Source organism: Phaenicophaeus curvirostris, chromosome 3 (assembly GCF_032191515.1).
Source record: "Phaenicophaeus curvirostris isolate KB17595 chromosome 3, BPBGC_Pcur_1.0, whole genome shotgun sequence".
Classification (NCBI taxonomy): domain Eukaryota; kingdom Metazoa; phylum Chordata; class Aves; order Cuculiformes; family Cuculidae; genus Phaenicophaeus; species Phaenicophaeus curvirostris.
This window is the reverse complement of record NC_091394.1, coordinates 19,271,264-19,393,159: the sequence shown is the minus strand read 5'-3', so window position 1 is coordinate 19,393,159 and position 121,896 is coordinate 19,271,264. Positions and strand designations below refer to the sequence as shown.

Sequence of the window (121,896 nt, the reverse complement as noted above, 5' to 3'; positions counted from 1 at the left end):
AGCAGGACTCGGGAGAGCTGCTATGTCTCTCCTGGCCACCCTCTACACTCGGAACATGCATACCTCCTGCAACCAGCACTTCTGCCATCCTTGCCTGTCCCTGGAGCCTACGCAGAGTGAAAGGAGAGCACTGAGCTGCTGGGGGGTCAGGGGAGGTCTCCAGGGCAAGAAAAGCCTCAATAAAATGGGAAAAAGCAGAAGTGCTGCAGGTTTACACCGGGATGAGTTTGAGGGCTACCCTTGCCAATGCAAAGGCACTGCACCCCTCCCAAAGCTTAAGGAAAGGGCTTGTGCAACTGCTGCGTTACTGAAACATTGCTGCATCCCTGCTGGCTATGCCTTGCCCAGGCAGCAAGAACCCCCTCTCCCGGCCACCTGCAGCAGGCAGGGATGTGACAGAGAAGTGCCAGGGAGGGAAAGACAAAGACGTGGGCATTGGGTTTGCAGAGAGGGAGCCCCCGCGGCAGCTTGGCAGATGCCGTAGGCACCTGGCATTTCTAAGAAAGGATCGCTTACCGGGGTAAACTGGTGGTGGCCACCTCGTTTATCAGTGTGATCAGACTGTGAGCATTGACAAACTGTGAGTGCGACCCAAAGCGTGCTCCTGCACCACAGGAGTGTGCCATAAAAAGACACACTGACACGGTTAATTGAGCTCAGTTTGTATAAGTGAGAAGTACCACGGCTAACTAAGGCCTTTTTTTAGTAATTGTGTGTTTACAACCTGCTGCACTGCTGCCACTACGGATCACAGATGAGGAGAGAGAGGAGGCAGCTGAGGAGCTCTTCCCTGTCTCCCACCCTGCACCTGCTGCCTGGGTGTTTGCACCTGAGCAATCCCACGAGGAATGAGGGGGAAGCCCAGGTATCAGGGAGTGGGATCCTGAATCTTCAGTGCAATACAGTTGCTTTTTTCCAGTACTGAGTGAGGAATTTAAGAGCAGAGACAACACTACTATACTCTGCATGGGTATCTGGTTTAAATCAGTGTTTCTACCTGACTCCTTTTCTGGATTCCTATGTAGGCACCTACAACCTAAGAAAGGCAAGGCTGAGTTTAGGTATCCTGACCTCCCTGGCTGAATCTCGATTGCTGTAAGACATGCAAATATCCTTCCTCTTACTTCAGCAGTAACAGGTTTGGGATGGGATGTGCAGCTTGCAGAAGAGCTCCAAATCCCCTAGAGGCAGCCACAGAGATTTTCAGAGAGCGCCCTTCCAGCTGTGAGCTCTTGCTTATCCTGCTCTTAATCACAGCTGTACCCATTAAGACTCTGCCACGGGAGCCAGGAATAGACCAGAGTAATCCTGCTGCCCGGCAGCCTTTCCGATAGTTTCGTAATTCACAGCCATGTGTGTGACATCTTCATTCACCTCATTCTGCTGGGAAATTGCCACATACAACACTTACAGGTTCTATCCGTCACCCACCCGCCAAGGCACCGCTGTTCTCCATGCATGCCACAAACATAAGAGGCTGCAGCACCACATGTGGACGCTCAGCTAGAAATCCGACCTTTCCTACATTTGAATTTGCAGCTTACATTATGTAGTTTTAAAGCAGCTCTTCCTACATTTGAATTTGCAGCTTATACTATGTAGTTTTAAAGCGGCTCTTTTAACACAGCTTATGACTGTTCGCATCTATTTGGTGGAACCTGAATTGACTCTTGACATGTTTTTGCTTTGCTAACAGCTTTTAGTGATGTGAATAGAGCTGTTGTCTTAAGAAATGTCCTATTAGTGTTTCTATATTGCTTCTGCTGTTGTGGACGAGAGATGTATCTGAGGTGAGACACTTCACTGCACAGTACATTTGACAGGCACGAAGAATAGCACATGTGAGGTTCTGCCCCAGGGTCTGGAAAGCAGAATAAACACTGTTAAAAGAAAATAACCTTATTCTTCATCCACACTTGCATGGAAGCGCGTGCCAGGGTGCTGTGTGTGCATGCTGGGTTGGAAGATGCTTCTTGTGAAGTAGGTGCTTGCTTTGCAAGGCTGTGCCTTGTGAGAGACACGGCGCCTGTGAGGGAACAGACAACAGGACAGTTTCAAGGCTGCAGAAATATTGATGGACTAAGCAAAATGGGGCATTTTGCTTATCTGGGGAACAGTTCTTGTTTGGAAGTGATATAATGGAACAGTTCCTGCTTTTAAGTGAAGGTTTTGAGTATCAGTGAATGTTAGAGAATTCGAAAGACCTAGAAGCATACAGCTGCTGACATGATGGGCAGGGATACTGAAGAGGCGGGGATGACCAAAAAACACAGGCCTAGTGGGGGAGGAAATGTGGAGAAAGCCTGCGAAGTAGCAGAGGATGGAAAGAAGCCTGCAGTGAGGAACAGAGGGATGTGGAGACCACGGTGTGTGTGTTGGGAGCACAGCACTTCAACTGCGAACTCATAATGAATTGTGTGTGTGTAGAGTCAAGAGAAACTGGCCAGGACATGGAGTTTGATACTATAATTCAGGCACACATAAGTGCCCGAGAGCCATTTCTGACTACAAGCAAGCAGCACTTCTGTTTCAAGTCTCAGCCGACAAGCTGAGCTTCCAAATGTGATGCTGCTGGGGTGCAGGTTTTGCGCTGAGTCTGATGAAATCCCATCACTGATGAGCTCAGCAAATATGGTGATCTTGAATTACGAGTCCCTGTGAGCCCTAAAACCACACTGTGTTCTCCCCACTGGCAGTTATTGTGCAGGACCTCCATTTCTCTCCTGCACTTGCTTTCTCCTTCTCCCTGCCTCCACAAACTTGGGAAGCCTGAGATGTTGTGCCCATCTGAGCATATGCCAATCTCCTCAAAGGGCATCTATAATCCCCTGTGCTAATCCTCCTGCAAAAGGAAGGATGCTTGTAGGCAGCACTTGCAAATCCACACCCAGGATATTAAGCTTGTTATAAAACCTGGCCTGTCTGGGGTCTGCTGACACTTGTTTCCAAATAAATTGTTGTGGATGACTACCTTTCTCCTTCTTGCTGTAAAATGTTGCTTCAGCTTAAAGTAATACTAATTGTTTCATACACCCTTCTGAGAGGAAATGGCAACACCTAAGGACAGGTATCATTATTCACTGCACTAATAGTGCTGAACATGATATGCCACTTTTTCAAAGCGACCTCTAAAGCTGTGCAAGTCTGCAGATGCAGCAAAAGCAAGCAGCTCAATCCATATGTGTCCAGACATCGCACTATGCAGGCAAGGATCCCCTAGGGCTTGGGGTATGCACAGGGCCCTCAAGGGAGGAGCTGAAGTTCCCTGTACCAGAACAGATAGGAGCACACTTAGGACATGCCCACATGGCAAATGCAAGTGTGATTTAGGCACCAGCTGAAACATGTTGTTAACACCTTGACTTCTGTTTTGCTCTAAAGCTTTTGAAGTGGTATAAGTGGTGAAAGCACTGTAAGGTCTATGCTCTTTTAGGTCCCCGTTGCCTTGCCCCATGTGGCAGTTCATCTGCTGGAGTGTGGAAGGGCTCCAGCTGGCTGCAGTGCAGTGATGTAGGGCTGGGACTCAGCTGGCTCGCCTGGCAGTGAGAGTGAGGTGCTTCAGAGGCTGCAGGTGGCACAAAGGGAGGGATGGTGTCCCTCCCTAGAAGGCACCTCCGTGTGTCCTGTTGACAAAGGGCTGGGTGGGCAGCAAGGGGTCTGTCTGCTCCAGCTCATCTTTGGCAGGCAAGCAGCTGGGCAGGTTCCCAGTGCTCGGGAAATACAATCCCACTCATGTACACTAGGCAGGGGCAACAGCGACCCAAGGACAAAGGCCTGGCAGAAAGCTGTTACAGCAACACACACAGCAGCACTCATCTGCTGCTGTAGACTTAGAAGCTTTCACAGGGTGAGGGAAATGTAATCTGGGTAACACCTTTGAGCCACATAACAAATTAAGAAATACTGAATTAATTAACTCTTGCTTTGGGGTAGGGACCTATTACTGCGGAAAATGAAGCAAAGAAGCAGTAAAGCACACATTTTCAGAGGAGGCCAGGTTTATCAATGCCTCTGCTGTCCTCTTCCTGATGGATGCTCAGACTCTGCTCTCAGACCTTCCCAGACAGGCAGCACTGCTAAGCAACCCCTCCAATGAATAGATCTAGCACCTTTGTCTAAAGTCCTGGTTTATGATTTTGACGCAGGAGTCCCTGCTCCAGCCTTCCTCACACTTCTCCCAAATCTGTTACAGCTGTCCTCATTCCCTTGGGGTGTAGCCTTAGGCTATGTGCAATCCAGAGTACCTGTGGGTACAGCCGGAAGGGGTTAACGCTTATAGTTGATTATACCTGATTTCAGATGTGGTAGGTTGACCCTGGTTGCACATCAAGTGCCTACTCTCTCACTTCCCACCCTCAGATGGACAGGGTAGAGAAAATATAACAAAAGGCTCATGGGTTGGGATAATAAGGACAGGGAGTGATCATTCCCCAATTACTGTCATGGAAAAAAACAGACCTGACTCAAGGAAAATCAGTTTAATTTCTTAACAATCAAATTACAGTAGGGTAATGAGAAATAATGCCAAATCTTGAAGCATCTTTCCCCCACCTGTATCTTCTCCCTGGGCTCTACTACTCATTTTCTCTACCTTCTCCCCGCAGCAGCACACGGGCATGAGTTACAGTCAGTTCATCACACGTTGTCTCTGCCACTCCTCCCTCCTCACGGGGAGGACCCCTCACTCTCTTCCCTTGCTCCAGCATGAGGTGGCTCCCATGGGAGACAGTTCTCCATGAACTTTTCCAACACTAGTCCTTCCTGTGAGCCACAGTTCCTCATGAACTACTCCAGCATAGGTCCTTTTCATAGAGTGCAGTCCTTCAGGAACAGACTGCTGCAGCGTGCATCCCCCAGGGGGTCACAAGTTCTGCCAACAAACCTGCTCCATCATGGGCTCCTCACCACATGGGTCCACAGGTCCTGCCAGGAGCCTGCTCCAGTGTGAGCTTCCCACGGTGTCACCGCCTCTTTGAGGCACATCCACATGTTCCAGGGTCTTCTGTGGCTGCAGGTGGATATCTGCTGCACCTTGGACCTCCATAGGCTGCAGGGACACAACCTGCCTCACTGTGGTCTTCACCATGGGCTGCAGAGGAATGTCTGCTCTGGTGCCTGGAGCACCACCTCCTCCTCTTCCTTCTTCAGTTTCAGTGGTCTTGGTGTCTACAGAGTTGTTCCTCTCACATCTTCTCACTCTTCTCTCTGCTGCTGTTGTGCAGCAGTTGTGCCCCTCTTTCTGAATTATGCTATTACAGAAGTGCTACCACTGTTGCTGATGGTCTTGGCCTTGGCCAGCAGCAGTCTGTCTCGGAGCTGGCTGGCATGGGCTCTGTCAGACAGAGGAGAAGCTTCAAGCAGCTTCTCACAGAAGCCACCCCCGTAAGCCCTTCCCGTTACCAAAACCTTGCCATACAAACCAAACACATCAGGCTGCCTCTTTGTTGGCATCAGCTAGCTAAGCTTGGTGGTGGCTTTGTAGCCCAATCAGCAGAGTGCAACAGCTTGCAGTGCTAGGCAGGGCTCTGTGCAGCATGCGCTCTCTTGCTCAGCCCACAGTCCCTAGTGAGGAGCTATCTCTAGGCAAAATAATGCTATTCAGTAGCTAAGGCAGCACCCAAGCTCCAGACTGGGACACATTATAAAGCCTCACATCAAGCATGGAGCTGCAAAGCATCCCTAAGAAGTCTGACACAGAAACAGCAAGCAGATGAGTAAATTGTTATGTCTTAATTTCAAGCAGACATCAATTGGACATCAATAGCATGCTTTTAAAAGAAAACCACAGGCTCCTCTGTGCTTCCTGGCAAAGAGCACAAGCAGCCCCATGCTGGAAGGGTGTCCACACTGGCAACACACAGCTAAGCACAAGCAGGGGCCGAGTCACTGTTTCCGCAGTTACAGAGTCTTGGTGACATTTTGATTCAGTATTTGTAACAAAAAGCGTGGAAGAGGCTCTCCTTCTTCACAGGGATGTTGCCTAATGACAACGAGTGTTAAATAAATGAATATGCTGAAGGCAGGTGCCAGACTGCTGCTAGGCCATGAACAATGCAGGTGAAAAAGGCAAGTGAGGAACCTCAGTCCTGAGCAGGCGGTGGGTATCACGTGGTCTGAAAGCTTGGGGCAAAGAAAAGGTAGAGGGAGCAAGCAAAGGATCAAGGATTGAAATGCAGCAACTGTGAAGGTGCTAAGGCTTAAATGTAAAACTCTGTACAAATTCAAAAGTACACATATTAAAAATCAGCATGGATTTACTTCTGACTGTTTAAAGGTGAATTTCCAGCTCTGTCAAGTAAGACTGTTTTCCAGCACTACTCCTGCAGCGATGTATCTTGTCACTATGTTTAAGCATGAAAGGTTATATAGCTTCCATATGAATCTGGCATGTGCGGGCAACACCAAGCTTTCAATTTCTTTATCCTTAACGATAAGGATGATATCAACCTGATAAACTGATCTAGATCTGATGAATCCACAAGAGATCACACAGAGATACAGAACAAGGAATCAATAAGGTTTTAACAGATGCTAGAGTTGCCTCCTATAAATCAATTTTGAAGTGTCCAGTGTAGTGCAGTTTGTAAAATACACCTCAGGCTGCAATTGTGAACTGGACTAAGCTTGAAAGGAATAAGCATTTAGATCCAGAAGCCAAGGACCTGCAACAGGCTCTGAGTGGTACACAGCTGAAGAAATGAATCAGCTGTATTCCCCTAGCAGAGGAACCAATTAGGTCTGAGAGCAATCATTGACTTTGCTGGTTGCCACCAGCACCTACACACTTTGGAACCAGCAGGAAGGGCAACAAAACTAGAACTCAGAGAGCATATGATGAAAATTAAACGCTGGTCAGGGATCTGCAAAGGGAATTTTGAAAATTCTGCCTATGCCATGAAAAACATTTCTATAACTTAATTCATGTGAAATTCACCCCATGTTCCTGTAGATAATGAAGCTGATTCAGCTGAATCTGTGCTACAGATTTTGAGTGTGAAGTCCTAGCTGATGTCTAAGAAAGCACGGAATAATAACAACAATGATAAAAAATAAATTGAAATTCAAGTGTCTGTGTACTTCTTTTTTACAAAATCTCTCTTGAGTTCAGTAGCTTCTGCCAAATGACGCCCATGCTATCAGCCTGGATATCAGATCTCCCTCCCTGGAGAAAATGAGTTTGACACATGGGTTCCAGGGGCAAGGGAGAAGAGGTAGCACCATTACAAAAGCGAACTGAGTTGTTCTGAGATGAGTACGGTCAATCTTACCCCTGGGGTGCTGGGCTCCCCTGCCTCCCTATTTGACATTCCCTGTTTCTGGAGTCCAGTGGGTGAGTGTTAATGAAGCAAATGCAGTTTAAGACTCCCTAGGGATGAGGCAGTTTCTGCATGGTGTATGCCCTGGGGGTATCTAATGCCCTGCTGCAGAACAGAGAGTGGTATGCCACGTGCTGCCTTCTTACTCCATGTCCTTTGCCATGCTAAATGCTGAGAACTTGGCTGCAATTTTGCCAAATACAATGGGGTGGAGCCCAGCAAAAACCTGTTACAGTACCAGGTCCAAAGCTGCCTGCCAGCCTGCCTGGGCTCTCTGGGGCCATAAGCCACGCTGCTTCCATTTTGGCTTTTGCGTAGTCCCTAGAAGTTCCTTCAGTTCGCTTTTCTCTGTTCCCTGGCCGTTTCCCTACACAGAAATGTGCATGCTGACCACAGTAAGGCCTGAGAAAGCTGTTATATAGGCTTTTTATCTAAGGAACAGAGGAAGTGTTAAACATGAAAACTCTTCTCCGGCATGTTAGAGAAAAAATTATTTTATTCAAGGAGTCAATATACCTCTAAATAGATATTTAAGTAGCTGCAGAAAGCCTACAAGGATTTGTTATCAGTGAGAGAAAAAAAGAAAATACTGTGGGTGAGTGATCCTCCTCTCCATGTGATCTGAGTGGGGAAGGGTTTTGTCACTCAGGATGAGACTCCCACTCCCAGGGGATAGCCATCAAAAACGCCTGGCCCATAAGAGTAGTGCAGTTTCAGCATGATGCTCTGGGGGGGCTTTGTTGGGTTGGGATCACTAACCCTATGTTAAAGTTCCTGCCTCAGCATATGGTCCCAAGGTAGGTGATCCTCTAACGTGCCAACAGCTGGATTATCTAGCAGTATAAATTTGATCCTGAGGAGGATACAAGGTGGAGTTCTCCAGGAGTGCCGTATGGTCTTTATGTTATCATTACATATGCAGTGTTGTGCCTTTTGCTTATCCTGCAGTTTAGGACTGTTCTGATGAGGATATTTGGGGCTGGTTCCCATGGAGATTTTCTCTGGAGATCAGTATTGCCCTGAAAAGCCTCTAGGAAATCATCACACTACCAGCATACTCAGCATTGCAGTTCTGCTAAGCGGTTGGGCCATACACTTGTACCACCATTCTGGGAAGCTGCAACCAGGCGGCAGTCCTGCCTGGGGAAACGAAGCTGTGGAGTTTCCTCTCTCCTTCTCAGAAAGGGTCATGGAGACAAAGATGTGTTGACTTTGGTGGTATGTTGTTAACCATGTTGTTTGATGAAGAAGTCTCGACATTGCTGACCTTCAGCCAGCATGCTGCTAGGGTGAGGAAGAAGGTATGCCACAGGCTGGAGAGAATCAGCTTGGAAAGATGATGTAGCTGAAAGTCTGTGGCAATCCCACCCCTTGTTTGATGGGAAATCAATGTGAAGTGTGCCAGTGCCTGGAAGGAAAAGCAGCACTGTGAATTTTTGTAAGCTGACAGCCTTTGTCTACCACCAGTCAGTTTGTTCCTGGAAAATTCGCAGCCAGAATATACAGTGGCAAAGTGGCTAATAGAAGCATCTTACCCCTGCTTCATTGTATCTTGCTGTAATAAAAGGCCGTGGTTCATCTATCAACCCTGATTTTCTTGAAACCCATTTCAGAGGCTTAATCTTACCCCTGTGTTGTTCCAGACCTCTCTGTGATCTGCACTAAGGCATCCGTGAGACAGTTTTGAAGACCCTGAAGATGGCTCTTGCTCCTTTCCAGAGTCTGAGTACAGTGGGTACATCCCTCTGTGTCCCAGACAGTGACCTAGACACTACCTGCCCAGCACTTGCTCTCCATGTGGCAGCCTCTTTTTGATTAGTCAAGACACACCTCTGCTGCTCAGCATGGGTGAGCTGCAGTGCTACCTGGATGTTGGGATGACCTGACTTCCTAGCACAAGCTGCCTCCTAACTGAAGTGCTGTGTCACAGGACAGAGGCTTCTCCCAGAGCTCTAGAAAGGAAATCATTCATCCCAGTGGCTTGTTCGTTAGGTTTTTCCCCAAATTCATAAAGGCCAGGGGTGAAAAAAAAAATCAAAAACAAAACCAAAAGACAGTATTTTTTGATTGTTTCATGATCCCAGGAATTGGCATTTTTAGGGGAAAATAAACCCTGAGATGGTTTTGAATCATTCAACGTGTTGTTTAATAGAGTAAAACATCTATTCTGATCATGATTAATAACTCTCAATTTAACTTATAGGTTAAAAAAATCAAAATGTTGTTTAAACTTTACTCTCTTAAAAAATCTGCTTGGTTGCTTTGTCAAACTTGACTGTCATAACTCTGATGAAACGTTATTTTCCACTGGAGATAGTTAGCACCATTTTGCCCAGCTGTTCTTATTACGTTTTTTCATAAAATGTGCTAATGTTAGCAAGCATACTCTGTTACAGCATGGAAGAAATTGCGAGGGCAGCTGCGACGTCTTTAACTCTTCAGTATTCTGTATCGCGTGAAGTCAAAGATCCTCAGGCAAACATATCTAGAGACAGCAAATCTCTCAAAGGGCTAAAATCCCAGCTGAATCTCAAATTCACTATGCAGGAGAGAAAGGGCTGTAATCTGCTAATGAAAGCAGATGTACAAGAGTCATTCTGGCAGCTACATCTGTCATGCTGCCTCCTTCCTACCTCCCCCATCCCGCCTTGTTAAACCCACTCTTCCTTCCAGTCGTATCTCCATTTCTCAGAGATGATAAAAATAGGCAAGCACTAATGTCAATCACGTGAAATTTATTCCTTAGGATGGGCATTCTTTCCCCATCCTATGTTACAATCTTATTGAGTCCTGCTGCTCCCTCAGTATCTAGGGGAAGGCTCTCACGATTTTTGGCAGGCAGCAGGCAGGTTGTGTCTAGGTCACTGTCTGGGACACAGAGGGATGTACCCACTGTACTCAAACTCCGGAAAGGAGCAGAAGCAGGCAGCCACGCATCTGCCTCTCACACCAGACCCTGTGCATCACATGCATGGGAGTGGTGATGGGGAGAAACACCCTGCACCACGTTGCCTGCTCCTTATGGATCCCCTTGCAAGGCAAGTGGCAGGAGGCCTCTGCCTCACAGCACATTCGTCATGTTCCAAGAGGAAAACAGGCATCAGAGGCTCAATAGCATTGAGGTGACCAATCATCCATCTTCCATCCGGCCTCTAACAAGCATATGCTTTGGGGGGCTGGCTCCTCCTCTGAAGCATCCACATAGGCACAGGCTGTGCTCAGGAAAGAAATCAGCCCTTGCTAAAGCTGGTGAGCAGTTCAGGCGTGGGGCTAGTGAAGAAAAAGCAGGCTGCCCTCAGAGTTTTCTTTGCTCCTTTATGGCAAAAAGCCCCAAAAGGAGCAGGAAGGTACCAGTATCCTCATGGGAAAAAGCGCTGCTGCCAGACTTCTCTTTCCCAGAGACTGCACAGTGTGGGGCACAGCCCACGCCACCACTGCTGAGTCCCATGAGTGCATTTCCAGCCGTGGCTGCTTTCCTCAGGCTGCTGGTCCAAGCCTGGTCTGCCTCCACTCCAGGCCATGGAGCCCATTCTGCCCACACTGGGCAATCCGCTGCTGCTGGGGTCTGCTGAGTATTCCCCGAGGGAATAAACTTCCCCGAGGGCTCTCCATGCTTCCCCCAGGGCTCTGGGGGCTGCCCCTTCCACAGTGACTACTCCCTGGCTCCCTGAAGAGACTAAGAAGCTGGACATGAGCCAGCAATGCGCACTCACAGCCCAGAAGAACAACCGTATCCTGGGCTGTTCAAAAGAAGCGGGGCCAGCAGGGCGAGAGAGGGGATTCTGCGCCCCTGCTCCTCTTATAAGGCTTCATCTGGAGTGCTGTGTCCAATTCTGGAATCCTCAATGTATGAAGGATATGGAGCTCTTGTTATGGGTCCAGAGGAGGGCTACAAGGATGATCAGAGGGCTGGAGCACCTCCCATACGAGGACAGGCTGAGAGAGTTGGGCTTCTTCAGCCTGGAGAAGGCTCCTAAGAGACCTTATAGTGACCTTCCAGTACCTGAAAGGGGCTACAAGAAAGCTGGAGATGGGATTTTTACGAGGGCATGTAGTGACAAGACTAGGGGGAATGGGTATAAATTGGAGAAGGGCAGATTTAGACCAGACATAAGGAGAAATTTCTTCACGCTGAGGGTGGTGAGGCACTGGCACAGGTTGCTCAGGGAAGCTGTGGCTGCCCTATCCCTGGAGGTGTTCTAGGCCACGTTGGATGGGGCCTCGGGCAGCCTGGTCTAGCGGGGGTGGAACTGGATGTTCTATTACGATCCGTTCCACCTCAAACCACCCTATGAGCCCCACGCTCCAAAGAAGCGGAGCCGCTGTGCAAGACCGCGCCCCAGCCCCAGCCTCCCCGGCGGCGGGGGGCGCCCTCAGCAAAGATGGCGCCACAGCTACAGCCCCCCCGACGGCGGGGGGCGCCCTCAGCAAAGATGGCGCCACAGCTACAGCCCCCCCGGCGGCGGGGGGCGCCCTCAGCAAAGATGGCGCCACAGCCCCAGCCTCCCCCGCGGCGGGGGGCGCCCTCACCCAATATGGCGTCGCCCCGCCCACCGCCCCACGTGACTGCCCGGACCGCGGCGCCATGGCGGCTCCGTGTGCGGTGTGGCTCGGCGACCCGGTGAGGGGCGGCGGGGGCTGCGCGGGGTGTGTGTGTGTTGGGGGGAGCGTGGGGGCGGCGGTGAGCGCTGACCTGTGTCCCCGCCGGCAGGTGGAGTGGGTGACGTGCCCTTACGACGCCCATCACCGCGTCCCGCGGGCGTCGCTGGAGAGGCACGCGGCGTCCTGCCGGCTCCGCGGGATGGGGTACTCTGCCCAGGAGGAGGTGGGCGGCCGCGGCGGCGGGGGGCGCCTCTGGGCTGGGCGGTGCGGGGAGCGGGTGTTGTTACAGACGGGGGGATATTTTGGGTTAAGCTAAAGTAGAGTTCATCCAACTACATGTGTTGGGGAAAGGCAGCGTCGCTCTGGTAGCGTGGGTTTTTTCGAGCGGTGTTTTTCATGGAATCATAGAAGTGCTAGGTGAGAAAAGACCTTGGAGATCATCGAATCCAAGCGTACCTGTTCACTACTAAATTATATCCCCAAGCACCTCGTCTACCCATCTTTGAAACACCTCTAGGGATGGTGGCGCCACCACCTCCCTGGGCAGCCTGTGTCAGTGCCTCAGAACCCTTTCGGTGAAAAGATTTTTCCTGATACCCAGTCTGAACCTTCCCTGGCGGAGCTTGAGGCCATTCCCTCTTGTCCTGTCCCCTGTCACTTGGGAGAAGAGGCCAGTTCCCTCTTCTCCACAACCTCCTTTCAGGTAGAGAACAATTAGGTCTCCCCTCAGCCTTCTCCAGCTCCCTCAGCCGTTCCTCATAAGGCCTGTTCTCCAGCCCCTTCGTTGCTCCAGCAACCCTCCACCAGCTTTGTTGCTCTTCTCTGGACTCGTTCCAGAGCCTCAACATCCTTCTTGTGGTGAGGGGCCCAGAACGGAACACAGGATTCCAGGTGCAGTCTCACCAGTGCTGAGGACAGAGGGAGAAAAATCTCCCTGGACCTGCTGGACACTGGACAGAGAGCTGGAGCCAGCTCCAAATTAGCAAGAGATTTGACTGTTGTGAAGTTCATAATAACATTAAAAGTAGTCCTTGGAAAGTAATAGCATATGCATAAGATTTCTGGAGAAATTTATACATATGCCTGTAAGTGGGAAATACATTCTGTCCCCAGCTCTGGTCTCAATGCACACAACTGAGGGAGATCACTCCCTCGTGCTGCCCAGCCCTGATAAAGGATGCTCGCTTTATAAAACTCAAAAACAAGTCTTAGAGAGTTTATCTGCTGGCATTTTCGGTATCCTAGGGGTACCACCTGCCCGGCTGAGTGGGCGCAGGGACCCCAGTGGTGGGGGCAACTCAGCGGGGTGGGGGAATTGGGGCGCCCAGGGCCAGTGTGCCTGGGGGCAGCCCAGGGTCTTGACTGAGCCTCTCATTCCTGCAGGCTGAGATGTACGACTCCAGGTTTTTCTATGAAAACCTGAAGATTCCCACCGTCACTATGGGTGAGCAGCACTGGGGCTTTGCCTGGGCAGCGGGGGTTCAGTGGAGACCCAGGGGACAAGGGATGAGGGGAGACTGGAGGGAGGTTGGGGCAAAGATGAGGGGTGGAGGAGAAGCGGTGTGGGGGAACAAGGATGGAGCTGAGGGAGACCTGGAGCAGGGAGGAGACAGAGGATGGCGCTGAAGGGAGACCAGGGTTGTAGCAAGGGATGGGGACAAAGTGGGGGTGGGTGGTCGAGGCTGGGGAGAAGGGGCTGAAGGGAAACTTGGGTGGGCAAAGGATGGAGTTGAGTGGAGAATCAGTGGGGGAGAGACGGGATGGAGCTGGGGATGAGGGGCAGAAGGGAAACTAAGGCAGGTGGTGGGAGGTGAAGGATGGAGCTGAGGGAAGACCAGGGGCAAGGGAGACGGGATGAGGCTGAAGGGAGACCAAGGCAGGGAAGGGACAGAGAATGAGGGATGGAGAGGAAGTTTTGGGGGGTGGGGCAGGCAAAGGATGGATCTGAGAGGAGACCTGAGGAGAGCAGCAGAGGCAGGATGGGGCTGAAGGAACACCAGGGTGGTGCAAGGGATGGGGCACTAAGGGGACACTGGGGGAGGAATGAAGGATGGAGCTGAGGGCAGACTTCTGGGAGAGACATGGGTCGGATCTGAGGGGAGTCCACCCAGGGTAGGCAGGGTCTGAGTCCTCGGAGCAGCACACCCCACTGTCTTGACAGCCATAAGCTCTCCAATGCTTCTTAGAAAAACTGAGTGTTTTCATCAGCAGGTTTATTTTCTCACTATTGTGCTTTACCTTAATTTACCATTGTTATGCATCTGTCATAGTGTAGGTCTTCTCTGTATGTCTCTTGGCTGTTTTCATCTTAAAGTCCAAGGAGGGTCTTTTATTTTTCTCCCCTCTTGAGTTGTTTTCCAGGTTCTTGCATTGTTCACCTAGCATCAAGTGCTAAAAGTGTATTAAAACACGTGCTTAGAAGGTGAAAAAAGCTGTCCCTAGAGTTTGGGGATATAGTAATGGTACAGAAGAGAATTGCAGTATATATATGTTTATTTTTCCATATCCCTGTAACCTGGAAACCCTCTTCACCGCCCCCACCCCCGCAGTTCAAATATGGAATAGATTAAAATGGTATTTTAGATCAGACTTTCCCTTATACATAAATAAAACTACAGTGTTCTGAAACATATCATGTCTCTTGATAGAGATTGGGGAATAAAGACTAACCCTACCAAGTCCTTGATGTAAAAGTTCTGTGATATTTTTGTCTGCAGATAAAGATCTACAGTTTCACGTTCTTAAACAAGCTAGAGCTCAAAGTGCAAAAGAAGGTACAGGCTACAGTGAAGGTAAGTAGCGAGCAGATGCTGAGACAACTTTGTCAACTCTGTTGTGAGAGCTGCTCGTCTTCCCCTTGCAGCCACCTTCATTCTGCTTGTGAACTGCTATAAGGAATTCTTTTCATTTATTTTTAATATTCCTTCCCTTGTGTATTCTGGAGTATAACTACTTTCTCTACTCAGGGCAACCAGAAAAGAGAATTTGAATCTGTTGTGCTCACAGCTCTAGTTCTTTTCAGGACTAGAAAATCAGCACAGCAAAATTCAGAAGTTTCTTAAAGCAGTAGTCCTTCACTTCCCATCCCAGCACCTACACTATACTTTCTGCTTGCATTTCCTGTTGTTATTCTTCCACTTTTTGTGGCCCAAACTCTTCTAATGCTGCCTCCAACCTTGTTTTTAATGTAAGGGTTCTCCATGTAACGTTTTGTTTAAGGATGAATTGCTAGATGTGAGCTGTATGTGCTTGTCCACCACTCCTCAGATCAAAAACCAAGCAACATGGATTGTTTCAAGACTCCTAAGAAATTGTATAAGAAATATGCTGATGCATCTGCAAATATGTTGACTTTTGCCACTGGCCTTGGCCCATTAGTTCCTTTATGGGTTTTTTTTCAGCTGAGTGGAGACCAGGCTAGGAGTGAGCCTCAGTTTGAGAGTTCAGACCAAGACTTAGTAGAAAAGTATAGAAACCAGTGTAGAGCTGTAGCATGTGGCTTGGAAATTACATCTGAAAGAACAGCATTTCTGTTTACAGACGCTTACTGACAGTAAATGCCAGTAGTCCTTTAGTTTGGTAAGCATATATGTGCAGAAGAAAAAGTGCATTTGTTCTACTTTCCTGACAAATGCTGCAACCGCATAATTTTTTCATTTTATCTTTTTCTCTGGCCTAGAAAATGGAACATTAATAGACTTGCTTGGGAAGGAGCTTTTATGTGATGGGCACTGTGTTTGGAGCACGTTGGGTGCATTTTCTCAGGAGGGAAGTGGTTAACTCATTAATTTTACAAAACCCATCCAAGCAGAGAAGAAACAGATAAACGCTTTCTCACGTGGTGTGTCACAAAGATACATCAGTGAGCCACTAGATGCCAGTGTCTGCTATCCAGTTTTCAATGCAAGCTTTGCATTTCTCTGAAGATAACACTAAAAATGTATTGAGGTGGTTCCCATTGTGGCATCTTGGCCTAGTCTAAGACATGCTGAGTTAAAATTGTTTGTTTAATTTAAATTCTTTGGCAACAGAAATAAATGAAAGCATTTTTCATTTTGACTAACTGTAATTTCCTTTTGACTGACTGTATCAAAGGAAGCAATTTTCTTTCTTTGTTTAAAAAAAAAAATTCTAACCATATTTAGAATATTAGAATTGCTGTATACTAGGAGATGAAAAAGCTGGTCTTAATCACAAGTTTGCAAAATCACAAGTGCAGAACTATTAGGGCAGTTTCATGGGCTTCTGTGATGCTGTAAGAACAGTGCATTTTAAAAATAAAATTCTAGTGCTCATGTTTAAATCTATTAGTTTGGGTTAGCAAAGTTCTGGTTTAGACTCCAAGTACAGTGATAAGGAAATCTGGTATATCAGGTTTGTTGTAGTAGAGTTATTGTGGCTCATCTTCCTCTTCTTTGGTGTCTTTAGTGAAAGCAGAGTGTGAACGATTGCCCAGCTTCTGTTAAGTGCTGAATACTCTAGAAAAGCAGCAGCTGTGCTGTTGTGAAGGTTCCTGCATACACCCCGTCTTATGTCTTGGCTCTTCTGTCTGCATGGAGATGAACATCTGTGTGGGATTGTGCCTTGCAAAGAGAAGGTTGCTTTGTGAGGAGCAGGACTATTGAGGTCGGGTCAATAAACAAGTTAGGATTTTTTCCTAGGTTGCTGGGAATTTGAATGCTCTTGAGTAAAATATATTTCTGCAGGTGATATCCTAGAATACTGCATCCTGTATCTTTAGGGAAGTTGCTTTGCTGCTGTTGCAATGCCGTAAGAATGGATTTATTGTTTGTTTGGAGGATGTGCATTTTAACTGGGGAATGGGAAGAGTGAGTACTGGGCTGATAATTCAGGGAAATAAGAGTGCATAGGCAGTGTGTTTGGTTTTATAACTTTAAAGCTAGTTATCTGAACTAATCTGGAGCATTTTGAAAGTGCATTAGTAGCCCTTTTGGCTATAAATGCCTGTGGCAGTCTGTTACAACAGCCCTGTAAAGTGACAGTGTGAGTGAGACTGATCTGCGTGGTGCCCAGTTATCTGGTCTCCTAGAAGCTTTCATTCTTACAGGCAGAACAACAGGTGTTTCTCAGCTAGTACTTTACAGAAGGTATGGGAGTAAGACAAACCCACAAGTTAGAGCTGCTGCCTCCTCTCTCTTGTTTTAGCTTCTAAGCCAAGAGCTGAAATTGATGGGACAACACAAGGTGTCCTTTTGATCTGATCTAGGACGTTCCCTTCAATGCATATGAAAACCTCTAACTAATCGTATAAGAAGAGAAGTTATACAACTGGTGTGGGACTGGGGGAGGGGTTGTGCCTTTTTTCTTCCGTGAGCAATTTTTATCCTTCTAATTAAGAACGATAAAACTTCTTACAGGTATGTAGGTGAAGGATAGAATCAGCATAGGTGTTTACTCCATTGTTTGTTGAGCTTCTCTGTGTTTTCCAGTTTAATTGTAATGTTTTACTAATAACAACTGTCTGTTCAACCTCCAGGATCTTACTCATTACTGCCTGTAGAAGTTCCTCAAAATCACAAGCGTTTCACCTGTGACCTGACTCAAGCTGATCGCCTCGCTCTTTATGATTACGTTGTTGAGGAAACAAAGAAACAGAGGTCTAGATCCCAAATCACAGAAAATGACAGTGACCTATTTGTGGATTTAGCAGCGAAAATCACCCAAGGTTTGCAGCTATTGTTGAATGTATGGCTCAGAACTTTCACACTGTGTAGTTAGATGAGTTTTGTTGAAAGCCAAACAGAATTGTTTGTGCTGTTTTTGTTGTGAAAAGCTTACTTAAAAGCCACAACGAAGACCTGGCATCAGAAAACAGTAGTCTGCTATCTTTTATGATGTTTTTCTTCTGAGGAAGCCATGGTACTCTGCTCTTGGCACGTCTTGTGTGTATCTTAGTGGATACATCTTTTGTTTATGCTGCAGTTGACCTCAGGTTGCTTACTGATGCCAACTTACTGTGCAGCTTGGAACAGTATTTGCTGTAAGAGATGATGAGATTAAAGATCATTTAAGAATAAAAGCTGAACGAGAAAGGTTGGCAGTCATCCAGTGGAGCCCTTGAGCAACATGTAAATGGGTGTATTGGACCGAGGTATCTCATCCCTGTTGAGTCATGCCAGTTTGTAACTAAACCAAGTGCAACATAAGCATCTGTGTTATCCTGTGGGCCCTGCTGTGCCTAGGAGGTAGGAGATAGCATTTGTAGGCTACAGAGGTAAAGGTTTTACATAATCTGGCTTTCTAATTTCTTTGTGTCTTATTGTAATACTGGCTTTGAAAACAAGGCCTGTATTTTCTAGGCATTTGACCAATTCACAAACCCTTATATTGATTGGATCATTGTCTGGAGATGGAGATCACAGAATACCATTTGCTTGGTGGAGAAAGCTGGAGAGGAAGCTTGTGCTAAGTTCTTAATAGTTAGTAAATACTAGAGAAACTTCAGGAAAAGAACACAGTATGTTCTGTGTTTCAGACTTTTTACTAAAGCACCAGGTTTGCATACCTGCAGGAGCTCATGTCCTACTAATAACCATTTTTTTTACTTCCAATTTTTGCTAGATGATAGTCAGAAAGGTCCAAAGTCGCATCTTGAAATTCTGGCTGAAATGCGAGACTACAAAAGGCGGCGGCAGTCATACAGGGCTAAGAATGTTCATATAACAAAGAAGTCTTACACCGAGGTGAGTATTTGAAAAGAAAGCTATGATTTTTTTTTTCTTTTTGCACAAACGTGCTTATTTTATATCAGCATAAACAACGGTGTATCCTTTTAGAGAAGGAAAAAGTCTCTTTTTCTGCTGCCTTATTAGAGTTGCAGACTATAAAGGAATTGTGTTTTGGTTTTGTTTCGCAGCAAGTTCCAAATAACAGTATTTCTGACCAGTAAGATACAATTTATTGTAAAATGGTGCTATTAAATTTATGCTGAAATGCCAGCTTCTACAAACGAGACTTTCCATTGAAACATTTGATGGGTAGGTGTTTGGGGAAATTTTTTTTAAGATGTATACCTTCTGCTATCTGATGGCTAGTTCAGGCTATACTGTGACATACTGCTTTTTGTTGTTGTTGTTTGTTTTTAATATGTCTTAATCTCCAGGTGATTCGGGATGTGATTGGTGTGCACATGGAAGAACTCAGCAATCACTGGCAGGAGGAGAGTCGGTTGGATAATGAAGAATTATGTGAAGGAGGGAAGTCAAACTCTTCAGGAAGGTATATCACAGTATATTCCTTGGGGATGTTGCAGCCTGATAGCCTGTGGTATTACCCTATTACTTCTTTACATAATCAGCCTTGGCTGAGACATCTACACACTTTATTTTATACTAATTCTGTTAAAACTCTTGCTTGAGACGCTCAGTTTGCATGAAGGTTAGGGAAAAAGTAATTATTAACTTTCTTTCAGGAGTAAGGAGGTAAGTTGCAAGTGATCCAAGTGAACAGGTAGTTTCTGTTGGAGCTGGGGAATGAACGTTGTTCCTTCTGTGTCCAGCCACATCTACGTATGTGATAGCTGGGGACAGAACAACATTTGAAAATACAGTTTCTTCCCCTTCCCTACCACATGACAGCAGATGCTATAATATTTTTCAGAGAAAAGGTTTTAATAACTTGCTCTTATAAATATGGGGACCCTTTACAGTTCTTATCACTGTGAACGCTGCAGTGCTGTTTCACTTACACATATTTACTTATACACATTTCTCCTGTGTCAAGCAACATGGTATGGTCTTCCAGACATCCGTCATTGAAATAAAAATGGAATCATGACCTAGTGATAGTCTGTTTGTGCTTCTTCAGGAGATCTTTGACATGAAAATGTTGAAACTAACTAAAAGGTGACACTTGAGGTGTTTGTTTTCATCGTTAATGTGAATTAAAAGGCCATACAGGAGCTCAGGCTTGCTGGGTTCTCCAGCAGGTGGTTGAAGAGTTAGGGATTTAAAGCAAAAGACTGAACCCTTTCTACTGTCTCCTGTTTTATGAGCAGAGGTGATAAGACTCTGGGGTAGTGTTTGTAAAAAATAACTGGATTAAATAGTGTGATGAGGTTTGCATATATAAGAGCATGGACTTTTGCCTCTTTTGGGAGCTATTGTATTTCTTAGGGAGGTAGGTGATTATATGTTAGTAGGTCGTTATATGACAAAACGGGTGCTGAAAATAATAGTTACTGAAACTATTATTGAATAAAATCAGTAACTTTTTTTTTTTTCCAGAAAGGAAGACAGGCGGTCAGCTTCGGTGGACTCACGGCAGTCTGGAGGAAGCTATAAGGATACTGAACGCACCAGACATAGGAGAGAGAACAGCAGGAGTCCAAGTAAACGAAAAAGGAGTCATGAAAGAGGCAAAGACAGAGATTCTCGGAGGAAAAGAGAGAGGTGAGCATAAAAAGCGTTGACTGACTCCTGCTTCTGAATTGAGCAGCCGTAGCCTTTAGCTCTGAGATTTAGTGCAGAGAATTACACTATCTAGTCCAGTTAAACAGCTAGGCTAATCTCATGTAAAACATAACAAGCCAGTGCCATGAGACTGCTACTACTAAACAGAACTTCCTGCAAGATCATAAACTGTGGTTCAGACTTCAGAATTTACTTTCACATCTGAAACGTGACACTTTGCACAGCACGCTGCACGATTAGCACAGTGCTGTTGCAGGCTGTTTTGCTTCTTGACCAGCATCTGCAAAGGGGGACATATTGTTCATTTAACCAGTTAAGCGTGCTTGTTATATCTAATGCTGATTTCTGCTCTGGTTTGCACTGGGATTTAATAAATAGGATTATTTGTTTCACTGATCATCGAATCATTTAGGTTGGAAAAGGCCCTTAAGTCCAACCATAAACCTAACACTGCCAAGTTCACCACTAAACCATGTCCTTAAGTGCCGCATCTCCACATCTTTTAAGTACCTCCAGGGATGGTGACTCAGCCACCTCCCTGGACAGCCTGTTCCAGTATATGACAAGCTTTCTTTGAAGAAATGTTCCTAATATCCAACCTAAACCTCCTGTGGCACAACTTGACGCCATTTCCTCTTACCCTGCTGCTAGTTAAGTGAGAGAAGAGACCAACACCCACCTTTCTGCAACCTCCTTTCAGATAGTTACGGACAATGATAAGGTCTCCCCTCAGCCTCCTCTTCTCAAGGCTAAACAACCCGAGTTCCTTCAGCCGCTCCTCATAAGCCTTGTTCTTCAGCCCCTTCACCAGCTTTGTTGCCCTTCTATAGACACACTCCAGCACCTCAATTCTAGCGAGGGGCCCAAACCCGAACACAGCGTTTGATGTGCGGCCTCACCAGCACCAAGTACAGGGGGACAGTCACTTCCCTACCCCTGCTGGCCACACTATTTCTGATACAAGCCAGGATGTTACTGGCTTTCTTCGCCGCACTGTTGGCTCCAATTCAGCCAGTTCACTAGTTTGGGACATTTTTTTTTAGGGAACAGAAAACAAATTAGGCCACACCTTCCAATATCATCAAGATGGGCATGTTTGCATCTGCAAGACCATAGGTGTGTGGGACCCACGTTTGAGCAAAGACTTAGGCTGTTGTGTGGAAGAAATGCTGCGTTGTCCCTAGCACGTAGGGAAGAAATGCTGTAGATGACTACATGGATGGGAACACGTTTGTCTCAAAACAGGCTCCATTACATAGTGATGCCATTCATCCTAAACTAATTACCACTGTGGCACTGCATGACAAAACTTTGATTAAAATGGCATGGGAAATAAACCGTCTTAAAGTAGTTTCCTTTTCTTTCCTTAGAAGCGGACATAATCACATTTAATGAGAGCTTTCCATTTTCCAAGTGTTTTGCTTTTTTCTTCCCCTTCAGGTTCTTTCAGTCTGAGCCTAACAGTACACGCCATGTTTGTGTTTTTGTTTCAGGGATGAAGACAAATATCACAGCCATAAAAGAAGAAAGTAGAAACAAGAACCTGATTGTTTTGTTTGTCAGCTGTTAAAATTACTTGCCCAAGAACTATCTTTATTGCTGTGCACATAATACTGGTGTTGCATCACAGCTGTGCTTAAAGGCAGAAGTGAAATATCGTTAAGGTTGTCAGGATGAAAGCAGTATATATCAGAAAATGTGTAAATATGTAAGACTAATGCATCTACTAATAAATTATATTGAACTCTTGTGTATTTGAGTTTAGTCTGAAAATGCTGAAGAATGAAAGCCGTGAGAGGATGTATTGATTTGCCTTCCTGACTTATAGTTAGTGAATATAGAGCAGAGCTAACCCTTGCTGTCTAGGATCAACTGTATATGACAAGGCATGAAGAGAGCTCCCTACCTGGCATTGTCACCTCTGGAAAAGGTGTTCCAGAAAGACACCATTTACTGGCCAGCTACAGCTCATACCAGAGGTGGTAGGGCAGATCTTGGAGATCTCCAACAAGCTAAAATACCTTCAGTTGCAGGTAGTGGTAAGAGGACAAAAACGGAGAACTTGCTGTTCCCAAGCTCATGCTCAGAGACATTTAGGATCAATGTCATCTGGCAAAGATGATGAGAATATAATCTCCACAGAAACTACTGGGGAGGTACCAAGGACACTACTGATTGCCATTTTGAAATACCAGTTGTGTACACATTTCCTTCCAGAAATAACCAGGAGGAGTTCACATCCTGTAGACTACTAACATGTAAATATTAGTGATACGGGCTGATAAAAGGAGACTTAAGCCATGCAGAGGCAAAGTATGCAGGAGGGTTCCACTTAAATGATATTTTTATTATATCAATTTCTAGTCTTGTTAATTCCTCACACTGTCTGCTACAGTATGGTCAGGTCATCATCTGCCAAGCTTGTTACTTCAATGAAGTAAGCAGCCGCAAAAGAACAAGGTTGCGGAGCAGTCTCCTACGATACTTTCTTCTGTGTGATGGAGTTGCCAGGAGAGGGCAGCCAATATGCTCTTATACTGCAATCTCGCCAGTTTTACTCTATCCTAATTTTTGTCTCAATTTTTACAATTAAGTATGATTATCTGTCACTCAATACTTATTCTAGTTCTGGTTAATTTAGACTTCTGTACCTACTACAGCTGTTCAACTCAAAACCAGACTGAATTATGTGTTGGGCATTTCCTCACCTATGTGGCAAATGCAGTAGCTTTTCCTGTGAGAAAACAAGATATAATTTAAAACAGATCCTTAAATAAAAAAGTGTATCTAAGAATGGAAAAGGATATCTAAGTTCTGAAAGTGTCGTAATAACAGAGAAGAAAATACAGAATCATTGCATCCTTTCTCAAGTTGATGTTTCTTGCAGCAGCTCAGCCACGGGGTTCTTAATGTTGAACAAGGCTTGGTAAAACAACTTCTTTAATAGAGCTTATTCATTCAGACAGGGTAGTCAAAAGCAAGCTGTCTTTGTGTAAGTCAATTAAGTTGGTGCTATCCAGAAGTGTAATGTGAAACGCACTAACTATAGCTGTCCAGTCTTCTCTAAACTGAATTGTATTTTACTACTTCTCTTACAATCGCTTATGAAGTACAGGTACGAACATCCATAACAAAGTACATTTTACTCAGTACAAATAAATGAGTGAAGGTATCACTCCTTAGGTGTGAGCAACAGTATTTGTGAGTGTAACCACATATTCAATTAACATCCACTAAAAGGCCATTTCAACAAAAGGAAGTGCCAGAGAAGAGGATCTTCTTGTACTGTAGGTGCAAATAATTGTCCTTCTAACACTAATTACTTTCTTGCACATATTTATTCCTTATTTTTCCTCCTCTCCCTGGTGCTGAAGACTAGGCTTGATCAAAATGGTGGTGAGGGCAGAGGCAGGAAGTTTCTGAGCAGCACCATGCCAGCTTGTTTGTCACTGGAAAGAAAGAAACCAAATGTTTTAAAACAACACTTAAAACACGGTAAATCCTAGCATGTTGGACAAGATACAGTTGAGGGTTATAGTAATTGCAAGCAAAAGCAGTGTGATGAGAAAGTAAATCTTCCTAAAAATTATCAGTCTGGTAACTACTGATGAAACAAGTCAGTTAATTTGTGTGCTCGTGCATTTTTGAGCTGCCATGTACATGGAGCTAGTAGCAATCTAACCTAAATCTCCCCTCTTTCACCTTAAAACCAATACCTCTGATCCTATCCCTACACTCCCTGACAAAGAGCCCCTCCCCAGCTTCCTTGCAGGTCCCCTTTAAGTACTAGAAGACTGCTGTAAGGTCTACATATATTCATAGTTTCATAGATTCCTAATGCTACTTCCACGCTAACACTACCAGGAATATATGCAGTATCTTGATGGATCCTTTCCTCCATCTGCTAAAACGTTATGAGGTTTTGTCACTGAATTTTGTGGGCACAGGGCTGCACATAAACAATCCAAATCTATTAGAGATAAGATGAGGTGAGATGAAATCTTTCACCTGTAGCCATTAGCATGAGTTATGCCTAGTTAGCAGAGCTGTTTGCACAAGCCCATGAACTTTAAGATTTTGCTGTTTTAGAAGTTGACAAAAAGATAATCAACCATCTGTCTAAAGCAACAGAACAGTGCTAGTGTGCTAAAGAAAAAAAGGGAGCCAAGCTATGCGAATACCCCGTTAATCCTGGGCAGGTGCCCAGAAGTTCAGAACAAACAAGCTGTGAGCACCAACAACGTTGACGGCACATCAAAAAATGGCAGCGCAGTTGAATGGATCAATCATCAACAGGGTATTCTCTACCCAAGCCTGTAAGAAGGACACCTAATAATACTGGGGAAAAACATCATTTGCTAACAAACTAGTTGATGAAGTCAAAAGGTGAGAACCAGGTTGCCTCTTCATTATGAAACAAGCCAAAAGATTATACAACAGCACAGAAAAGACCTGAACACGGCTGCCGTTGATAGCAAAATGGACAGCAACATGGTGGGGGTTTGCTTAACCTTCACCTTACACATCTCCTGCTGTGAAGAACCGCGTCAGTTCATGGCTTTCTGACCAGACTGACACCAACCTATAAAGACAACCCCAGAGCAAGGAGAAACAGGAACACAACAGAATAGAACTGTACCCACCCACCCCAGCTTGGTACAAATAGCAAAGGAGGATAAACTATTCAGTTGGGACTATGTTCTGCCTTTGTTCTTTATATCCACTGGAGGCAACAAACACTGAAACCATTCCAGGAAGGACAATTTACCATAGCTAAAACCACAAAAACTGAAAAGCCAAACCATTTAAGACCAAGCATATGCTAAATTTTTCCCTAACAAAATGTCTAGGGAGAAGTAATTCAGGAGAGACATGACAGAAACTTCAGGCTTCAGCGGGGACTCCCTAGTTTCTCTCTCTGGTTTACAGTATGTTAAATCATAAGAGCAGCCCAAAAGATATTCCTGGTACTGGAACCAGAACCACGCAGATGATACAAACCTGTATATTATTACTTCCTACAGGGAAAATTATACCACCAGTTAGTGACATTAATATTTCAAAGACAGATGGATAAATAATAATTTATCATTTAACAGTTCAAGCCCTGATGCTTACTACTAAACAAAAAATAACAACTATGTACACTTGCAACATAACCTTAGTCAGCCTTTACTCCTGTCATGGCTGCACTCAAAGTGAAAATAGACTATTCACTTGAAATTAAAGCTTCATGGAGAACCCAAAGGTGATCCATACATTAAAATTCCACACACAGATTTTTCACTTACGCTTGTTCTTTCATTTTGTGGAGGAATGTTTCAGTTTCCTCCTTTGGTATGTCTCCATCGACACTGGCCAAATAAAAGTAGAGGTACGAGAATGTTTCAAAGGGAACGCGAGCTGCTCCTCCTTCTGGATCCTCTGTTAAGATTTCACAGGCATGTTTCATTGAACTCAGTATTGACTGCAGGGGATTCGGTCAAGAAATTAAAAGGAACAGTATCAGAACCATGAATATTCTTTGCATACCATGAGAAAATCCACACTGTAAGCCACTGAAAGTGAGTGTAAATGAGACAAAGGCTTTATCATTGTTAACTGGCTTTCAGTCCCAACTTCACCCTCCAGTGCAGGTCCAGGGATGGAAACAATAACAAAGTTCTAGGAAAAACAGGAGTAAAAAAATACTAGAATTCTATGATCACAGAATTGTTAGGTTGGAAAAGACCTTTGAAATCACTAAGGCCAACTGTACCCATCCACTACTGAACCATATTCCTGAGGACTTCATCTACCTGTCTTTTAAATATCTCCATGGATGGTGACAACCTCCCTGGGCAGCCTGTGCCAGTGCCAGATAAACCTTTTGGTCAAGAAATTTTCCCGATATCTAATCTGAACCTCCACTGGTGCAACTTGAGGCTGTTCCCTCTCATCCTGTCACTAGTTACTTGGGAGAAAAGACCAGCACCTGGCTCTCTGTAGCCTCCTTTCAGGTAGTTGTAAAGAGTGATAAGGTCTCTCCCCAGTCCCCTTTTCTCCAGACTAAACAGTCCCAGTTCCCTCAGCCATTTCTCATAAGACCTACTCTCCAGCTTTGTTTCCCTTCTCTGGACACACTCCAGCATCTCAGTGTCTCTCTTGTAGAGAGACCAGACACAGTATTTGAGGTGCGACCTCACCTATGCTGAGTAAAGGGGCAAAATCACTTCCCTGGTTCTGCTGGCCACACTGTTTCTGATACAGGCCAAGATGCCACTGGCCACTTGAGCCACTGCTGACTCATATTCAGCTGGTTGCCAACAGAGTAGTCTTAGTCTGAGCCTCATTTCCAGTGTGGCCAAATTGCTCTATTCTGCTACTGTAAAAGCTCAGACATGACTGCACTTCACTCTCTCTCTCTATATATATATGTCTGTGAGTGGTGTGTATGTAAATATACATGCATATGTATATTTATTTCTTATCTCAATGGATCTAAAGGAATTCTCAGCAGCGGTTAAGACAGACGAATCTACAAAACCAGAAAATTCATATGGTTTTGATAATTTGTTTATTGTGACATAATAGTAGTATGATATTAATTTTTAAGAATGCTGATATATACTATTTTATACATAAAAATAAAAATAAAAATTTATTAAAATATATATAATATTTTCCATATTTCTATGTAAGCTCTATTTTAGTAGTTGGCAGAAAAAACACAGAAGCAAAAAGCATGTCAAGAATATTCCAGCTTTAGTCAAATAATGCCTGAGTTCCCTTTACAACAAACATGCCTCAAAGAATTAATTCCACATATACTTGAAAAAAAAAAAATCCTTGTTCAAAACAATGCCTATAATCTGGTGCCTTATCCTTGCTGAGCTACACAGGGAAATGTGTGGAAAAACTCAGCATGGGACTTTATCTAGTCAAGGAGTGGCTGGATGCCATCAAAAAAAACCAACACACAGACCTTTTTTAACCCAAGTAGAACTATTTTGTTATAACTTTTTCAAAATTTATCCTTACCTCTTCATTACCAAGCAAGCAATGATTTTGTAAAAAAGTGAGTACTTCCTAATAGTGGAACAGCATTTTTTAAAATAAATGGAATATCTCCCTAGGGTCTAGAACACAGAACAGAGAAGTGTAACTTTATGATCCCTTAAGTTTTACTTAATGTAGATCCTCCTCTGGCAAAGGAGAGGCAGCTGCCTACACGATGGCAGACTCTACCCTCTGCAGTCCCCTGGTGTTCCTGCTCCTGCCACTTCAAGGTATCACTGTCTCTATCTCTCACAGCACACCAAAGTTGTTCATATTGATTTTGCCACTTTTGAAACACAATTTAACAGACTACCTGTGTGGTCACTTCTCCAAGGCTGTAAAAACACATCATTGCTTTACAGAAAGATACTTCAGATGTCTGGCATTTTTAAGAAGTTCCTACGTGTCCACTCTTATATCTTAACTGTGACCCTATTCAACTATGAATCCAATCTGCAATATTCTCAAAATATCATTTAACATGTATTTTATTTTTAATACTCCTTCTGTAATGTAGAAATCATTAAAAAAATATTTCATAAGAACATCAGCTCAGTGCATTTTATAATCTATCGTTCTGTTGAAATGCTCTGCTGAGACTTTATTACTGACATTAAAAGAATTAAAAGTAGATTTAGTAACATTAATTGCTTCTGTGAAAATCTAATTGAATATGCAGTCGATTAAAAATTGATGTTTCAATTTCTCCCTCTGGTTCTCCTCCATGAACATTTACACAGATGCCATAAGCCTCATTCCTCTATCATCCTCTCCCTCATGATCCAAGCTCCCTGTGGACATGCTTCCCAATAAACTGAAGGCTTAGACTTCTTTCCTGTTAAGCTCCCCTGACCAAAAGCTGATGGGGAACAGAAGTAAAGACACAAGCCACTTTGTCAGCTGCTGCAAAAGCAATCGCCATTCCCCTAAATCCATTGCCACTAATTGTTCCATGGGCTACATCATATATGATCATACAAAACTCTTTGTGTTTAGATATGAGGGCTCCTGCCACGAACGTACCTCGCCGAGCACACTGCAGCCGAGAGCCAGAATGTCCATCCATTTCACCTCTTCGCCAAAGTTGTCCAACTGAAGGATCGCTTCCAGCTGCTCCCCTGGCAAGCACAAGTGCTTCCATTTTTCCTTCAGTTCTGCAACAGTCACTGTGCCTTTGGGAGAAAGCTTTAAACAAAACCACGGTACCACAATAAGAACTCAGGAAAACAGAATGAAATTAAGAACGTGGTCCCTCCCCAACCATCCCCAACATGCAGGCAGTGACATGACAGTCAGTCTTCCCAATCATCCCCATCACGTGGGCAGTCCTCAGCAGTCCTGCACATTTGATAAAGGCCAGTTCGTACCTGTTTATGCAAGATTTTAAGGAGTCCTGGGGTCAAACCAGCAACCGTTTTCTCTGTTGCTAAAGGCATTTCAATCCTGTCCTTCACAGGAAGTGTCTCGCCTTTTGACAATGCTGAAAAATATCTAAGTAAAGAGGAAGAGAACACACTCCAATGCCCATGGCGGTTACAAGCTGCACAGAAGAAAATGCTCTTTCAATTCAGTAAACAAATCCACACGCTCCTATACACAACTGGCAGCACTCAGCCAGCCACACACACACACAGCTCCCATCTCCCCGTGCCCAGAAACCACCTTTCAAAAGGCTGTGGTTTCCACCAGAAAGACTACACGTTCCATTTTACAATGCTCTAATAATTCTAAGATATTTAAGTTACTTTGAAAATGATACATTCAGTCCTTCTTGGCAAAGGTAGAGGGATTTATTAACATCAGAGTGTGCTTGCAAAACCAGAGCGCAGGCTTTTCCCATTTGATTAATGAGCATCTGAGGGCTAATTTGTTCCCTTCACACACTACCTGAGAAACACAACCGGCTATTTATGCTGCACCGCTCTCATCAGCATTTCTGCCATTTCTGTCCACTCCAAAGTAAAATTTAAGACTGGCGCAGAAAGGGAACCAGATGCATATCATTTTAATGAAAAGGCTGCCACCACCTTAAGAGCAACCACTTCTGCCATAACTGGCCAGCAATCTGAACCAGGCAAGGAAAACTTGACCATTCCAGAAAAGGGTGCGCGACCAGCAAGAGCTGCCTGCCCATCTGCAGGGGCTCCTCCACCCATGCTGGTGCAATCTTTAAACAGAGGTCAGGGTCTGGCTGGCGGTGTGGCTGCAGCAGTGCCACGTTGCGGCTGCTCTCACCAGCCCCACGTCCCAGTAGGTCCAAGCTACCACTTCCAGCTTCTCAACTGGGGCAAGTGCCCTGCACATCCATCACCCAGAGGTGTGCTTGCGCCCCAACTCCATCACATTCCTAAGAAATGTCACAGTGTTTTAAGATGTTCCTGCTACCTTTCTCCAACACTGTAGTGATCCAGTTTCAGGATTTTTTATCTTTTAAATGGACAAGCCAGACTCCAGCCTGGCTTTGTTAACAGCTTCCCCTCCCTCACATACACAGCACAGACTTTTTTAATCTCCTCAGCTGAGAACATCTCACAGACACCCTTAAAGAGCTCGCCCACACAAACTGTAGGACAGGACAAAAGTATAGTGAGCAAGTGAGGTAAAAGAAAAAAAAAAGGAGTTAAAGATGAAGAAAAATTTAAATCCCTTAAACTAACTTTATGATGAGAGATTCCTTATGAGGACTATCATCTAGAAGTCACAACTTTTCAGGCTCTCTTTCTATTTCAGTAACATTGAAGGAGATTCCTAATTTTATTCTTGGAAACAAAGGAAAGAAACCTAGGCAAACTTAAGAATTAGAAAGCTATTTTCAGGTTTCCTTTAAATTCCAAGAACTGAATTAAGTCTCACATGAGAGACTTGGTCTTTTAAGTTCTTAAAGGACCTCTTTGGTCTTAAAGGACAAAGCAATTAACAACAATTAAGATGCATTCTTTTAGAAGGAAATCAAGCTCTCCCAGAAATACGTCAGTCCTAAGCTTCAACAAAACAGAAAATACATCAAGTCTATACCATTTGTATAGGTTCACATGCTGCATTAATGCACAGAAGCGTGTGCAATACACAGGCTGTTTGACATTCAAGCCAGCTCAGCTGCACAACAAACAGGAGCAAACAGGTTTTACGGATCCATTCACATAGCACTACATCATTATGTGAACATCCACATCCTACTTACGCAGCTGCCCACTGCAAAACATCATGTGGTTGAGTCCTAATAGCAGCTTTAGTAAATTGCTTCAAAATATCAGGTAGCTCAGGGGGTATTTTGATCTGCTGAGCACAAAATATGGTTTCTGGAGGAGGCATGGCCTGTTTTGTTCAGTCACAAGGACCTGGAAGAAATAATAATAAAGTAGCAGTTCACAGATGCAGAATACAAATGTAAACCTGTACAGGCACATGGCAGTGAACAGCGTTTCTGCCAAAACTCCCTTCTCTCCTACTCAACTGCTGGGGCTGCAGGAGAACTGACAAACTCAGAAGGGTGAACAGACAAACACTGTGAGTCTCTGAAACCCTTAAACTTGATGGCAACACCAAGTAAAAAGGCTGGAGCTTGGACTCCAACCACAGCTCTGAGTAAGGAGAAATACTCCTTTAAGAACCACCTGTAGATAATTCTGTACTGACTTTTCTCCTTAAACATCCCACAGTACATATTCGTACAATGAGTAGTCCAGACAAGTCACACCACACATAGCAAGGTGAAAGCTAGCTATACTGACAACTCAGTACTGCAAGCCAAGGAGAGTTCTGTCATTTTGTACAGAAGCCAGAGAACGCAGATTGCAAAGTTTCTAAGACCTCTAAGATTAATAGAGTCCAACCATTGGCCCAACACTGCCATGCCTAACATACCATGTTATGAAGTGCCACATCTACACATTTTCTGAACACCTCAAGGGATGGTGACTCAGCCACTTCCCTGGGCAGCCTATTCCATTGCTTAATAACCTTTTCAGTGAAGAAGTTTTTCCTAACACGCAAATCTAAACCTCGCCTGGTGCAAGTTGAGGCCATTTCCTGTCCTTGTTCCCCATGTCCTCATGGGGAACCTCCTGTAGGTGACTTGCACCTAAGGAACATGGACAAACACCAGAACAACCAACCTCCACAACTCAACCTTGCTGGCCTGCTGACGGTATCTACTGCTTGTGCTGTAACGCAGATCGCTCTGTCGCTTAATGCAAAGGCCACCTCATCTCTCCCACCTCCTATTCACTTTTATTTTTCTGTTGTCCTATTCATAAAATCATAGAATCACAGAACAGTTTAGGTTGGAAGGCACCTTAAAGATCATTCAGTTCCAAGCCCCCTGCCACGGGCAGGAGCATCCCACTAGACCAGGCTGCCCAAGGCCCCATCCAACCTGGCCTTGAACACCTCCAGGGATGAGGCAGCCACAGCTTCCCTGGGCAACCTGTGCCAGGGCCTCACCACCCTCATGGTGAAGAAATTCTTCCTAATGTCTAGTCTAAATCCGCCCCTCTCCCGTTTATACCCAGTGCCCCTAGTCCTATCACCACAAGCCTTTGTGAACAGTCCCTCCCCAGCTTTCCTGTAGCCCCTTTCAGGTACAGGACGGTCACTATAAGATCCCCTCGGGGCCTTCTCTTCTCCAGGCTGAACAACCCCAACCCTCGGCCAGCCCTCGGGTGGGAGGTGCTCCAGCTCTCGGACCATCCCTGTAGCCTTCTCTGGGCCCGTTCCAGCCGCTCCAAGATTCCAGCACCCCAAGCGACCCCCGGCCGGGCCGCGGGACACACGCACCGCGCAGGCCCCGGCTCCCCGGCTCGGGAGCGCAGCCTCACCCGCTGCCCGGCAACGCGCGCGGGGGGCGGGGCCGGGGGAGGGGAGGGGGCGGGTGGGGGCGGCGAGCGCCTTCCCTGGCGGGGCTGAGGCGGCCCAGCCCGTCCCGGTTTCCAATTAATTGCTTAAGGAAAGCAGCCTGCGCCGGTGGGGCGTCCCTGCCCACGGCAGAGGGGTTGCAACTGGATGATCTTTAAGGTCCCTTCCAACCCACACTAGGCTATGATTCGATAGTCATGATTGCTTAGAGCAATGGGTAACCGCATATGCTCGAGTTGTGTCAATCAAAAGAAAGGAATGCTTTTGTTTTTAATTAAGTTTGGGGACGACACTAAGCTGGGAGGAAGTGTCGATCTGCTTGTCCCTCTGCAAAGGGATCTGAACAGGCTGGATCGATGGGCTGAGGCCAATGGGAGGAAGTTTAACAAGGCCAAGCGCGAGTCCGGAATTCAGGACACAACAACGCTGTGCAGGGCTACAGCCTTGGGGAAGAGGGGCTGGAAAGCTGCCTGGAGGAGCAGGAGCTGGGGGGATGGTTGGCATCAGCTGGATATAAGCCAAGACTGTGCCCAGGTGGCCATGGCAGCCAATGGCAGCATTGGCAGCAGGACCAGGGAAGCGGTTGTGCCTCTGTACCGGGCACTGGTGAGGCTGAACCTCAAATACTGTGTTCAATTCTGGGCCCCTCGCTACAAGAAAGACATCGAGGCTCTGGAGCGTGTCCAAAGAAGGGCAACAAAGCTGATGAAGGGACTGGAAAACAAGTCTTACAAGGAGTGCCTGAGGGAGCTGGGGTGATTTAGCCTGGAGAAGAGGAGGCTGAGGGGAGACCTTGTCACTCTCTACAACTACCTGAAAGGAGACTACAGTGAGGTGGGTGTTGGTCTCCTCTCTCAGGTGACAGGAGGAAAGGAAATGGCCTCAAGTTGTGCCAGGGGAGGTTCAGACTGAACACTGGAACAAGGCTGCCCAGGGAGATGGTTGAGTCCATCCTCGGAGGTATTTTGAAAACAGGGTAGATGAGGTGCTCAGGGATATGGTTTAGGAGCGGATGGGTGTGGTTGGCCTTGATGATCTCTAAAGCTCTTTTCCAACCAAACAATTCTATGATTTATGACTAGAAACCCAGAATCATGGGCTGGAGGATATCAAACTTGAACTGAAGATATGTTGCACAACATCAGCTTTACCACACATGCTTAACAGGCAGGTTCAACAAAAGGATATTTATAAATGATTCCTGAAAAGCACCAGAGACACTCTACTAGTAGAAATGCCAAGAGTAATGACTATGCCATTATTAAGATTAGTTCTGAGAAATAGTCTTTCTGAGAAACAAGATACATATGCATGTAATGAAAATATAAAAAGCTCTAGTACTTGTATCTGCGTGCGTGCATCTTAAGAGGAGCTGATCCCCTAAACACCCAGCACTGAATACCTGCTTTCTAAAACTCCAAAGAGAGTCTTAAGAGTTTTATTTTGACCGACATCTACAATAACACAGAAGAGACCTGAAACACCTTAACGTAACTCATCAGCAGAGCCCATAGTGAGGAGGTTGGCCTGCAGGCCACCCAGGATCCCGGCAGCCCACCATCGCCCTGCATGTCCTTGACTATGATGATGCACTGCTTGGCTAGCAGCAGTAGTGTGGCACATCCTGCCTTCGGCAATCCCCTAGCTCCTTGGAATATCTGTGAACAAACACTGCCTGAGCTGCAAAATAGACAGAGGGCAATGCATTCCCTAAAATTCCTGTTACTCGCAGTTGCTACTGCTTCAAAGGAGAGCTCAGCCACAAGCATCTCTGCTCGTCAGCCTCCACAGCCCAGGAAATGCAGGCCAGCAATATCCCTGGTGGACTGCCCCCACCAAGCACACACAGCATGGCCTGCGCCAGATGCCTCTTAGCATCAACTGCTCCAAACCCTGCAAAGCATGTGCTGGTAAGGCAGTCCCTGGAAAACAAAAAGCATACATTTTAATAACTGTTTAATCTGTTCATTAAAGATGAATACTCTGCATAGACTACAGGCCAAGCATTGAGCCTCAAAATACTTTGCAGACTCCCAGCTACACGAGAACAGCAAACTTCTGGATCATGACATGTGTTCTTTATATGGGTAGATACTTTAAAAGAGAAGTTTATATTCTTCGTTATCCACAGTCCCTCGACACATTTGGAACTAAAACCAGCAGTTCCATGAGTTATAATCACCCTTACTATGCAGTCTACTGATTTACAGGCAGAAACCAATGTACTGCACATTTTCTCCTTGTTACTCCTGTGTTAGCAGTACACAAAGTGTGTGCATGAATTACTGATGATGTTTTGATTTTGGCATATTGGGATATCGAGTCCTTTCTAAGAAATCGTTTCTGCTTCAGTAAACTACTTTTTAGCTAAAAGTAGCATGCTTTTCATATGCAATTACACTAAAACATTTCCTTAAAGGTTACTGCAATTTGTGACTATAAAAGGAAGGAGACTAAGATAGGATAACAATAAAGCATGGAAAAACCACTCAGACAGCTATAGATCCACGCGTAAGCAAGGGAGGGAGGCTTTGCCTTCAGTTTCAGTTATAAAGGTAGTAAGGCTTAAACAATTTATGTTATGAAAAAGCTGACCAAACTCTATGAAAACACAATAAATACGCAATGGATCTTTAGTGAAAGTAGTAACTCACTTCCTAGACAAGAACTTCCCGCATATGCATTTGACATATTACTGTTATATATATATATTTTATATATATATAAAAATTATATCCATGGACATAATTGTTGCTATATAGCAGCACCACCTGATTTCAGCTTTGAAATTCTGCTGCTGCTTCCTGCTCACGTGACTCCAGGTCACAACTAGCTGAAGTAACCAATGTATACACCATTATAACGTAGCAGTATTTTTAGATTCAGTACATTCCTTTCTGAGCTTCACCAGGCCGTTTATGCTATTTTCACCTGCTGAACATGGCACACGCAGGCAGATCTTCACTATCTAGGTTCTAATACATAAATTCTATGCAATATAAAATTAATGAGCTTTGTCGTGTTCTCAGTTTTTGTAAGCAAAAAGGAAGACTGTTACTCTAAGTAAAACTGGTGTCGTATTCCAGGAACAGAAACACTCCCTGAAAGCCAAACGATTTAACATGCATCAGACAAGTAAGGTTAAAGAGCCCCCTCCCCCAACCAGATGTCAGACAACTCTAGATACATTTGATTTCCCCTCCTACAGGAAAAAAAAGCACACCTACATAGCTCCGGCATTCGCCACTACTCAGCAAGTAAGAGATAACAGGAAGTATGCATGTAAGTGGCAACATTGATGTGTGGAGTTGTGAAGTAACCTTGTCATCACTCCATTCCTCAGTATTATATTGAATTCAAAACATTCGGCTTATCTCAGAATGGTATTTGACCTCTGGAAATACTATCTTCTCAACATTTCCACTATTGAGTAACTTCGATTTCAGCATATCATTTCTCAATTATTGGTAACTCCCAAATGAAGAAACAGAGATCAGAAGCATAGCTTGTTTGGAATAATAGAATTATAAAATTGCTGTTAATGATGCAATTCTTTAGTTCCAGTTAATCTAATCAAGAACTGAAATATCAAAGCTCTAACTTACCGTTATGCTTTCTGGAAGTTGTCTCCTTATCTGTTTTAGAAGACCGTTTCCTTTTTTTATGTCTCCAACTTCATTATTACCAAGTGTTGGTTCCCTGCTTAATGTTTTTATTATTTATATCCATTTCTGCCAAGAACCCCACTCATTACTCTGCACAGTGCCAATTCACAAGGCTAGAAGAGCAAGTATGCTGACCCTGCCACAATTTCTTGACTAGATATAAACAAATGGATGGACAGTGGAGTACAAGAAAAAAAACCCAAACCCAACACTGGTCAGCATGCCAGGCAGTGGAATCAACAAACCCCTGTCACTCATGCTTTGTAAGGTAAAGGGCTGTTTACAGAGTTCTCTGAAGAACAGTGGGGCTGCTGTGTAGATTTTCTATGAAGACCTTTGCTCAAGCCTAGGGGAAGGCAAGGAAAGAATTAATGCACTCAGCTGAAAAGTGATGTGAATACTGTAATTGGTGTTGGAGTTGGCATCTTACTGAGGAAGTTACTGACCGAAAATAGTTACCGGTTCCAGAAGGCCCTCAGAAATTAAAGTAAGTAACTTGAGCTTCACCCACTGGAGAAGGGGGAGTCAGAGAAAGGATGCAGAGTTCTAACTATTTTTAATCAATATAAAATAATCTATGTAAAAATAGCCAAAGCCATCCTGCAATTAACTTCTTTCAGTACGCAAAAGAGCTACAGAGCCATCTGACAGTTGTTGTATGAAGGCCTGTGGCACTAATAACAGCATTAGATACTCAACACCACAACGGGGATTAAATTAAGCCCGTACCCACTGTCAACCCCTCCTTTCAAGAGCTAAGGTCAACACAAGTTATAGTGAAAGCACACACAGAATTTTTCCCACTTGAAGAGTAATATAACACCACTGCACGCTGACTCTAGCACACACTCTGGTACACAGCTTATCTAGCTGTCTTAGTAAAGCTTGTTAACTTACATGCTTACTATCAAGTTTCTGTGCCAGAGAAGTACACAAAGCACAGTAAGGAAAACTATTAAAACTTAAACCAATAAAAAAGTAGTGTTTTTTAATTCTTGTTCTATACAACCTCTATCTGCTTTCCCAAAATACATGAAAAAATAAGGAGATGAGATTTTCTTTGGAAGTTCACAATGGACAGTTTCAGAAACAAAGTTCACTTCACCTGGGATCTGTAAAGCAGTGCAAAAGCTAGCATCACAGTTTGATTTGAAACCAGTTCTCCATAACAAAGAGTGAATACAGCTAATGTAAGCTACATAAAGCAGTTAACAGTTCACAATACATGACTGGCCCCATTCATTTTTTTTGTCATGAATCATAAAATAACAGTAATAAGAAACAGCACAAAGGCTTTTTCTTCATAAATTTTAATGTTAAGACCAGTTTGCCTGGATAAAAACAAAAAGTTACAAGAACCACACTACTGCAAATTCTGCATGATACACAGTAGTGCTCAAAATACTTGAGTGGCAAGACCATTTTTAAACGGTTTATGAAAGATATGTAAAAGACAGAATCCTGGCATAAGTAAGAACATATGTTACCAGTGAATTTAATCTTGTGAAAATATATGTCCCACAATGTACACCACTGTAAATAGTCAAATGCAATATTTACGCACATCAAAAATATGTGGGGCAAATACTCAATTTAGCATTTAGTCAGCAACAGTGAATGAGAGAGATATTTTGGTTGTTTTTCTATGATTTAATTTTGCTGGAAATTCCTTGGTAAATCACTCCAGAAGGTAATATCTGTGGTTCAAAACCATCAGGACAGCAGTAATCCTGTAAAAAAAGCAGGTTTCTGACCTTCCACTAGGGACAGCCCAGTCCTCCTGCCACTAGAATGAGATGCATTTGGCTTGTGCTCACTGCTTAGAACATGAGTCCAGACAAGAAAAAATAGGCTACCAACCATCACAGCCTGGACCACATTAACTCAAAACACTCCAGATCAGAGATGCAACATCAATAAAAGGAGATGACACTCTCAAAGCACCTGCCAGATTCTCAAGTATTAATTATATACATATATGGTTAAGTACAGAATACTGAAGGATAGCGTACCGAGTAGCAAGTTAAATGTTCCATCAATTTTCTGATTACTGCAATAGATACTCACATTCCTCCCCATTTAATCTAGGAAGGATATAGCAATCTAAGCACATGATTTGATGCTACTTAAAGCTCTGTGATACTGTTATGTACTTTCTTAAAAATATCCACATTAAAAAACCCCCAAACATTACTGCAAAAAAACCTCTCATCTACACATAGAAATAACATGGACTTGATTTGGTGGCTCGTTTGACTGTGTCCTTGCAAAGAAATCTGCTAACTTCTCCTTGCCTGTTTAACAGCATAGGTATTTCCTTGACCCGCAGGCAACAATCAGTATGTGATGAATCACTTCCTCAATATTATTCCCATAAAAATTCACAGTGACCAATTCTGAAAGAAAAGAGGGGGTTTTTGTTGTTGTTGAGGGTCTTTTTTTTATGTAAGTAATTATGCAATATAAAATTCATTCTACAATTTGCAACTTTGGTAACTTACAGAGAAAAAGATGTCAAGCTCTTTAAAGGACCAGCTCAGAATGTTGCTTACACTATGCTCTTTGTTTCTGTGCAAACACATCAGGTAGGGTTCATTCCTCCTCTTGAGGTCCTGAAAAATTCTGTTATTGAAATTGGCTACAATTTAAGTTGTTAACCTATTTATTTTTTTCTTTGTACCTTTAAATACTTCATCATTCAGCCTTAGTAAAATTTTATTTACTGTTTTGATTCAGGAAATTCTGATTCTCAAAGCCAGTCTCCCCCGCCCCAACCAAACAGAAAATCCCAGCTGAGCCTTAACAAGTACATCTGAATTCTCAGAAGAGGAAATATTTTCTTGATTTAACAGCAACTGTACAATATTACAAACTCAGACACATGAAAAACAATCAGGCAATAGAAAATGTACAACAGCTTTGGTGTTATACAAAATAATAAAAAAGACTTGACAGCAAGATACATAGTTCATTATGTTCTCACCACAGCCACTTCATTGCTGACTGTAAGACAGCTATTTACTTTTGATATTTTCTGCCTTTCCACTCATGAAAAACCATACTATATTACTACAATAAGAATTGTTACGAACACAATAAGTAAGCTCCAAATTTTATAAAAAAATCTTGCCTCTTCACGCTATTGCTTTGTGGCACATTGTCAACAGAACAGCAGTCCAAAATAAAGTGACAACTAGATTTAATAAATTAATATACTTTTTTAAAGATGTACAATGCACATTCTTTTTAATTCAAGGTTTTAGGGCATCAGGATACTTCTATTTACACATATACAGACCTCAGACAGCATCGATAACACCAGAAAATGCAGATAAGGAACAGAGCCTTAACTGCTATCTGGATGCTACTAACAGAAGCCAAAACACTGCTGAGAGTATTACTGGGAGAGATATCCAAAGATGGAAGAAGAGTCTATGAAAAAAGGATGCATAAAGGCAAAGGGAAGGTCGAGATGTTTAATGTGACCATCTATTCTTGTGAAGACTGAGGTGGACTTGTTGATGTGCCTTGTTTACCAGACTTCCGTTCATAATTCACAAGTCGTTGCCCAACAAGGTACCTGGGATTAGAGCAAAACCAGTGAGAAATTAACAAAAGTTAATACAATTCTGTAACACAAATCTACTCTATCTCCTTTGGTACAGAAGCAGTTTTCTCAATTCAATAAAGTTATTCTATAGGTGATTCCTCTCCCCTTCATGGTTTTCAACCATACTTGTATTTTTCCTTATCATTCAGGCATTTCAAAACTGAATACACGTATTACAGGTTTGTGTTTACAGCCTCAACTTTAGTAGTCATACAACCGAGAAATATATAAGCTGAATAAGGATATGAAACAAAGAATGTGCTTGCATTATTTATATACTCAGCCTCTCTGTTGTACGATACTTTTAAGAGCACCTTTGCAGTGTCTGTTGGAACCACTGCCACTTAAACATCTGGAAAAACAACTCTGATATAAAACCCAGTGAGTGTGCTACTGAGGTTCTAAGTTCAAAAAAAGAATCCGCCACAATGCAGAATATGCACTGGGTGACAGAGGCTCTCCTCCTATATCCAAAGGGAAAACAACCTGGTTGAAAATAGTAAGCACTGTAAAGGAAGAACTTTTACTGTAGCTCAATCTTTCTTAAAGGTAGAGAAAATACCCTAATGCTACTCCATGTCAAGCTTAAAGGCTGTGAGATTCCTTTATTGAAATTCAGTTTCAACATCTCACCATCTCATTGGCTTGGCAGTTTTCCTACCTTTCACATTATTCCTTACTTCCTCTACATCACTGTTTCACACTCCTACTTTTTGCCATCTAAATTCCTTTCCATGCTTCCTATTTGCATGCTGGTTCTGCGTGTAGAAAAGCCACGTATACCTATGAATTCCTCCCCTGAAATCTCCAATTTCCTTTAGAAACTCTTCCACCACCGCTCCTTTTCTTATAGTACCATCACCAAAAACCCATCACTTGTTTTTTGTACATTTTAGAATGCCACAAGAACTTCTATATAACATATTTCAAATGTACGTGCAAGATTTAATTAAGCAACATTTCTAAACCATAAATCTATACTGGCTAGCATAACTATGTTTGCCCTCTTCCTGAAATGAGACCATTAACTTGTACAAACTTGTCTATAAGGATGGTTACAACATTTAGCATCAAAGTAATTTCCACTTAGATTTATTTTCACTGATTTGTTTACTGTTTAAATGCCTGATTTACACAAGAAAGCAACTTGTAACATTAATGCATGCTGCTATTCAATACCCATTCTACCTTAAAGATCCTAACATTTGGCTCAAAAACCATTTGTAAATAGAAATACCCGCTATGCATCCTACAGTAGGCCAAATACACAGGATACATTATGAAGGCAGGTGATGAACAGGATTTAAATCAGCTAAGAGTTTTTCTTTGAGTTGCAACTCTCATAATATTTCTAGATACTATTAATTTCACATCTACATCAAACATTTGATCCATAAGTTACTTCCTAACATTTAAGATTCAAAGAAATTTATTTTAGGTTCGACTACTTTTGTAGTCAGTGGAAAGCAAAACTGTTCAGGGTAACTCAAGACATGAGCACAATAAACTTATTTATTCCTTACCAATACAGCAGAAACCTAGGAAGATTAGTTGCTGGGGTCCAAAACTCCTATTTTTCTCAAAACCCAAGACATAAGGTAATTAGAGTAACACAAAAAGCGCTTAGAAACCAGGCAGGATAACCAAACACCAGGAAAACTAATATTTTATCAGGCATCTAAGTAATACAGAGTAATAATTACTGAAAACATTAGAAAACAGTAAAAACTTGGTAAGGACAAACTCTAAGTCAACTGAATGTTTTTTAACAGGTTAATTGGACTAATGAGTAGAAAGAATAAGGAAAATAGTTATACAGAAATGGCTGAAGAAATGGTTTTGTAAACAGCAGGTTGAAAATATGATTTTACTTGTAGATGTGTCATAATTATGATATTCAGTCATCCTTCCAAGACTACAGACAGGAAGACAAGCAATCAGCTTCATTAGTGGTAAAGCACATTCAAGTTAGATAGAGCAGAGTGTCTTCCACTTATAAAGACAGTATATTCTTGCGTTTATCTACCCAAACCACAGAAAAAAAATTGCCAAGAACAGTTTAGGTCTGCCTCAGAGGGACATTTGTCTAGAAAGCCTCTTAAAATCCATCTTAGGGCTAAGTATCTACACTATCTGTATTCAATCTGAAGTTATTACAATCTAAAGTGGAAAAATTAAAACACACTATATACTCACTTGTCATTTTTAATATGTTCATAAAGGCGCTTGAACTGGCGGACTTGGAAGGAGAGAATTCCCATCAAAACCACCACCATAAGCAGAAAAGGATAAATCCGTCGCTGAACTAGGTTTTGCATTTCAGCGGTAACTCCTACAAAACAAGACACAACCCTCACATGATCTAACATTGCTGAAGTAACACACGCATTTCTGCTTCTGTACCTGCTTCCCTACTTTGCTATACTGTAACTTCAGTAGAAGGGCTATGAAATAAATAACACAACCAATTATGTCAGACATCTGACATGACAGCTACCGAAGCACTAGCTGAAGGTTTTCCATTAACACAGTGAAAAAACATATTAAAAAAAGAAAGGGCTTCTCAGCTCTTCTTGCTTACCGACTTCAGAAAAAAGTTGACACTAAAGGTCTGCATTTGAGGAAGAGATTGAAGAATAAAATAGGACTTCTTGTTAGCAACAGACCTACCCAGCAATAAAGACAACTGAAAAAGCACATCTATCCTGCTTCTAATAAAATTATTTCCCTCAATTATGAGGACACAGGAAAGTCTGAAAAAAAAAAACTACATTTACAATTTGCATTTTATGTTAATACTGCATGAAAATATTAAAACAAAACCAGTATTTCCACCCTCTCCATGCTTCCTTTAGTATCTGACAAGTTGGAAAAGATTTTCTCAGCTAAGTACAGCTCTTGAAGAGAGACTAAAATTAAGGGTTGATTGTCCAAAAAAGAAATGAATCATCCTTTTCCCAAACTAGATACCTACATTTCTGCTGTTAGATATTATGCAGTCCCATTCTCTATGCTTGGTTTATTCAAATAAACCAGTCAGAATAATGTATTGCACTTCTCAAGACCCCCCCAAACTTAATATCAAAGAGCAATCCTTAAGCATTCATATTTTCTAGCAGAACAGTGGGCATGTGGTTTTTTTAAATAAACAAACAACATTCAAGCTTTAGGTTGTTTATTTCCACAGATTATTTACATTGCTCTAAACCATCAGATGATAAACATATTCTGAACGTATACATACCTAATAAAGGTACAACGCCAGAAGCTATGATGTATGGTACACACAGGGAAAGTAAAAGAACAGAGATTACAGGTGCTGCCAGTTTACGGATTATGAAGTGTAAATCAATGTTACGAATCCCATTTGCATATACCTAAAAAGAACAAGTTAAAAGTACAATGGATCAGTCAAGAAAGCCATGCTTTGCACTTACAGTAATAATTACAAGGTTTTATACAATTCTCCTCATGAGAGAAAACAGGTGCTCCCAACTTGAAGAAAACCACAATGGCCACAGTTGAAGAAGGAAAAAAAACCTCTCTGCCAATCTACATCATGAAGATTCCAGGAAATTATTTAAATAGTGCCCAGGAGAGCAACTTAATCTGGAAGAGTGTTGCAATTTTGTTGCAGGCTTGCAAGAGACCAGCTGAAAGATTGTTAAATAGAGCTGTGGACAATGGTTTTGTGGGTCACCTGGGAGCGCTTTGTGCTTCTAACTTGCTGAAAGAGGATCCTGCATATGTTAACAGACCAAGTCTATTAAATTTGGTAATAGGCAGAAAATAGAATCTTATTTTGTACTTGGTTGGGCAGACCAGAGTCTCTGCATGTGGAGTTTGTGCCTGAAGACAGGGCCCTCCACAACTGTCGAGGAGCTAAGGTCTCCTAGCACAGGACGTGACTAAACTAATAATAGGAAAAGACCAGTTTCATGTGGCTACCCATACAACAGCCTCTGTCCTACAGCATGGACATAACCTTTTCTAAGGATTTCAGGAGAGTGCGTGTATAACAAACAGGCCTAGGGAGAGCATTCAGAGTGGAAGGAAGAGCTGTAGCATGCACCCAAGGGTACTTATAGAACTAAGATAACATTTTTCTAGTGCTACACCTAAAGTGATCAGTAAACGGTTTAATAACTGGGACTACGTGCTAGACTTCACCCAGAAAGGCATCTTTTGTAAAGAGGTGAGGACAGGCAGGATAGCCATTACATACAGTGCAGGGCTGAAAAGTTACTTTATGACAAACAAAGAGTTACATCATTGAGACAACAAACTTGGAACTTAAAAGGTTATAATCAAGAAAAAAGGTACTTCTGGCAAAGAAAGCAGTAGGCTGTGTGGCTCAGAATGGCTGACAAAAACTATTCTGTTTTGCTTAATATCAAAGGCGAATGGGAATGCTGTCTTTCATATGCAGTCATTTATGAATGAGGGAATGTCTACAGCTCTGGAGAACGTAGAAATTCCCTCTTCTTGGGTGGCGGACACGTGAATTCAAATGAAGAAAGAAGTTTCTCATTTTAATACAAACCTGATAAAACTGCATATACATATACAAAGCTTTTTTTAAATTTCAGATTTCTGAGGTTTATTTTTGTTTCATTTTTAATTGCACCTTAAAGGAAGAAGCTACACAATTTGTGTTATGCAAGACTAGTTGAGTTTTACTCATTTACTCAAATGACTCCATTACTACAACAGTAACTCCGTTTTCCAACTCATACGTTAAAAAAAAAAAATCAAAATAGAATTCACAGATTATTCACATGGACAATTTTTTCCTACCTGTTCAATAACAGTTTTCAGCCACCACTGGGGACCCATCAGTGTTATGGCAGCAATTATTTTGGCATGCAGAACTCCAAGAGCCCAATCCTAATTTTGTAAAAGTGGACTATTAGCATTAACAGATTTTCAAATAGTTTGACAACAAAAAGCTTTTAGAGCAATTTTTCAATATTACTCGTAAGTGAAAAGATTATTACTTTCTTATTTATAGGGACATCGTTTACAACAGAGGCATCTGCAAATTCCTAAGTAAAAGAGGATGCTTTCAAGCTTAACTGACATCTGTGAAATGCTCAGCTCCCTGGAAGCAGAAAAATCAGCTACTACCATTACACCAAAGACAAATGCAAATTAAAAGCATTAAAGCTACAGAATAACATTCTGGTACAAACTAATCAACACTCCTAACATTTACCTAGAAATCAGTTATTCGATTCCTTAAAAGAAGAAGAGAAACAAGATACAAACATGCTCATGTAAGTCAGGAAATGACTTTTTTTTAAGTTTTAATGGTTCACAAAACCCAACTTGGTGTGAGAAAACCTAAGCAAAGTAAGGCTACGCTCTTCATCAAAAGAACATCATACTGTTCAGAGGAAAATTTATGCCTTAACATATAATGCAATTATTATGGCATGGAATTAGACAACACAATATACAAGCTTCTAGTAAACATTACACATCATGAATCAATTCTTTCTGGATTACATATACATTATGAGATTCTTCAATAAAACCCACCAAAACCAGAAAGCAAAGTATAGGCTGACAACACAAAACAAACAGCTACAGAGCCGGCAAGACTTAGGACATCACAATTACATTAATCTTCTTAACTGCTGGGGAAATATTTTTTCTTTAAACAATTATTATAAAAAGACAGCTTTTGTTAGGATATGTTACCCTAGATATGCTGAAAAATTTAAAACCCTGTTACAAAAATGTCAGTGTCATTCCAAAACCATTTAGAAAGTATGATCCTTTACCACCACAATCATACAGTGCCCCCACTTACGATTCATTTACTTAGACAAGTCCAAAGTATACTTGTAAATAAATTCCATAAATAAATATTCCATAAAATAATGGAATATTTAAATTAGCTGTCAGTCGTCTTTGTCTTACCGCTTTGAACATTTGGATGCCAAAAGTAAATGAAAACTGTTTGTGGACAGCTTAGAAAATCACTGTTCCTGAACACTTCCTAATTATTTCGTAATATATATTCTAGATCTTCTGAGTTATGGTTCCCTTGGTTAGGGTTTGAGTTACAAGTTGTTTGACAATTTGGTCTAGGGGACGCAAGCATTTGTCACTCAGTACACCGTACCTCCAATTGTTTCACCCACTAGAAGGAAAAAAGTTTGCACTCCCTTAACCTGTGAGACTTGACTGAAGAAAACCAAAACACTACTACCACAAAATCTTGTATTAACAATTTGACACCTCAACCTAAACCCAGAATGATCCCAAACCATATCAAAATTTCATTCATAGTGTGTATCATCACTGAATTGAACCTAGTACAGAAAAAAATTTCAGCTGAACCTCTTGCTGACTAACTGTAGGAAGAAAGCTTTACAGAAAGGTCAGACAGAATACACACGTCTGTACCTACGTACATACAGCTATACTAACTTCTGTACGTAACTTTTCAGTAGCATAATTGTGAAGAAGTGCCTATCTGATCGCTGAAATGCAAAGCAAAGATCCTCTGATATCATCCCACAAAGTCTGGCTTTTCACACTTAAAATTCCTAAGCATATCCTTCTGGTTTAGATAATCATTACATCTAGACTGGCAGCCTTTTCTCTGTTACGTGGAAATGCACTCATGGGAAATGCTCTGAAGCACGGAATCCATACAAAGCAGGAACTCCCATACCCCTTAGAGTTCTAAGTAAAGAAATGTATCACCAGCAGAAGAATGGGAGCAACTGACCTGCCAAGGATAGAAGAGAGGCGTTTGATCCAAAGGAACTCTCAAAGGTGCAACGATGACAAGTTCAAATAGAAGACCAAGCAAAAGTGGAACCACACCAGCTAGCAGTATAGCCACTATTAATGTCTTCATTATCTAAAAAAACCCAAGACATCTAATCAACATGTTTAGTAGATGACTCTTTTTGTTTAAATTTCAAAATGTAACTTCAAAGACACAAATAGATAAAGCTGGAGTAAAAAAAAAAAAAAAAAAATCAACAGAGACTTTTAATTTATACACATACACTCTTTGAAATAATTTTTATTAATGACATAGTTTTGCAGCGCCACTTTTCAAGATTCAGTCCTATGCCATGGCCCCTCCAGAACAAGGCATGACTGTACCTACTGATGTCCATGTTGTTTTAAACCATAAAAGCAACTTTGACTGTTATCAGTAGGGAATACTATCCAATGGCACTTCATTACATGAGTATTCTTGTATGTTGGAAAACTAGAGAAGAATCTTTTCAAACTTGCTGATTTTTCTTCAGTGAAAACCAAACCTTAAAAATTAATTTATTACAGAATTCTTCTGACCTAAAAATTAAAGACTCTGAATACCATGCTTAAGTCTTTCCTTATTCTAGCATTCTCTTAATTTACATGCATCACACAAATGTCAGATACAAAACTAGTCACACTAAGCACATAAACATGTCTGTCACAAGATACCACTTATGGTATTAACACTTAAAATCACTATACTTAAGCAAGAGATCTATGGAAATTCTCAAAACCTAGATAAAAACTTGTTGCCATGGCAAGAACCTGAACTCCTGGTAACAAAAAGAATATTTCTTTTAAAAGTATTAATTTGAACAACTCAAAGACCTCACAGATCATAAAGATCTTCCTGAAAACATTCACCCAGTTACTTCGTAGAGACATGTTCAACATCATCTATCAGCTTGTTTTTATTTGACAATGTCAAGTTGCTAACTGAGTAATAATAATAAGCTTCCAGGTATACGCGAAAACAAATCTCTGAGGATCACAGATAGCATAATGCAACATATTCACTTTTAAAGGAAAACAGAAACACAAACATACACATATATACATAAAAAAAAAAAATAAGTGCACTTATTTAAATTCTGTAAACAGCTTCCAAAAATACAGTTACCCTATGCAATGGGAATGTAAGCTGCAAAAGCTTAAATATAGTCCAAGAAGGAAAATGTAGTATACGTTACAGAGTAAAACCTGCAAGCAAAAATAAAACAACAAGTTTTGTTAGCTACTTTTCCCATGAATTCAGTAAAAATGTTTCTTAAGACTCACCATGAGAGACCATTCTTTGACCTTCTGAAAAATCACTCTGCGACCCTGTGGCATCCAGGCAACAAGCACTGTCACTGCTCGGATCGTGAGCCAACAGACATAAAGACCACAAGCAGCTGTGTATAGTTCATGGATTTTGGCAGTCCCCGTCCAAAACGACATTAACCATCGGCCAGCAAATACTGAAAATACAAACACTGTTAAATAGAGTAATACTTTTTGATGTATTAAGGAAGGATGCCTAGTAAGAAAATACTTATAAAAATATATATTTTTTTTTCCTAAAAGGTCCTTTCACCAGCAATGTGATCTGAACTACAGAAAACCAAAGCACTGAATACCATACTATTCAGTGCATAAACACTAATCTTCAGAATGGCAAAGGCAATAATGGATTAGTGCATAAGCTTGAACTTAAATCTTATGAACTACGTTAGGTCTATTTCACTGCCTCATAATAACTTTATATGACTTGCTGGCGGGGCTTCTGAAGCTCTCCAACAAAAATGGGAGACTCATTTGCTACATTTCTTTTTTAATAGTGTTTGTATTCACTAGTATTATAGTGGAATTATTTTATGTGCTACTATTGACACCACCACAAAATTCGTAACTCCAAACAACATATTATTGACTTTACGATCGTGACAACAAGGAAGTAAAAGTGACCTGGTACTATGGTAGCCAGGCTATAAAATTCAAAAAAGTTCATATATCTTAATTGGCTCCAAATTATTTAAATAAAACCCTACAAGGTGCTTTTGATTTTGTTAAAATACTTATTCACACATATAAGAGAAGTGGCATGTATATTACTTCAAAGCCTCCTAGAGACCTGTCACGATGACACCTTCAGAATATTTAATTAAAGATACTGCAGAAGACCTAGAAAAAACCTACATATTTTCCTTCTCTGAATGGGAAAGCAGGTTCAAGAGTTTAAATTCTCTTTTTCTCTCAAGACTACTATAGATGGTCTCAGCACCTGGAGCCCCACCCTTAACAAAATTATTGTACAACAGAACAAAGGAAATTGCAATCACTGTCATTTAAATACATTTAAATCACACATTTAAATACAGGTATTAACTCCACCATTTAGATATTAAACTATTATGATTTGGTGATGTATCATTAAAAATGAGACAAGTTTTCCATGTTATCTCCTTTTAATTTTAAACAGTAGGTTCAAAGCATCTGCTATTACTAAGCATGACAACATACTGAGTTGATTTTAATTGTAGTTTTACAATAATATACTTACCTGGTAAGGTAAGGCAGATAAGACTAGCAATCAGTAATGTTATGCACATGAAAACAATCAAAAGAAATATCTGAAAGAATCAGAAAAGAGAAACAGTTTATAAGAAAGTTTATGCATTTTTTAGTGTTGGTTAAAAGACATATCAACCTAGAAAAGCAGCTAAACTAGAATGTTCAAATACCAATTGATGTTTCACTGTATTAGTAAACTGGCAATAAGAAACCTGTCCATACTACATGCAGCATTCCTGCAGTGTTTTGTGTTTTTCTTTAAGAGTTCTCATCAGTTGTCATAACAGTAAAAATTAACACTTGAATCCAGAATAAGTGAAGTTCTTTGCTATGTTACATTAGAAAATAATCTCATTCTTTCAGCACTGGCCAGTATGATGACTCTCAATTAACCCTGAAAGGTTTCTAGCTCTGTATGTCAGGTAAGGGAAGCAGTGATTTTATAATGCAGAAATTTCTTCCATATGGCCTCAGGTTTGTATGACTAGCAGCAGGCAGCAAAGCTGGTGGCTCCTTGGCCGGGTTTAGATCTTAACAGAGAATTCTTGTGCACTCGACTTCTTTAAGTATTTGAATGTCTCGGGCACCAAGTGCTACGAAGTTCTGCCTCACTAATCTAAGACACATAACAAGCAAACTTACTAGGGGAAAACTAACACATTATCATAACACTCTACCCAGGAGGAAGTTGAAGCTGTGGCACATTTTCCTTGATGAGACTTTGGGGGACAATGCAGATCAGTCTCATGATCTTCAGCACTGTCTAAAGGAAGGAAAATCTTGTAGACATTAGCCTGCGTGAAGAAGGATGATTTCACAACACCCAACTACCTGCCAGGTAACCGCCACATACTCTCCACGCAGAATATTCCAGGGTTAGAGATCTCAAATGATAAAGGAAGAAAACCAGAGTAACTGACAGCCAGACTGCAGGCAAAACAACCCTCCTTAATGGTGAGAAACACATAGTGTGACTTGCTTGGGACCAACACAGTTTGAAGAGTTACACAGGGAATGCTGGGGAGAAGTCATTTCACATGGGAATAAACAACACATAAAGCATTTAAACACCATACATAGCTGCTTCTTGGATCAGTGAGCAAGAGAACGCACCATAAGAAAAGTAACTCCTGATCTGCACCTAAGCAATTCACAGGAGCCTAGTCACTCATACCACAGAAGCACTGACAGTTACCACAATAGATTCAGACTCAAAGATGTTGCGCCAACTCTCCTCTCTCCAAAATCCACCACAACAATATTATTTCATAAAAGTGAACTAGCTAAAAAGAGTACATTTATTACCTATTTATTAAAAAATATCTTGATCTTTTTGTGTGGTGTGAGATTAACAGTATGTACTTAATTAAATGCAAAAAAGAAGCCCATAAGCATTGTTTATTTGTAATTGAAATAACACGAAGCATCAGTTCTTATTGCTTGCTCAATCCTTACGGACACGAGTGAGTGCTAGTGGAAAACAATATATAATAAAAACTGAATATAAACCACCCTTGACAGCTGAGTAGTAAACTGCTTAGTTATTCTCACTAGTTCAACGTCAGCAGCCTGAGAGTCTGAAAGTTTATTCTATGCAGTGATTTGAGAGGGAGAGGCAATTTCAGCACTTATTTACGCAGAGGCATCCACAGAACTAAAATAAAACTCATGTGAAGGTAGTTCTGGAAAGGATTTTATGAGTCCCTAGGTTAACGCACTCCTCCCTTGAAAGCAGCATGTCCACAGTTTTTACCTATTATCAGGTCACAGTAAGTGAGAATCCACTTTAATTACCTCCTTAACACCCAAACAGGGAACTAATTTCAAATAACTTGCGTGTCATCCAAGCAACTTCATATGAACTTGACTCAATCTAAGTGAAGATGTCACAAATATCATATTTTCTTTTAAAAAAAACACTACAAGATCTTATCCGAACTATCAAACGCGTCTAATTAATGCCCCCTGCATATTTCCTCAGTTTTCTGCTGGACCAGTTTCCTGTTCCAGCCCATCCTGTGTATGCTTTAGCACAGGAATTCATGCTAAGAAGGTAAGAAGGGAGCAATTGCCATGGAAAGATGACCAGCAGCACTCCTTTCACCAGTAAATGCATGTTTATGCTAGACTAAATTGGTCTCAGTCAAGAGTATGCTTGGATTTCCTGTTATAACCAAAGTGATGTAGCAGCAGCTGCTATGAGAAGAGAGAATTCATTCTGCTTCCCTGGCCCTTTCATCCCTGAGCTACTTCCTCCCACTATTTCCTCTACAACAGCACTATACCTCACGCATGCCTGTGAAGAGCCATTTTAGAGGGTATAGTCAGCAGTAGATGGAACTTGTAGGTCTACTAGGTTAAGATTTATAAAAAAAAACCAAAACCCCCGCAAGCTTTATTTTATATTTTGTTATGAGAATTCTGGTAGATTTAACATTTAAAAGAAACTTCAGAAGCAGTACTACACTGTTCTAACTTCAGCCATGGCTTCCATTCTTGAGCTATACCTGAAACCATGGTAAATGAGCTGGGTTTAAGTCTATATTTGATAAACAGAGTTCTGGTAATAAGAAAATAATTTATGTAGTTTGACCTATATGTTATTGTAGAAAGTTAAGTATTTGCCAAAACCATTTCCTTTCTAGTTGTAGGGATTTAGAACTTTCATGTATTATAACTTTTTCCTGTGTTTAATATAGATGTTCTCCATTTAACTTCTTAATAAGTTAAAAATACAGTTCAGCTACAAGTCTGAAGTATGCCCTCTTGAAAGCTGTGCCCTGTTAAAGACACTCCTGAAGTACCTGTTTGCTAGGGGAAGGTTATATTTATCCTGATTACTAATTGTTTGGAAAATAAGACATGAACTAATGGATGACATATATTGTATGGGATGTATAAATAAAGTGGTAATCGAAGGCCTTAATTTTCAGGCTGAAAAAAAGTTGTATGTGAGAATAACTAAGTTTACTTTTTAGAAAGATGCAAACTATACAAAACACAAAACAATATGACCCACCACTTGATTTCGGATAATACGTGGATCAAGTCTTTCTTGCAAAAAATATTATGCCTTTCACTTTTGCCTAAAGGCATTAGATATACCTACCCTGAGCGGGAATTTTAAAGGCCTACGATAAGGCTGGAAGCCCACAGGTCCTCCTTGTTGAAGTATGGCTTGATGGGCTGCATGAAGACCTTCTCCTACAACAGGAATGGCGTTGTTATTGCGAGCATGCTGGTTGTTAGGCTGCTGATTTGCATTGTTTTCATTCTCTTCCTGGTCACCAAGTAGGTAAGAATGGAGATCCCTGTAACAATCAAAATTTCCGTTCTGTTTCAATACAAGTTGTACAAAACTTATACAGGCGTACTGGCAGAATCGTGATAAAGTAAAAGAAATAATTTTCTGATTATGTACTCAATGTCATCCTAAGCAGAGAATTTAGAAACAAAATGCTAGTGTGGATGCAGATTAGAACCATGGGAATACAGCCACAAATAAAGCTAACTATCTGTTTCACTGCTTTAAAAACAACACCTGGTATTAGATTTGTTATGCGTATAAAAGGAAGACTGCATTTATACTTCAGTTCACGTAAGCAGGCAGCTCAAACGACAGCTTTTCTTGTATTGCTACTAAGTTCTACTGCAAACAATTGTCTTCAAATCTACACTGCACAAGGACAGCACTACATTGCTATAGATGTGTTTCCAAAATTACAGAATCAGTCTTTCAAGAAGATTCTAAATTGCTCAAAACCTGTTCACAACTTTCTAAGAACAGCAATCCTAAAAAAAGTTTTCTGTTTTAAGAAAAGAAGAGGAAGATTTTCATCTTTGCTCAACTAAAATTGTTGAAGAGCTATTTCACAATTGTTCTTAACAGCTGCAACAGTGGAGAAAGCAAAGGCATTGCTATCATCACCACAGAAATTCTCTTCTTGCATGATGCATAAACACTATCAAAACATGGACAAATTAGTTAGAGAAATAACTTTATAAAATGCAAACCAAGAGAATAACAGGAGTGGGGAGAGTTTTCTTATGAGAAGCTAAAATGAATATTTTGTATTGCCATGGGAGAAGAAAGTATTTAATTCATTTCCTCAGTCTCAGACATAACTTAGCAAGGAATAAGTTATAGAATCATAGAATCACCGGGTTGGAAAAGACCTCTTGGATCATCCAGTCCAACCATTCCTACCTGCCACTAAACCATTTCCCCGAGCACCTCTTCATCCTAGTCTTCATCCTAATAGTGCTGCATTGGCACAACACACAGTGAACAAGACATGGCAGGACAATGCCAACACACTTTGAAGTCAGATATAAAACTTTTTAGAAACAAAATCAACCTTATTTTTTTCTTGACTAATTTGGGGAACAACTGTGAACTAAAAATAATTTCAAGTGCTAGAACTCTTCCTGGCAGTCTAAATTGAAGAACCTCACTTCGTATAACCATTTACTTTAGCTGACAAAGATACAATTTTATCCTTCCTTAGAGCCTGAACTTAACTTTAAAATTCCCAATTTAAATGTATTCAGTCCTTCAGCTTAGTGTTCCAACTAAATTTTCCCATTTTTTTCCTGCTTACAGTAAGAAATGCAAGACAGGCACATGAATTTTACTTAGACGACTCATGGAAATGCTCTACTGACACTTATCTCTTTAGTTTTTCCATACTACACAAAGTTAACAAGCTATTAGTGATACTTATTTAGAGTTTTTCTTTACTAAGCAAAAAATTTTTTTTTACTTTCATGTTAAAAGGCTAAGCCGGACACAATGTTTGTAGCTGATTTTGTCTTTCTCTACTTACAGCAAGTATCCAGCAGTAACAGTCCATGCTCGTACAAGACCTTTCAACCACTGTCTTGTATGTCCTTGTTCTAGTAAAGCTGGAAGCACCACCTGAAGCAGAAGGAGCTCTAGGGAAAGCTCACTTACTGGAGCATCACTAGAAACAATGGAAAGAGCAGAAAGTCAAACAGAAGGAACATTCCGATAGCAATCTTTTCACATAAATAAATAGAATCACATAATCATTTAGGTTGGAAAAGGCCTTTAAGATCATTGAGTCCAACCATAAATATAGCACTCCCAAGCCAAACTGCAAACCACGTCCCTAAGCACCACAATACTCATCTTTTAAACACCTCCAGGGATGGTGACTCCACCATTTCCCTGTACAGCCTGTTCCAGTGCTCAACAACCCCTCAGTGAAGTATTGTTTCCTAATATTCAGCCTGAACCTTCTATGGCACAGCTTGAGGCCGTTTCCTCTCATCCTATTGGTTATTATTATCTCTTGGGAGAAGAGACCAACACCCACCTTGCTACAACCTCCTTTCAGGTAGTTGTAGAGTGGTAAGGTTGCCTCTCAACCCCTTTGTTCCAGCCTAAACAATCCCAGTTCCTTCAGCTGCCTCTCGCAAGACCTGTGCTCCAGAACTGTCACCAGCTTCCTTGCCCTTCTCTGTACACGCTCCAGTACCTCAATGTTTTTACACTACCACAATAAGAAAAAACATATTGGAAGCCAATAGGAACAATTTTTAGGTTTTTGCAGACATTTTTCTTTATATACCACCCTGAGCACAGGTTAAGTACTGGGTGCATAAGAAATGTAAGAAAAAATGTTGTGAAAGATTACACTGGAGAATACGATTTGCTTCTACCATTGCCGTTTCATTTATTATTTAGAAACAGAAAGATACTACTATCATTAAAAAGCAGTTACAAATGTTCATTTAGTCTTGAAGCAATGACAATCAGGAATGAATGTGAAAAACAAACATGGCAGCAACATGACTATCAAAAAGTTTAAAGGGAAAGTGGTTTTGGGCCATGTGAAATCCAACTAGCCATTATTATGGAAGTAATACAAAATGCCTTTTACGTTTCTCAGTAGCTTTTTACTTGACAAACTGTATGATGTATCCACATCCTTCACATTTTTACTTTTCTAGAACAATGAAGTTTAGATTGACTGAAAACAAGCAAAGCACACCAATATCACATTAATGGTCAAAGAGTGCAGATATGTATTTTTCTAGTTATAGAGAGACTGAAAACACATATTTTTAAAATTAAATCCTTACCTGTAGAGCATAACGTTATATGGGAGAAAGTTAGGCAGGAGATACTTAATAATGCGTATAGGAAGCCAGAGCATGAGCAGTACAATTGATCCAAAGACAATCTGCAACAAGGAAGTTAAACAAGTTAGTCTGAATAGCAGAAATAACCAAACCTAGTTTCCCATCAGTCTCAGACTAATAAATATCCTGTGTGCAGTGACTTAGCCCTAGCTAAAGGCTGAACATCTACATTGCTGCTTTCTCTTTCTGCTCTCTGGCTGAATGTGGAAGAAGTAAAAGGAAGGCAGGTCTTTGGTTATATTTGGGACACTAGCTGTGACACAAAGTTTCAGACAGCTAAGGAGAAAATACTCAGGAAGTTAGATATATCAGCTCCTCTTCGTATACGGAAGGGCTCTCTGACAGAACTAAAATATCTCTATGAGCTTTCACTGCTCAAAGCACTTTAGGTGTACTAATACAGTTTGTCAAATAATATTGTTTCTAGTATATCAGTTGTCACAGCTGATATAACATTTATGTCAGACAACCTGATACTCTTCCCTTGCTGCTTGCTAGGCAAACTTCAGAAACAAGCAGAAGGAAAATTTTCATTATTTTCAGCATCTTAGAATAGTAATCTGGAAACAGACACCACTGGCTAAGTCAGCATAATCCAATCAAAAACTTAACTAGAAAATTACTGCTGCACTACTCTGGCTGAACTGGATGCACAATGTTTACTGAAATAATTAAGAGCACCATGAAAGAGTTACGTGATTTATAACATGCATAATAATAAACATTACTTGTCTGAATGCACAAACATGTCCTGTGATTTAGCATAAGGAGAGGACATCACAGAAAAATCTGTTTTGGAAGGCACCTCTAATGGTAAACTACTCCAACCCCCTGCTCTGTGCAAACTCAGTTACATTAGGTTGCTCAGAACCTTATCCAGTTGAATTCTGAGTATTCCCAAAAGATAAATTCTATTGGCAGCCTGTTCCAGTGTCTAATCACCTTCACAGTGAAAATATTTTTCCTTAAATATACAGTGATTTATTTATATGGGAGCTAACTTATGAAATTTTCTTACCAAATAAAGAAAGTTTTAAGAAAAGCCCTTACCACTGATAAGATAAACCTCCTGAGATGCCTGTAAATGGGTAAGTGAATCATTTCCTGCACAGGATTAAAGTCTGGATCATTCAAATTCCTGAGAAACCATAAGACACCAGGTCTCAATACCTGAAGTAGGAAATAGAAAACAGTACATGAAGAGAAAATTATCTCTGTATTTATTCTTTGTTTCTCATTTTAGATAACACTGCTGCAGCAAATAAGTTTTGAACATAAGAGGGTATTTGCTGAACAAGGTTCAACAAAATGGTAGAACAAAGGAAGCATTATCATAGAGAAGTGGAGAAGGATCAGCTAATTACAAGTTTATTTTTTAAAGTATTAATCTTAAACAAAAGAAATATATTTAGATCCATCTGAGGACAGTACTTGTGTTTAAGGACTCTTTGTAAACTAAAAATCTTTAAGTAAATTACACTCTACATCATCATTTTCCACTGCATTAAGTACCAGTGTGGCCTTTTTTACGTAAGGCTGAAATCCAATATACACAACAAAACAGTTATCAAGAGTATCCACATGTGGAAGATTTAAAGACTTATCTAGCAGTTCAACAGGCAAGCTTCTCTAACTATGCTACATAGCAATCTTGCACTTACAGACTTACCTCTCTCAGTAAAAGAATGAAGGATGCAAAATAAAAGACGTAAACCATTCCAACTAACCAGTGCAGAAACATTGTGGTACCTGGGGCAGACTGAAAGCTCAATTCTCTGTCTTTCAAAGTGGCATCGAACATTTCCTAGAAGGTAAGTAGTAAGCAAATATGACTAAAGTTCAGCAAACCTCCAGTTACTCATTTTGGTTACCCTAGTTCATATATACTACTAGGCATTTAATTTAAATGACTGCCTTGTGCTAATACATAAATACTTGTAGCATTTAATCAGAAAAAAAGGAAATAATTTACAATAAGAACAGGAAATAAAGATCAAATGGTGATCTATTTCTTCTGACAGAAAGAAGTTAACTCAAACACTAATGTAGAAAACCTAAGTTATAAACCAGTTCAAAGTGGCAGTGTGGTGTAAGCAAATATTTATTCTCTTAAGTAAAATTTAATTTCTTCTAGCCTTAGTAGAAATAATTTTCTCTATTTGAAACTAATCACTATTTTTTTTTTTTTCAGGACAGAAAAGCTGTCCTTCTCAATTCCAAGCAAACATAGCATGTACCTTGTTCAAAACAGAAAGAGACTGGACAACTATTAAAATCTGAATTTATTACCATTTTGCACAAGATGGCTACATAAAGAAGGTTATACAGTACACAAGTTTACCTGCAAATTCATTGTTACAGTAGTAGGATCTTATTACTTTAATAAGAGCATGTTAATTTGTATTCAATAACAAAGGAAAACAAAATAAGCATTAAGCAGTACCTAGAAAAACATTTCCCTCTGGAAACATTACGTTTTCAAAAACAGAATAGTGCTGTCAAAGTCATATAAACAACTTATTTCTCATTAGAACTTTTTTTCCTAGACACCATTAAAAAGATTTTATCTCATTTATTGCCATTCTTACCAAAGAGCATATGTCCAACCACCAGCCACAGATGAGAGGAAACACACCAATTTCTACCACCACTAACAAGGAAACCTGTAGGAAAAAAGGGATAACACCTCACTAACTTCAGAGAAATGGTTAAGAAAGTTGTAAATGTTAAGTTTCAATTGAGAGCTTTTCCTACACATAAAAAACCAGGATTACCTTGACAACAATATAGCAAACTCCTAGTAAACGACGCGAGCGTTGGAACTTCACAAGTGCTGCCAAACCCTGAATAGTTTTGTCAAGAAAATAATACTCAAAAATGCTTCAAAACATAGTTTGATTAATACAAAACACTGTGTTATACACCTTTTAGCAACAAGAAACTTTATTTTAAAAAAAAAGTGAAATAGGAAGTATGTATTTCATCAGGGCTCTATTTTCAAAACTGCCTGCAAATCTGTAAGTCAGCCTGATGTGCTGCATAACCTCTCCAAACATGCATCTAAAAATAAATGAATAAATACATAGATAATAATACTACCACCCTTCTTAAATTAAGCATACAAAAGTCTTCTCAAGAAATGAACAGTTGGCTGTGAAAATGTCTGTCCCAATTACGCAAGCTTCTAAACTGAAGGCCTATCTTGAATGGTAGTTTTCCTTTTCATGCAGCCTGAAACAAATTCTCACCTTTTTCAAGAAAAGCTGAATGCATAATACAGTTTGAAGACTTGTTCTGTTTTCTTTTAGAAGGCAAAACACAGACATACCAATCAATTGTTTAACCACATTGGTACTGCACAAAGGTATAGTGAGATTTAAAGTTGCTGTTAGCTTTGTGTACTCTTGAACAGAAAACTCCTAACAAATGTTTATTCTTCCAAACTGAGATTGGTGTAGTTAGCCCCTTTAAAAACATGCAGGTAGAATGCAGATCTTTTACTTGTGATCAAATTTTTCCAGCTTTCAGGACCTCTGACATTACTTAATTTTCTCTGTAATGAGGGTTATCACCTGAAAGAAATCCGTGCTGCAAATTCTCAGTAGTTCAGAGACACCGAAGAGAAATTAAGACAATCCACACTCCCAAGATCTGGCAGATCAAAAATATGTGAATAGATTTCCCATTGTACCCAATGTGTTTTCACAATCCTGTTTTCCTTTGTGCTCTAACTACATAGTCCACGGCAATAGTGTGAGGACAGTGAGGAAAAAAAAAATGGTTCTAAACTCATCTTTTCAGACAGACCTTCAACATTTGACTGAAGCCTTCAAGCAAGCATAAAAGACTATGATTATGAATTGTTAAATATGTGCAAGTGTTCTGAAGATACAGTCACACTGACAGCTTCTTAATGTCCAAGAGAACAGAAGAGAACTTTTCTTCTAATTTCACCAAAAGAGCAGAGCAAAGTGGTAAATTAATTGCATCTGCATCATGTCTGTGCCACCCCCAAATACAGTCAGAAAAGTTATTTACATGTAAAATCTCAACCAGGTAACTACTGATAAAAGGATACATGACAAACAATTAGAGTTACTGCCAGCAGAACATATCCGACTATAGTTGTAATCAGGCCTTCAAAGTGAGATGCTTGAACCTGGAGGGAAAGGAAAAAGAGAAAAGTTTGTCAGTCTCTTAAAAGACTACACCTTTTTTTTATGTAATTAGATACATCCCAAATCTCAACTCTTTCAGAAGAATAACAAGTTTCTCCGGTTTTTACTTATTTTACTTAACTACTATTTTTGGTATCTCCACCAACAGTAGGAAGTATTTACTTTTACTGGAAAAGTAACAACTCCTTCCTTCAAACACAAAATCACATTTTTACTATGTACAAAACAAAGTAGTGTCACCTTACACTATCTCACAGCTTTTGCTGCCTATTATCAGCTATGAAAATTACTTAGCACTTTTCAAAAATGTGCACATGGAAATAGGCTGTTAAAAAAGAGTAAAACCTTTTTAAAAGAGGAAACCTCACTTGAAACGTAAATAATGGACAAAGAGGGAAAGACTGAAAGAATGTTTTTAATCATAGCCTAAATAGTGAGGAGAAAAGATGAGGCACACTCCAGGTTACTGCTGCAGTCACAAACAGACATGGAAGGAAGACACTAAACTATTGCTATAAATAAACAGTGGCACATTTTTCATTTGGGAATTATAAAACACTACTTACATATTCCTCAAAGCCCAGGACAACGATGGAGAAGTGACCAATGTGGTACGGACAAAATGCTGCAATATATAAACAGAAAGAACAGGAAAAAAGGCCATGAAAACTGCTAAATGCAGTCTTATTTGCAGGATGTGTATTGTAACCTGGCAATTATTCTACTTCCTACCAATTTTGTGAAAACAACTAAAAAATTACTTCCTGTGCAAATATTTGCAAGTGTTATATTTCTATAACTTAACAAAAACTGAAAATCAGAGCAGAATTCAAGCTGGAAAACTACAATATAAAACTATACAGAATAAAGGTTAATAAAAAAGCTAATTCAGTTTCTCAGTCTTATGTACTACAGTGGTTTCTGTCTCATAGGCTGCTATAGGAACTTGTTCTGTATAGTCACTGCCGTGTGCTAAAAAGACTTAAGCAACCATTTTACATCTTGGTCAGATGGGACTTCCTTTAGCAAGGTCTCAGTTTTAGCACTTTAATTCTTAAAAACACTATGAAAAATGCAAGCACTGCAGAAACTTGCAAAGGGATGAGAAGATTAGGGGGAGAAAAAATGATGCTCCAGTGAAGGGATGAAGAGTAATTGAGAAGTCTTTTACTTTGCATTAATGTACTAACAACTGTCATCACACCTGAGAACTCACTTGCCAGTTCTGAGGTCTCAAGAGAAATGAATTAAAATTAACACACCACTTTCCCCATTTTTGGACACCTATGTATTTGCAACAGGGTCATGTAATAGTTTTAACTCACTATGTTGTCTCTAACCAAGCTATGAAGGACTATAGAATCCAACATAATTTTCCTACAGGAGTACAGGAAGTTAATAGGAAGTAAAGGAGCTGCAATTACTACAAGCATTTAGTTTCACCTATGTTGCCTTCACTATACCATAACAATCCACTCTGGGGACTACTGCAGACTAAACACACTCTCAAATGAAAAGCTTGATGACTTTCTTCTGCTCATTCCCATATGACCAATACGTAAAGAAGTCCTAGGAAAATACTTAGCAGGACTTCTATTACCCTAATCAATGATCAGAAAGTTTTAATTTATGTCCCTTTCAGAGAAGTCAGCGGTTACCAGGAATAGCAAAAGTATAAAAGATAAATGGAGTACTTGAGCTCTTCCTGTCCAGTAAGAACAAGAGAAAGGAAAGCGAGGATGAAAAAAAAATAAGTAAAATCACACAACTTCCGTAAACATCAGACCTGTGACTTAAAAGTCATATCTTTTTGACAGTTTTCTACGAGATTATAGTACACAATTTATGATATTTTTTAAAATACATTTATTTAAAACAGAATTTCTAAAAGATCCCTTTTAATAGAAAGCATGAAGGAATACAAACTCCTCTGCGAGGACTAAAGTGACTTATAGAAAATATAAGTCGAACTTAATTAACTTGTCCCACAGAACATCATAGGAGAATTTCTGGACCAGTAATTGAGGCTCCAAAGGCCTTCCTCTGTTTTATCTTCCAGAAAGTACCTCCTGTGACATTTGAACTCACCAGGACTGTAATCATGAATAACTGGAGATCTGGCAGTCATAAATCAGGCAGTATTACTTAATGAAAAAGATACTAAAAATAGGCTTGACAGGCACAAATTAAATTCCCAGATCTCATGCTTGCTTGCTTGGGAAGGTCATTCCCCTTCTCTTCTCTACTCTCTAGTTTCCCACTTGTTAAAAGGACACTTACAGCTACTGAAAACACATATGGCAACCTCATGAACTATTCTAATTATTCACTTGTTATTGAATTTAAATTAAGGATTTAGAAATTTTGTAGTTATTATCTACTTATTAAAAAAGCCCAAGTTTAATAGCAACTGAAAAAAATGAAAAATTAACCAGAAAGAAATAACTCATGTATTTTCTAACTTTTATTAGGACAGTTCTAGTTTTTTCATGAATTAAATACACATGATAATTATTTTTTATTTTCTTTTGATCTGCTGATTTGTTTCAGTAATGAGATTCTCAAATCATTGGTTTAGTGTTGTGAACTTTACTTTGCCAGCAAAAATTACTATCTATAGCATGACTTCAGCTTTTAAAATTCAAGCAAGAAAGACCACTAAAAACCCCAAAGCAACATTACCAATCCCTTTCTAAACTGATAATTCAGAGCAAGTGAAATTTTGTGTCTGGTGTCTCTTCAAGTGCATAAAAGGTTCTATCTCCTCACTAAAATGATCCTGCTTGTGTCAAATTAACACTAATGTGCTCGAGCACCATAATGCAAAACCTTCTCTTACCAACGAAACAGCCAAAAATGAGGCACAGGAAAGAGCTGCTGCTTTCCTATGTCACTCAAAAGCTGTAAGGTACAAAAAACAAGCAAAACCAAAAAGAATCACAGTCTGATGCCTCCACTTTCTGCAGTAAAACCAGAAGGGAAACGCAAGCTTGCCCAACATGGTATGAGCAGTAAATATCAAATAGGAACTTGAGGAACTCTCAAAGTAGAGCTTACTGCTATTTGTGATAAAGCAGGCATTTTACACATCTCTTTTAGGGTTCACATAATTGAGAAATATACACCTATGGTTCAGTGATAAGCTGTGATAAGTTTGCGTTCAAGAAACACAGATGTCTTGCAAACATTTAAAGTTGCAATTGCAGCTTCAGCGCCTACAGAAAGGAGGAAGGAAAATAAAAGTACAATACATCACTGAGTAGAACTTACTGCTTCCTGAAATTTAAGTTAGTCTAAGTCGTATGAACTAAGGAAAGTTGTTCCATACTAATTTGGACACAAAATTAAACTATATTTAACAACTCTACACAGACAGCTACATTCTTGTGTGCCCCCCTTGCTTCCTATTTTGGAGGATTCTTGATGGAAAAAGTGTTTTAATCCTATCTAGTGAAAACTACAAGGAGAAAAAAAAAATACCCTAGCTATTCCTACAAGTACTGCATTTGCTCATAAACGAACCTGCAGGAGGTTCCTCCTTTAATTTAACTGTATTTCAAAACAAGTATTTTCAGTGCTTTGGTTGACATCATTAAACTTTTTGTAGATTTCCTATTTGAAACCTATTTGCTTAAAGGAATTAAAAGGACAAAACTAGAAGCAATAAAGATTTATTATTCATATACTCAGTTTGTTTGTGGTTCCATTTTCAGATGTCACAACTTCATTTATATTGAAAGAACAGCCATAAAATTAATGTGCATCATCACTTCATAAAAAATGACCTTTTTAAAACTTTTCAGTAAAAGATACTTACCAAACACAAGTATGAACAATGTATTTAAAGATACAACCCAGAAGACATGTTCCTACAGGGAGTATGGGGAAAGGAGTGAAGGAGATGACAAAGAAACATAAAAATCAGTAAATTAAATAAGTAACTTTACTTTTCCAACTAAACTTCTTCTCTCAAATGCCTATTATTACCAGAACTTGCACAACTCATGTTAGAGCCAAGAAATTTACTCTAACAACAACCAAAACATGCAGGACACATTATGAAAGTATTTGTTTATATTCACGGACACCTGTCTAGATAAGAGAACTTAGAATTGCTTTAACACCCTTATATTAAAAAAATAAGCTTTTATTTTGAAATCAATATAAATAGTTCCACCCTTAAAAACAACTACATGAAATGCATTTGGACATTTGTTTTATAAATGAAGATTTTTAAGAAAAGATTTGATACCAATATAAATTAAAATAATATTCAAGAGGGGAAAAATTCTAAGGAAGAACAAAAATAAACCCCAAATAAGGTCAAGAAACATATTCAAAGATCTCAAATTTTAAAGTGTAGTCTACGCTAAAAATTCACTAGTGGTGTTCTAGTGCTACTAGGGCAAATCAGAGAAGTTGGAATGAGGAATTACTTTAATCATAACAAAGAGCAAAGCTTAGGGCTAGAACAAATATTTATTTTCAGTTTATGGTTTTTTAAACGGTCTAATTTTTTAAGTGACCCACGTCTTCTAGTAAATTCCCAGTTTTATGCCATACACAACTCTAATCTGTGAAACACCTAAAAACGTTTTCTTGAACATGACATCATATGAAAGTCTATTTGAAGTCTGTATTTCATATGAAGGTAGACTTCAAACAGATGATATAATTAAAAAAATACTTTAAAAAAAGGGTACAACTTTAAAAAAGAGAGCCTTATATAGAAATTCTTGAAATGCAGGATTTCACTTACTAAAAAAACCAGAGATCCATCAAGTCCAAGCATCTGTCAAGATAATAAAGTTAATTTTACTTAAAACTCATCAGAAAAACTAAGCAACATGCACTTAAAGTAAGTGGCATAGAAGTCTCTTTCACATGAACTTTTAAAGTCCAACATGGTCAAAAGCTTCTTTTATTGCTCAACCAACAGAACCTGTATATAAATTCTTAAAGATAAAGATAGAAACTAAGTTCCTGGTTTTTGTTCGACATAGTAAAACCTGGTTGATCAAAAGGCAGCAATATACGTGTGGAACGTCTTAATACATATCCATCTATTTATGGCAAACAAAACATATAATCAATTAATTTATAGGGTATTTCTCTCCAAGACTTTAAAGACTGACAAAGATTTTGTATTTACAGAAGATTTTAATGACTGAACTGTTATTTAAAAAAATACATAAACAACTCAATACTAAGATACAAGAGCAATTATTATTTTTGCTTCCTAATTGCAAAGTGTAAGTTTATGCTACGCTGAGAAACGTCAATGTTACTATTTTATTTTCAAGGTATAAAGGCAACTAGTAACAGGATAATGCTGTTAAACTGTGCATTTTTAAGTTTAAAATAGAATTGAGTTACAGGTAGGGAAGACAGGAAACAAATCCTCTATCATTCTGCACAGCTGTTATGGGAAGTCTCCACAGAACAGCCAAAAATAGAGCATCTATCAAAAAAAACCCCATATATCTCCTTCCCCCCTACTTCAAGGAAATTGTACTATTTCAATCCAGACATTCCTACTCCATGATTACTGCTGCAAAGTACCAAGTTCAAGGCTATTTTGCACCACTATTTTTCAACTACATTCCAAGAACTGAAGTTGCACATATTTTACAAAGTGAACCAAGATACCATTTTTTTTGAAAATTCAGAAAGCTTGTGTGCTCTTTTCACAAGATGAAAAAGCAGAAAAATTTGCCCCATTTCTGACACCACATGCTAACTAAATATACACTGTATATTGTGTATGCGTATATATATATATATAGCCTATACTGGCACATAGGATTGGAAAAGGTTATGAGTTTCCTGAAACTGACTTCTATATTCATGAAGAAGCATCAAAATATTTTCAATTAGGAATACATCAACATTTCCCAGAACATAAATTGGTTACAGAAACATACACTTTTGTCTTGAGATACACAGTAGTATGGCTCAGAAATCTGAATTTATGTAAGCCCTTTTTCACTAAATACCTTTCAAAAGAAATGAAGAAATATTCCTCATATACAAAACAAAGATCAAGACCCGTCCCTTGTGCTGCAAACTGTGTTTCTAGTACACTGCAATCAAGGCAACAACCATGTCAGAGCCTAGGCATACAGTGACCAGCTTTACAACTGCCATAGGCACCAGTGACGCTAATAAATCACACAAAGCTGCTGCATCTGCCTTCAGGTACATTTTGATGCATGTGGTGAGCTTTGAACTCAGATGTTGGCTACTTCTAAACCAGCTACAAAAAAACTAGTTATTGAGTCTCTACACTACTCTATGATCACAGCGTACATGCATCTCATACTCTTAATTGTGGAATTTGTAATCCATAAGCAAAATAGAAGCAATGTTACATTAAAATGTTCCATAATTTTTTAAGAAATACATTTATTTACATACTTACAAAAGGCAAAGTAAATTAACGAAAATTTCCCGTTCTCTCTTTTCTTTAGCTTACCACTTTGATGAATACAAAAATTAAGCGTTATACTATATAGCAACACCCTATGTGCTCCCAGTCTGGCCTATAATCCTCAGTACGAGTTGCAATTCATTTCTAAAGATGGCCAAATTTAAGACTTCAGAAAAGTCTGTGCTAAAACATGTTTTAAGCTGCTACTATATTTCAAACTTAAAGCCTTTTTGATAGTTAACAAGTAGCACAAAAACATTTTGGGCTTAATACAATGAGTCACTAAAGCCTCTTACTGATAGTTTTCACACTGGACAATGGTATCCAGAATCTATCCCACAGAATCATTTAAAGTATGAGTCTGGATTACTCAATTCAAGAAAATTATTATTACTTACTCGCTCCCAGGTAAGCTCTTCTGCTGCTCGATCCCATTCCAAAGCATTCCAGTTCATGTCATCTGAGGAGACAATGGCCATTTTTACAGCTGTTAGACTTGCCTAAAACATTATTAACTACTGCTATGTTTAAAATGAACAAAAAGACTTAAGTGCGTAACATTTAACTCATAAATGGTAATAGCTCTTCAGCAAGCAAATGCATCTGCACTCTAATCAAATACGTGAAATTTGTAAAAACAAGATAAACAAGCTGAAGTGGGAATCCACACAGCTTCCTTGAATTATGATAGCTCTATTTTCAATGGTTTCATTTATACTCAAAAATAACTAGAACATTACTATTTTGAGTCACCTGTTACCTTGTGCTCCATTGTTTGCATCTGCTGCATCTTCTACTACAGCATCTTCTTCATCTTCATTATCCTCCTCCTCTTCATCTACCTGTTCTTCTTGTATTTCAGGGTTCTCGCCTACAACTACATTGTCAGCAGCTGGGTTAGCAGGTTGGTCAAGCACAGCATTTTCACCACCGCCATTTACAACAGCCTGAGCCTGCAGAAACAGGATTTAATATTCAGTTAAACTGATCAAACTCTCTGTGTACTTTTATCCCACATGCAGAAAAAGTGAATGCATTAAAAAATGTTAATTTTTTTTTTTAGATAAGTATTAAATTTGGGACTACTTTTGGTGACTTCCTTTTAAAAAAGGAAGAGAAACATTTAGACTTCTTCACAGAGTAGCTGAGGTTGGAAAGGGTCCCTAGAGATTGTCTGTAGTCAACCGACCTACTGAAAGCAGGGTCAGCTACAGCAATTTGCTCAGTGCTGCTTCCAGCCAGCTTTTTGACTAACTCCAGAGACAGAAACTTCACAACATCTCTGAGCAACCTGTTCCAGTAGTTGATCTTATTTAAAGTTAAAAAAAAAAACATAACAAACCCACATCTATTGGTTTGGGTTTCTTTTGTTTTTCTTCTAAATGCAATGTCTTGTATTTTAATTTGAGCCTACTGTCCGTTGCCCTTCCACTCAATATTATCAAGAAGACCCTGGCTCTGCCTTCTTTATATCCTCCCATTAGGCATTTGTACACACTGATAAGGTCCCCTTTCTCTTCTCCAGGCTGAAGAGTTTCAGCTTTCTTCAGCCCTTCATTGTACGTCAGCTGCTCCAGTTCTCTAATAATTTTTGTTGGCTTTTCACTACATTCCCTCCAGTATATCCATGTCTCTCTCGCACTGTGGGAGCCTAGAACTGGACACAGCACTCCAGATGTAGTCTCACCTGCGTTCAGTAGAGGGAAACTCTTGACCTTATGAAGACTATCATTATATGAGAAGGATGATAATTCAAGGACAACCCAAGTCAGTCAACAAGCTGAGAATCTCTCTCTTTCTCTCTTTAAAAAATTAACATTACAAAAGAAAAGAAAATTTTAACTATTTCCCCCCTATGCAGATATTGCTTTATCTTCTCTTCTGCCCAGGAGGCTCCTGTAAGCTTTAATAAAGGGGTGCATGTGTGGAGGGAGGGCAGAAAAGCTCCAACTTCAGAGGTTTCAACAAAACCTCTAACTGGTTTAGGAACAGTGAATTGCTACCTCACAAGCTACTGAAATAATTATGAAAAAGGCAAAATAAAAGCAAGCTGTGTCTTCACTGACTGTGGCTGACAATTCATCTTTATATGCACAAAATTATCTTTAAAAAGTGTAAATATAAGAACCGAATATAAGGCATAAGAATCTAAACAATGTTAAGGCTACTTTACAAAAATTCTAACATATCCATTAACATTTCATTTTACAGTACTTAAAAAAATAACAGTGGTTTCACTGAGTTTATACAGGAATGTGTTCAACTTCAGCCAACGTACAAATAAAAGACACCCTGTAGTAAAGTAACATTGCTGTTGGGTTGTGATAATATATTTCTTCACAAAACCACATTTTCTAAATTTATTACGAACCACTGAGCAGTTAAGTTCTACCTCATTTTGTTGACCAACACCGTTGAGTGGCTGTTGCTGATTTTGTTCCAACCACTGAGGCGCTCCTCCGTGGACGATCTGTTCACGTAACCAAACAAGGCTGATAAATGCACACAGAGTGCATGTTACCACAAAACAGCCCTGTAAACAGTCAGCCAGTAAGTTCTCCCTGTTCAAGAAAAAAGTCCCAAAATATTAATGACAACCGTATTTTACTAGTAAGCCTAAACTTAGTCATTGCAAATGACCACAAACAGATCCTCCCAATATCAACAAATAAACTGGCATTTGCATAAAAAGCTGAACAGATTTATGTGTCTAGATGAAGGATGTATCTAGCCATAACTTTTATGTAACTTTAAAAAAAATCTGTTCAAAGAAGGTTTCTTTTATGAAGGCTATATGTATCTGTGTACAAATGTTTTTAAGCACCAAGATAAACACTGATTTGGAAAAGGGTTTATTTCCCTCTGGCTTGGCTTGTGAAATTACTACTATTTAAGCATAAATATTCCTGCAAAACAGGATCTGATTCAGTATGAAGAAAAGCTTCAAGAGTACTTCAGGAAAAACAATCTTCAAGAATAGCAAATGCAATATTTGCTAAGTAAATGATTTGCTACAGTAAAACATCAGTTTAAATGGCTAGATGTATCATACTCAGTTCACCGAAACATTATCTGCTGAGCTACCCTAACCAAAAAAATGGAACCGCAGGGTTTGCCTTTGACTGCTCTACACTTTAGATAGTCTTTTACCCCAAACAGTTATCTTCATACTTTAAAAAAATCCTAATCTATCGAGTTATGTGTAACTGTGAAGTAACAGCAAAACATAGTGCTGAGCCAATTGAAACTAGGGCAAGAGCAACTTCAACTGGCTTAAGCAACCCTCACCCCTAATTCCAGCTGCTCCCTCCCACTTGTTTACACTCTCGTATTACTCACTATTACTTGATCACAGTGAATTTGCTCAGGAAACTAACGAACTAAGTAAGAAATAAGAATGAAAGGTGCCACTATAGCTCTCTGCCATTCCCAAAGGAGTACCAGTCTGGCTCTCCATGCAGCTGCACTAACACTTGTGCCTGCAGAGCACAGCAAACACCATGAAGTCCAAACTGAAAAGATGATACAAGATGCTATTGAAATAGACTCTGTCAAAAAAATACATGTCAAAGCACAGCTTCACATGTTATTAAAGTCTGACACATACTTGAGTCCTCTATTTTCTCTCTCCTGTAAAAGACACGAGAAGAGGTGCTCTACATTCAGTTGTTTCAGATTCTTCTCAGAAAAATAAGATCTACACTCAATGGGAGACAACAGGAAAAATACTGTTATTAATCTCAAGTGAGCATGTCTCTCCCTTAATAAAAATTAACTAAATGTAACATGACCTGATATCTCAAATCAAATAGTCCAACTGAAACAACTTAACTGAACCACACAGAACATTCATTCAAAATTTACTTGATGCACAACTGAGTCTACTCAAACTGAGTTTCAGTTCCTCAGGTTCAAGAAAATGAAAAAAGTAAGAACCAGACAGAAATTCTGTTGCGTTGGTATATGCTGATTCTTTAAGTAGAACTGATTTCAAAAAGAAAAAGACAATACCTCATAGCATATGGAGACGGAACCGTTAAAATTTAAAATGCGTTTAAATTGCTTGAAAGCAATCTTATGAAAAATAAAAAAAAATCCCTCTGACCTAAGAGGGCAACAAAGCAAACAGAACGTGCCATTCATATTATTAGCAATATATACCGGTAGTCTGATTTAAACTGTAGGAAATTTATTCCTTGAATTGTGTGATTTTGCAGTTTAAGTTTTTCTGACATAAAATAAAAATCTTCATTAACCTGGGCCCAATTTGTAAAGTTAGTTTTCCATCTCCAAAGATGATGAACAACAGAACTTTGAAGAGATATGATTCCTACTGTAATACTGGTGCTCATACATCTTGCTATGCAAAGGGTAATGGGCAGCTACTCACGTAAGATAATAGAAGATGACAAGCATAAGCAGAAGAAAGGGACACTAAGTTCCAAAGCAACCACTTTCATGGCAATCTGACTAGAAAAGTTATTTATCAAATTTGTTAACCACTTACGTTGACAGAATATCTAATGGCAGTGTCAGTAATGAGCTCACAGAGCCAGTAAACAAGCACTTGTAGATACGACCTGCATGAAGAAACAGAAGCATGGTATAAATTCCATTTTGGTTAGAGACTCACTTGGAAAGACCACAGGTACCCTCTTTTCACTTAGTGTTCCAACTAAATTTACGACAAGGGAAATAAAAATCTCAGCTGTTAGTGAAGTAACAGAACTCAAGACTATATAGGTTAGGCCTAAACCTGTCTCCACCACTGGTCACACCAATGAATGCCTAAGGAAGAATACAGAAACAGATTAAAGATTCTTTCACCAATACTTCCTCAGTACATTCTGACAGGCTTCACACAAAGCAGCTCAGCTCCTGTGCCATAGTATCTCAGTACTAATTAACCCTTGATGGATTCCCCCCCATTAATTTGTTCAATCATAGTTTGAGCCAATATAAACTTCTAGTATTGTGACATTCTGCAGCAAGAACCCGCATCATTCCTTTGTGTTTTAAATAATCGTTCCATGGATTAATATTTGATGCAAGTTAATGCTAGATTTTCACCATGACTCTTCAGTCACATAATTTTAAAAGCAGGTTATAAGTGTATATAGTCTACTTGAGAAAATTAGGTTCAGATCCACAGGAGGATAACACATGCTTGGAACAGGATGAGGGAAGAATTAAGGTAACCATACTCAGAAATTCAATGCTTAAGATTTTCATTCCGCCCTTTAGGCAGGCATCAGTGCCCAAGTAAATTTGGCACAGTGGTTTCTGTGACCTAGAATAAATAGCTCAGTTAATAAGTGTAACAGCTCCCCTGTTACACCTGTTTGGAACTTACAGGAAGTTTACGTTTCTACATCTCTAATGAATGAATCCACCAGAAATGCCCAAAAGGTATACTGTTTATGCTCACCTTTTAGGTAAGACATACTACAGAACCTGGAGGAAGTCAACACTTACACCCCCAGTGCAATCCATCCCTCCTGCTGAAGTTCTGACATTGGATGGAAAATAATACAAAATAATAATACAACATTCTAAGGGCTAGAGTTAAGTTAGAACACGAGAGATAATGGCTGTAGCTGATCTAATGAAAATGTTCAGTCCCACTACAGTCAATACTACTTAGACATTTTATGTTGAACAGTTCCTGAATCAAATTTAGCAAGGTGATACTGATCCTCTGCTGCCAGCGACACTCAATAGTTTGCCTCAGCCTACTATCTAGCTACACAGTGGGACAACTTCAAATTGGCAAGATACTGCTGTGAACTCCACTGGGCTAAGAAGGGCAAAGAACGCAAGCTTTCTAACTTACACCCCACTGGCAGGAAATCAGTGTCACAAAACTCATCGTGAGATTTTATGGAATAGGAAGGGGATTTTATTACACAAAATCTCTAGGCAAAACTGAGCTTTGTAAGCTAGTTTTACAGAGATTTCACTTGCTCTCATACAAGCACTAAGACACACATGCCCAAGCAGTCTGGACAGGATCACGGATGGACAACGCTGAAGACAAAGGGCACTAGCTACTGAATTTTCATTGTATCTCTTGGATTCTAATTGATCAGCATTTTTGAACTGATTTTAGACTTGCCTTTCATACTCTTCACAAGTGGATGCCATTTGAGATGTTTGCCCCATTGATTCGTTCCATCCCTCTCAAGTCTAAGGGAAAGTTCACAGTTTTCCTGTTTTCCTTATCTGCATTTCTTAGAACTCCAGCCTCCTTCTTCATCCTCTCAACACCTTATTTTTAGTGTGTTTATTTTCCCTCTTGATCTGAATGAAACCACGTATACAGTGCTCTTCAGCAAACAGCAAATAGTCCCCTTAGCCCTTCTTCTGCTGGTTCTCCTGGTGCTCACACACACAATTCCATCCATACTTTACTCATATCAATTTAGGTTTATTACACATCTTTACAATTTTAACCACTACATAATTACATGAAACATGTATACAATCACACTCTTCAGCTATATTGTTTTGGTTTTTTTTTAAATGGCAACTGAATGACTCCAGAAAAACAAATTCATGTGTCATATTGATGTGCAAACAGTGATTTCTAAAATTTGAGATAAAGGAGACATTTCAGACAATCCAGCTCCTATTCTGGCATTTTCTACTGCCTTAGGTTATACATTCACTTCCCTCAGTGCGTACACCTCTTTCTTACCCCATGTACTTTTAAGGTACCTTGGGTATTTCGCTCTAGGAACCACACAGCTAAATACAGTGATGTTCCAGCCCTGTTCAATGTCTTCATCAATGATCTGGATGAAGGCATCGAGTGCACCCTGAGCAAGTTTGCGGACGACACTAAGCTGGGTGGAAGTGTCGATCTGCTGGAGGGTAGGGAGGCTCTGCAAAGGGATCTGAACAGGCTGGACCGCTGGGCAGAGTCCAATGGCATGAGGTTTAACAAGGCCAAATGCCGGGTCCTTCACTTGGGGCACAACAACCCTATGCAGTGCTACAGACTGGGAGAAGTCTGTCTAGAAAGCTGCCTGGAGGAGAGGGACCTGGGGGTGTTGGTTGACAGCCGACTGAATATGAGCCAGCAGTGTGCCCAGGTGGCCAAGAAGGCCAATGGCATCTTGGCTTGTATCAGAAACGGCGTGACCAGCAGGTCCAGGGAGGTTATCCTCCCTCTGTACTCGGCACTGGTGAGACCGCTCCTCGAATACTGTGTTCAGTTCTGGGCCCCTCACCACAAGAAGGATGTTGAGGCTCTGGAGAGAGTCCAGAGAAGAGCAACAAAGCTGGTGAAAGGGCTGGAGAACAGGCCTTATGAGGAGCGGCTGAGAGAGCTGGGGTTGTTTAGCCTGGAGAAGAGGAGGCTGAGGGGTGACCTCATTGCTCTCTACAACTACTTGAAAGGACGTTGTAGAGAGGAGGGTGCTGGCCTCTTCTCCCAAGTGACAGGGGACAGGACAAGAGGGAATGGCTTCAAGCTCCGCCAGCGGAGGTTTAGGCTAGACGTTAGGAAAAAATTCTTTACAGAAAGGGTCATTGGGCACTGGAACAGGCTGCCCAGGGAGGTGGTTGAGTCACCTTCCCTGGAGGTGTTTAAGGCACGGGTGGACGAGGTGCTGAGGGATATGGTTTAGTGTTTGGTAGGAACGGTTGGACTCGGTGATCCGGTGGGTCTCTTCCAACCTGGTTATTCTGTGATTCTGTGATTCTGTGATAGAACAGCAACAACATATGAGAGCCTGCTGGGATTAGGCTGAGGGGATACACGGAGAGATAAATTCCTTTTATTTAACCATATAAGATAGGCATGCAATAAAGAAGTGAAATAACTAAAAGAAAGAATGTAGAATTTATCCCACAATAGGATAACTGCATGACTAGCACATCAACCTGGATGACAAATTTCTTCAACTATACATCTCCTTTGGTATGTTTGACAATTTTTTTTTTCTGCTGCACCTTTTTCTTCCAATTATGAAATAATGAGAATAACACCTCCTTTTGAAGCAAGCTACGCAGTTATGTGAGCCATATGGCTGAAATGGGGGAGACAAAAAGATTATGTTAAAAAGTAGTTAAATATTATAGAAAATTAAAGATTTCATTACATGTAAGAAAACAAGACCTATATAAAATAACACCCACAAGATTGATCCTAAAAATTTTCAAAATTAAATAGATTTTTTAAAGTTTTTTTATGACTGAATGGCTCTTTCATGTTGGATATCTTCTTGCACAATATGATACACTTCACAGTACATTTATTCTTAAGGGAAACCATATAGAGGGGTACATGTGCAATGTTATAGACAGAAATTAAGACGAAGTGAAAAAAAGTCACTCAAATAAAAATCATCAGTTATACTGGCTTAGGAAATGAGTACTAAAACAAAAAAAGTGACACTTTTATATTAAAAAGTTCTTCTATAACAAAGTTGTAGGCGGTGGTAACTTTTTAGTATTACTTAAGAGTCAGTATTAGGTATTCAGACTGTTATGAAACATAACTACCTTAACTACACTAGTGAATATGATTTTGCTGTTCTTCAGAAGTTTTAGTCAGAAAAGCACAAAACATTCATATTTTGAAAGACAACAGTAGAAAACCAAGGTTTGTCTAAAAAAATGAGAAAGAATTTTGAAATGTTTATGTTTCAATGCAGAGCAGTTGTAGAATTTTGTTTACTCCATGCCCAAAAAAGCTTTTTCTTGCACAGGAAGGACAGGCAGCAGAAACAGGATCACTCTTTCATAGCTGATGCCAGTATTGTGCTGTTCTAAAACTAAGCCAGTGCCAGCTACAAATAAAAACACAGAACATATTGAGAAACTGTCTAGGGAGATGCATTTACTGGCTTCCTGCTCTTTTGTCCAAAGGGTATATTACTGTTAGTAAAGATGCACTTCCAATCATTTCCTTGACTGAACACTATATGCCTTTTGTCTTTTTACATCTTCATTATATTTTTAGCTGGTTAAAACATCAGTAGTTGTCTTTCCACTTGTATTTGAAAAGTGAATTTCAAACTGGATACTACAGCCATTTATATGTCCACTCTCTTTTTCTGTTGAATCCCTTAAATCTTAAATGCCTAGAGGTAGTAAAGAGGAGTTTTACTAATCAGCTTATGTATGACTATGAGGGAATTTAAGTTTTCATACTAAAAAAAAATAATATTGCATTTAATTTGCAAATGGTTAGAAAAAACAGGACAATTCTTCTATTCTAATAGTAATAAATGGTATCAAATAAAAAATCCACATAGATTTTAAAGGAAATAACTGAAAAAGAGGCATTTTACTGGAATAAGAAGTTTAAAAGCAATTTTATGCTTTTCCTCCTATCTGTTAACACCTTCCTGCACTGCACTACTGGCTTAAGAGTCAAATAGCTAGAACTTCTAAGTGAAAATAAGTGAAATGTCTTTGAATTTATGATTTTTCTTTTTAAATAAACCAACAACGGTCTCACAAAGCCTTGTTACAGGAAATGCCATATTTCTCTGTATATAGAGTATTACAGTAAAAAAAAAAAAAAATACTTACATGCAGTAAGAGGTACTACTCCCAACCATGCAAAGGCCACAAGTGTATAATGAAACCAGTATCGTATTGCTGTGCCAATACTTGTAACCAGTCCAGCAAAGATGTCTTGGATTGGAAGCCGTGAAGGCATATCTGGGGAATAAACTACATAGAAAAGGCACTTATGAAACAGTTTTTTCTTTTAAGAGGCATTTATGTAAAAGTCCTGCCAACTACAAAATATTTGTATTCGGCAAAAGCTTACTAGAAGAATAAGCACATTTTACAGATTCCCAAAAGATGACTCCAAACAAATAACAAAAAACCCTTCACAACACATTTGTTACATTGTGTACTGACTGGAATGGAAAATTAAAAGAAACTTTGTGTTAGTTTTTGATTTAGAAGTTTTCTTAATAGCTTTATTTATCCTCTGTAAACTCTCATTATCTCAACATCCAGGCAGCAATGCATCTGTGCAATTTCTAAGTGAAGTTTAACAGTTTAACAGCTGAGCTTGAAGACTTTAACACATTTAATTAATGGGCTGTTTTTTAAAACATCACATACTTTTAACTACATAAGGAAACTCAATTTTTTTAAGAGCTACTAGGAAAAAAAACCCCAAACTTCCCTTCCCTCCCATGGACAATCCTTTGACTTTATGTCACAAATACCGCTTCATGCAACATACCTGTATTCCTCCTTTTCTGTAGTAAACATCCCTGCTACCTTTACCTACATTCCTAATCATCCTTTTACTAATCACAGAGAGGAAGTCTCTACAGGAGAAAAAAGTCTCTTCTCTCCAGTGATATTTCGCTAAGTTTCTGTATTGTGGAGAGAACTCAAGAACACAGAAAACAGTACGAACATGCAGAGGTAGCAGCCAAAGACGTGGAATGTTTGGTGGAACGTTTGGTGCATTTCAACAACATGTGGATTATATTTGGCACAAATTAACAACAAAACAGTAACAATAAGGCAAATAGTAACTGGTTTTAAGTTTCAAAGGTTCTCAGTTGTCAGGTACCTGGCAAAGAATTGGAATTAATTAAAAAAAAAATAAAGGACTAAAAATATAACACTAGGGAAGTGTAGCTGTGAGAACACAGAGTAGTAAATTGAAAGCAAGACAAATGTATTTTGACACCATCTCTCAATTTAGAATTTTCTTATTACGGAAACAGATGTAGTATACAATTTGTTGGTACCATAGGAAACTCCAGTTAAAGACTTACTAATGATCTCTCAGCTCATACCAAACAAACATTATGAAAAATTATCAGGCAAAACAAGCAGACTTTTGTTAGGGGTTCTAAAAGATTGTAACACATTTATGATACCACTCAGACAAAACTGAATTCAGCAGTGTTTGATCAACACTTCGGAACTGCAACAGAGGCTACAAAGAAAACATTAACTTTGCACTAAAGATTTGTTGGGGGAAGTTGGGAAGGTGTAAAGTTGTTTTTTTTTAAAAAATGCATCTTTCAGGAATTACTGAATACTCACAGAAGGGATTGTCAGAAAGGGTGCCCATCCTAATTCAGTAAAGCTGAAGTGGTTATAAATGTTATTACCTCTATGTACTCATTTTGTTAGAGGCTTTAGGATTACACCTGAAAATCCAAATAAATGCACAATGTAGCTACTACCTAAAGAAGACAAGCTATATCCCCAAATTTTAACAGTTTGTTGATTTTTGATGATTTCAGGAGCTGAGGGAGAGATTGCTCTTTTTCCTCTGCTTTACCACACCTCAAAATATATAAAACTTCTACCTCTAGAAGCTTGGTATCATGATGATAAGGCAAAGCCCTTTGATGTCCTGCTACACTCAGGTGGGTGAAATGCAAAAATTCCTAGCACGACAGGAACCCCTAGTGTGCAAGTACACTGCAACCCTGAAGGTTGCTGCCAGTACTTTCACAGCTAATTGCTTCAATACTGTCATTTTCTATCCACATTCCACCCCCTTTTATCCATTTTGCGCTACCACTGAGACTTTGACCCCTGCCACTGTGTTATACACCCCTCTTCATTCCCTTTCACATACACTAATTCCCATCCCAGGAATATTTCCTAACTCAGCCTGAGAAACCAATTTCCTGCATTATTTACTGCAGTTCCTCCAAATAAAAATCCCTCTACTAGAGGACAATTAAAAAAATATTTTTTTTCCTATTACAGTGTAAAATTCAAACAGACTTTGGCTGAGCATAGGGAGCTTTCATGGCTTCTCTTCAACTTCGAGCTGTCCAGGCCATGGGAAGATTATTAGAAAGCTTTTGGATACTGAGGCCACACCTGTGCAGTGGCCGTGCAACTGCTGTTTTATTTGTGAATACTATATCAAAGTGGGGTGGGTTTTTTTTTGGTTGGTTGTTTCCTGTGGGTAGGTTTTTGTTCTACCACTTCCCCAATAAGCCTAACTTTTTTCAGAAAGACAAATATTAATTTTCCTTCTCCAAAGCAGACAGCTCAGGACAAAAATCTGCCATTACACTGACCAGAAAAAGGTAGGAAAAACACAAGGCTATATTTAGAAATTTTTATCCTCCTGGAAAAAAAAATAAGGAAACAAGTAGACAATAATGATTAGTAGTTTTCAGGGAAACAGTCCATCAAGAGTTTTCAGCTGACAAACCCCCCACATCTTAGAACAGCGAAGTAGCTTATCTAAGTGACACCTTTAAGTTTATTACAGGAAGCTTTCTTACCACTCCCATTTCCTCAGAGGCTATTTAGTACAAACATCACACAACTGTATTTTGACAAACACAACAGGCACAATCTAAACTTCAGGAAAGTTGTGGCTGCCCCATCCCTGGAGGTGTTCAAGGCCAGGTTGTACAGGGCCTTGGGCAGCCTGATCTAGTGGGACGTGTCCCTGCCCACAGCAGGGGGGCTGGAATTGGATGATCTTTAAGGTCCCTTCCAACCCAAACAATTCTGATTCTTTGAGTCTATGAATCTGATTGCTATAATGCCCACCAAACTTATGAAGAAATAAACAAAACTAATGCTTTCTACTTAACCTTTCTTTCCCCATCTTTTCAAAGTACCAAAACTTAATCCAAATACAAACTATACTGCCTGCACAATTTCCCTTGCAAGGAGTTAACAAGAGACATTTAGTCATGACAGACAGTACAGAACACTCATCAGAGCAATATCTGAGCAACAGGGGCTTTTTGAAAACCTGTATGTTCTGCTATGATAATGTAAAACTTAATAAGTCTAAATATTGGTAAACTTGGATATTTTCAGACTTCACTTTTATTGCTTGTATTAAAAAAAGGAAACAGCAACATCAGGAGCACTGGCATTCTGTAGTTTTAAATGCCAACTGCACAAGACGAAAAAAACTTCCAGTACAAAGAGAGAGAACACCATGCTCTTCCTAAACCTGAAGTTCTCTTGTTCCTCTTTCCTGTCCCACACCAGCAGTACAAACTCTCCTCCACAATGAATCATCAGCAACGTGTAATTGATCCCAAAGCAATGGTCAAAGACTTTCCCGGTCCCCTAAAGGCTTTCTCCCAATGAATAAGAACAGGTTGTGTAGGTTTAAGTACTTTTATCTCCCTCATTTATGGCTAGTTCTGCCATAAGTTAAAAAGATACCTTCTGAAGCGTGGAAACATTTGCAGAGGTCAGATATATGACTGCTATAAACTAATACAAAAATACAATGGAAAGTTATCTGTACTTTTCAAGCTACTGGCCACCAGCATTTTGAAAATGCAGATCTTCCTCTTAGAATGAAGTAAAGATCCTAAAATATATTTTCCCAGCTCATGTTATACCTACAGATTTCATGCCTCCCACAAGTTGCTTCCTATAGCACATCATCTTAGTCTCTGCTGAAGGAAGCGGAACTGCAGAAAGACTAGAAAAGCAACAACATTATGACATACATTGTATCACAAAGCCCTACCACCACTTATTATGAAGGCTTATATTTTTTCTCAGTAGTCTTTTTCTCCATAGCTGCCACAATGGAACAGTATCCTATTTCATTTTCCACTCTTTCTGCATCCAAGTCAGCCTATTTATTTGCCCATAATATGAAAGGGTGCACACCTCGTATGGAATAAAGCAAACCATCTTTGATCAGGTTAAACTGTCATCAGCCTACTCCAAACTTACAGCCCTCTTACCCATAGACTTTCTATTTACTATTACACTTGCAAGCCATTTATTTGCCACTTCAATCATCCTTATGCACTGATCATGAAATAAGACTATATATCTCCTAAATAAAAATTGTGTGTTTTATAGGTCATGGGTTAAAGCACTGGTGTGGTAAAACAGGTATTGTGAGTTATTCTTTAGGTTGGACTAGATGATTTTCAGAAGATTCTTCCAACCCAAACCCTTCTATGTTTCTGTGTTTTACACTCTTGAGATATAAACAGACTTTGCTGCAGACTGCTAAGGTAAGAGGAGAAAAACAGCATAACTTCTCATGCAAGCCATGGGTCTAATGAAACATATGAGATGACAGCCATGAATCTCAACTGGATGTTTACTCTGCACCCTGCAGCTGGCAGCAATGTCAAGTTCAGCACCAGCATGCAGTGTTTTGTTTCAGAAGTTTACGCTTTTCCAAACTAGAAATGCCATGGACTGCTGTGTTAAAGTCTGTCAAAATGAACAGGTTAAAAAAAAATCAGCCTGTTATATCCTTCAATAAAATCTTAATTACTTCAAATGAAAAGCCCAATAGAATGGGTCACTCATTTTTGTAAAATTACATAGCTTCTTACAAACGATTTTGTACAAACTTAGAGATCCAAAAGTTTGGAAATGGACACATTAACTGTTACTACAAACAACATGAAATTACTAAGTGATGTTTTTTGCACAAGTCACTTAAACTATGAACATGTAATATAACATTTTACAATTATGTCAGAGGCATACTAATTAGTCTTTGCCTGAAATCTATCAACCGTGAACTTCTTCACATTAAGCTAAACATGCTAGTCACATCCGGAAGGTTCTAAGATGATCAAACCCCACAACTTTTAAGCGTTTAACATGGAGAACGTAAGCGTTCTATAGGATAGCTTAGGAGCTCAAACAATCCAAATGATACACAGGAACAAACAGTTCAGGAACAAACTTTGATATTAAGAATTACATGCAAACAAAAAGGTGGTAAAGGACAAGAGGAAGAACAGTAAAAAAATAGGATTATAACAATACAAACAGTGAGGTCCAAGTACTTGCATGTCTTGAATTAGTAACTTTACAGGCATAAATCAAAAGCTTATTTCAGATTATAATAATTCATCAACTGAAGAATATCCTACCCTTATGGCTTCCTTCCATTTCACAATCTTTGTATTAACTAAACTTGTGACATTTTACTGGTCATATACCAGCAATGCAGCTGCTTAGGAAGCAGAGGAATGAAACCATCCTAATCTCCAGCCAAAAATCAGGCTAGTCTACTTCCATCTTCATATTTTTGAAAATATTTATGTTAACATTACCTTTTACAGAAAAGGAAAATTTAAAAACTATCTTCTCATGGAAAATACAGCCTCAACTTCCTTCACGTGTCAGTGCTTATGAATAATTAGTGTGACATCAAGAAAAATGTATCCTAACACATGACAAAGGAAGGTGCATTATGTGGGGAGGGAAAGAATATGGAATGGTTGCTCTTTAAAAACTCAGAAAAACATACAAAAACTGAATAAACACTTTGACATAATTAACAAAAAGTCCAAAGGTACTTCTTTAAAATATTTGTACTAAGTCCTAACTAAAAGAACTGCAGAAAAAGAATGAATTTTAAAGCATACAAAATTTAGCTTGAAAGCGAACATTTGAAAATCAAGTAATTTGCCTGCATAACTTAACATTTTTAGAGAATGGTGCTAGTATTCAAAACAAAAATCAGCTACTCTCTATTCCTGCCAAGATGTGAACTGAACCTTCTACATTTTCCTTCCTTCCTCTCAAACAGTAACTAAACTAGTACTTCAGGTGCTAAAGAAGTCACGAGCTATTACAGAACTTAAACACAGTAAGGGACTTAAAGAATACCTGTACTTGGAATAACTTATGAATACTCCATAGACAAAAAGTTATACTACCAAACAAGTATTTTTGACAGTATGAGAGCAACAACCTTTACAAGCAAACCAAGTTAAACTAAAAGAGGAGCTGCTGGTATTGTACTATTATTCTCAACTTTGTCTATCATGGTGAATGAAAAAGCAATCACTTCACACATGCTAAGAGAAAAAAGAAAAGAATTTCTGAAAATATAGGAGCAGTAAAACATACTTACTTGGTGTGAAAGCAAATCTGTGCTTACATAATTCACAGTATTCTTTTCTGCTGTGTTTAAGCCACTGAACTAAGCTGTAATAAAAAGTGATCATATTAACACATGCTATTACATCTCTCCACCTTATCCCTCCGTTAAGGAAAACGCAGCAATTCTCAGTACTACCAATCAGGACTTAAATTAGCAAGTTTATTTAGGCCATCAAATAAGGTTCAAAACGTGACAAAGGGAAGATGACTACTAGAAATAGGGACTCTTCAACTACATCACTTATATTACTGACAAAGTACATTCTTTGAGTACATTCCTGAAAGAGCTAATAATTGAAAGAATATATCCTGACATGGACACCCTCTACTAACACCAATCCTTACAAATATTTCAAGATATGACATGCATGGACACAGAGCTAAGATTTAGAAATGTTGTATTCGTGAAAGAATGGCTATTAAAATATCATCAAAAGGAATGTGTGCTACAGATCAGAATTAGCTCTTCACTTCAGCATTTCCCTGATTAAACACACACCTCAAAAATGACAAAGGTAATAGGGTATTTTTATTTCTTGCTATGATGTCAGAAGCTGACACATGAACAGAACTGTATTCCTAAACACAGTTATCAGTACTTTATTTTCATATATAGTTACTAAATTCTTTGTAAACTGTAAAGAATCATCATGTAAAAAACATCAAAACCTCTAACGTTTCCACTGAAAACTGGATTTTCTTACTAGTTAGAGTGAAGACTTAGGAAGTATTGTTTGTAGAAATATTTTTTTAGTAAAACCTGTTAACATAATATTAAAAACCTTATAAACACATAACTCACCATTCTTGATGAATAAATTTAATACTGCCGGTACACACACATGGATGATAGAGGGGTTTCTCAGGAGTTCCTTCAGACCGACAGACTCTGCATATATCTGCTGACAAGGGCATAAAGCTTATTACACTTCTGCTTAAAGACTCAAATTTACAAGACAAATTGTACAATTAAAATCTTTACCACGCAGCAAAATTAACCCAGAATAAATTGAAAGAGTCTGAAAGACAGAGTTCATCTGATGCAATACACGAAGACTGAGAGAGCACCAGAAAAATAAACAAGAACATTACTTGTGTGGTCATGTTATAAAAAGCCTCTAAACATGTCTTCTTATATTTTTAAAATCCCTAGGCAATAGACACAGTAAAAGCACATGCACAGGTGCTCTTTGCCTTAAAAAAAGTTATTAAAACAACACAGAGGTTGTTAAGGATAACATTCCTGAAAGGGGAGATGCTGAAATGGAAAAATTCCACCTGAGTTTTAAACAAGTTCCATGGAGGCTCAGCATCTCTAACAATGAGTTAAACATGGCGTTCGCTACTTTTGAACCCAACATGGGTGCGCTCCTTGGTGCTCTTGATGAAACGGGGGGAAAAAAATAATCAAACAGAAATAGGTACTTTGTGCGTTTGCCACCTAAGTTGAATAAGGCCATCCATTTAGCAGTCTACAGTCAGTCACAAGAGGAAAGGCACTTTCTATTTCTTATTTCATAATTTCAATTTCAGTAATATTTCAATAGGTCCTGCACCTTCCTTATTCTCTATTTTTGCAATTTTCTTACAAATAAGATTGTAAGATGTTTTGAGGACAAAGAAGTAAGTGTAAATCTTTGCCTCTAAAGAAAAGGTGCCTTTTAATATCCGTCATTTATCCAGAGTATTTAAACACAAAATAAAATATAAATAAAAAAGTATTTTATTTGCTTGTTGATAGATGTGTGATATCTTCCCTTTACTCTTTTAACTTCTCTTAAGGAAATTATCAAAAAATGTCATTTCTTAAACAGATTTAAGTTTACAATTTTTTCTTTTGTTCATTATTGGTCTACCAACCACCACTCAGCAAACTTGCTAGAGTGTATAACAGATGCACATCAGAAGTCTTTGTGAGAAAAATACCAGCCTAAAGTACTGACGTAAAAATCCTGAAAACATGCAATTTCAAGCCTGTATCATAGAATCATAGAACAGTTTGGGTTGGAAGGGACCTTAAAGATCATCCAGTTCCAACCCCCTGCCATGGGCAGGGACACCTCCCACTAGATCAGGCTGCCCGAGGCCCCATCCAACCTGGCCCTGAACACCTTCAGGGATGGAGCATCCACAACTTCCCTGGGAAACCTGTTCCAGTGCCTCACCGCTCTCAAATTCTTCATTATGTCTATTCTAAATCTGCCCCTCTCCAGTTTATAGCCGTTACTCCTAGTCCTGTCGCTACAAGTCTTTGCAAACAGTCCCTCCTTAGCTTTCTTGTAGGCCCCCTTCAGGGCTCCTCAGAGCCTTCTCTTCTCCAGGCTGAAGAACCCCAACTCTCTCAGTGTTTCCTCCAGCCCTCTGACCATCTTTGCAGCCCTCTTCTGGACACGTTACAGCAGCTCCATATCCTTCTTATGTTGAGGATTCCTGAACCGGACACAATAGTCCAGACGAGGTCTCACCTATCTTGCCTGAAATGCCCAGAAGTTCAAGCTTTTCTAAAAAAGTTCCAAAAGGTACCAAACGCTCAAATATGAATGCTTCTCTATAAAAAGTCATGATACAACCATATCCATAGTTTGTACAGTACTACAACAGTTTCTAAACATAAAACATAAGAATTCAAAGTGATTCCAAAGAAAAAATTATTTTCTATTAAAAGAGAGATTTTAATTCATTCACACAGGCCAAAAGCCTAGAATTAACAGAAATCTGAATTCAACACTGCATCAATGACACTACAAAGAAACATGAAGAGTACTTCCATCACGGCTATCTTGAGCAACAACATCTTGCTGTAAACATTAAGAGCCCCTGGTTTCTCTGCTGACAAGAACAACTACTTCACCTAACAAACAATTCTTTCATCACAAAGAATATTTCCAGATGGCTGCACAGGACAGGTCTCTTCAAGTGACAGGAGGACCTACCCACAAGCTGTAGTATGCTCGCCTTCGTCCAGTATTCTTTTGAGAAGAGCTATTTCACTACAGTTAAGCTGACAGCCTTGTACACCAGATCAGCCTCATAAAGGGTTGGACAAGCACTACAGCCAGTATAGGGGCAGGCTGTAAAACCACTGCTTTAAGAATACTATCTATCACCAAAGAAAGCAAGTTAAGAGTACACTGTTCTTGGAAAGACCCCCAGAGTTCTCTGAACCCACTTATTAATAGTCCATCGGCTTTCACAGCAGGCTGTACAATTATTAAGACTGCTGGGAAAAAACATAATTTGCTTTACTGAAAGCAAATTAATTCTTTACCTGGGAAAGGATTTCCTCTGTTCACTTAATGAAATAAGGTAAACCTTAATTTTATTTTTTCAAAGGCTGCAAGACTACTTAGATACCCCCACTTGTTTTAGAAATCCAAACAAACATATCATGAGTGTACCAACCTGGACTGCTAAACAGTCAATAGCTTCAAATCAATAAAGCCCACTAAGGGTCAACACAAAAAGCTATGCAACTTATGACCTACTATCCCGCTCAGAGGGAATTCCACTCTGCAAGAGACTATTTTTCTACTTGCACACACACATTCTTCATGAATGTCTTTTGGAAATAATTACCCTGGGTAAATATAGTTCTTTTTTGTTCCCCCAGGGAATGAATCTTTGTCTGTCACCTCGCTAGCTGAATGTTCATCACTGTACGATGTACCCAAAAGTGAAGATTATGTTATTTAGCAAACACTGTTTAACTAACATTAGTATCTCTTATCAGCAAAAGCTGGTATCTGGTGCTTTCAGGTGATACAAAGAAGCAACATTCGAGAAGAAGCTCTCACTATTCAGTTGTTTTCTGGCTCCAAAACACAACTCAGTCAACTAAAAACCCATGAAAAACACAATGGCCTTAATATCATTAATGGGTTATCAATAGTTAGCAATGTCCATCTGACACTTCGCAGCAAAAGTTCAAGCACACAATAATATCTGAACACAGAATTCCCCCTTAGAGTGCAACCTCTGCTGCTTGTGTTTAAAGCCTTCTAACCTTGGGAAGTCTCTTCAGCATTCTGGCAAGTGTCATGAAATTCTAACGGTGGGAATTGAAGACTGAAACTGTAGAAGTTGTAACAGTCTAGTGGTATTTATGGAAAGTGAGTATACAGCCTAGTTGCTTTCATACTGCTGCTCGGAGCTTTAGAGGGGAATATTGATAAGACTACAATATAATAGCTAAGGCTACGTGCATATGTTTGTATATAGATATATAAATATTTAAATAAAATTTTTGTACATACGTAAACATATTTATATATAAGCATTTTATACATATGCATTTATAAATATAAACACAGAAGTCCAAATTCCAAGTGTAGAGTTTAACCAAGATTTAGTTAAGGGAGACAGTGCCTTGAAATGTAACTAACAATCCCTTCATCTTTTCCTTGTCACCCTCTTCACCAAATTAAGCCCTGTAAAAGCAGCTATGATCAAAGACAACCCCTGATAACAGGCTATAACAAATCATCAACTATGCCGTTCGAATTAAATCCACTGAGGTGGATTTACAAAGTACCGGAGTGGTAGGAACTCGGCTGGTTGTTTCCGAGTACCCATTTCAGAGTTTGCTATGGTCCAGGTTTTCTGGGCAAACAGAGGCCAAAGTTTCACATTGTTAATTTAATCAGTATAAGTAACAGTCTACAGAGGCATGACAGAGCTGCAGCAAGCAGTTTTATAAGTTGTTAGACTTAAAAAAACCTAATATTTTGATAAACCATTTACCAACCCAATGGACATTTCTACAAAGGCGCTGTCCTATTTGATTTGAGGCTTCATGTTTTTCCAGTTTGGTTTTTTTTTTTTTCAGTCTTCTCAAGCTGGAAAATCAAGTGCGCGAGATAAAAAGCTACACTTGAAATGATGCCAAAGTGACAGAAGCCAAGACACAAAATACTTCCCTTGGAACTGTCTTGCTACTGCAATATATATTTGTAGTTATTGCTTAAGATGACAAACAAAGCTCAAAGACTGCAAGGAACATAGCACAACACACATCCTTTATTTATTTTGGTTTACACTACAGTATGAAGTCCTGGTTTATGAAAGATCCGCATTATCAGCTTGAACTACGTAGTTCCTTGGCATTATCCAAGCAGCACAAAAGTGCTGATGAAACACACCTGCAATTCGGTCTCAAGTAAACCAAACCCTTGGAAATGGAACCTACTTATTAAAAAGCATGACCATAATCTTCGACAACTTCTTTAAAATGAGGGAAATCGCTACGTATTAGTCTCTTGCAGAAGAGACAAAAGTGTCAGCTCCTGCATCGTTTTGCTATTCAAAAAAACAAACAAGCAGATTTTCCAGCACACAGAACAAAGTTCACCTCACAAAAGAAACAGCAGCACCTAATGCTGCTTCTTATTATCCACCTGAAATCGGAAATTTAAAACTCCCCGAGTTACAAGACCGGGTCTTGTCAGTTGGACAAGAGCAAACTAAACCCCTCGAGGATTCTGTATGGCCTCGGGGAGCCTCCTTCCCCACGGCTTTGGCGGGGAGGGGGGGGCTCCTTCCCCCCGGTCTCTCGGAGCTCCTACCCCCCGGCTCTGGGGGTCCCACTGCCCCCGTGCAAACACTCCCGTGTCCCCCTCCCCGCCCGCTACCGCCTGGCGCGGGGCCGCTCCCTCCGGCCCCCCCGGCCCCGCAGCGCTCGCGCTTATGTAAGGGGCAGCGCGCGCGCACTCCGACACGACACGGGGGCGTGTGGCGCGCGGGGGGGGGGGTGGTGCGAGCACCCGCGCTCCCGTACGCGAAGCCCCTCCGAGCGCACGCAGCCCGCGCAACCCCGCTCCCGGTTACGCTTCCGGGCGGCACGGGCAGAACGGCCGGGCCCGCCGGGGTGGGGGGGGGGGGTGGTGGTGCGGCGGCGGCGCGAGCGCGGTACCTTCCTCGGCGGACTCCATCTTGCGGGGCTGACGCAGCGCCGGGCGGGCGGGCGGGTGGCGCGAGCGCCGGGGGCGGGGCCGGGAGGGGGCGAGCGGGGGCAGAACCACCGAGGCCGAGCGGCTAGAGCGCCGCGCGCGCCGCCAGCGCCACCTGGCGGGGGCGGGAGGGGACACCGCGCTGGGGACACCGCGCTGGGGGGGGGGCGTGACACCGTGCGGGGGTGGGTGACACTGTGCTGGGCGGGTGACCCCATGCTGGGATCGGTGACGCTGTGCAGGTGACACCGTGCTGGGTGGGTGACACTATGCAGGTGACACCGTGCTGGGGTGGGTGACACTGTGCTGGGTGGGTGACCCCATGCTGGGATGGGTGACACTATGCAGGTGACACCGTGCTGGGGGGGTGACACCGTGCTGGAATGGGTGACACTGTGCAGGTGACACCGTGCTGGGTGGGTGACACCGTGCTGGAATGGGTGACACTGTGCAGGTGACACTGTGCTGGGGTGGGTGGCACTGCACTTGTGACACCATGCTGGGATGTGTGACACTGTGCAGGTGACACCGTGCTGGGTGGGTGACACCGTGCTGGGATGTGTGACACTGTGCAGGTGACACCGTGCTGGGGTGGGTGACACTATGCAGGTGACACCGTGCTGGGGTGGGTGACACTGTGCTGGGTGGGTGACCCCATGCTGGGATGGGTGACACTGTGCAGGTGACACTGTGCTGGGGGGGTGACACCATGCTGGAATGGGTGACACTGTGCAGGTGACACTGTGCTGGGGTGGGTGGCACTGCACTTGTGACCCCATGCTGGGATGGGTGACACTGTGCAGGTGACACCATGCTGGGTGGGTGACACCGTGCTGGGATGGGTGACACTGTGCAGGTGACACTGTGCTGGGGTGGGTGACACTACACTTGTGACACTGGGCTGGGGTGGGTGACACCATGTGGGTGACACTATGCTGGGGTGGGTGACACCTCACTGGGGTGGATGACACCGTGCAGGTGACACTGTTCTGGGGTGAGTTACATCATGCTGGGGTGGGTGACACCATGCAGGTGGCACCATACTGGGGTGCATGACACTGTGCACACCATGCAGGTGACACTGTGCTGGGGTGGGTGACACTGTTTGGCTGGGATACACCATGCTGGGGTGGGTGACACCATGTGGGTGACACTGTACTGGGTGACACCTCACTGGAGTGGGTGACACCGTGCAGGTGACACTGTTCTGGGGTGAGTTACATCATGCTGGGGTGGGTGACACTGCGCAGGTGACACTGTGCGGGGGTGGGTGACACCGTGCTGGGGTGGGTGACACCAAGCAGGTGACACCATGCTGGGGTGCATGACACTGTGCACACCATGCAGGTGACACTGTGCTGGGGTGGGTGACACTGTTTGGCTGGGATACACCATGCTGGGGTGGGTGACACCTTGTGGGTGACACTGTGCTGGGGTGTGTGACACCTCACTGGGGTGGGTGACACCATGCAGGTGACACTGTGCTGGGGTGGGTGACACCATGCTGGGGTGGGTGACACCATGCAGGTGACACTGTACTGGGGTGGGTGACACTGTGTGGAGCTGGGTGACACCATGCCGGTGACACCGTGCTGGAGTGAGTGACCCCTTGCTTGTGACACAGTGCCAGGGATGGGTTACACTGTACTGAGTTTGGGTGACACTGCAGGTGACACTGGGCCACCCAGCATCCAGGCTGGCAGCGCGATGGTCACTCTCGCATGCCTGCCTGCCTCTGGAGCGAGCAGTAGGGGAGCCAGGGTGGCAAAGGGCAAGCGGAACAGGGGTGGTGGCAGCCACGGAGGCACCAGTCATGGCAGACGGACACAGCTGTCATTTGGCAGTGGCTGTACCAGTGAGAGCACAGCTGTCAGGCAAAATACAGGTAAAACCAGGCTGCTGGGGCTGCACCTTGAATACTGTGTTCAATTCTGGGCCCCTCAGTATAAGAATGGTTCGACTCGATGATCCAGTGGGTTGCTTCCAACCTGGTTATTCTATGATTCTATGATTCTATGAAGAAGGTGCTGGAGCACGTCCAGAGGAGGGCAACAAAATTGGTGAAGGGTCTGGAGCACCAGCCTTATGAGGAGCAGCTGAAGGAACTGGGATTATTTAACCTGGAGACAAGGAGGCTGAGGAGAGACCTCTCACTCTCGGCAGCTCCCTGAAAGGAGGTTGTAGCAAGGTGGGTGCTGGTCTTTTCTCCCAAGTAACAAGCGATAGGGTGAAAAGAAATGGCCTAAAGTTGCATGAGGCCAGGGGAGGTTTAGATTGGACATTAGGAAAAAATTGTTTTGAAAGCATGGTGAACAGGCTGCCCAGGGAAGTGGTGGAGTTTCCATCCTTGGAGGTGTTCAAAAAACGTGAAGATGTAGCGCTTCATGATGTGGTTTAGTAGGCATGGTGGTGTTGGGCTGACGGTTGGAATGGATGATCTTAGAGGTCTTTTCCAACCTTCATGATTCTATGCTTCTATAAATTCTACCCCAAACCAAAGAGAACACCACATTCACAATTGAAGTTGACCAACCTCTTGGGAGGGTCAATGTTTTAGGGGCCAGGGATGCAAAGGCCATGGGTTTTCTGGTGAGCCTGGAAACAGCCCTCTTCCTCCTCTAGTCTGCTTCTTCAAATCCTTCCTGAGCCTGAAATTTCCAACAGAACTAATAAACTCTTCAGGAAAAGACAAAAATCTCTTCTAGATTAATCATTCATGTGTTCAGGTCTTGCTGGTGTAAATAGTGCAGATGGTCTCATGCATCGAAACTTTGTACTCTGTCAGGTGCATGGAAAGTTATCCAGTGGTCTCTGGTGAGTTGGCAAGAATCTTTTTAAGGAAGAACACAGAAGTTCATTTCATTAAGGGTAACTAGAAATTCTATACTGCTGAAATGCGTGTTTCATGTTACTTTTCCATTGTAGCATCTATCTTAACCCCTCTAGTTGATCAATGAGTTGTAGCAACTTTCATCTCTCTTTACCACAGGACCCTTTGTGTCCAACCTGTCATTAAATCCTTGGCACTAAGCCTCTGGCCATTGTGTCAGCAGTAGTGTGAATGGTAGCTCCAGTCTAGGCTTAAAGTGTGGAGGTGGCACATGCCCAAGTTACAATTATATAACGCTTTTCCCTCAACTTTAACAGCATTATTACCTTCAAGATTACTTTCTTCAAGCACCAGAGCTACTGCTGAGATATATGATACTGGCCTGTGTAAGCAAAAATATTCAGGACAATGTGAAGGCTTGATGTAGCTCTCCAGTAGCTGTATAATTACAGCAAAGTGCTGCAATGAAACACATGAGCTATGCTATCGTAGTCAGCTTTTCTGTATCTTCCCTTTCAGCAAGGCAAAATGAAAAAATTCCTACTTATGACTTTTTTTAAAAATTAGTTTATTTTAAAAGTATGCTCATTTTCATCTTGAGAAGTTATCCTGGCATATTAAAAAAGTGCCAGTCTAGTACTGAGGATATAAGAAATGCCAGTGTATTCAATTTCTCTGAACAAAGAAAAATAAATGAAAAAAACAAGAATGGCACTTCAGTTTCCAAGCACATTCCCACTCTTCATTTCCCAAATACGTAACCACTGTTGTTACTCTGTTGTGATAAATATAAACTAAATGTTATATAAGTCTCTAAATTTTCATTCACATTCAGAAAGCAATGACAGGACTGAAATACATATGAAAGGAGGTTGTAGAGAGGAGGGTGCTGGCCTCTTCTCCCAAGTGACAGGGGACAGGACAAGAGGGAATGGCCTCAAGCTCCGCCAAGGGAGGTTTAGGCTGGACATTAGGAAAAAATTCTTCACAGAAAGGGTCATTGGGCACTGGCACAGGCTACCCAGGGAGGTGGTTGATTCACCTTCCCTGGAGGTGTTTAAGGCACGGGTGGACGAGGTGCTAAGGGGCATGGTTTAGTGTTTGATAGGAATGGTTGGACTCGATGATCCGGTGGGTCTCTTCCAGCCTGGTGATTCCATAATTCTATGATTCTATGATTTCTCCAAATTTGGTCTTTCATGGTAGACTTTTTTAAAATTAGATGAAAGCTTTTGAAAGAAGTTGCTATATGTTGCCAGTGAATAATTTCATTCCAATCTGTATCTAACTATTCAGCTATTTAAGTTACCTAACATTACATGTATACCATCTTCCCAGCATTTAGAGAGAATTAATCCCCCAAATTTGTTCTCACTCAGTGTTTCAGTATAGGCTACACAATAGCTTACTGGTAAATATGAGTTGAAGGCAGGCCATTGGAATTTAAACAGAAAATAAAGACTTTTATTTAAGTTAAATTAAAATAAATCTCTCTCTTTCAACCTCCTTGGTATTTTTGGGGAATGTCTTACTAATTCTTTTCTATTTTGTAATAAGTTAGGTGTTTTTTACCTGAGGAATACCAATGGCTTAAGCAGTTTTAAATTTTTGGTACAGAGGAGGATCTCAGGAAATTGCTATTAGCTCCTGACTGTCATCCAGTTCTGGAATTACTGCCAATTGGCATTGAACAAACACGCTCCAAATAAATTATTTTCTCGGTAACAGAGGAAATAAAGATCTTTTTCAGGTGGGAACCTAAGGCAGTAACAGATGTAACCCCAAGCCACAGAAGGTTATGGAGAAAAGAAGGGCATATTTAGAGTGGGTGGGAGGAACAGAAAAAAGTCAAGATACTTTTAAACATTCTTTTATCTTGGTAAAACGTTCAGGTTTTGTACCATTAAAATGCTTAGAAAGTACATTGTCTTTTTTTTTCAAAAGTTCTCTTAAAACAATACAAAATTAATATTGCAAAATTTAAACTATCCATCATTTGTACTATGACATTTCCACTATTTTCCCATTTTAAAATGACTTCATAAAAATGATTCTCTTGCATTTTTAGTTATTTTAAAAGGTTGGAGCATCGAGAAAGCCAAACACAAAAGCTAATGCTTTTCACTTTTTCTTTAGCTGAACACTTCAAATCACATTTATTTTCTTAACCATTTCATTTTTTTTTTTTTTTGCAGGACTGCCCTAGTTCTTTTCCTCAGATGTTTGCCTGACTCTTACTGCAAAAATGACTTAGTTGGTTGTGAACAGCAGGTTGCAGAAGTGTGGAAAACATAATGGGTTATCTTAAGGAAAACCGAAAGGATGCTAGTTCATTTTAAAATCAGGCAGTATTTGGGGTGAACATGTATTTTGTTCCTAAACAACTGCTGTGTCACCACTAGGGAGGTCTAGAGTTCCCATGGCAGGAGAGAAGTTACAGTAAGTGCTCTGGTATATAATACAAAGTACAGCCTAAAGAAAATGATCCTGGTACAACCAGAAAGCACAAAGGTCTGCAGACAACAAAAACACACAATGAATGTCACTGCCACCCTGTATCTTCCCTAAGCATTGCAGCACCTTTAGAGGACGTTTTTTTCCTGGTGACTGGCTATTTTGCCACAATGTCTCATAAAGCTGCCCCTAAGCAGCAGGTAGCTCTGTGCCAGTGGATTCCTGGCACAGAGGTGGAGAGCAGGTCCCAAATGTATTGTGTATGATATAGTGTTTACTGCTGCATCAGGAGGAACATTTCCTAGGGAAGTATTTACAGCATGGGAAATTTCCTTAGCAGAATAAGAATGCCAAGCTCTCCTCGTAATAGCCCTCTGAGTAAGATCCCTGTCGCCAAACATAATTGGGACAAGGCATTTTGGCTATTTTCTATTTTGTACAGGGGTTATGGAGAGCATGAAATTAAATTAGAGCTTCCTTCAAGCTAGCATCGAACTTGCATGGATGATTAACTTTCTAGCCAGTAACAGAAAACACGAGAGTGATATAAGCAAAGAAATAATACTAATCAGCCAATTAATTCAATTATTTCTCTTTGCAAAGTGTGTACAGCACTTCTCCCCCAACTTCCGTGCATTTTTAGTGCTCTGAAAGAAAGGCTAAAATGGGAGTAATGAAAGCACCTTTGGATACTAAGAAATTGTGTCATAAAATAACTGCAATATCTATGTCAATGATTAGCTTTACAGTACAAGATAAATAGAAATGGATTATATCCCCAAACTAGCAAAATATGGGGAATCAATCACAATAAAAAGAACTATTAGGGTAAGCCGGTTGGGAAGCAGAGATATTCCCAAACTTAGGCTATGTTTAGTAGCTTCCTGAGGAATGGAATTTCCTCAATGAAAACGTAACTTGTGATTCATATCTTGCATGCCTGTTGTATGCTAGAAAGCATGGAGCGCCAAACATGTTTAAGGGTGGAAGTAATGGCTCGGTATCATCAGATATAGGCACGATGTAGGCTCCAGATCTGCTTGTTTTAGAAAATATTTCTGAGGAGATGCTTGGGGTGCTTATTTATGCAGTGGGGTTTCTACAGAGTATTAGCATTTTAGCCAAGAAAGAGACTATGCCCACTAACGTTTACAGTGAGATGTGAGGTTTTGCTAGGGTATTAAAAAACTAGTCTAAAATGAGATTGCAGGAGAAATCACTGTTTAGTAGGTTTCACTGGGAAGATCAAGGCTGGTTTTATATGTCTAAATTTCAAAAAACTAGATAATACTTGGCTGATCGACACATGCATTTCTATGCATTAAAGAAGTATTTGCATAACTTCATGACTCTTCATGATCCACAGAATGTACATCACCAAATTTCTTTATTTAAATGCAGCAGAGATATTTTCATATATATTAGTTCCAGTACATTTTCCGTTTAAAACATAGGCCCTATCAACTTGGTTGGGATCCCACTGTCATGCTGAGAGTGGAGCCAATGTCTGCTATTCACCTACCTTGGATTCAGAGCTCTGCAGCTGCTGTTGCTCACTGAAGGACTCCCGAGTTAAAAAAAAAAAAGAAAAACCAGCTGTATTTATCTTCTGGAATAACCCATTCCTAAAAACTGTATTGTAATCACTGTCTGTAGTATCATTTGAGACTTTACTGATTCTTTACCTAAAACACTTCAAGTGAACTGTTTAGATAGATATTCGTGTCATTAAACTAGAATAACTTTTTTTTTTTCCGCATACTTTTCCTTGTTCTCCTTCATAATAGAGGATGTGGTGTGAAACACGTTATCATTCCCAAGTGACTGCTTACAATTCCTTCTGAGGACAAGTTGCTTCTCATGTCTTTAAAAGTCTGTGAAAGTATCCTTACAAACGACAGCAGTCAGGGATTATCCTCAGTATTTAGCAAGAGCAGTCTTATTTTGCCAGAAGCCTTTTTCTTGACCTTCTGGATGTTGTTGAAGGTTATGACTACCAACCAAATTAAATTGAACTCCTCAGAGCAAGGGTGAGTTCTACTTCATTTAAAACTATGAATGTTGCCAAAAAGAGAACTGTTCTATTGTGGAGAACTATCCACACAGTCACTACAGATACTTTCTGTAAGAACACCTACATTACTGCCTCTGCTCCTCCTGCACTGACTAGTAAAGAAATAAAGAAGGGCTTGGATTTCTAATGACTTGACATTACCTTTTAGCAAATATTTACAGCAGCAGGAAAAAGAATGGGAGTCTTCTTGGTCGGGGAAAAGTGGGCTATGGTCTAAAGGTCAGAGTTATTACAAGCTGATCAGAGTTGATGACCTCTGTTTTATGAAGTTGTCTGATTTCTGTAGTAACTGTCATTTCACTGTAGCTTGCACGGTGAAAATTTGGGCATAAACCCCAGTTTGTGCTTGTTTCCTTGCGGTGATAATGTATTTGCTGCATATACTGCCGTCATTGTAGGGTCAGTGAATAAAGTGAAGAAACCACTTAATGCTTTTGGTGTCTAAAGAAGAAAGCAAAATGCTTGGCTCAGTTAAGTAGATTTTCAGTTGGGTTACTGACATGGAATATCAAACACATTTACTGCTCACAGGGGTATGTCCTTGAAAACAAGAAAAAGGCAAGTATCACAGCCATCTTCATGGTGAAAGAGAATCCAGAGAACTGCAGATCAGTCTGTCTAACCTGAGTCCCCTGGAAGATTATGGAATATGCAGTGAAACTGCCTCATGGCAACGGGGGCCTAGAGACATGAAGGAGTACAGGCAAATCCGGAGAGGTGATGGAGCTCCAAGGGGGCCACAAGAGGGCACCTCTGCTCCAGCCCCAGGAGGTGGGGTGGAGACTTTGAGGGTAGCAGAAGATGAGAGCATCTCTGGTGCCTGCAGCGGGCCAGCCAGGCAGGGATCATGGCAGGATGCACCAGACTGGAGCCATCTGGTAATTTCATGGGTTATGAAATGAGCAGCAGTAGACGTTGAGAAACCTAATACCTTGAATGCTGCTACCTGATTAAGCCTATTACCTGAGAGGTCCCCAGGCATTTCCAGGTGTCTGAAGACTTTATTATCTGAAGCAGCATCCTGCACAGCTGCCCTGCATCTCCAGCACTGGTGGCAGCTGAATGAGTGAGTCACCAGGGGCTGCTGATCTGCTCACCTGCCTCAGGCTGTTGTATCATGCCATATCTTCACTAGAATAACCCCCAGGTTGCATTCCAGGACTGCCAAACCCCCTTCAGCTGGGTCAACAATTGCCTGCTGTCATCTGGGGCTGGAGGTAGTTGAGAAGAAAGATTTGAAGACTTAGTGTTTCCCCCAGGAGCACCTGGGTAATGTGCCAGTGGCTGATGGGTGCTGTCTCCAGCAGGCTGCAGAAAGTGCTGCACTCCTTGAGCTTCAGTGGGGAACATTCCCAGCTCCTGCCCCAGGGGCTGGCCCTTGTCCCTCCACTCAGGGAGGTGCGAGAAGAATGTGCTGGGAGTTCCTAACCTTGCTTTATTGATGAGGGATCAGATATGGGTCACCGTCACCTTGGTGCCATATTCCATTTCTCAGTGAAGTTTTGCTTCAAATAGGAACTTTTGTGCAAAATGCTACGTAGTCAAATGTCTTGTCAGGAGTATCAAGCAGTCCGAAGTTGGGAGGAGGGAGAGGAGCTTTAGCTGCCCACCAAGAAGGAGACGGGGGCAGGAAAGGGGGTGTGGGAGCACTCCAGCACTGATGAACCAAATGGTCCCATGTAAGGAGACTGTTTTGTGATTCTGGCTGTACAGCGTTGAATCTATTCTGGCAGCATGTCAGCACAGTCCTACTGAGCTGCACGCATGTGTGGGTTGATGTGCTTTCACCAGCAGCCTTTATCTTTCAATGACAGGAGGGAGTACAAGTAGGTCAAGAAAGAAGGGACCCAGAGCTGTCTAGTTTGTCTAAGCAGTGAGGATCTGTGGATGTGGGTGAACTCAGAGTCTGTGTAACAAAGAAAGCTTGTGCTTGGTTTTCTGCTTTAGATTTTCTCAGTGTGGTCCAAAATTGAATTATGAAAATGTATGCTTATGTTAGATATGTTGATGTATTTATGTTAATCTATCTTTCATGATTATATCTGAAATGTTCTTGGACCTGCAGTATATTTTGGATTGTCTTGTAGATTTTGGATGCAGCATCAATTACAGATCAGCTATCATGACCATAAAAGTGTTGAATTTAGGTTGTCACCAAAGGACACTAGAAGAAGGACATTAAAGACCTCTTTCTGTTTTTGAAAATCCATATTTATAAGACGCAGAGCAACAAACCATTTACTAAAATGTAATTAGATTTCAGTGGCTTTTCTATCTTTTTTTCCATCATACTTTCCCTATCTGCTATATTCCAGTTGCTATATTGATCTCTGTCAGTTTCTCAAAGATCTTTATTATGTCCTGCACTTGAGTATCACATATAATTACAAGCACTCAAGAAGATTAATTGCCTACTCACTTTCAGTTATTTAGTATGACCATATTTTAATGAAATTGTTAGCTGAAAGATAAAAACTTTCACTCACCTGGATGTCCATTATAAATCCATTATACTTAAAAAATTGCCATATATATATATTGGTGTTGAGTTCCATGAGCAAATCAAAGTCCTTCCTGGAGCCCAGGGAATAAAGTAAGTGAGACCTTGGGAAAGTGGCATGCGTTGTAGGACCAGGACCTATACTGGCTTGGCTTTTCAGAGCTTGGCCAGAGCTTTTCTTCTTCAGCATCTCAGTCATGTTCTTTTTTTTTTTAAAGTTTGGAGGCCACAAACTGTAAAAAAACCCCATCTATTTCTTATTTTCAGAAAAAAAACAAACAGGAAAAAGAATTCTTCTTTGTAAAATATATAATTAAGATAAATAGATTTAGTATAAAAGAAAAGGAAGTTATAAGTGTGACAAGGAGGTTATAACTGTTGGCTTTCAGCTGCTGTTGGCCGATCACAGAAAGAAGAGTTCCTCGAAAAGATATCATATCTAAAGTATATGAAGGATTCCTAATAGCCTTTGAAGTCTGCATATTCTCTGGGAGGCTTCCAGGAGTAAGCAACATCACTACCAGTAGTTCAGCTGCCTGAAAGATAAACATAAACACATAAAAAAATTGCTTTGAACTGTACCCAGGTGAAACATGCAGAATCTAGTTTGCATTTAGGGAAACCAGTTGTTTCCCAAACTTCACAAAACCTTTTTGTCCCATCAAAGCAGAAAACATAAAATAGGCCTTTTAACAAACATTTATTATAAAAGCATCTTACGTGGTAGTGAAGAGCCTTAATTACAAATGCCAAGACAGGAGATGGTCGTTAAATTTCTGACTTTCTATTTGCATAATTCAGAAGTTCACTGAGGAATGTGCTGCTTCATTGCTGTTTGCCTGAGTCACATTATGCTTGCTCTTTGTTCTCAATTTGCATAATATGTAGTTGCCTCCGGGAATTCATTTAGCCCTCAGAGCTTTAATTTTGAAAATATTGGCATCTGTGTCTCTTCAGACAAGAAAGAACTTCTCAGGATTGTTGCGTAATATACAGAAATGGTTGTGCTCAGCTAAACCATGGGTTTTAACTCTGAGAAAATGAAATAAGCTGGCTGTGATTTTTTGGTTTTAGAACATACTTATCATCAGAAAATCCGTGTGGTCAAAATTCAGTTTTGGTGCCACTTCTAAAGAAATTTCAGGAGAAGAGATCAGCAGCAGGCACCAATTTCTGCTTAAAACCAGAGAGGGAGTGTTGGAATAGCTAATAGCATACTTGTATCTGACTGGAACAAAAGGAATCAGGCTTCTGGTTCCTGCTCACAGGAAAACGTAAATGGCTATAGATAGACAGGATGTCTCAGAGAAGACAGAGGGTAAGAAGTAGCCATGTGAGTATGGCAATCCCTTTCCAAACAAGCATGGTGGAGACTGAACAGGCATTTCTGACCTAGTATATTTATATTAAATCTTCAAGGCCACATTCAGGGCATATGTCTTGGACAAAAAGTTCTGTATCCTCCTCTCTGGACCAGCCTATTGAAGACTTCCTCCCACAGTGTTATTCCTATCTCCTTTATATCCAAGTTCTACTTTTTTGTGTCAATATTCAGGCAAATTCTATCCCATTAATGTCAGTCTATCACTCTCTCATAAGAAAGAGTATGTGATGGTAGAGACACACTATGAATTATTTCTGTGGAGAAGATGGCTTATTTCCCCTTTCCCCCTCCCCTCTCCCCTTCTTTGTCCAGATAACAAGCGTGAAGATCATCCATACCCTGGAGAACTCATTCATTGTATCTTACAAGAAGATTTACGCAAGGAGGAAATGAAACCTGCTGGGGTCTGTCTTGGTAGAAATACATGGTGATTTCACTAAAAAAATTGGATTCTGGCTCCCCAGGCAAACCTAAAAGATCAGGAGATCTTTTAGGAGTGCATCAGGAGATCTGGGGAAGCTAGTAAGTTGCGGTGCAGACTGTTGGTCTCTTTGAAGAGAAGCAGGTGACTGGGGATTTGATTCCAGCTTGCTGGGGAAGGCTTTCAGGTTTGAATTGTTTTTTCCTCCTGAGCCAGGAGAACAGGCTGTAATGAATAGATGAGCTTGGCCTGAGATCTGAGCTGCGGCTCAAGACAAGGCCCTGTAAGGGCCCTGTCTTGTGGTAGCTGCTGTGTCAAGTACAGACAAGCCATCATCTCTATAGCTTCCTGTGGGAAAAAGGGAAAACCAAAGCACCTGAGAGAGGAACCTTGTGAAAGACTGAATAAGTTGACCCTAAGCTTTTTGCCTTGTGGCTGATGGCTTATGCTGTCTCCTTGCCGAAACCTTCAGTCTGAAACTTGCCAGTTCACAAACGAGCTATGGATAAGCGAGCTTGGGAGTTCACTTCTCATTGGCACAGGCACTTCGGCACAAATACCCCTTGCAAAAGTTTTAACAGTCCAGGTGGGCAGGGGGAGACAACCTCCTCTACGTCTCAAAGTTTGATACCACATGCAGCAGACGTCCTCTCTGAACCACAGAGGTTGGACAGTGACCATTGTTTGGTTGGCCTCCGTGGCCCAGAAGTTCCCTTCCATACATACTTTGTGTTGCCCACCTGCCTCCCCTGGCAGGGCCTTTTCCCCTGAGATCCTTGGTTATGTGTTTACTCGGAACAGGCTATGGTGTAGGTGCACTCACTCCTAGCACAGAATCAAACGTGTGCAGGATTATACTGAAATGTCATTTTTTTTCTGCTAGGCCTGCAAGCGTATTTAATAAAGTACCTCAATTGCTCAGAATTTAATTGTGCATGCTAATTACCTTGTCATATAATTAGAAACTCATATTAACTTTCCTTAAGCTTCCTGCCTTTATGTTGCATTTGGGCGTCTGTATTATTGCTTTGTGGGATACAGTCCAGAGCTGACTGGATCCGGTTCAAGATTACTAATGCATAGATGTGCTTGCAAAATAGGACTTTTAAAGTTGACTGAACATGGGAAGAAGAGTTTGGTTTTGTTTTTTTTTTTTCTGGCACTGTTTAAAATGTTGGAGTTTAAAACACTGATTGAGTATAGTAATTTTTGCCAGAATTCTTCAACAATCAGCGATAGTAGCAAATATTTCCCCTTTCCCAGTTAGGGAAAAACCTTTAAATGTTCATTTGAAGATGTATAGCCTATGTGGGATCATATTTAAGTGGATATTTTGGGGTCCTCTTAGCTTTAAAAAGGTTTTCTTAGGAAGTCCCTAAGTCAAAACAAACTGTTCAATTGCACACTGGGACTTTACAGACAAGAAACCAAATTTCTACTCATGAAAGTTGCCCCTCCTGAAAAACAGGGTAAATTCTACTGGCACAAGGTGCAGCTTTTAGTTCAAGGCAACTTATTTGTTCTGAAGAATGAAATTGTGTTTAAATCTTAATGCAAACACAGTCTTCATTATAAGCAAACAAAATGATCAGCTCTGGAAAGCTCCTGAAATACAAACTAAGCATTAAATGAGTTTTGTTTAGGGAGACAACTCATACCAATAAAAGAAGAAAAAAAGAAAAAAAAGTACTTCTCCCCTGGAACAACCCAAGTATAACTATTTTTAAATCATTATTTTATGGGGAAAATTCTGCATACAAAATTCAGCTTTCATAAATATGTAGAATGAATTAATCCTTGAAGTTTGTAGTCTGAAAGGTGGATAAGTGCAGAGTAAAGTCCTTTAAAGTGATTTCTAGGTGACTTTTTTTGTAGTTTTAGGGAAGACAAAATCCTTGTAATCTTAATTCTATTATCTTCCTCATGTTTCTCTTTGTAGTGTTCACTGTAACAATGATCTTCCCTCTGATCGTGGGTACTTATTCTTGAGCCACTGCTCCAAAATGTACTATTTTTCCCTATATCTTGCTATTAATACTTATTATTTGTAATATTTGGAATCCTGTGCCTTGTACTGAAATTCCAATAAAATTGTTTTTTAATAAAGTGATGATCTACTGAATAACCTAGAAACACCTGGATAGCATTAGGTAATTTTAAGACTCCTCTTTGCATGTCATCCACACTATTAAAATAATCGTCATGTTATTGCTTTGGCATAATTAAAGTTATACTCCACCCTTTGCCTATAAAGTTCACAAAACATGCTCTCTGAAGTCCCACAAGCTCTTTCAGCAAAAATTTGAGACTAAGCATTCACAGTGTATTTAAGGTAAAAAATAAACCAGCGTCATAAACCCAGAAGCTGTTGGGTCAACCAGTTCTATAAGCCAACAAGCAAATTAGCAGCACATGTATTTAAAACATTTTATTACAGATGATCCTTCTCTCCCTGGGTCAGAGCCAAATCTTTGATTTTAGGGAGGAAAGGAGTTTTATGCTCTGAGACCCAACCCTAGCCTACCCCAAAGCAAAGTGGAACACTCAGAGGGACGTTAAAAGGGATATCCAGGAACAAGTTGATACCTGCAGCTTCAAATAACTTACAGAGGTGGAATGAAAAGGACAGGAAGAAGTGGGAGGACAGAGGGAGTGGGAAGCCAAGGAGGTGGGCAGATACAAGGAGGAGATGGACAAAGAGGACAGATGAGAGATTTCATCTATTGTTTTTAGCAGCAAGTAGAAGCACAGGGGAGAAAGAGCATGGTGAGAGATGCAATGGTTAATAGCAAAGAAGCAGCAGTCACCCTGGCCTGGGTCCTGGTGCCTTGTGAGGAGCGGTGGGAACACTGTGGTGCCTGCCAGCACTGCACCAGATGAAGTGGATAAGGTCACTCCCACAGAGGAGAGACTTCTGAGCCTTTCTTCTTAGACACACAGGAAAGCATGGGAAAGAGTAGGGATATGGATCACTGCTAACCAATTAAGAGAATTCCTGCAGATTTTTTTAACGCTCCAGGCAAAAACAGTCACAAACTTCAGAGTGTCATGCTAAGTAAAAGGTGAAAACCAACATCATAAACATGAGACTAGTTTTCAGGAATGACAGTGAAAACATCTGTACACGTAAACCTCCCACCAGGCCTTGATTTGCAGTAACAAGAGCTGGCCCGATTTCCAAGGTCCTTTTTTTAAACGCTGACTAGACACTAAAACCAGAAACCTGGAAAATGGAATTAGATTTGCAAAACTGTATTTCTTCCCTCCCAAGCGATAGCTTAGTAGATAAGTTTAGGTATGCAGCTCTTTACTGGATGGAGGAAAAGGAATCAGTATAACACAGAAACAAAAGCCCCAAACTTAGGTCCAAATCACAAGCCCACTAATTAGGCCCTCCCTTTACAGAGAAATTGTGTGAGAGGGAATAACTGTGTTCTCCTCCTGTAGCCACCCAAGTCCTAGGAGATGCCTCTTGCTCTCGCAGGGCAAGTGCTGAGTACAGAGCCCCCACTGGCATTGCAGCCCCCACAGAGCTGAGCTGTTCTGACCCCATCCCACCATGCCTTTCCACTAAACCTTCCAGATATTCTCTCCACCGCTTCCTTGTGAGGTATCCTCACTGGTGGTAACTCCTGATCAAGGCTGTGATTACTGGCAGGACACACACAAGAGAAGAGGGGAGACTCATCATCCCTCTTGCCTTGTCTGCAACTTCTAAGCTGCAAGCAGAGCATCGCTCATCATAGGCACTTTGAACAGGTTTTTCACAGCATAAATATAACATTTGTATTGATTACAGCTTTCTGACAAGTCTGTTGCTACCAGCAGCAATAGACTTTCTGAATTTTTATCTATCAGTAGTTGTTTGGGAGAGAATAACTTTCCTTTTTGTCTCAAGACAGCAGGCTTGCACGTCCTAGGATCTTGCTTGTTATGTTAACTTACAGCTAAAAACGCAGCAAACAGCCATGAGGATTTACTTTGGGGGTTTATTCCACTCCTATTTACATAAAACCAGGAGGAGCAATTGGAGGAGTATTGGTTCAAACCTTCAGGAAAAAGAAATAAAACCAAACAAAAACCAGCTGTATGTTTCAGGTAATAGAGAAATTTGACCACTGTGCATTTGAAAAACTAAAACTAGAGATGTTAACAGCAGTCTTAAAAAAAAAAATGTGTAAGTTGCTTGAGACTGTAGAAAATGCATTTACACAATGTACTCCATGATCCTGAATTCGTTACAGAGGAGATGATATCTTACAGGGAGACAGTCTCTTCAAGCATGGGAGATATAAATGATCTAGGATTTGCAGATCAAACATAATCACAGTGTGCAGACAAAGGCTTGCATTACAGCAGAGCTTTCCTTTCACCCTAACCACCACCAATTAAAGATGCTGAGCAGGAAGACAGGATTTACAGTCATGAGATGCATGTGGGAACTGCAGCTTGGATGGACTCGAGTCCTCGGGGGGCAAAGTGGGAAGACAGTACTAAAGTTTTGTGGATCTGAGAACAGCATGCCCACTCAGGTGGGGTTAGATGAGCTCAAGCAAGATGCCACCAATATCAAAGCACAAAGCAGATCTTGTCAGTGAAGCTTCCCCACTCCCTCCCTTGCAACACAAGCAATCTTTTTAATGATTTCTTATACAATCCTGATGTACAAAGCTACTGACAGGTAGGACAGGACAAACACCCTCTGTCTGGTCATGAGAAACCTTAATTTTGAGTTGCATGTAGCTCCCACATTACACAGAGTTGGGACTCCTGTTGGCTGACTGATGATGCACTCAGCACAGCAATCTACACCTGCACTAGGTGGGTAGGCTTCCTTTAAACTCCATAATTAGCATAGTTTGTGGCACCTAGGGGACTAACCATTTCACTCTAAATAAGACACCCATAAAGTGTGAGTCATACCCTAAATCTTGATGAAAATGGTGGGAGTGTAGAAAATTTGCTGACATGTAGACTTCCTCACTGTAAATGTCTCAAGGGTGGTGAACTGAATCCAACCACCTCCTGTTTTACGTAGTCCTCAGATTACACAGTGGTCACTACCACTACACAGAGTACTGCTGAGGATCTACAGAGTGACTGTGGGACTTATTTGTCATATACACTTAGGATAGTGTTTGATGGGAACGGTTGGACTCGATGATCCAGTGGGTCTCTTCCAACCTGGTTATTCTGTGATTCTGTGATTCTGTGATAAAAATTTCTTTATTGAATTTTGACTTGAAATGACATTGTCATTTTTTTTGAGCTCTTTTGCTTCTCTCATTTCTCCCCACCCAACATGCATGCACACACACAAACCACATGCACACAGAGAGAAAATTAAAGCTATAGTAGACATCAGGCTGAGGGTTAAGCTAAAACGTTCCTTGCGTACAAAGCTGTTATGGAAATAGGAGTGGAAAATTTCAGCGAGTCATCATCAATAACAACCAGCTCAGACTCAGATGTTTCTAAGTTGTTGAAAGCAAGTCTAATAAAAAATAACACGGAACACTTTTAGACTTGTTGGGGATATTTGTGGGTGTGGCTGTAATATGTTTAATCCATGTGCTAGGGAAACTTACATAATTTTTTTTTATGCTGCAAGTTTACCAGGACAGGTTGATCTTAATTTAGTACAAATTCCATTGAAGACATTTATTATGGACAACTAAAGTGCATGATTCTACTGTAACAAAATGCATGTCTGAATTTAACAATGCACCAGCAAATGCACCACTGATGCTAAATGTCTCAGCTATAAATGCTCAGATCCAAAGATTCTGCGGGGTCTCAAATGACTGCATCACACATCATTTGCTTTGTAGGTCTGGAAGGGAGCTTTTCCCAGAAAACCGAAATGTGCTGACTCAGCACTCCTCATTTTAACTTCTCCCTACTGCTTTGTTAGGAATTACACATAGTTAGAGAGAAGAAAAATAAATAAGTACAGTTTAGTGTTTGTGTACATCTTGCCCTCTAAACTCCTTAAATAATAAATAAATAAGAGGTGGAGTAAATGGCAACTGATGTGGAGCCTGCTGATCCCTGCCTCTCTGCATGATCTGTCCCCACCCCTTCCAGTTAGGATAATTCCTGCGCTAAGCCTCTCCTCCTCACCTCCCAATACCAAAGACTGCAGAAGAGTTGAAGAGCACCTGGAAGCTGGATGGACGGCAGGAGGAGCAAAACTGTCAGCAGAATTAGTTTTTCTTCTTCTTCTCTTTAGGGAAATCTAGCTGGTATCTCTGAGGAGAAGCAGCGAGCTGGGCTAAATCAGGATCCTGTACTCCAGGTACGTGATGGCAAACTGGTCCACAAAGACTGAGTTGGCTGTAGAGATGGGCTAACTACTTTTAACTGTGTTGAATGGAAGAAATTTGAAATTGTTAGGCAATTAGATAAAGTTATTTGAAAAGGCTTGAAACATTCAACAAAAAAAACCCTCCTTTAAGGAGTGACTTTTATTTTGGTTTCAGTAAAAAAAAGCACAGAGGCAAGAATTAGGAGTGCATAAGGTGAAGATAAAGGTTGTTGACTTTGGGAAAGACTGGACTTCATTTCAAGTTCTTGCTGCCAGCTGTGGCACAACGATAGTTCTGAGGACATTGAAAACCATTTTATGTCCATCAGCAGCAAGATCCCATTAAAGGACCATAATAATTTCTTTTGCCCTTATAATAATGAATTCCCATTTTTTCCTTGTTTGGTCCATTGTAGCACTGACATAAATTACTGCAGGAGTTTAAAATGTTATCACTGGAGCCAGGAAAACAGCAGAGATGTCACATCTTGGCATCACTAGTTCAAGGTCCTGCCAAACACCACAGCACCTTGAGATCACGTGCTTATACTCACTTTCTGAGAAGTCTGGTTTATCCTTAGGACTAACTTTGCCCCTGTTTTACCTGATTGGTTTTTTAAAAAACTTTTAGCCCCACCTTCCAAAATAGGGGTTTGTTTTTGCCATTGAAAACTAAGACTCAGCAGGATTTAACCTCGTGATTTACTGCTCCCTAAAAATACATAGTTTGTGCCTGCCCTATCAGCCAAAGAAGCCCACCTTTGCCTTATTACAATAGTAAATAACTCTACTCAGTTTTCACGTTAGTTGCACAAAAGCTGAAATAGTATCAAGACACTCAATGAAGAGCAGAACCAATAGTGAGAAGGAGAAGCTATAAGAAACCCTTCTGTTAACGAGCAGAAGGATGAGAGCAGACTTGTGAATATAACTCTTTTTTTCCCTGTTAGCCTAATCAGCTTTTCTCCTGTTCCTACTTTTGTGCCGAGCCCTCCATCTCCTCTGTGCTGGAGCTCAGCAATGAGGAGTGGGGTGTAAAGGTGAGATACTGCCTGCTTGGAACTATGCCACAGGGAAAGCAGAAAAAGGAAAAGCATAATGGCTGAAATGAGTGGGAAGAGAGAATGAGGTGAGACAGGACAGGTAGGAAATATCCTGTCTTATTGCTTCGCCACACTGTGTGTGTGGAAGAAAGCAGGAGGGAACAAACAAAGCTCCTGACTGAACAGGATCCTGTCAAAGACTTCCAAGCAGTGCAGGTGTGGCTGACTATTTACTAATGTTCTCCACAGCCTGATGCCTGGAGGACAGCCAGCTGGCCAAGCATCAATCATGACAGGCCAAAGAAATTATTTCTGGGATGCAACCAAGAGATAAGCAGCAGGCTGTTGCACAACCATTGCAAAGCTTAATGCCTCCTGAACACTACTTCTTTGAGGGGGACACCGTAGGTCGTGCCCTTCTGAACAGAAGAACTTAGTGGGGTAAGATTGTGGCTGCTGTCTCAGAAGCCAGTGATGTCAGTTGTCTTTTGGGAGTGCCCGTGAATTCTCCAGGCAATCTCTTGCACTTCAGCAAGCTCATTCATCTTAGAGGTGGAAGCACTTCTGCATAAACAGACATCTCTCAAGCGTGTTCAGGCCTATTTTAGGGGGCTCAAACTAGAAGATAATGTCCCATGCAAGTTACAACTTCCACTTTCATGCAATACCAAATCAGTGGAGGTTTCAGTCCTGAAGATCAGGCTGCTTCATGCTTCCTAGAACCAACCATGTCATTCAAATGTTTAGAAAGGTGGGAGAACAATTAACAACAGTAATTGGCTCTCTGTTATCAGCACAGGGAATTACTCATGATGTGAAATCATCCACGTCATGGCTTTTTCTGAAGCAGCTTGATCCTAGCAGTGAAGCCGCATTCTCCCACTTCGTTTCTCTGCACTATTAGCCAGAGGTTACAGTTGTAAGCAAACATATTTGCTCAAACTCAGTGCTGACCCTGCCAAATCCGTTGACAGCAGCCCCAGGGTTGGGAGAGGATGGAGAAGAACAGCGTCCCTGCACTATACATTGGGAAAGCTGATTATCTTGGGTATAAGTCAGTCTAAATGCATATAAAATTTGGACGCTGTTACTGCGCCTGTGTTAATCTTATATGCTGGGAAGTGTTGTGTAAGGCACAAGGAAGTGGTGAGTTTCTGCAGCACTGACTCTCTGTTCTTCAATCAATGTGCACTGTGATTCCAAATGTATCCATATTACCTAGGCAAAATTTCGCGTTACTCAAGCTAGCTCTCTGCTGCTCTGATTAATGGAGAACTGAGGAAGGCATATGTTTTTACCAGAATTTGCTTCACTTCCATAAGGACTAGAGAGTTTTCTGAAGTACTTGTTGCAACACAAAAAGAAATACTAGGCTGGTGTAAAATTGATGAAGCAGAGGCAGTCATAATGGGGGTTTGTGCTGCATCACCAAGGACAACTTCAAAGTCGCTACATGGCTAGAAAATGCTGCTATTAACACTGCACCTGCAGACCTAATTGGATTCATTGTATGGCTGCATTATAACACTAGTTTTAATTACAGGATCACATTCTACTTTTCACATAGAATCCATTCCAAGCTCCTGACACAGAGAGTCAGAACAACTTTTGACTTTAATCTCTCTAGCACAGCTACTGGCTCATTGTCTGTAATTGCTCTTTTTGGAAAAGGGACAAAGCCAAATACTCTCACACATTTGAATGAGATTTGCATATCTGCTTCTTTGCTTGCTCTGAATTATGTGATGGGTAAGGACCATATGCTTTCAAGGGCATATGACTTCCCATTCTTTTCCTTGTTTGTTCCATTGGAACATTGACATAAATTGACTTTGGAGTTTAAAATGTTATCGCTGGAACCAGGAAAACAGCAGAGATATCACATCATATGCTTTCAAGGGCATATGGGTCCAAGGCATGGGAATCTAATTTACACATCCTTCCTGTGGTCCTGCACCAACTGTGCCTGAGATGTCTCCCAGAACAGCGGTGATGCTGCTACCAAGACCACACACTAGTTAGGAGGCACTGAAAGAAGCACTGAACACTGTACTTTTCTGTAGCAGTCAAGTGTTGTGGTCCTTACCCATCACATAATTCAGAGAAACCACCATGGGATTGCCCATTAGGGCATGCGTGATAGCCCCATGCCTGGACAGAGTGGTATCTGAAGTTGTGTGGCTTCACACCAGTGCTAACAGAGTGGTGTAGGAGCGAAGCAAATACAGCATGAGAGTGTGTGCAGGTTCTTTGCAGTTTTGAAATTTTGCTTTTATTATTTCTCTTCATTCTCAGCTTAATAGCATGTAATAGACTAAGAGTGCTCTGGACTGGAACATTGCTTTTGTTTTTTTTCTACTTTCTTATTTCAGACCAGGATGTCAAAGTTATATACAGAAGTTATTGAACTACTTTCTGCAGATCATTTTTACTTTTATCTGCCCTTTTATTTTGATTTTATTGCTCTTTTTTTTTTTCCTTCTTTTAGGTTTCCAGATGGCTGAACCTTTCCTATATGATACTGGAGAAAGATCTCAATATGGGTGCCTTGGACATGAAGTACAAATCGAGCACATCAAGGCATATGTTTGTAGACCATCTTTTTTTACAGACAAAGCTGTGATTGTGGTTCATGATGTATTTGGATGGCAATTCCCAGACATTAGATACATAGTCGATTTGATTGCGGGTCATGGATACATGTAAGCAACTGTCTTTCCTATCTGCCTTTCAAATGCACTTATAAATGACTGGGCCCAAAGCTAAGCATGGCATATGATGTTTGCCATACACATAGGGCAATCACACAATTTTAGTCTGTGTGAATAAAAATACAGATGGACAAAATCTTCCCATGAGGCCACAAAGTGCCAGTGTTTGTGCTTATGTGGCAATGTGGATGATTAAAATATAAACACTGGTTGTATAAGCCATTCAGAACCAAACCTTTTGAACAACTGCTTGACTTTTACTAGCAAAGAGACATGTAAGTGTTTATATAGAATCAGAATGGTTGTTTCATCCCTTTACTTTTGTATTAAGTATGTCTAAAGAAATAATGAGAGTTTGTGGGTTTTGGTTTTTTTTTCCATGGAAAGATAAATACTTTTAGTTCTGCTGATTGTCAGTAGAGCATGAATAACCAAATAGATGTGTGCTCTGGAGTAGAAAAGACTTTAGGAGACATTTAGACATCCACAGATTCTCCTCATTTGGACATGAAAGTTAACTTGTTTCCATGTCTTGCACAGATCCATCTGCCCAGACTTCTTCAAGGGGACAGACCCCTGGAAATCTACTGATCACTGGGCTGACTTTGCTGACTGGATGAAAAATCACGATCCTGTGAAAGTAGACAAGTAAGATGCGTGTTTGTATTCAAACTTTAAAAGGAATCCATCAAATGAAGGGAATTTTTACAAAATGTTAAAAATGGCACATCACAGCAGGGGAAGCTGACTGCATGCACGCAATTGCTCATTCTGGGCAATTTTCCTGTGTTTCTGGCACTGTGTTGGCTGAGATTTGGAATGGATTACCTGCTCCGTCCAACACTCTGCTTCTTGTCCCCATCTTGTTTGCCTGGGCCCTTTTCTAACAGTGGCCACACAGGTTCATACACAGTGTTTCACAAGCTATGAAACACCCAGCACTCTCACCCAGAAGTGCTATTCTGTCTCCAGCTCCTCAAGATACAGAGGAAAACTCTTCCACAGTTGCTCATGTTATCTTCCAGTTGTCAATTGCCCATTTTTCTTTCTGCCTTGTAGATAATGATAGCTGCAGACAACATTCTCCTGAGCAGCACTAGATCAAAATTTGCAAGACTGCACAAAACCTAAGATACATCTGATTGACTATACTGTTTTCCTCACTATGAAATAGAGGGCTCTCTCTGTAGAGCCTAGCGGTACCTGTAACAATGCTTCCCTGATTTATGGGACAAATTACTGTTTGTTCAGCATCTATCACCGCAGCCTAAATCTTCAGAAGAAGATACTGAGGCAGTGACATCCTATTATTCATCTACCATCTTGTAAGCTGCATATATTCTTCTGACCCTTTCAAGAGGTACCAGCAGTCATGCAGCCTAACTTCAACAACTCCCAGCAAAGCTTTTGACCATATAGCTGCAGAAGTTGTCTTTTTCAAAAAGACAAATGACTAACACCTGTAAAAAATCCTACTCCAAATAGTAGAATTATTTAAGACCTCAAGGACATGCCTGTGCTGTCTTTTCAGAGTCCATCTGTAGCTGCCTTCAAGGTCAGATCAGTTGCTCTTCCAGAGCACAAAAAGTGCAATGCACCCATGACTTAGTACGCTTCCAAACAAACCAAATCCATTCACGGAGCACACGCTACAAGCCTAGGACACAATCTTCTGCTCTTACTGCTTTTTTGTGAGCCTAACCAAACCTATGATCACCACACTACTGTGCATAATATTTGAAAATATAGTTATTAGCGTATGCAGTCTGCATTGAAGATTCATTTAATTCTGTAGATAATAAAAAAGATAAAAATATTGAGACCTAAGCAGTTAGCATTTAAAAATGTAGTATTATTGCATGCGGGCTTGGTAGGATATTTTAATATTAAATCATGCAACAGGAATTATATACTCAAGAAAAGTGTTATCTAAATAGGTGGACTCTGTAGAGAGAGCACAGTGAAGCTTATCTATTTCTACAATCCATAATGCAAGATGTTGTTCTACTTGCAGATATGTCTTGTCTTTAGTTGTCCTGTCCTAGACAAAGTGATTCAATTAAAAATTTGCTTCTTTTGAAAACAAAGGAGCAGGTCATAGTTCAGGTAAGTAGTTAAGTACCTACACTTGTACTTCCCTCAACTAAGATCTAAGATGTTAACTCCCATTTAAATACAGAAGCCACTGCTTTGGGCTGAAATGTATTTAAATATTCTTGGTTTTAAATGATTGGGGGTACAGATGCAGAAAAAGTCTTGTATCTCTTTTAATTTACTTCTTAAATTGTGAAGTCTTGATTCTACAAAAGATTTCTTAGTTTACTTTTGTTTATATATCTTAGGGAAGCTGATGTTGTCTTGAAGTATCTAAAGGAACAATGCGGTGCAAAGAAGATTGGTATCGTTGGGTTTTCCTGGGGTGGAATGGCAGTACATCACTTGATGCTGAAAAATCCTCACTTAACCACTGGGGTGTCCCTCTATGGTAGTGTAGAACACATGTAAACTTATATGGTCTCACATGACTATGCTTAATTTCTAAGTCTAGTTATTGTTTTGTAACAATTTCTGCGAATACTGAACTCAAAGATGAGTTGCTGATTTTAATTATCATTATTTCAGCAATATCCTATATTGGTATAAAAATTTAGGAATGCTATAAACCAGAAAAGAATTATTTCCTTTTGCACAGTAGTTTTTCTAATTTTTTTTTTAGTGCTTGAAGAGCTGGGAAATATATTTTCCAAATGATTTTTTCTCCATCTCAATAGAAACTGTCCTGATCTAAAAATTGTGCATGACAAGTAAACCTAAATAATAATTTTGTCTTTTAATGTGCCGCTTACCTTGCAAGAACATTAACCTCACTAACAGACTGTTTCTCAAAAACATTATAGGAATAATTAGGGACTCGGAAGAAAGATATAATTTACTGAATCCCACATTTTTCATTTTTGGTGAGAAAGACCACACTATTGCTTATGATCAGGTAAGCTGTTGTACTGGAAATGCTCTTTATTTTCCTCTAGTTCTTTTATCCCACACAGAAATTCTAGCTTGTTAGAAACCATTTTCAGATACGAAAAATCTGATAGGTTGGATTGTTTTGTTTCTATTCCACTTTCCCTCATATCTTGCTTAGGTTATCCAAAGCTTCTTTTTATTTGAGGCGAGAAATGCAGGAAAGACCAGTCATTGGTCTCTGAGTGGCTGGACAAGCAAAGTGTGAAATTGGCAGGGAGATCCAACTAGTATGAGGAAAACATCTCAAAGGCTTGGATACTACTGATATGGATGAGAGAATAGGTAGTTAAACAACTGAATTTGGACACTGAATGGAAAAAAAGTAATTTCAGCTTAGTAGCTGAACGCCTGATGATGTGTTCCAATGACTAATTGAATTTGGTAAAAGAAGACAAACCAGAAGAGTGGGCATGAATTTAAACTAAGATAAGGACAACTTGTGGACTCTGTTTTGACTCTTGGTTGCTCTCTATATTCTGATATAATCCCTGTTGGAAGTGTATCTGAGTGGCTGGATAAATGTATGGGTAGGAAACTGGTGCCCTCTTCTGTGCATAATTATTTCTCTTCAGTGACGAAGACAACATAATATTTCTAGCATAGTTTGTTGTGTAGGAGTAGAGTCTGGGGAACTGGCAGTGTGTTCTGGAAATGCAGAAATCAAACAGTACTTACTTCTAATAGTGTTATTCAGCATGTTGATTTGTACTTGAAGTATGTCTTTTCTGCACAGGAAAACAACACCTTTGCTCCCTGTCCCCCTTTTTATGGTGAAACTGTCTTTTTCCCAGGGACCCAATTTTCATAAATACATTTTTCTTCATCATACGTTACACTTTGAAACAGTACTTTTTTTTTTTCCCCCAGAAGCTTTCTCTCAAGGCTAATTGTGCAGATTGTGTAAGAAAATTCCTGCACGTGAAAAAAAAATATAAAAAATCTTCAAATATATTTTTTTCTGCACTGAGCAATTAAGGAATCTGTGGGGGGAAGAAAGTGAACATGAAATACATTACAGAGCTGCTTTGAATCTGCGTAGTGGGTCAAATTAAGCTTGCAGGGGCAAAATAAGTGTTCATTCTCCTATTTTCTGGCTTTTTAATGGAAATGAACACAAAAATGTGTCTACACATGTATACAGGTAGATAATCATATGATTAGTACTGTGTGTGTAAGCATGTGTGTCCTTATCAAATGATTGTGTAGGAGTGGTACCTTTTCATTATACAGTAAACTAAAATATAGCAAGACAAGAAGCAGCAAGTTTGGCAAACTCAGAAAGAAAACCCACAACGCAATGGAAACTTGCTTTCTTTTATAGATCACCTTGTTGGAGGAGAAGTTGAAACAGTACTGTAAAGTTGCATATAAAATTAAAGTTTATCCTGGACAAGTTCATGGATTTGCACAATTGAAGCCAGAAGATATGAAACCTGAGGACAAACCTTATATTGAAGAAGCTAGAAAGGATATGATTGATTGGATCAATATGTTTATTTGACAAAAGCATAAAGCATCACTAGGCTTCAAGATCAGTGTTCAATTTCATCTGAGAGAAGCAAACAGCCAATGGAAAACTATCTAGTTTTGAAAATTGTCACAAACAAAAATAGGAACATTTTAATTTATACTTCTTAATTATTTTTAATAAGATTTGCACAAGATTATGAAGTCAAAGTTGGACTAAAGGATGATTAGTCATTAAAAAATTGCTTGAATTTATTTTGCTTTGTATTTGCTTCATTATTCTACATTATGACTTAGTAATGATATTGCTTGTCCATTAATCTATACTACTTTATCCTGACTTTATCTGAGTAGTTTCAGGCTCCATTTTGATACGATGGTTGGTGGTCATAGGTGTTAACATGGAAATACCCTGGTTTCCCATACAGACTTTTTTTTTTTAATTAAATATGAAGCATTTTTCTCAGATATTCTGCTGTACTGAGCAGAATTTCCCATGCATGAAATGAACATTTGGCTATGTGAAGAAGTTAGGAAGAAGTTATGTTGTTAGGTGGCAACCTGCAGGTATTCCCCTGGCAATGCTAAGAAGGTGACTTCTAGTATTCCTTCATCAACATCAAGTGAAAACATCTCTAGGCCCTCCTGGCTGTGGAAATAAACCAGGAATGAACACTGTGAAAACAGCAGGTTTGTTGTTCTGGTCCAAAGGATGGTGATCAGGCATACCACTGATAAATAGGTATGCCTACTCAGTCCTGATTATATTGTTTACTTTACATAACATCCTTTGCTCCTTTCTCAAGTTCTCCCGATTTATCACTCTTATCTCCTTCCAAGGACACAACATATAAACGTCCCTGTTCACTCCTACTACACTGGCTCCAGTTTTGCTGACCTGCTGACTTTTTTTTTAAATGTGCTTTTTTATTTCATTGCTTTGATAATGACTTGGCAACTTGTGTTTACTCAGAGATCCATTAAGGACCTGTGTCCCTTCTTATTTTCTATGACATCTGTCAGTTTCTCACACTGTTGCCTTGTTATTGTAGCCATAATTCAAGGCTACCTATTAGCAAGGGGATTACTTTCCCTTTGGTATCAGGACTCTTAGGCAGTTTCACACATTGCTATCCTATCAGCGTAACTGGTGGATACTGTGATGGTAATGCTGTGTTTCTCAACGAACCAAGTTCGCAAAACAATACTGTTGTAAGCTGGGGGAACTCTGAGCTGCTGCCTTTTTTGGAGAGTTTCTCCCTCTTTGGAGGGTTTTGGAATCCCTCAGAATGAAGCCTGGAGTGGTATCATCTAGCTTAGAAGCTGTCTTGGTCCATGGCTGGAAGTTGGATGAGATGACTTCCAGGGGTGCTTTCAACCCCAAACCTCCTCTGACCTCCCAAATCCTCATGCCAACCTGGTGCTTTCTGCATGACCACCTGACTCTGTGTTAGCCCATGTCCCCATGTGGCCATACCAGGTCACTCGCTGTATCTGGTGGCAGCCAAACATCCAGGTCTTGATCCTGCACTATTCCTGCATAAGAGGAGGAGAAATCCAGGACCTTGGCACCACTCCTGTCCTTTTGTGACTTCATGACCTCAGAAAAATCCTGCAAGCATTGCATATTTGTGAAGGCAGCGCCATACATAATGTCATTTTTGTAGCAGACGAGGGGTGAGCATATGGAAGCTTCTGCTAATCAGGAAAATATAAAATTGAGGGAGCTGGGAAAGCAGTGTCTGCTGTTGCTCGTCCCAAGCTGAAAAATATCAGTTGCATTACTGGTGTAGGAAACGTGTTTGAAGCGGGCTAGAAACACACATTGCATGTGCAGCAGTGGCTTGTTTTCCCAAATACCACGCAGCTTCTTAAAAATAAGCATTCAGTGGGGAATCTCCTTGGATGAAGCTAATGAGCCATTGTGTTAGAATCATCGAATCACAGAATCACAGAGTAGTTAGGGTTGGAAGTGCCCTTAAAGATCATCTAGTTCCAACCCCCCTGCCATGAGCAGTGACACCTCCACTAGATCATGTTACCCAAGGCCCCATCCAACCTGGCCTTGAACACCTCCAGGGATGGGGCAGCCACAACTTCACTGGGGAACCTGTGTCAGTGCCTCACCACCCTCATGGTGAAGAAATTCTTCCTTATATCAGGCCTAAATCTGCCCCTCTCCCATTTATACCCATTCCCCCTTGTCCCATCACCACAAGCCTTTGTGATTTGTCCCTCTCCAGCTTTCTTGTAGCCCCTTTCAAGTACTGGAAGGTAGCTATAAGATCTCCTTGGAGCCTTCTCTTCTCCAGACTGAACAAGCCCAACTGTCTCAGCCTGTCCTCGTATGGAAAGTGCTCCGGCCCTCTGATCATCTTTGTAGCCCTCCTCTGGACCCATTCCAACAGTTCCATATCCTTCCTACGTTGAGAATTCCAGAACAGGACACAATGCTCTGGGTGAGGCCTTATAAGAGAGGATTAGAGGGGCAGAATCCCCTCCCTCGCCCTGCTGGCCACGCTTCTTTTGACGCAGCCCAGGATACAGTTGGCCTTCTGGGCTGCAGGTGCACATTGCCAGCTCATGTCGAGCTTCTCATCAACCAGCACTCCCAAGTCCTTCTCTGCAGGGCTGCTCTCAATCACATCATCCCCCATCCTGTACTGAAATTGGGGACTGCCCCCACCCAGGTGTAGGTCCTTGCACTTGGCCTTGTTGAACCTCATGAGGTTCTCATAGGTCTGTTTCTGCAGCCTGTTCAGGTCCCTCTGGATGACATCCTGTCCTTCCAGTGTGGCAACTGCACCACTCAGCTTGGTGTCATCTGCAGACTTGCTGAGGGTGCAGTTGATCTTGCTGTCAATATAATTAATGAAGATATTGAACAGCACCAGTCCCAGTATGGACTCCTGAGGGACACCGCTTGTCATGGATCTCCATGTGGACTTCGAGTCATTGACCACTACGCTTTGAATACGACCACCAACCAGTTTCTTATCCACCAAATGGTCCACTCATCAAATTCATATCTCTCCAGTTTAGAGAGAAGGATGTTGTGCGGGACTGTGTCAAAGACTATGTGTTGTAGCTGTGGGGCAGCACATATGGGACACAGCTGCGGGTTGTGTGAAGAGGTTTTGTAGCAGAGCTGTGAGAGCCTACCTCTACTCTTCTCCAAAAGTGCTGAGCCTGTCAGGGCTGGCACGTGGTGTCTCCAGCCATACTGAGGATTCAGGTTCCCCTGTGCTCACAGAACGTGGCCACAGGTGCTGTGGCTTCCAGCCCTCCTCATAAATTGTTCTCAGGCTTGGTTTGTCAGCCTTGGTGGTGCTGCATGCCCTAACCTCATCCCTGCTCCTCTGTGTGAAGGTAAGGAGTTTGCCAGCAGTGAATAAACTTTCCTCCAGACCTTTCAAGGCCATATCAACCCTATGCAGTGCTACAGACTAGGAGAAGTCTGTCTAGAAAGCTGCCTGGAGGAGAGGGACCTGGGGGTGTTGGTTGACAGCCGACTGAACATGAGCCAGCAGTGTGCCCAGGTGGCCAAGAAGGCCAATGGCATCTTGGCTTGTATCAGAAACGGCGTGACCAGCAGGTCCAGGGAGGTTGTTCTCCCTCTGTACTCGGCACTGGTGAGACCGCTCCTCGAATCCTGTGTTCAGTTCTGGGCCCCTCACCACAAGAAGGATGTTGAGGCTCTGGAGCGAGTCCAGAGAAGAGCAACAAAGCTGGTGAGGGGGCTGGAGAGCAGGTCTTATGAGGAGCGGCTGAGAGAGCTGGGGTTGTTTAGCCTGGAGAAGGGGAGGCTGAGGGGTGACCTCATTGCTCTCTACAACTGCCTGAAAGGAGGTTGTAGAGAGGAAGAAGCTGGCCTCTTCTCCCAAGTGACAGGGGACAGGACAAGAGGGAATGGCCTCAAGCTCCGCCAGGGGAGGTTTAGGCTGGACATTAGGAAAAAATTCTTCACAGAAAGGGTCATTGGGCACTGGCACAGGCTGCCCAGGGAGGTGGTTGATTCACCTTCCCTGGAGGTGTTTAAGGCACGGGTGGACGAGGTGCTAAGGGGCACGGTTTAGTGTTTGATAGGAAGGGTTGGACTCGATGATCTGGTGGGTCTCTTCCAACCTGGTTATTCTATGATTCTATGATTCTATATTGAGGCAGGATTCCTCACATCTGCGGAAAAGGGAAGATGGTTTGCCTCTGGAGAAGGAAAGAAGGCTTTGGATGTGCATAACCTCTAGCTGTTCAGCTCAGCCATAACTCTAGTCTAGGCGAGATCTGATGCTGTTTGCTGTCACAGGGAGCTTTCCAGCACTGCACTAAAAGCACCGTGTTTAACAGCTCCACAGCCACACCCGTTTCAGGAAATGTCCACAAGATGGGGCCACTCTCCTTCATTGTCATGAAAGAGACTTTTAGGGCGCTTGGCTCAGTCAACAATAATCAAGACTCTGAATGGTCCCTGTCAAATCCTGCAGTTAAAGTTCACCGCTGTCAGAGGCAACCTGGCTTCCTAGTGAGTGGGAAGCAGTAGTGAGCTGAATATTGTCTCTGTGTGCACCAAGGCGCTATATCTGCAGGATTAAGATAATACTTGGAATGTCACCTCCTCCTTAGGACTCTCCAGTTAATCAGGGGGAGCCCTCATTGTAATACTACATTGTCACACCCTACATTTTATCTGTGCTACTGAATGTTTACTGGTTTATCTCCTGTATGCTATAAAATCAGATTGTCTTGGGATATCATTAAAATTGATATGCCAATGAGTTGGAAGAGGCATGTTTTGAATCGCACCCAGAGGGTTTTCTGTTTGTGCTTGCTCATCATGAGCAAGATATCTTTTCTCATATGAACAAATATAAATAGATGTATGCTGAGCTGCTTAAGGGAATTTTAGCTGTGACACACAGTATTAGTTCCAAAATACTGAGTTAATCTCCTTGTAATTCTCTGTTATTTAAACTTGATTGGCCAAATGCTGCAAAATCACATTAAATCAACTCAACAAAGCACAACTCAATTGAGAGAGGACTCACCCTAGGCAACCCAAATTAATGTCACTGAAGAGGCATTCAAAGAATAGCAGCTAGTGAATCTGAACTTCTGCCATTCAAGCATCAGCAGTGCTTGTTGAAGGTTGGAGAAGATTTTTCAATAATTTGGACTATTATAGAGACCATTTTTTCCAGTTTCATGGCTGTCACTGGTCACTTGGGAATCCAGTCTTGCTGGATGAGAAGAAAAGGAGTTGCCACATGTACATGTAAGTAGCAGCCTTGGATTCTTCATAGGAGAAGGGAAAGGGAACATGCACAATGAAAACTGGAAGGGAAAAAGTAGTCAGAAAAGCAGTATGCTGACAGTGGGGATCTCGCAGGAGTAGCAACAAGAAGTTACCAGCTGCCAGCCTGTGAGAAAGAGCTGTATGATCACATGAGAGGAAAGGTTATGTTGCACCCTGTGTGGGGACATCACACGGAAATGTGGTTATCATGTGCTGGATTGCTCCAGGCACAAAGCCAGGAACTGTGGACTGACATAAGCCATTCTTCTGGCCTTACAGCTCTCTTGTTTTATGCTGACTGACCTAGAATTCATGAATGTTTATGGAAACCAGAGAGCGCTGGTGTGGAGACCCTGTTTACAATAAACACTTCTCACCTTGTAGTATCCAGTGGGTATTACTAGATGCCTGGAGGAGCTGCGGGGACTGCCTGAAGATTATGGCCTATAATCACAGTGGTTGCTGCAGATAAATTATATTACTGTTTGTCATTTTTGCTTTCCTGCAGATTCCTAGATGTCTAATGGATCAAGACCCTGCCCATGTGGTATTGGAGACAAGTTTGACTATGAAGGTAGTGGGCAAGAAGTGCAAGATGAGCACATCAAGACGTATGTTTGCAAACCACCTGCCAGTACAGACAAAGCTGTGATTGTGATTCATGGTATATTTGGATGGCAACTCCCAAACACCAGATAAATGTCTGATGTGCTTGTGGCTAATGGATACATGTAAGAAATCTTTTCTTCTCCAAGAAAACCCACTCTTCATGATTTCTAGCTGTACATTAGAGCTGTTATTCCCATACATGAGATGAAACTATTACCAGGCCAGTTTGAGTGACATACTTCCATAACACAAAACCACAAAGGAACATTGCTGTGAAATGTTGCAGAGTGCAGCACACTTCCTTCACACTTTGCTGTTTACAGAAGAAATGGCTTCACACATAGGACATATAGAAGATTGGAAACGTGATGCAGTAAAACATGATTCTGATAAGTTTCCCAGGAATGTGAAATGGCTTTACATAATAGTGTGTTATGAAACAGAAAACTGTAATCTGTTTTTCAAAGTCTTTTTAAAACAGCAGGTCGTCAGCTGAAATATGTTTTAATGTAACACTTTGACTACGATACTAAGTATATGCATTGTATATGTGCACATAAATGACTTATATGGACACACGGGGTATTAAATTCAGTTCCTTTCCCACCTGCAAAAACTTCATGCTTATTTTTGGTGCCCTACAGGAGTTAAATTCTAAAATGCAGCAACATATTGTAATGCTGCAAGGTGATCCATTTACAGTATACATTACAAACATTCATATAGGGTTGGAACCTGCCTGCAGTTCCAAAAAGCAGACTTACACCTGATCATGTAGTGGTCTGGTTTTGAGAGATGGTGCCTTTGATGCTCTTGGCCTATGGAACATGAGGGAAGGCAGATGTCAGCCCAGCGTTGCCATGTGGCCAAGATCTGTTTGTGGAGCTGAAGGAAGCTCTGTGTCTCTGTGAGATAAAGATAATTCATTTGTGAGGATTAGGGTTTTCTCAAACACTGGAACAATGAATTGGTCTATAGTCTTTCCTGAGGACTTGACACCCTCTATTCTGCTCTGTGACTGAAAGTATGTTTGTCTTGTGACCGAACACAATCATTCTCAACATGAAACTCGTCGCACCCCTTTCATGCTCTGCAGGATACCAGAAGATTGCTAGTATGACAGTGTGTTTCCTTATTACAGTAAGAATCCACTCAGTCAAAAATCCACAGCGTCTGATGAACTGGTATTTCTCCACACTACAATACTTCCTGTAGTTTCTGTTCATGACTCATACCATGTCATATTTTTTTTGCAACACCTTCTTTCCCTCCACCTGTAATGGTAACAGCACAGTGATCAAGGGAAGATGGGTGGGGTTTTCATTGTTCTAGGTAAGAGGAGACCTAAGAGTTTTCAGGCAGCAGTGGCTGATCAAAGAGAGGTGGTGTGTCTTCCCTGATTGCTTCAAGATGCTGCTGAACTGGTGGCACCAATATTTGTTGAGAGGAAAATAGCTGCATTTTTCCCTTGTGCGGTGTGGGATGAGGAGCAATGAGAGCTGTACTTGAGAGACCACATTAAGACTGATGGCTTGTGATGTCTTATCAGGCTAGTTTGGGTGGGAAAGAACCTGTTCTTCTGCATGGGCTTGGGAAGGTTCACTTTCAAAGCTACATGTAGCCTTTCTGACTGGTACTTATCCAAGGGCTGTGAAATTTTGCCCATAGTATGCGGTAGATGTCACTATGTTTTTGGTTTTTTTTCACAGAAATAATCAAACACAGTAAAAAAAAAAAATTAAAAAAAAAATGCTTGCAACATACTTGGGTCTGCTTGGGGCCAAAGTGGTCCAGTTAGTTCATCATGATCATTGAAATACATACTGTGTGTCTCAGGAGGGAGAGAGCCAAAGGCATTTGCTAAGTGTAAGGCGATAGCAGTTTCCCAGGAATCCCATTGCTTCCCTGTGGGATGGGCTTTGGAGAACACACTACAGCATCTAGGGGTTCACCCTAGGTTCCTTTTTGTTTCCTTCTGTATAAGGATGCTGTGTTATCCACTACTGACTGCACCATCACAGCTCTACTACTGGCCATGCAACACATATCAGATGAGGTCATCCTGAGCCAGGGCTTGGGCACCCCTGTGATGTGGCAACTCTCTTTAGCACCCAGTGGACCCCTATTGTATTTCCCTTTTTCCAGACACAAATTATGTCCGCAGTAAAACACTCCTCCCTTCCTTCCCACGTGTTTTCCCTTCACTTGTTCTTTGCTGACCTCAGTCCATCAGGTGGGATTTTTTTTTCCTATCTCACAAGTAAGACTCATGATGTGCTCTGTAGTAAATGGCTATTTTATGTAATTGTCTTTGTTTAAATAGAACCCATTAACGATG

At 40.8% G+C, this 121,896-nt stretch overlaps 4 protein-coding genes across 7 annotated transcripts; 2 read left to right on the top strand and 2 right to left on the bottom strand.

Moving 5' to 3' along the window:
- The first annotated feature begins 11,883 nt into the window (after positions 1 to 11,883).
- SNRNP48 (small nuclear ribonucleoprotein U11/U12 subunit 48) lies at positions 11,884 to 22,104 on the top strand. The gene is made up of 9 exons (XM_069853469.1): positions 11,884 to 11,937; positions 12,028 to 12,141; positions 13,302 to 13,362; positions 14,636 to 14,710; positions 17,416 to 17,604; positions 18,501 to 18,622; positions 19,042 to 19,157; positions 20,165 to 20,329; positions 21,844 to 22,104. Exons 1-9 carry the CDS (start codon positions 11,902 to 11,904, stop codon positions 21,881 to 21,883), a joined length of 918 nt encoding a protein of 305 aa, XP_069709570.1. The 5' UTR covers positions 11,884 to 11,901; the 3' UTR covers positions 21,884 to 22,104.
- A 572-nt stretch (positions 22,105 to 22,676) lies between these two features.
- Positions 22,677 to 35,977, bottom strand: ROPN1L (rhophilin associated tail protein 1 like). Of its 3 annotated transcripts, none has more exons than XM_069853470.1 (6): positions 35,848 to 35,977; positions 30,570 to 30,726; positions 28,756 to 28,879; positions 28,412 to 28,573; positions 25,642 to 25,817; positions 22,677 to 23,799 (listed from the first exon to the last, which is right to left on the bottom strand). In XM_069853470.1, the coding sequence occupies exons 2-6, from the start codon at positions 30,698 to 30,700 to the stop codon at positions 23,736 to 23,738; spliced, it is 657 nt and encodes a 218-aa protein (XP_069709571.1). In that variant the 5' UTR covers positions 30,701 to 30,726; positions 35,848 to 35,977; the 3' UTR covers positions 22,677 to 23,735. The 3 variants fall into 3 exon arrangements, with proteins under 3 accessions (XP_069709571.1, XP_069709572.1, XP_069709573.1); XM_069853471.1 differs by lacking the exon at positions 35,848 to 35,977 and adding an exon at positions 35,470 to 35,489; XM_069853472.1 differs by lacking the exon at positions 35,848 to 35,977 and adding an exon at positions 32,165 to 32,183.
- Positions 35,978 to 37,201: 1,224 nt separating this feature from the next.
- MARCHF6 (membrane associated ring-CH-type finger 6) lies at positions 37,202 to 87,466 on the bottom strand. Of its 2 annotated transcripts, none has more exons than XM_069853482.1 (26): positions 87,408 to 87,466; positions 82,302 to 82,398; positions 81,471 to 81,544; positions 75,179 to 75,322; positions 70,143 to 70,215; positions 68,028 to 68,196; positions 66,396 to 66,588; positions 66,034 to 66,095; positions 63,965 to 63,997; positions 63,023 to 63,074; positions 59,772 to 59,830; positions 59,106 to 59,186; positions 57,802 to 57,870; positions 57,616 to 57,690; positions 56,697 to 56,831; positions 56,078 to 56,197; positions 54,968 to 55,068; positions 53,686 to 53,823; positions 51,969 to 52,170; positions 48,849 to 48,918; positions 47,585 to 47,766; positions 46,260 to 46,394; positions 44,315 to 44,404; positions 42,762 to 42,894; positions 41,714 to 41,849; positions 37,202 to 39,487 (listed from the first exon to the last, which is right to left on the bottom strand). In XM_069853482.1, the coding sequence occupies exons 1-26, from the start codon at positions 87,424 to 87,426 to the stop codon at positions 39,397 to 39,399; spliced, it is 2,733 nt and encodes a 910-aa protein (XP_069709583.1). In that variant the 5' UTR covers positions 87,427 to 87,466; the 3' UTR covers positions 37,202 to 39,396. The 2 variants fall into 2 exon arrangements, with proteins under 2 accessions (XP_069709583.1, XP_069709582.1); XM_069853481.1 differs by having other exon boundaries at positions 82,302 to 82,401; positions 87,408 to 87,456.
- Positions 87,467 to 105,197: 17,731 nt separating this feature from the next.
- LOC138718836 (carboxymethylenebutenolidase homolog) lies at positions 105,198 to 113,914 on the top strand. The gene is made up of 6 exons (XM_069853484.1): positions 105,198 to 105,405; positions 108,946 to 109,159; positions 109,709 to 109,816; positions 111,511 to 111,653; positions 112,066 to 112,157; positions 113,514 to 113,914. The coding sequence occupies exons 2-6, from the start codon at positions 108,954 to 108,956 to the stop codon at positions 113,691 to 113,693; spliced, it is 729 nt and encodes a 242-aa protein (XP_069709585.1). The 5' UTR covers positions 105,198 to 105,405; positions 108,946 to 108,953; the 3' UTR covers positions 113,694 to 113,914.
- Positions 113,915 to 121,896: the final 7,982 nt, after the last annotated feature.

What these genes read in the sequence shown, in the direction of transcription:
- SNRNP48 (XM_069853469.1), top strand. Translation starts at nt 11,902, where the DNA reads ATGGCGGCTCCGTGTGCGGTGTGGCTCGGCGACCCG. An exon ending in AGCAGCGAAAATCACCCAAG is followed by an intron (nt 17,605 to 18,500) that starts GTTTGCAGCTAT and finishes AATTTTTGCTAG; the next exon opens with ATGATAGTCAGAAAGGTCCA. An exon ending in CAAAGAAGTCTTACACCGAG is followed by an intron (nt 18,623 to 19,041) that starts GTGAGTATTTGA and finishes CTTAATCTCCAG; the next exon opens with GTGATTCGGGATGTGATTGG.
- ROPN1L (XM_069853470.1), bottom strand. Translation starts at nt 30,700, where the DNA reads ATGCCTCCTCCAGAAACCATATTTTGTGCTCAGCAGATCAAAATACCC. An exon ending in TTAAAATCTTGCATAAACAG is followed by an intron (nt 28,574 to 28,755) that starts GTACGAACTGGC and finishes TTTTGTTTAAAG; the next exon opens with CTTTCTCCCAAAGGCACAGT. An exon ending in CACAAAATGAAAGAACAAGC is followed by an intron (nt 23,800 to 25,641) that starts GTAAGTGAAAAA and finishes CTTTCTTTCCAG; the next exon opens with TGACAAACAAGCTGGCATGG.
- MARCHF6 (XM_069853481.1), bottom strand. An exon ending in TGCAAACAATGGAGCACAAG is followed by an intron (nt 66,096 to 66,395) that starts GTAACAGGTGAC and finishes TTGTCTCCTCAG; the next exon opens with ATGACATGAACTGGAATGCT. An exon ending in CTTTAAAATTCCCGCTCAGG is followed by an intron (nt 48,919 to 51,968) that starts GTAGGTATATCT and finishes TGATTCTTTCAG; the next exon opens with ATATTTCTTTTGATTGTTTT.
- LOC138718836 (XM_069853484.1), top strand. Translation starts at nt 108,954, where the DNA reads ATGGCTGAACCTTTCCTATATGATACTGGAGAAAGATCTCAATATGGG. An exon ending in ATTGCGGGTCATGGATACAT is followed by an intron (nt 109,160 to 109,708) that starts GTAAGCAACTGT and finishes TGTCTTGCACAG; the next exon opens with ATCCATCTGCCCAGACTTCT. An exon ending in ACACTATTGCTTATGATCAG is followed by an intron (nt 112,158 to 113,513) that starts GTAAGCTGTTGT and finishes TTTCTTTTATAG; the next exon opens with ATCACCTTGTTGGAGGAGAA.